At 40.1% G+C, this 111,086-nt stretch overlaps 7 protein-coding genes across 19 annotated transcripts; 2 read left to right on the plus strand and 5 right to left on the minus strand.

Annotated features, from left to right (window-relative positions):
* Positions 1 to 3,799: 3,799 nt before the first annotated feature.
* Positions 3,800 to 11,772, minus strand: unc93b1 (unc-93 homolog B1, TLR signaling regulator). Of its 5 annotated transcripts, none has more exons than XM_027000479.2 (13): positions 11,595 to 11,772; positions 11,057 to 11,176; positions 10,664 to 10,805; positions 10,221 to 10,374; positions 9,582 to 9,743; positions 9,017 to 9,146; positions 8,716 to 8,809; positions 8,019 to 8,143; positions 7,614 to 7,796; positions 6,844 to 7,123; positions 6,474 to 6,592; positions 5,939 to 6,061; positions 3,800 to 5,631 (listed from the first exon to the last, which is right to left on the minus strand). In XM_027000479.2, the coding sequence occupies exons 2-13, from the start codon at positions 11,174 to 11,176 to the stop codon at positions 5,398 to 5,400; spliced, it is 1,866 nt and encodes a 621-aa protein (XP_026856280.2). In that variant the 5' UTR covers positions 11,595 to 11,772; the 3' UTR covers positions 3,800 to 5,397. The 5 variants fall into 5 exon arrangements, with proteins under 5 accessions (XP_026856280.2, XP_026856278.2, XP_026856281.2 ...); XM_027000477.2 differs by having other exon boundaries at positions 11,057 to 11,199; XM_027000480.2 differs by having other exon boundaries at positions 11,591 to 11,772.
* Positions 11,773 to 12,511: 739 nt separating this feature from the next.
* timm10 (translocase of inner mitochondrial membrane 10 homolog (yeast)) lies at positions 12,512 to 14,641 on the minus strand. Its single transcript, XM_027000508.2, has 2 exons — positions 14,437 to 14,641; positions 12,512 to 13,237 (listed from the first exon to the last, which is right to left on the minus strand). Exons 1-2 carry the CDS (start codon positions 14,505 to 14,507, stop codon positions 13,042 to 13,044), a joined length of 267 nt encoding a protein of 88 aa, XP_026856309.1. The 5' UTR covers positions 14,508 to 14,641; the 3' UTR covers positions 12,512 to 13,041.
* Positions 14,642 to 23,535: 8,894 nt separating this feature from the next.
* ctnnd1 (catenin (cadherin-associated protein), delta 1) lies at positions 23,536 to 45,729 on the minus strand. 8 transcript variants are annotated; one of them, XM_035531549.1, is made up of 21 exons: positions 45,469 to 45,729; positions 38,048 to 38,199; positions 34,179 to 34,250; positions 33,906 to 34,034; positions 33,402 to 33,685; positions 32,800 to 33,075; positions 32,377 to 32,632; positions 32,066 to 32,288; positions 31,779 to 31,971; positions 30,810 to 30,927; positions 30,510 to 30,666; positions 30,055 to 30,072; positions 29,504 to 29,569; positions 29,083 to 29,210; positions 28,734 to 28,884; positions 28,046 to 28,241; positions 27,606 to 27,802; positions 27,433 to 27,486; positions 27,218 to 27,300; positions 26,624 to 26,678; positions 23,536 to 25,930 (listed from the first exon to the last, which is right to left on the minus strand). In XM_035531549.1, exons 2-21 carry the CDS (start codon positions 38,192 to 38,194, stop codon positions 25,869 to 25,871), a joined length of 2,865 nt encoding a protein of 954 aa, XP_035387442.1. In that variant the 5' UTR covers positions 38,195 to 38,199; positions 45,469 to 45,729; the 3' UTR covers positions 23,536 to 25,868. The 8 variants fall into 8 exon arrangements, with proteins under 8 accessions (XP_035387442.1, XP_035387441.1, XP_035387445.1 ...); XM_035531548.1 differs by having other exon boundaries at positions 45,193 to 45,729; XM_035531552.1 differs by having other exon boundaries at positions 26,577 to 26,678; positions 45,193 to 45,729.
* A 1,526-nt stretch (positions 45,730 to 47,255) lies between these two features.
* On the plus strand, positions 47,256 to 51,854 carry slc43a3a (solute carrier family 43 member 3a). 2 transcript variants are annotated; one of them, XM_035531562.1, is made up of 12 exons: positions 47,256 to 47,765; positions 47,908 to 48,037; positions 48,588 to 48,634; positions 48,721 to 48,797; positions 48,950 to 49,042; positions 49,257 to 49,396; positions 49,481 to 49,632; positions 49,870 to 50,013; positions 50,233 to 50,340; positions 50,429 to 50,615; positions 50,708 to 50,828; positions 51,508 to 51,854. In XM_035531562.1, the coding sequence occupies exons 1-12, from the start codon at positions 47,582 to 47,584 to the stop codon at positions 51,550 to 51,552; spliced, it is 1,428 nt and encodes a 475-aa protein (XP_035387455.1). In that variant the 5' UTR covers positions 47,256 to 47,581; the 3' UTR covers positions 51,553 to 51,854. The 2 variants fall into 2 exon arrangements, with proteins under 2 accessions (XP_035387455.1, XP_026856312.2); XM_027000511.2 differs by having other exon boundaries at positions 47,259 to 47,765; positions 51,437 to 51,854.
* A 5,011-nt stretch (positions 51,855 to 56,865) lies between these two features.
* On the minus strand, positions 56,866 to 67,540 carry cabp2a (calcium binding protein 2a). The gene is made up of 6 exons (XM_035531589.1): positions 67,232 to 67,540; positions 64,776 to 64,806; positions 64,247 to 64,381; positions 63,835 to 63,944; positions 62,498 to 62,645; positions 56,866 to 56,891 (listed from the first exon to the last, which is right to left on the minus strand). The coding sequence occupies exons 1-6, from the start codon at positions 67,538 to 67,540 to the stop codon at positions 56,866 to 56,868; spliced, it is 759 nt and encodes a 252-aa protein (XP_035387482.1).
* Positions 67,541 to 82,538: 14,998 nt separating this feature from the next.
* Positions 82,539 to 83,844, minus strand: LOC113571476 (prostaglandin D2 receptor 2). Its single transcript, XM_035531590.1, is given in 1 exon segment — positions 82,539 to 83,844. A coding segment is annotated over 1 exon segment (1,278 nt). The 5' UTR covers positions 83,817 to 83,844.
* Positions 83,845 to 94,144: 10,300 nt separating this feature from the next.
* On the plus strand, positions 94,145 to 108,916 carry vwa11 (von Willebrand factor A domain containing 11). The gene is made up of 16 exons (XM_027000440.2): positions 94,145 to 94,327; positions 94,455 to 94,733; positions 95,416 to 95,509; positions 95,786 to 95,914; positions 96,011 to 96,197; positions 96,343 to 96,512; positions 97,186 to 97,298; positions 97,453 to 97,569; positions 98,629 to 98,808; positions 98,996 to 99,128; positions 99,764 to 99,916; positions 100,162 to 100,254; positions 102,735 to 103,003; positions 103,163 to 103,296; positions 104,593 to 104,752; positions 108,524 to 108,916. The coding sequence occupies exons 1-16, from the start codon at positions 94,145 to 94,147 to the stop codon at positions 108,914 to 108,916; spliced, it is 2,787 nt and encodes a 928-aa protein (XP_026856241.2).
* The last annotated feature ends 2,170 nt before the right edge of the window (positions 108,917 to 111,086 follow it).

Raw genomic sequence — 111,086 nt, forward strand, 5'->3', positions numbered from 1 at the left:
TTGTATTATTATTTAAAGATTTCATTGTTAGGGCAGTATTGTGCTTTTTTCCCCTCTAGGTCCTTACCTGTACGTATGTGAGTAGGAACTATCTCTCTCACTCAGGAAGTCAGAGGGTGTGTGTGTGTGTGTGTGTGTGTGAGATGAAACCCAGTGCACTCATTTATGGGCTGGCAACCAACATGGGGGTGATTAGACCTAGAGAAACACATCTGCTGAGCTCTTCTCCACACACGCAGAATAGAAATCACTCCATCATTTTTTTTACACTTTTTTTTTACAGTGGTAGGCATACATATGTTTGTGAATAACATGGAAGATTAGGATGCCCACACTATTGAAAAATTACAGTCATAGGGGTCATTGTTATGTTTATATTACACAGGCAAAGTCATACCATGTACAAAATTATTTTAAAAAACATAGCACTTGGCAATGTCAAATCCTTTCAGATTTTTTTTTCAGTTGATAGTGATTGTTGTCATGTATAACCTGCAACGATAGCCTACTATAGCAACCCAATCAGAGGAAGTGTTACAGTGATAGCCCAGATTTAAACTAATAGAATTAAAGTATTTTTAAGCAATAAAACTACTTTAAAGGCACACATATACATGAAAACTATTCAATCTTCAGTGCATTTGGCAATAATGTAGGCAATACATAGGAAGAATTGCTGTTCTAGGCTGCATTATAACTGCATGATCTCAGACATATGTGATGTGAGTGGGTCGTGGTTTATAGGTCAACTAAGGTGAATACAATTAGTGACAGCCATGACAGAAATATTATTGCTATAGCAACCTTTAATGTGCTGGTTCAAGAAGCACTTATAATATTAACTCAATAAATAAAACAGACTGCATGAAAACGGATATAAGGACTCATGACTTAAGTTTCTAGATGCAGAATTTAGGAGATTAGGCAAGTTTGTCATGAAAGTTGACTTTAGCTTTACATAAGTGCCCAGTTCTAACAAGGATGTTGTCTGTATGCCTTACAGAGATTACAGTCAACTTCACCCAGTAGTTTAAATGTTTGCACATCAGTTTGATCACTGGACATAGAATAAAACAAATCCCTGTATTCGTCATGCCAGGCCAGCCTTTGTGTGCTATATGGTGGACAGCGCTGACCTGCACAAATGCACCCATCCTTCCCCTATTGTGTCCTACGTATTCTATCTTTCTCTCGCTCCCTCTCCCCTACACACACACACACACACACACACACACACACACACACACACACACACACACACACACATTCAAATACTTTAAGATATAAGATAAAATGTTCATAGCATGACCCAAATACTTGGTCAGAGTCATTATGCAATTCAGAACCTCAGGCCACAATACATTATACCTTAAAGATACAAATAACAGCATCTTCTTCAAATATACAAGCTTCCTATAATAGCTGATACTAAGCAGTACTTTACTAGTTGTTTCTCAAGTCAGTCTGTAAACCCCTTACACATATTCTGTGAACATGCCTGAGACTACCAAAAAAAAAGGAATTACTCTTCACCTACAACATACAAGCAAAACTGTGGCTAGTGGTTGATCCTTATTTTAAGACATTCATTCAGAACAAGTGCTATTTATATAAAAGCAGGACATCCATTCAGAACATGTGCTACTGATATAAAAGCAGGACACCCATTGAGAACATGTGCTTCTGATCTAAAAGCAGGACACCCATTCAGAACATGTACTACTTATATAAAATCAGGACACCCATTCAGAACATGTGCTACTGATATAAAAGCAGAACATCCATTCAGAACATGTGCTACTGATTCAACTTCCTGATTAGTATGCAGTAAGCAATGTGGTTCATGTTGTGAAAGGTACCAAAGATAAAACTGGCTTTAATCATGAATCAGATCATTTGTTTATCAATTACTACAGTTTCTAAGACAATGAGCAACTGTCAGTAAGGTTGAGATACAATTATATTCAATTATAATATTATATTCCATTATATTATTCCATTTTGATGACTGAAGTCTCATGGTTTAAACATAGGGATTAACCAGTTCCACATGGTTCTATATACTGATGAAGAGAAATTCAAATAACTGTGACATTTATATATGTATAAAAAGTCTTATTGCAACAGAAAGTAGACAAGTTCTCCATGCACAGCAACATACATCCATTTTTGTTTGTTTGTTTTCTTGTTAGCAGTCCAAGAATCAATGCCTTACCAGTCAGGTCTGTTCTTTCTTAGTAACTTATATCAAAGTCAAATATTATTTGAGAGTATATTTGCCCTATATTTCCCCCTATATTCACCCTTTCCTCTATATTCTCTTTCTCAGAGTGAATAGGAGGTTTATAAAGGTGAGAATGAAGCAATCAATGCTTCAATCAGGAACGGGCACGGCACCGTGCTTCAAGGTGAAACCATTCAGCTAAACAAATCCAGCCAGATTTGTGCAATCCCCCCCCACCGCCCCAGGTGTAAAGGGCAGAGAGATGAAGGTCAGTGTGACTTTGTAACGATGCTGATACCATCACAGACAGTGAATACCACTGTTTGGCCTCACTACTGCTGAAGATGAAAAGCAGGAGCATGCAGAATATAACAAAACATGGGACCACAGAAAGGGACCTCAATAGAAAGACAAGTAACCCTGCTTGTAGCTCGGGGCCAGAGGAAGGTATTTTCTGCTTCGGGTGTGTGTCTGTTCATGCATCACCTCCACCTTGACTGCACTTTCAGTATAATTAGGCTGGCCATACATGGTGCGTTTCCTGTTGTATTTTGTGTGCCTTACCTTTGCCTTACAGGAAGTCATAACACACAAAATGAACACAGTGTGCTCAAACACTCAGATAACACTTTCATATAACAACATAAAAAAGCAGTCACTGTATCCGAGAATCCTCCAGTGTTTTTCTGCCATCTTTCAATAGCCAGCTGGGACACAAGGACCGTGACTTCCAGGGCCGGAATTAAACGCTGGAGGACAGAGAGGAACCCCGACAGAGGCAGACTGGGTTACTGTGTGGAAAGGATGAGGGATTCACACTCCATTCACTGCGCCATGAGCGCATTTGTGCTTGAACAAGAACTGTTCCTCAACTCCTGTCCTTGGGGGAGGTGAAGCTGTAGGTGTATAATTTACATAAGTGATAGCTTACAAAGCTTAACATAAATAAGATGTGACATATAGTCTCGCACACTTATTTTTTTTTAAAGAAGAAAGTGCTTTAAATGTATCAATGGACTGAGGAGTTTTTAAAGCTTCACATGACCTTTATAATGGAACTGAGTGATGGCGTGACACTGGTTTCTGTTAAGTGTTAACAGTAACTGTTAAGTGTTGCATTTAAAAGACTCAAGCCCTCACTGTAATTCTATTAAGACAGACAAGCTTATCTTTCTGTCTTTGTTACTGTCTCTTTTTTTCTCAGGCCCATGAGACCAGTCGTCTGAAGATGTTTAAGAAGCAGAAGTTGTTATTTGTCTGTATTGTGGAGGTGTGTGATGACTACTCTTCTCCGCAGGCCATGGGTTGGTGTAACACACAAGTGGGTTCCATGCACGTGCAGAGTGGTGCGTAAGTCTCACTCACACACGTGTACCACGTGTACATACATATACACACACACACACACACACACACACACACACACACACACACACACACACACACACACACACACAATTATGTCACCCTAAATTTTGTGACATAGATAGCTCCATACACTCATGTACTGAACATAAATCATTATGTAAATTTCATGCCTCCTTCCAAGACTTGCAGAAATTACAGTTAAATATAGCATGTTAATCATAATTTATGATCACACACTACACTTGAGCAGGCATACAGAACATGAGAGTGTTTGTGAAATTCACAGATGACACCTTAGAGACTTAACACAGTTTTGGTAAATAAGGCCCTGTATAGCAGATGAAAGCAGCAGCACACCATAAACTGTCAATATGGAAAGCCAAACAGTGGCAAGTACATATGCACTCATTTCTTCAAAAAAAGAAAATTTAAAAAAAATGCAGTTAATCAAACATCCGATTATACAAACATACAAACATCCTATTATACAAACATCTGATTATCCGATTATACAAACATCCTATTATAGCTATTCATTACTGGGAAAACGCCACACCACTCATTTTTGTTCACATACTCTTTCGACGTTTCCATAATCCTGCTTGATCCATCTCTTTCCTGTCTCAGGGTCCAGCTAAAATGCCAGTTTTGTGTGCTGAGAGTTCCCTGGCTACCATGGGCACCAGTGCATCACAGAGGGAGGCATGTGGAAGAGTATGCAGGCACTGGACAGACTGGGGCTCCAAACCAGTCCATCAGCAGGGGGCGGCACTGAGGCTGCGTGCAGGTAGGCAGAGGTGAGTGGGGGACATCAGGCCTAATGAGAGGGAGCATAAGCACTCACAGCTCCAACTGTCGCTCTACCAGTGCTGGGAGTGGCCGAGCTGCGGCCTGGGCAGTGATGTGTATGCGCTACGGAAAATGTGGACCAGTTGGACGGTCCACCCCAAGTACGCTGTACTGGCGTTTTGTGATGTGTAACTGCTATATGGGACAGATGAGTGTGTGCAACAGAAGATAGTTGGTGACTAAGAAACGCATATTTACCTCAAATTTGCTTTCGTGGTTATATTGAGTGCGTATCTCTGAGTATGAAAAGTGTGAGTGAGTGTGTAGTTGTAAATGTGTGTATTTAAAAAAAGTCTGAACACCATGTGTTTTAAAACATGGAAGTTATAAAAGGAAAAAAAAATCACCACTCTGAACTGAAATAACCATATAACTATTGACTTCAAAATCAACCTGTATGAAAGCAAAAGACATACAGTGTAAAAGTGGAACCAAGTGAAAAGCAGATGAAAACCTGCAGAATCACCTTGACCAACAGTTCAGTGTGGTCTGTTTCTATAGCAACAGACCACCTGGCCTTTTAAGGTAGTAGCTGCTTCCTCTTTTCACTTCTCATTTTACTTAAACACTTGCAGACCTTCCTTTTTCTGTCATGGTAGTTTTTCTCTCTTCTAGATTATGAAAAACAAACAAACAAACAAAAAAAAAAAAACGTACACACCTTTTTCCTCCCAAAAATATTCTCTCAAAACAATTACTTTAAATCCTTTACTTATTCATTCACTTTTAATTCATTCATTAATTCACTCTCATTCATTTATTCACCCATTCATTTACCTACTCATGTGTTCATTTATTCACTCATTCAATCCTTTTTATTCATTCGTTCACTCATTTATTCCTTCTCTCTCACTTACTTACACACACATATATTCACTGGGAACCCGTTCTCTATTTTGGATCCAAGGGCAGCCCATCCTCCTGTCCAATCAGCAGAGAGTGTTCAGTCACATGGCCTAGTCATATACCTCTCGGTCTCCTGCCTGTTCGTAGGCGGTATCATCCTGCCTCCGCCGCCGCCCTCTTGCCCTGCCTCTCTCAGGTCCTAGCGAATCAGAATCCTGGGAGCTGGCATCCTCCACCCTCTCTTCCTCAGCCTGCCTGCCCTCTTCATCCTCATCCTCCACATCGCTCTTGTCTGACTCGCATTCGTCAGAGTTTTCCTCCTCCAAGTACCGGTAACCTTTGACCTACGTGGAAGGAGATGATATTGACACAGGCAGATGATTATGTCAGTGAAAGGTGAAGCTCTGCTATAGTAGTAGTCTGAAGAACAAGAATTGAAAAACATGACTAAAACTGTCATGCAACAATTAAAATTCAGTTTGCTATGATAACGTGTTCATGCTAGTACACTGAAGGTGAAGCAGTAAAGTTTGGCCTGCTGTTCTGATGGTTCTAACACTCTGCATTTGCCTAACATTAGTAGTTTCTTGAATGTTCATTAAAGAAACCTCCACAGCTTTGTGTTAAGAAACAGGTGGACAGCTAACTCACTTTGTGTCGTGGACGGGGAATCCGTGGCAATCTGAAAGGGATTTTCTTGACTAGACGATGTTCCATCTGCCAATAACAGAAGCCTGCAACCAGCAGGGTAACCATTAAGATAGCAAGCTTGGCCTGAAGTGGAAGAAAAAGTTGGGAGAAAGAGGGAGTGAGAGAATAAAACAAAACAAAAAAGATCATAGTCTCCGATGTATTGTCTTTTCAATATTTTCATTATTTTTGAATAGTAAAAGTTTATTGATAGAAAAAAAACAATGACATGGTTTTTCATCTAAATCTAAAGAGCATGCTATCAATCAACATAGGCCCTTGTCTGGACAAATGACGTTCCAAACACACTGCTCATTATCCACTCCCCGAACAACAATCCCTGCGGAAGGCCCACAATGGACGCTAATTCGTGCAAAACCTGTCACGGCTTGCTCCAAACTGCCAACATTCCAGTTTAACAACACATGAAACTAGATATAGTCTGCCACCCCTCAAGCTTAAAAACCTACGCACGCACACAAACAAAATGCTTTACCCTCATAGGCAGGCTAGACCAGAGGTAGACGATAAAAATAGCGATAGCCTGCCACCAGTGGTAGACGGTGTAGACAAAGTCCAAGCGTTCTTTGTCCTCATAGAGCATGCCGAGCAGAGCTGCACAGAGGGATACAAGAGTTGTGGACATTTACACTCCATCGCTCAGGAAGCAGAGCACACGTACTGAATATGTTCCTCACAGAAATAAAGCAATAACGGTTATGACGCTAACATTTACATTTTTGCTTTTTTATTTCATTTTTGCTTTATTTTATTTATATTTTTTTTACACCTGTAGATGATGGCAACAGTACATTGCTTTTAGCTCTGAACTATTTGGCATGTGTGTGTATGGGGGTCGCACTCACTGCTCAGGCTGGTCTTGTTCAGAGCAGTGCCAAGACCCCAGAGAGCCACCAGAATCAACAGCTGAGGCAGCTGATCAAGCTTCTTGGGGGTAGAAGACCAGCACATGAGAACCATGAGCAGCACCAGGTGGACCACTGCCCCACCGAGGAGCAAGGTTTGTCGGGGCAAGCGCTGCAGCAGGAGGGCCAGTGAGAGTGCCGAACACGCCGAGGATGCCAAGCCATAGACCATCACCAGCAACCACAGATGCTCCATTCCTAGCGCACACACGCCGTAGGACTGAAGAGAGGGAGGACAACAGGAGGACAGAGAGGCAGTTCAGGAATTAGGACATGAGAGTTTTCAGCTCTCATTGTAAAGTTACTCTCAATGACTCTGGTTTGTTACTTTTGATTCCATAGACAGAGTGAACCAGTAACTACCCTGGAGATGTAACTGCCAAGATTTGCTATTCGTATCATGAGGTGTTAACATTTTTAAAAATATTTTTTTAATTATATATAAACACATATAGAAACACACAGGTCATATAAACAAAATCACTATAAACATAAAAATGTGGCTTTATGTGCTGTAAAAAGGCTACAATTCATTTAGCCTACAAGCCTGACCTCACACTTGTTATTTATTTATTTACTCGCGGCACAGGCTATTATAGAATCTGACTTCTCACACTCTTGTGATTAAAGTCCACTGCCGCCGTCGGCTCAGGCACCCACGAGGCAGTGGTGATGAAAAGCGGCCGTTCTCTGCTCCACTCGTTTCTCACCAGTATGAGACCCTTGACGGCGAACAGCACTTCAAAGCCGGAGTAGATGAAGAAAGGGCAGAGCAGACGCAGGCGGTAGTCACGCAGGTGCTTGAAGGGCAGCTGGAAGATGTTGCCCCAGCCGATGCTACGCAGGTCGATCTCCTCCGTGGGCCGGTACGCAGCACCACACATGGCCAGGAACTATGCGAGAGGCCCTTAGTTACTAACACAACCCGCTCTGCCACACACTGCTCAGGTGAGGACACGCCTGGCTGCTTCACAGCTTCGGCCTCGTGAATACAAACAGTGCAATGTGTTTGGAGTCGACACCAGAGCTTTGTGAGAAAAGGGACTCAGAAAACAGAATGTGAGGCATTCTTGTGTTAGCTGAGATGATCAGAGATGAATAGAGGCTCATCTTACTATGATCATGGCGATGAAGGCAGCTCCCATTAAAACACTCTCTACCTCAATGAGGAGCATAGAGCGAGGCAACTGATGCAGCACGGTCTTATTGAAACCCTCTATCACTCCCTTCCCATCTGCTCCTAAGGAGAGAGAGAGAGAGAGAGAGAGAGAGAGAGAGAGAGAGGGAGGGAGGGAGGGAGGGAGGGAGAGAGAGAGAGAGAGAGAGAGAGAGAGAGAGAGAGAGAGAGAGAGAGAGAGGGAGGGAGGGAGGGAGGGAGAGAGAGAGAGAGAGAGAGAGAGAGAGGGAGGGAGAGAGAGAGAGAGGGAGGGAGGGAGAGAGAGAGAGGGAGGGAGGGAGGGGGTGAGGGAGGGAGTGGGTGAGAGAGAGGGAGGGAGAGAGGGAGAGAGAGAGAGTGAGAGAGAGAGAGAGAGAGGGAGGGAGGGAGAGAGAGAGAGAGAGAGAGAGAGGGAGATAAACAGAGAGGGAGGGTGAGAGAGAGAGAGAGAGAGAGAGAGGGAGAGGGAGAGAGAGAGAGAGAGGTAGAGAGAGAGAGAGAGAGAGAGAGAGAGAGAGAGAGAGAGAGAAGAGAGAGAGAAAGGGAGGGAGGAGAGAGTGGGGTGAATCTTCGTGACTGAACAATGACCACCAGGTGTAGGCTGGAGGGTACAGCAATAGAGAGCTGGAAAGAGGAAGCAGAATAGCTGAGCTTACCACATTGCTTGACATTGTACAGAGTGTGATTGTAGTCACTCAAATAGTTATTGAGGAAGAGGACCATGGGGAACTCTGCAAACACGAAACTCAGCTAAAAAGACAGAAACACACAGAGAGAAACACTGGCATAAACAGCAGAGTAATGGAACAACAGGGCTGCACCTGTATGTGTGTGCACCATACACAAACCCCAACACAATCCAAGCACAAAACCATTCTCAACATCTATGAATATGAACAAATTCTGTTGTGTCTCCCCCCAGGATACACTGAGCAGGTACTGGCCAAGCTTTCTCACATGGAAGCAGATGTAGAAAACCGACTGGAAGATGATGACATAATGATGGCATGCACCCTTTGGCACCTTCTTCTGCTCCTGCACATGCTCTTCCTTATAGTTTACATACTCGTAATACTGCTGGGCCATCCTGCAGTGTTCGACATCATAGCACGCACGCACACACACACACACACACACACACACACACACACACACACACACACACACACACACTCAGTGACCACCATGTAGTCCACATCTTTGCCATGTGATTCAGCTATAAAAGCTGTAAGAAATGATCTTAGGTGAGACAGGTGTCCTGGAGGTGTGTCTGAGGACAGGATTGAACACCACTGGTAGTTTCACATTACTGTAGGGCTCTGTTAAGAGGAGAGAAACACCTAACACAGCATGGTGTGTCCGGTGAAGGGTGGAACTAAACTCTGTGGGTGGATGTTTCTCTGGGAGCATTGCTGGGTGTACACACCCACAAGAGGAACTACCCTTTGGAAGCATATGGAAGTAAATTATTTATTGAACCATGAAAGCAATTTCCCCACTAATAAAAAAACAGTTTCTCCACCTGGTAATGTAGTTCCCAAGAGAGGCCCATAGAGGGACTATGGCAACCCCTATGGCAACAGCTGATGGCACCAGCGTATAATACCGCTCCCAGTAATTGGTGGAGACAAAGAGAGCATAAATTCCAGAGGCGAGGAACATCATCCATTTGGTGCCCAGGAACCTGGGAGAGTCACACAGGTACACACGTGTGGGAGTGCGCGCACACACACACACACACACACACACACAGACCAGTGAGTATTCAATAGTGACAGCATGGCTTTTAGGGTCAGGAGGAAAGAAAACAGAGAAATGCAGTAGATTCAATGTGTGATGAAACAAGAAGGGAGACAGACATAAACAAAATATAACTGTAATCAATAACGGCATTTCTAATCCACCTGTTTTTAACTGAGTAAAAAAATTACATTTTATTATTTGATGAAAAGTATGTAAGAAAGATCAAAAAATAAAATAATATAATGAATATTAAACAGGTGACAAATGCTAATCAGATTAAAGCGGCATACATTTATCACATTTTCAACTGTACAAGGTAGGTGACAAAAGTAGAGGGAGGGGAACAGATGCAAACTGACTGAAGAGAGAGGCAGAATCATTTCAGAGCGAGAGAAAGAAGTGGAACGGCTTCGCTTACCGGATGAGCACAGGTGTGTAGAGCAAGCCCACGACAGGAGTGACATTAATGCCCATCAGCATCTTGTTGTCAATGTCCTCCAGGCCCAGACTGCCATATTTCACCTCTCTGTACGTCTCGTCGTAGTGCAGAATTAACTGCATCTGCAGCAGGCCTGCAAAACACAGCACGTCAATGCCACAAATGCTACTGCACAGTGTACGGTACCAGGCATGTGGCATGCTCCTAATCTTGCTGCACGTGTAAAGTGTTGGTCTGTTGTTTTTGTTATTTCTGTTATTTTTGTTATTTTGAACAAATGTACTTGCATATTTAATAACCTTTTTTTTTCCTCATTGAGACACACACACACAAAAAAAACGATACAGACATTTAGGAATTTTCGATGTGCTTATTAGCTAAAGTGGTTCATGGTCATCTGCAGCAGTAAAGAGGAAACATACCCATGTAAACACTGTAGAGGATCATGCCCCCACAGCTGGCCCCCACCACGTTCTTAACCACACCCAGCCTTTTCCGCCTGTAATACTTCCTCTCCTCCTCTTCCTCATCATAGTCTGGGTGTGGCCCCAGAAACTCATCTTCCTGACAGAAAAAGAAGAATTAATTGACTGATGAAAGGTTCCGTGGTTGAATTTCATGGGTGGGTTAAAGGAAACTGGCACTATACTGTTATCTTGCACAACCAAGAAAACTGAAAACAGGCACAGCATTAATTCCCACAAACGCAAGTGGCTCACCATACCTTCTGGTGCTTATGCGCAATCTAAAATTACATTATAGACTATCCGTTTTAAGACTATTCGTAAAAAACGCTCTCTTCTCTTCACTTCTACCTGTCCCTGTATGTTGCCTTCCTGACATCGTGGCTGCAGATCATCATCGTCGTCAGCAGGGGGCACACCATGCAATACAGCCTCGCAGTACACGTTGTCTTCTGTATTAACTGCTGCCATCTGGTGGTCACACGGTAGAACGTCTAACCAAACCATAGAAATGGAAATCCATTCAAAAGTGGGAAGTAACAGCGAAGCAGATCATAGATGTACATTAACCTAAATACGACCGCAGATTAACTAAGCGGGTAATAGGCTTATAATAACACATATGACACTTTAGGATTCCTTCAAAAATCCTAAGAACTTCAGAGTAACATGCAAAAGAAGCCACTAATAAACTGAGTAAAAGCATTATTCGGATATTTCAGAAATATGATACGAGTAACATCAGGCAACGCATGTCAATTCGGATGTCTTTTTAGGTTTATTTTCTAATGACTAATTTAGCCTTATTCACACCATGTCTCAATAATTTCTAATGTCGAAGTACCTGCACTTTGCAAACAGACTGATGACATATTGCAAACATACCTACCTAAACTCGGGTCCCGTAAGGTTGTAATCAACACTAAAGGTTAACGGACATACAACGGAATAGCTCCTGCATCAAATTTCTCTCTTCAGAGTTGAAACGATCCTGCTCTTAACAGGCTTACATTCCTTTTCGTCTATATTGGAGAACGACAGACCAAGCTAAAACGGACAAGAGGAAATGAAAGTTGCCCCTTTCACTTCCCAGTTCTTGCGATATCTTAAAGATACAGTACCGTTTCCGATGGTCGGATTGCACCTGCATTCAAACTTGTATAAAATTAATTTTAGGTGGCGCGTTGAGCAGATACACCACCAGGGGTTTCCTAATGGAAAAAACCTTGCTATTACCCTGAATTATGAAACCCAGAAGAGGATAATTTACATTTATAATTTATCTGATGCTTTCATCCAAAACGATTTGCAATTATGTCTGAATACAACTTTAGCAATTGAAGGTTAAAGGCCTTGCTCAGGTGCCCCAACAGTGGCAACCTGCTGGTGGTAGGACTTGAACTTGCAACCTTGCAATTACAAGTTGAATACCTTAAGCACTGAGCATTTAGGCCCACAAACTAAGCCCTCACCAGCCTTTAGGGCATTTATGCCAAAATAAACAAGCGCATGACTGAAAGGTACTTCAAACTAAGTTGTGCTGCAATGTGTTGCAATCACTGAAGATACAATTTCAAAAGCATAAGAGCTGGTACAAAATCCTGAAGTAATTTTTAAACGAGACAGTTTCCAAAAAGACCTGTTAGGATATGCTATACAATTGTTTTACAAGTTAAGACAAATGAGTAGTGTTTTACCAGATTTATTAAATGTAATACTAATTCTAAATAGAGATACTACTATTAATTGTTGTCCTGAATATGGTCTTTTTGGTAATAAATAATAAAAGGTGGACATAAAAAAGCATAAGTTCTAGCAGATTTAATTAAGCTGTGCAACAAATTTTTTCCCCCCAAAATAGCATGAATACAATAAAACGTTTTACAGTGTCAGTAGTCACATTGAATTAACAAATATACACACACACGCATACATATGAATATATATATATATATATATAAAAAAAGGGGTGGACTGTTCAGTTGACAACATGCAGGAAAAAAAAAACATTTAGCATCCATACAGAACTTGGTCTGCCCTCACATACACTCATGCTCACATTCGCTCAGGCTTCAAGGCAAAAAAAACCCCCTAAAACTAAATAGGTCAGTCAATCATGTAGTCTCAACTGCTCCTGCCAATTACAACAGACTAGATTCCAGTAAGAAATTACTGGGCCACCAATAACTCAAATATATCAAGTTCTACCATTGCTGCAAATCTCAGAGAGATTCAACAGATGAAGGCTGAGGTCAAGTGTGTAATGTCTTCTCATAATTCTCAGTACAGCTGGCCTGGCCAGCCCATAAGCTGCTGTCTGGATATCCGGATGGGCTTTAACCAGTCCCTGCAGCAGCCTTCCTCATCATCTCCTCATCCTGTACAGAGAGTTCAGTAAGCTTGCGCCCCAGTCTCTCATGCAGGTCGAGGTACTTGGCAACACAGCGGTCCAGACACACTGCCTCGCCTTTTGAAAGTTCGGCTTCCTTGTAGTGAGGGGGCACGCATTTCCTGTGACATGCGCTGGTCATGCTGCAGGAGAAAGGAAGAAGGGGATAAATAAACATTTTATACATACACTATTAATCTCACGTTTCTTGGGTTTAAGCTACTTGACGTACTAGATGAAATGAATATCATACCAGACAGACCCCAGTCCTGTCACAGACACTAGTAAAGACCACTCCATTACTAACATCCACTGAGAGATTCAATCAAAAGGCACCGCATCCAAGCATATTACGTATCCGAGTTGTGAAGTTAGCCATTTTTTTGTGCACATACTCTACACAAGGGAACCTGAGAAACTTCTGTGACTCATGATTGTGTCAGACAGCTTATAAAATACAGAGAAATGAAAACTACAGCTGACTTTAAAAATTTGAAAATGTGCACCCGTCTCTCAAGCACATTTCTATATAGAAATATATATATATATATATATATATATATAAAATTTTAATGATTAATGAAAATGATCACTCAAGGACAACCAGTAACTTCTCATGTTCCATATTTTTGGTTTCTACCACTCCATATAATGAACCATAGCACCATGTTTAATAAGCTCTTGGTTGCATGCAAGGGCAATACCCTGGACTGCAGAAGTAGGTATTTTGCCGTATTTTAGACTACTACGATTATTGATGGAAGAGTTAGTTAGAAAGACTAGAAGCTACCTTGATTGCCACTTTGTTGTATTACTGGGAATGTGGTTTTGGTGAAGGTGGAAGCTGACTGACCTTTCTGTCATGCCTGACCTTCAAGATAACTAAAACATACACAAATCTTTTAACAGGTTTGTGTTTGATTGCCTTAAGCGTCTTACCAGGTTAACATCTCGTTAGTTACTAGCCATGACATCTACGTGGCATTTCCTAGGAAATACAAACAAAATAGCTATCGTTTAACCTTACCTGAACCAAAGTCCACCAACCGATCTAGTTACGTGTCATATGACGACATTCCAACTAATTAAACCAAAACTTAAAAATATTGCCCAAACCGTGTCCGATATCTTACGTTAGCTAGCCAGCCTACCTAGCTAGCATGATCACTTGCAGAAGATGGCAAACAGTGCATTTATCTTCCAAATACAAACCCCCCGAGCAGAAAATACTGCCATGTTAATGAAAGCTATTGTACCTAAACGCTGAATCTAGCTAGCTACCTAACCTTTGAGGTAACCTGCCGTTAACAAGTTAGTAACGCTGGCTGGCTGATAACCTTACCGGTTATACATGTCTGCCATCATCTCCACTTCGAGTTCCGCCGCCAGCTGCTGTGCTTTCATCGGATCCATCCTGACGACTTAACGTTTTCAACTAGCCCGTAGAAACCTCACAACGAAGAGTTTAAACAGAAGGGTTCCGTTTAACAACGAACCCTGGCAGCAACGATTAACCTTCAGTGAACAGAACACACGTGGTAGCCCCCGCTTCCAAATATTACTTCCGGGGTCAACATAGCTTCTCCTTTTATGGTTGCTGTCGGTAGCTAGATACTGAAAATCAAGCACTGGACTATTCATATTGTATATTTTGTAAAATATGCATTCATTCCCTATTATGTCAGTACTATTTTAACAGCAAAGTTTGGCTTTTCTTAATGGCAAAGAGAAAAGAAAAATAACAGTACTTCCTGATTCCGGAATACAAAACCCAACACCCGAACTAAGGTTTTCCAACATCTAAAAAAAGTCCTCAAATATGCATAATCAAAAGGACAATGAAATATTCATAATTTAACACAAGTGCTTTTTGTGTGTATAACAGACAGTAACAACTCAGGAAACCTTAAAAGAAAAAAAGAAAAAAACAAACAAAAAAAACCCCCACCCTGGTTCTGATTGTGTTAGTACAAAGGGGAAAAGACTCAGATACCCCAGCCTTGCAAAAGCAAACAAGGTTCAATTTGTCTCATCTCCAGTCACATCAACCTCTTCCTCCTCTCCCAAGTCATCCTCTGTGTCCTCATCCAGAATGGTGGTGAAGGGTTGGCTAATCGATGAATGAGGCAGAACACTGGGAAAGCCCCATACGTCATCCACAACTACCTCTTCATCTTCATCACAGTCCCAGTTCTCTGTTGACTCAAACTTCACTCTAGCTGCAGACACTGATGAAGGATCCATTGTATTCACTGGGGGGTTGCTTGGAGCAGCCTGCTCAGGCTCCTCTACAAGCTGGACGGAAAGATCTTCTACGCTTGTGCTTGTTGGTGTCTGTGTTAAAGCTTTAAAAGACAAACCAGAAAATCTTTCATGGCTATTTACTATACAAGGACAAGGTTGGTGTTTCTAATAGGTGTTTTTAGGCTGGCTTTAGACAGTGAACATTCATGAAAGTAAATTTAACAAGTTGCATAATGAAAAAGGATCCTGCAACTCAAACTCATCCACAGCATCCATCTCAATATCTTGGAACATGAAAAACACCTTGACTTTGTGAAAGGTAGTAGTTTCTCATTTTGCAAGTTATCATGACAACACAAATGTATTTCCCAAAGCTAATGCTTCTATAATCAGTTGTAAAGTTAAATGTTAGTAGCTGTTTAAGCAGATGCTTGTGTCAGAACTTACTCTGAGCCTGATGCAGCTGGGAGCTACATTATTCAATATTATCTTTGTTGACACGCCCTCATTTTACACAAAGCAAAAGCTCCTTTGAGATCTAAAGGATAGAAATTATTACAGAAAGGGAAGTGTGCTCCTCAATGAAGTATGTTTAAAAATGAACATTTTTTTTTACTAAAGGTGTAAGAAAAACAGCAATGAAGGCTGGAAAATTGCATACAAATGCAGCAAATATAAATGTCAGATTAGTTTATGTGGGGAGAACAACGATGCATAAAAATAAATGTTAATTTGGCTAAATAGTGAAATATTTGGCCAGAAACTGTTTTTGAACTGTTTAACTGTCAAGTTGAACCGAATTGTTGCATACAGTTCTCAATATGCAACTATATGCATAAAAAGTTTCACTGTAACACCAGCCTTAGTTTAAAAACATTAAAGCATAGTCCTGATCAAATTAAAAAATATCCTCTTCCTGCAAATTGTACATTTACTTTATCTTGGTCATAAGACTACATGTTGTACACAGCTGTGCTTTGCAGTGCTGCCATTCACTAAGTAGCGCATCTTCAACGGGACAGGTGTATTATTTATTTAAAGTTATGTATTATGTTATTAAATTATATATTTAAGTGTAATTATTTTTCACACACACACCCCAATGGAGAGAAATTAGAATTTAACATGTGGCAAAATGTAATTCTGAGTAAAACTGTGGTCCCAAATTCTCAACTTGTCAAGTCCATTAGGCACACCAAAAAAAGCAGGCATTCCTAATGTCATGTGCATCATGTGGGCTGCCATAATCATTTCATATCAATGTCTAAACCTGTATTTCTGGTTAGGCAAACCTAATTTGAACATTTTACTTAGCCTTTAAAGTGTAAAATATACTCAGTTACCTTCATCTGATGAAATGACTTCAGCATGCGTCTTTAGAAACCGTGGGCCGCTTAATTCCCTCTCCTCAGCACGAGCCTGTCCATCAGTTATCTTTGAACTAGAATGGTTTCCCTCCATGCCCGTCTCATCATTGCTCCATTCAGTATGAGCTACCCCATGTCCATGACCTGTAGTAACCTGGGCAGTCTCGTCCACCACTTCCAGATCACCACCACTTATTGCAGCACCGTGTTCGTTGTTTTTAGTTATTTCCTTGTCATAAACTGCTTCCTTTTCTGTATGCTCTCCCACTTTCTCATTCCAACTATCTGGCTTAACAATTTGAATGCTCTCACTATCTTTATTATAAAAATCTCCAGTCTTGTCTGATGCCACCTCTACTGTTTCACTACATTCTGAAGTCAGTATTTCACAAAAGCTTTCTGAAATTTGCTCACCTTTCAAATCTTTTTCAGCAGCTAACACTTTTGAGTTCTCAACTGATGTTACAGTATTTGTTATATCTTCAGATCTTAAAGGATATTCAGTGATTTGACTGGATTCACTCCGAGACCCATTTTTCACTTCGAACGTGTTTATAAAAGGAACAGAATACAGCTCTGAACCAAGATCAGTGTTCAGATTAATGCTGTGACTGGATAAATGAATGGAATTAAAGTTAACATTCATTGTTTTATCTGCTTGGATTTTACCAGTGTTTGTCTCACAGTTTCCACCAATTAAACATCCATTTTGGCTTTTGAATGAAATGTTCAGCTCCTCACTGTTGACGGTGCTGCTTTCTGAATCTGCCTTTTTGTTTTTACTTCTGTCTACAACCTGCTCTGCTTTACCATCTACTGCTACCGTTCTATCAGCTGTACTCTCTCCAGTGGCATCTTTCTCTTCCTGTCCACTGATGCTGGTCAACTTTCTCCTCTGCACCGGGCCTTGTTCTATGAACTCCCTGAATTTCTTTACAGTGAGTGGTGGTGGTGGCTCGGCGCAGTTTTTCCTCTCAGTTGTCTCAAAATTGCCTGCATTCTGAAAACTTGGCCTTGCATGCTGGTCCATTGCCAGAAAAAGTGTATTGTCTTTTCCTTTACTATAAATGGTATGGTGGAAAATACAATCAACAATGCTTGGCCGTTGAGCTTGACTAGCATGCTTAATGGGTTGTTTGGTTGTCTCAGTGTTCACATCAGTGCTCAATTCCTCAACAGAGTATGAGGAAGTATTCATCTCTGGTTCTTGTGCTGTACTGTCTTCACACCCATTGTTCACCTTACCTTTTGCAAAACCTTTAGACAACCCATTTACATCCTGTATTTTTGTTACAGATTGTGGAATGGCCAAAGCATGTTTCCCTTTCTTATGGGGTCTTCCATGTTTTAGTACAACTTGTCCTTCATTCTGTACAGATTCAGCGGTTTTGACCCTCTGTGTGAACTGCAAATTATAATCATCAGCAGAGCTGAAATAATCAAAACCTGCATACAAATCATTCAATTTCCTTACTTTGCTCAATTTTTGCACAAAGCCTGCAGCACAATTGGCTTTTTTAGGGGGCCTCCCACACCCACATTTTGCTACAAGAGTAGGTTCTTTTTCATCCATCTCTTCTTTAGATTCACTCTGTTTTCCACACTTAAAAGGTTGGGTTGTCTTGCAATGTGCTTGGTTTTCCAAGGATCTTCCTTCAGTTGATACTCTTTTGAGTGACTTGCCAGACCTCAGCCAATCCATTTTCTTGGGGCAAGTGTTATGAGTCTGTTGTGTGGCATCAATGCTTGCAACAGCTCCTTTGTTCACGCTCCAAGGTTTCATTATCTTGACCATTTGTACTACATTTGAGTTATAAGCAGTCTTCTTGGTTCTTTTCCTATCTTGCTCATTAGCCATTGCCTCAACACTGCACCTTTTTGTAGATATTCTCTGGCCCAATACTTTATCTGTTGGTCTGTCTGTCTCCCTGTCCTCTGAGCTTGCTGATGTCGGCTTCTCATGGCTCCAGCTTTGCGTAGTTATCTGCCCTAATCTGCTCTTAGTAGCCCCTTCAAGGTAACCCTTATTTGGTCTGAAATTGCATGAGCTGTTACTTAGCACAGTGTCATGACTTGACAAGGAAGCATAACCACTTTGCTTTACATATAGAGGAGTACACGATGGATTCACTTGGTCAGTTTTACCAGAAAATGCCTGTGGCTGGGGTGAAGAAATCTTCAATGATGGCTGTGGGTTAATAGATGATACAGACAGCCATGAAGACATTTCCAATGGTCTTAGAGTGCTAGACTCTTCCTTTTCTGATGCAAGGGGTGAAAGACATCTTGGGAGCCTCATCTCATTGAACTCGGCCTCATCAGAATTTGGGGCTTCAACAATGGCTTGTGCTTGCTTAAATGATACTTGATGCATTATGTAAGGAGGATTTTTCACTGGTGTTGAATTGGCCAAGTCTCTGTTGGTTTCTGTGACTATGTTTACTCTGTCTAACGAATTGTGCGCTGCTCTGCTTGTGGTCACTTTTGAAGTGTGTACATTCCCATGAAGACCTTCACTGGTATTACTCAGACCTTCTTTCATCAATTGAACATGGTTATCTGCAGTCCAAAAAAAGTTATCCAACACCTCACCTACATTTTGGTGTGGCAGCTGGAGACCTGCAGTACAAGCAGGAAGGGTGGACGCTGGGACTTTTTCTGATACAGTGCATAGAAATGTAGAGGATGAATGAGTGTCTTTTTGCGGTGTAATACACGGAGACGTAACAAATGATCCCGGATAACTTGCCACTGATGCCATATTCTTGAGTTCAACTGTCCTGCATCCGGACTGGCTCTCTAAGACGGTGCACTCTGAACCTGCACAAGAGAAAGCATAAGCACAGCTGAGCTATGAAAAAACGATTCAAGTTCTGTTGGGTCCAACAGAGCGGACACAGAGCAGCGGTACTTATCAATAGCCATACAGTCACACTGAGGAATGTATACCGAACACATGCCATATTTTGAGCCCAGGAAAAAGCAAAAGGTGCATTGATTCAACTCAAAGAGGAGCTGGAGAAAGAAATGTACACACTGAGGGGAAAAAAAAGAGATACTTGGGAGAGAATGCAACTACTCAAAGAATGCATTCTTAAAGCCTGGTGTTGACGGATCATATTTAGTACCTACTTTACCATTCACTGCATTACCGTTGTTTCATGTCACAAAATAAAGTTAGCAAATGTTTGATCTTAAAACTCTCACTGAAAGAATAAGAAATTAGCAATTATATATTTTTTTCATTTAATCTTTAATGCACTCCATTTTGTAATTTAGGAGGAATGCTCCAGCTGAAACCAGTGTAACTGCGGTCCAGAATTTGGTGCCTTTACAACTGGAAAGTTTTCTGTAAAGTAACACAAACATTCTCTTTTACCTGCTGCTTGTTGTCCAGAGGAACCTGAGATTATCTTGCCAGAGTCACGTCCCCTAGCCGCTATATTATCCCCACACACACAAAGACAGTTATATGGAGCAGCTTCACACAGCCCAATTTGTGGATCCAGGTTTGAACATAGCTGGTTTAAATGATGCATGCTGTTTCCATCCGTTGACTCTGAGGGCAAGATGTTTATACCCATCATAACCATATCCTCCAGTAGCATTGCAAAATTCTCATCAGACTCTTCGGCCTGTGGCAGACCTTGTGATGCTGATTGCATTTGTAAAGGGGAGGAAAGAAGCCCGGGATCATGGGTAGGGAGATGAGACTTTTCTGAAGGGGGCCTGGCAGGGGTGGCAGGAGATGAGGTATTCAGGTCTGAAGGGGGTGTGAGTGTTACAGTCCCAAGTAGTGCTGGAGAGGGGCCCCCCTGAACTCCAGGGCAGGTCCGCTGGTTCTGTACAAGCTTACCAAGACAAGAAAAAAAGCACGTCATGAATCAGCAGCAGGTGCAATATAGGAACATTTAGAGGCAATGCAAATTAGCTACCAACATGTATAAATCATTTACTGAATCCAACTGACCCTGTGAAAAGCAGGTACCTCACAGTCACTGTGCATCATTCCTGGGCCAGTATGACACCGCTCTGAAGCAGCAGATCCACACATGCTTGATTCATCTGCTCTGCTCTCCTCATGGATGCTAACAATCTCCCACAATGCCCCACTGGTTCTCCTCTTCAGTTTAATCTTCAGTGAAATCTGAGTGTCTTCTGACTGTTCAAAAGCAGTGCTATTTTGGAAACCAAGCTTCTTAATCAACTTGCGGAAATCTTTACCCCCAATTCCTTTTGTTCCTTCCAAGACCCCAGAATTCAGAAGTTTCGACTCAGTCTTAATATTTAATAACTTGATTTGTTTGCATTTCAGACTCTCTTTGCTCAACTGGTCTAGCATCTTAGGATTTTTGCCTTTTTTCTTTTCCATTTCTTGGCAGCATTTGGAGTGAGCACCAGCCGGTGTTTCACTAAGGCTGGAGAGGGAGGCGGCAGCAGTGTCATTTAACAAGTCAGCATTACCAAGTGGAGAAATGGTGCTGTACTCACTAGACATGGAAGCCAACACAGGAGGCTGGGCTAGAGACAGTACAGGCTCTGAGACACAGCAAGCATCTGTCAGATTACCTTTAGGACTATCAGTCTGAGACCCTGCATGTATAAACCTTTGCCCTTCTGTCAAGACCAGTGGACTTGGAGCTTGCTTTTCCATTTCTGTCTGCAGACCAATCTCCCTCCATCTCACAGCTTTGTCCTGATGCCCAGTCATATGTCTTTTCTTGCCATCTATCAGATTACTGAAGCCAAGCCTGTGGGCAACATCAATCACCTCCTCCTGTTCACCAAAACCCTCTCCTGCCATTTCCCCAGAGTAGATGAACCCAACTAACTTCAGAAGGGCATTAGCCCCTACTGCATGAAGTTTGACTAGTCTGCTCTGCCCTGCTGGAAGCAAAGGAGAGTTGGCTAGGGCTCTAGAAAAAACTGGGCTCAGGGCAGACAACACACAGCCATGTGCAGGAACAGACACACCTAGGAGAGTAAGAGTATAATAATTTTGCAATATACCATTAAGCAACCCCTTTAAAGCACACAGAAACAGACTAAAGTACACAGGAAACACTAAAACGCACCTTAGATTTACATGTAATTCACAAATCAAGGTAAAATTCATTATCTACAGCCTCATTAAAGACATATTTCCCCCCCCCCCCCCCCAAATATATCATCTAAAAAGTTAGATTACAAACAAAAGCAGACTGATGCTGGCTTCTATAACTGTTCCTACTTTTCCACATGAATGGCATGCTTTAAAAAAAAAAAAGTTTAAAATGTAATTTAATCCACTTGGTTCAGTGAAAAGTATATAGGCAGTTTAACGGTAACCACAGAACAGGCCTGGCAGGACTACATCGCTGCCTTCTCCCTCACCCTCTGTCTGCAGCAGTATGTCACAGTGGAGGCTGCCATGCTGCTGTTTCTGTAGTTCACGAAGGAGGAGCAAGGCAAAGCCAGGCTGCCTGTATCGCCACATCTTGAGAACTTCACATAAAACAATTAGTTAGATGTGGAAACGTAAACAGAAAAAAGGTTACTGTAATGATAAAGTCAGAGATGCCATATTTACCGAACTATTAACGCAATAGGTCTACACAATTCTTTACCTGTCAGACAAAAACACAGTTAAATTATAATTAAAGATTTACCAAACTCAGCCATCGGAGTAGTTTATAGACTTAAACGGAAACTATTATTAGAAACACCCACTTGCGAACATTACCAGCTAACGCCAACTAAACTAGCTAGTTCGTTATGCATTTATAGACATGGAGGCCGAATTATCCTACACTGACAGGCAATCTAGTCCTGTAATCATGAATTTCACCATTTACCTACACACGAAACCGTACAATACATGCGAGCTCAGCAACAAGGAATGGTATTTGCGTTCCCGTTGTTAAAATTAATAAACCACTAGGCAAACTTTCCAACACAACAGAAAACGAACCATGTCACTAAGCAGGTAAGTAGCAAGCCATGTTGCGTTTAAATAACATATTCCCAACAATTGGAAAATCACGTATACTTTCCACAAAGCTTGACTTTAATGAAGTTTAATCTGAATAAGTATTAGTGACATAGCGTTAGCTAGCCAGCTAAACTAGACAAGCCAAGCAATCAATCAACAAACAGGTGGCGCCTGCGCTCATTTGATAGCTCAATCAGTTGCTAGCTAACGTGAGATCATCAAATTGTCTACTAACAGCCCACCTATTAACTTTTACTCCGTAGCCAAGTCCTTCTTCGCCAAATGAAAAAGACATTAAATAATGTCTTGTCTTGTTTGCAACTAACTAGCTAGGTTTTTAGCTAGCCAATTTTGTAACGGTCAGAGGGTCGCCGGTCGACGCTTAAATGGGCGGGGCATCAAACGGCGTTGATACCTGCGCGTGAAGTCCAGCGGTACCGCTTTGGTAATTGACGTTTGTGAGAAATCGCCCTTTCATATAAAAAATGTCGTTTTATATAGAAATTGTCGTTAGGATATAGTTTACATAATTACGGCCAATTTGAACGGTTTTTGAAAAACAGCGTTTTTAGAAGGCCGTTATGGACAGTGAACTAAATGCGCCACTATTTATTGTGGGCGTCTTGGGTCACAAATTAATCATGTAGAATATTAAAATTGTAGTTCACGTTTAACCATTTAATACATCATTACGAGAAGTGTGGCCCTACCTAAAATATGAAAACTACTTTAAACCATTTCATGGTTCACCAAAAGTGGCTGTTTCGATCAGAACCATAAGCAAGATGCGTGAGGAATTTCAGCTGGAAAACGATATGCACGTTAACGTTAATAACACACAAAAGTCAAAGCTTTGGAAAAAAAAAAAAAATCACTCTTTTATTAAAAATGGTATTGCTAAGTTACATGTTCATTTCAAAAAAGAAAAAGGTGCAACGTTTAGGAGCCAAATGTAAAGAGATGAAATATTTATCACCAGAACGATGCGATTTTTAGTCTTGCGTATAAACTGTATGACAACGGACAATACATAATACATGACACATGAACGATTTTTCCTTGTTTTGTCTTTAATTAAAAGATATAAACTGTAAATGGATTTAATTAAAAATAAAACTGATTGCATATGCATTCACCCACAACAGCCCAAGAAAAACAATTATCCCAATCATAAAATATATAAAAAAAAAAGGGAACAGACATAAAACCAAGAGGGAAAATAAAATTAACAAATATTCTCTGGTATATATAGTTAAATGTGCTTTTATTTTTTATTTTTTTTATCTAAATATCAAGCTAGAATCAAAATCCAAGCTCAGCCTCAATTTTTCCGGTATCAGATTTTGTCATTTTAAGAGATTCGTTAAGAAGTCTTTTGCATCCCTCAAAAAAGTCCACAGGTTCATGAAACATATGGACAGCTGAATGGACAGTGGAATGTCCCTTCCTTTTGATACCGTCTTAAAAATCCACTGTTTAACTGGTCAGATAACCGTAGTGTCACAGGAAAATCCCTGGGAGAAAGATAAAACTCCCAGAGAAAATCATTGGCCGTGTGTGTGTGTGTGTGTGTGTGTGTGTGTGTGTGTGTGTGTTGGAGAGGGGTACAACATACAATCAAAAACAGCCTTAACTCCTAGTGCTAGAGTATCCATTCAGCAAATATCTACATCTGACGCACTGTGCATTTCAAAATCTGCAGTCTTTAGGAAAGAGCGCCTTGCTCATCACATGAAAACCAAAAGCATCTTCCGTCATTCACTCCCAACACAGACAGGCACTGAAGGGGAGAGACTGAACAGAGGCCAAACTGAATCCTAAACCTAGCATTTCCTCACACATTCTTCAAAAACCCATGCTCAGACTCACACATGCACGCTCTCACACATAGGAGCCCAGTAGATTGATCAGCGAGGCACTCGAGTAAGCAGGGGGAATTTGTTAGACACCGTCATATTTACACACCCATCTATATTCAGACAACAGGAAACAAAGGATACAACTGGTCCACAGGGTTTAGCTCAGAGTGCCAGCGCTGATCTGGATCGCATGTTCTACTGTTTATTTTCATCCTAATCAACTGATCCAGAAATTGTGCTCACACTCTGAGGTGCTTTATTAATATGGCACCCTGTCTAATGAGGAATCTGAGAACTGGGAACCAAATGACAATGTCCCAAATAACCCACTGTTTTCTAAACCACTACAGAAAGGGACATTTATTTGCAGTTACCTTAAAGGGTACTCAATGCAAGCAAACAAATTGGAACAGGTTTCTTTCACCATAGTTGAACATTACGCTTTAACCGCATCTCCATCAATAACCAAACAATTGGCATCACCATTCTCCCTTTAGAGTCAACAAATTATCACAACAACAAGAAGCAAGCTGCGAAAACTGACCAAGAGCAAGTGGTGTCTGTTTAAGTGGTAAGTTAGTAATGAGGCAATGGTTAAATTACAAAATGGCCCCCATTCCTTTCCAAAAACATCAATGACATTTTGGGATACTGTATATACATAGTTTCCCCACCTTAATTGTCACTTACAAGATAGTGGTGTGTTTTGGCATAAATGTTCATCACTGTCTACTGCAAAGCAAACAAATATGGAAAAATATATATCCAATGCAAGTACAGACCATTCTTACAGCTACATAAATTCCTAAGAAAAAAAGGAAGTGGAAGGGTTTGAAAAGCATCAGTATGAAGTAAGTCATTAGTGTCTAAAGATACTGAGAAGGGCAACACAGTGATGTAAAAATGTAGTGGTGGGAAGAATAAATAGTCATAATTCTAACTTGGTGTCATTAGTAAACGAGGTCACAAATGTCGATGTAGTGGGAGGACTCGGGTCATAATGTAGAAGTAACCCAATTGACAATCTCTATTTTTTACAGACCACCATCACATATGATGTTTCAGAAGAATTATATATATTTAAAAAAAAAAAAAAAAAAAAAAAAAGTTTCAGTGAAACTATTCTTTCCCAGGAAGGGCAAAGATGAGTGGTATGAGTCAAACAGTACCACACAAAAAATGTCAATGTAGCGTTTGCCTCCTCAAATAGTGGCCGTCAGTCATTTGGATATGAGACAGAGAGAGAAAGAGAGAGAGAGAGAGAGAGAGAGAGAGACTCTTTTTCCATCAATGATTAGTGTGTCTGTGGTCCCTTTACGGTGAGATCAGAGGCTCAGCAGGGACAGTAGGCAGGATGGAGACGCTCGCCACGAGTAATACACACTATCAGTTTTTCTGTGAAGAGAGGCAAGAGAGATATAGGTAGACAAATTTCATTCTTTTAATTCAAAGGGATAGACAACTCAAATGTCTAAATTTTTAAAAAATAACAGCCTTGTTTCTACAACTGCTTGTGGCAAGTGCAAGGCTTGTTGACATCTAGTCTTACACATTCTACAAAATGCAGGTTTGCCAGTCATCAAAAATTACTCCTCAAATAAAGGTCTGGCACCTCCTAATAGTAATCAATTAGTGTTAGTACTGCTAAAAAGCTCATTATTTTTAATTTGAAATAAGCAATATATTGAATAGTGATATAAAAAGAACAAAAAAAAAGGATATGTAGAACAACCACCCCCCCTTAATGATATTTTGTCACAAAACTTATGAAGGGCATTTTGTGCATGTGCCATCATATGCAAAACCCACCAAGAGCTTACAGGTTGGGGAAGGTTATACAACTACACAAGCCTGTGGGACCAAAGTGGACAACTGAACAGCACAGATATATAAAAACTACACTAAAAGGAGCAACCAAACTATACTGCAAGTACAGCAAAATCATATAAACACCAAGTAAGCAGAAACAGCAGCAATTAGGAGCACAAACATACACCGAGAGAGCCCATGCAGTGAAGGAAGGAGGCAGTGACACACATACCATGCTGGCTCATGCACTGAATGTGGGGGGGTGAGGAGGGGCCTAACCGTCGTAAGAGTCCAACAAGGGCATGGAGCCCCGCCTCTCCCCATACATCCCTCCCTGAGTGAGTGCGAGAGAGAGAGAGAGAGAGAGAGAGAGAGAGAGAGAGAGAGAGAGAGAGAGAGAGAGAGAGAGAGAGAGAGAGAGAGAGAGAGAGAGAGAGAGAGAGGAGAGAGGAGAGAGGAGAGAGAGAGAGAGAGAGAGAGAGAGAGAGAGAGAGAGAGAGAGAGAGAGAAAGTCATCGAAGACCAAAAGAAAATTTGAGAAAGTGAAAGGAAATGAAGAAAGGATCAAGACTGTTAGTTGAAATTCTGTTTTTTTAATTAATTTTTATTATATATATATATATATATATATATATATATATATATATATGTATATGTGTGTGTGTGTGTGTGTGTGTGTGTGTGTGTGTGTGTTCTTGCCATTAGTGACAGTGAAGAATTAGAGGCATGTAATAAAGCATATTAGAGAGACATGCTTTAGGAGTCTTCTCTTGTGCATCTCTGCTTTTTTATAGAAGGGTGTCAGGAGTTGTGCTCTTGTGCATAAGCGAGAGTAGATGTAAGCACGCAAATCTGTCCTTTAAATGTTTTTACCGGAGCTGTGTCACTGTCTGCAGGCTCTAGAGTGTCATCTAAAGTGTTCCTTCTTCCTCTCTGGTCCAGTGTTGTGTAAGCATCTGGCACACAAAGCAAAGCCAGAAAAAAAAAAAAAAATCAATTTCAGCCAAAATATTTTAAATCTTGTGCATTTTTCAGCTCTTTTGTATCAAGAAGGACAAGAGTGCCTCCATAACAGTCATATGAGTCACCTGATCCCATGTCATTCAGTGGAATCATGTTTCTGTCTCGGTCCTGCTTCCCACCTGGGGGGGGGGGGGGGGGGGCAAACACACCGTCAAAGAAGATACTACATACAGAAAGGCTAATGCTGGGAACTGAAATGAGAGTGAAGGAATGGATGGGCTGGGGAGCAGTGACTTACCTCTGTCGATGAGGGGGAGGGTGCTGCTATCCTCGTAGCCCCCATTGCTGCGGCTGCTGCTGTTGGGATGGTTGACGTTCACCACAAAGTCAGATTTCTTCCAGCCGTCCTTCTCCAGTGTGCGTCGCAGCTCTTTAAATCCCCACACGATCTGCAGCACCAGGCCAGCCCCGCGCACCTCCCGATCTGAACGGTTACTGCAGGACACGCACATGGGAGAGTCTCACAGACAAGAAGCTGGATGTATAGATCTCTCACTATTACTCACATATAAAGGAAGGTAAATACTTCTGAAATATTTTCCTCATACCAGATGCAGCTACAGCAAAACTGGTTAGGGTCAACATCTCAAAACAAAGAGAACTCAGACAGACAGAGATCCATGTAAAAGACGATCAAAAGCCAACGCAGGACTGAAGACAAATCATGTGCCTACTGACCCATCCTTGTTGATGAGCACCAGCCTCTCAATGCCCTGTGAGCTGCGCAGGGTCTTGGCAGCATCCACACTGGAGCCCACCACCTCAGCTAGTGTGCTGAGCACCGACACCACAGTCTCTTCAGAGAGGGCACGCACAGGCTGGCTCTGCCCACCACCTGGCAGGTTAGCCACCAGGTTAGGCACGGCATGTTTACCTGAGAGAGAGAGTGCACGCGAGAGAGATATTCAGGAATTCGAACATGAACCATTCCAACATTCTACTACTTTAGGCTTAATAATAATAAACATTTCAGTGCATGATGCAAGGATCTAAAATTGCAGACAGATGTGTTATTTTTACTGTGGTGTTGCTTTTTAAGAGCTCCAACTTATAAACTTCGTAAAAATTTGCAAAAGCCAGCTCATGCTTGATAGGCAATCACACTGCCACAACACTATTTTTTCTAAATTGATTTGATAGTGTGAAAAGAAGCTACCAAGAATAGCCTACTTTGTGAGATGAACTGTGAAGACTACCATTCAGCAGTGAAGGCAACAAGACTGTGATGTGATTAATCTTCACAAGACTTGCTAACTTGCTACTGTGACTTTCAAATTTCCAACTTTATCTACTTGCGTTTTTTGCATTTTGACAGAAATACACCCCACCCCTCCAAAAGAAAAAAAATCTGCATGGAAATACTAACCAAGCAGCTCACGGTTTCGAGCATCAATTGCCAGATTTCTCAGGGCACCAGACATGGCTCTGACCACACGGTCATTCCCATGAGCCAGCAACTCGGTCATCATGGGCAACCCTTTCTCCTGTCTCATGACTGCCCTTATGTAGCACCCATACTGAGAGAGAGAGAGGTCATCCAAGACCAAGACAAATTTGAGAAAGGGAAAGGAAACAAAAACGATCAAGACGGTTAGATGAAATTGAGAGAGATTGAAAAGACTTGTGTGTAAATGACAAAGCAAAAATGTCAATGACCATGGCAAATCATTAAAGTGTACCGTAATAGTCATGTGACTGTCAGGAGACATACTTACCGTCCAGCGACCTGCACACAGGTTCTGTATGGCTCCCGCAGAAGCTTCTAAAACAGACGGGTTCTTACTTTCCCTCAGCAGTGAAGTGTACACACGCACCACCTCTGGCTGGAACAGCAGCTCATAACCTTGGGGAGGAGGGTGATCGGCAAAACATGTATTTTACTATAACATGTTCGGCTCTTTATCATCAGATGTGCTAGTCAGAAAAGAATACTTAATACAAACAACTGAAGTACTATGAAGATGTTATAAAAGCAAATTTGATGTCTAGTTCCTTGTATTAGAGGCTTGAGTGGTAGTTTTCAGTTTACCCACACATGTAAAAAAGAAAAAAAAAATAATTTTTTTTTTAAAACCAATAATATGAGGCAAATCTGTCAGCATGGTTTCCTTAATGCAATGATGTAGTCCTCTGTACCTTTGGCTGGTGTGGTCCTCTTTGGAATGTCAATTGTGTCTGCAGTTCCATCATCGTCTTTCCGCCCTGAAATTGTCAGATCCAACAAAACAACAAAAAGCCATGAAAAAACACACGAGGCCAAACACTTGATGCATGCAAGATGTACAAAACAGGTTTTACAAGACCAAGTGATCCACTTAACGAGGCCACATCTGCCTTTACAAATTTGATAGAGTATGCCAAGTCCAAAAGGTGACATTGTTCCAACATCAAATGGAAGTCAGTGTTTTAGCTGCGCAAACTATAAACGGAGTTCAGCTGAAAGGTGCAGTTAAGGTGTTACACTGTGGCGCCCTCTAGAGAGAACATTACAGGAAAATATTTGAATTACAAGAGACTGAGCATTCATGATTATTTTCACCTTTTTTAACTTTATAAAAAAGTTAGAAGTGCCTGAAATGACCATTAGCCATGCACGAAGTAATACAAGGAGTGATTGTGAGATGAAGACTTACTGTATAATAGTGATCTCTGAGAAGCAAGCAAAGCTCACAAAAGGAGAGGCTTACCTTTGGAAAACCATTCATCTGTTACAGGACCGAAAGAAGAAAAGAACAGCAGAGAGGAGGGGAATAGGCCAGGAGAGGACCGAAAGGGAGAGAAGGTTTCAGTAAGAGAAACAGAGCCACAGCACCCCAGCCACCAAAAGCAAAGGGCTTGCTTTCATAAACCTATAAGAACATACATTCACAAAAGCACATGCAAGAAAGCTAAGATCTGAATCACAAGCAGTCTTTTTAAAAAGGTGGTGATATTTAGCAGGTTTTCACTAAATATGACTTTTTTCATGCTAAAATATAATTTACTGTCAGTTAATGACAATTACTCTGAGTTTCATTTTTGCTACAGCAAACATGACTACTCTTGCTAACACACACACACACACACACACACACACACACACACACACACACACACACACACACACACACACACACACACACACACACACACACACACACACCTTTGCCCTTGCGGGAACTGAAGCAGCCAGTCTTTTGGTTGGCAGGGGCAGGGCCCTGGTTGACAGGCACAGTCTCCTGGTAGCGCTCACAACCTGGCACCTCCCGATGCACCTGATAGGACAGATTCCTCAACAGGCAGACGCTGTTCTCCACCAACTAGAGAGAGAAATCTTAGATGAATAAGGAAATAAAGGTTTCCAAAAACTGGCCTACCTGACAGATTCCTACTACAAATAAAGCAAAGCATTCTATTGTTTCTTTATAAGGGCAAGGAAAGTTGTTGTTTTAAGCAATAGTACCTTGTTGTCCACATCTTTACAGTTAATCTGGGATTGGACAATGTACATGAGTGAATCAACCAACCCAGAGCATTCTCTGAGCTTTCTCCTGGCTTCACTCCGCTCTGAGCTCACATTCCTGCAGAGAGTAAGAGACATCTGCATTGAAGGTCAATGGGAGGAAACATACTCATTCGCAATCTGGCTGATCTCTTCATGTCATATTTTGGTGACAAGACCAGGAAAGGAGCAAGAGCAGTATGCATCAATTTTTAAATATGAATGTAAATTTTAGTTAGCAGGTTTCATGCGATTATTCCAAATTTGACCTTTGTTTTTCCCCATATGCAAATACTGCCGACAGCACAAACATGATTGGTCCTTAGGACAAAACAGGAAATAGCAGCACACCAAACACTGATGAACATTTTAACTCCAGTTCCTAGAAGTTAGTTAAGTTGACCATTAACGGGTTTGTAATAATAATCTGTTAAAGGACATGACACCCTTGCGAAAAAGTGGGAAAAAAGGCAAGACAGCAGCAAAAAGGAGACCAAGAGGTTTAGCTCAGTGTAAATGTAATCGGTGGAAGGCAAAAGTGAACAGAGGGATTTTTAAAAGGGAAATTGGGGGGGCACTCAAGAAAAAAATAAGTGGATTTAGAGATCACGTTTCTCTTTTGTCCCAACACTGCTTCACAGTGCATTGACACACACACACACACCCCCACCCCTTCAACTGTCTCAATACAGAAAGCATTTCCCTTTCAACTTCCCCTCTTTCTTGTTTAAAACGAAGCAGCTTCCTGATACAAGAGACACACACACACACACACACACCCCTCTACTCTCAGTCCCTTACAGAAAATAATAATAATGATAAACCCTTTTCTACTTTATTTGTCTTCTCAAATGTCACTGCTGACCCGTGCACTAACCGACTCTGCACCTCTCCACCTCTGCTGGCTCACGCCCTCTCCTCAGACAGTACCTCAGGCAGCCGGCTGTGTTGGTGAGGGCCGTCTCCCACTCCAAGTGCCGCGGCTTGCAGGTCTCCTCTCCGCCGTCGCTACCCCTCTCCCAACCCGAGTGTGGCACCATCACCTCATCAGACAGCGCATGCAGCGCGTGGTCCACAATCTCCATTTTCACAGAGTCATGAGACGAGAGGTTCCACAGCGTGCCTGAGGATCGCGAGGGGGACCCATCACCACCATGATCAGTTACTGTACGTAGGGTATGGGTGTGTGGGGGGCAGGGGTGACCATGGGTGTGTACCTGTGATGGTATCAGTTAGATCCTGATCTCTGGTCTTCCTCAATAACCGCACCAATGCGGGGATTCCATCACAGTTCTTGATGGCGATCTTGTTGTCGGGGTCTCGTCCATACGAGATGTTCTTCAGAGCTCCACATGCTGCGTGATGAACCTCCTTCTTTGGATTGTCCAACATGGACACCAGTGCGGGAATGCCCTTCAGACGCCTCACTTCTGACTTCAACTGGATACATGGGGGAGGGATGGGAGATTTTTTTTTTGTCTCATCTAGTGTATGTCCGTGTATGTGTCCTGAGAGTGCACACATGTACCTTATCATTTTTAAAGGTGAGATGTTGAAGGTAAGCAGCAGCATTGCTCTTAACCGGGTCTAGACGGTAATTAAGCATGGCGATAACCTCGGGGAGTTCTGGCTGTCTCCATGACGTTGGGGGGGGACCTTTGCGCAGTGTGCTGTCCAGAGATGCCATGCTGCCCCTCTCTCCCTGAGCCAGAGGAGCACCTGCCCCCCAATAAAACATATCCCCTGCTCCACTCATATCCCCATCCAGAGTTCCCTCATAGGACCTACACACACACAAATAAGTCACAAAGAGTAATCACTTTCTGGCACAGACCAAACACAAACGGTCAGCTTTATTCCCTAAAAAGTTCTTTTGTAATCTAACAGTGGTAAGGGACAATATTGCCCCACAACAGGGACCCCCACCAACATGCAACCCCCATGCACTTACCCTGCCCTACGCGGGGGTGGCGCATGGTGTGCGTGCGCTAGCCGAGGCATGGTGCTGTAGTGAATAGGAGGTCCCATGCCGTAATCGGGCTCATCATATCCCAGGCTTCTCTGGTCATCCTCTAGGCCATAAGGCTCTGGGACAAAGCGTTGCATGCCAGAGATCTCAAGACCACTGCCCATACGTCCCACCTGTGGCTGGGCTGCATATGGGTCCAGCTGGGGCCTGCTGTGTGCACGGTAACCGGAGTCCAGCGTTCGATAGCCATCCACAGGTCTGGAGATACAGACACATGCTCACCAAGAACACCACAAACATGGATATAGGATCGGTAATGCCCTCGCTTCAGACTATTACCATCACACCTAAAATATTGGGTTTGTATTGCTTACAAAGCCACATTGCAATTTCAAACAACAAACAGGAACAATCTTTATCTAAAATTGGCAACCTCACAAAATTTACAAAAATAAATAAACCACAATGGTGCATTCTAAAATTGCACTCTTGCTTCAGAAGTACTGAATTTTACATGATAAACAAGTGATTAATATTCTTTAAATGAGGTTCTATTTTAACTCATGACCAACACACTGACATACCTGTAGCGATCTTCCATGCGGGCTCCTCTAGTGAGGCTTGCATAGGTCTCAGAGGGTGGGGCACTGCGGTAGTCATCGTACCCCCCTGGTGGTCCATAGTGGTAATTACGAGGGACTGTAGCAGTTGGGTAATCCATGTGTACACCTGGCGGCCTATACAGGCGGTCTACTGGGGCATTATAACCACCCATACCAGTGACCGATCCAGTGCCATCCAGTGACAGTGTGTCAGAGACTGAAGGGATAATTGTTCGAGTTGTGGTAGTCTTGGTAACCTTCTTGACCTGATAAGAAAATGTAAAAGTTTATATTTTCCTCCCTTGTCAGAATTACAGTGGTAATGAACTACAACACACAGGGAGAGAAGCGCAAAAGATAGCAACCTCTAGATTTCTCACTTATTCCTTGGCTCTTGCTGAATTAGTGAGCTGTAAACTTGTGTAAACCACAAAGGTGTCGGGACAGGGTACTGATGTGGAAATGGAGGCGTGTGAAAGTACTTACTGTGGTTTCAGTGCGGCGTGTAGTGCCATCCTCGCTGGTTTCAACAGATATGACCGGCGACGTGTCCCGAGGGTCTTCCTCTACTGTGACAGTCTCCTCAACAACATGACCTGGATCCAACATTCTGTACTGTAAAGGACACATGCATAAAATGCATATGTGCATGCATGCTGACACTCAATATTGTTTATACACTGTATGGATGTTTCCTGTCTTACAAAACTCCATCTGGCCACAAAACAAGGGCAAGACACACCACATTCCTAGTCCTACCTGTGTCCCGTTGATGTATCCTTCGTTTAGTTTGAGTCTCTCTAACTCCGCATCACCAGGAATGCGCCCGTTCTGAGGTGAGGGGGTGGGGGATTGGGGGAAAGAGAGAGAGATTTAACAAAATCTACACAGGCACACATTTGCAGGATTATGGCAGAGGTGTCATAGTTGCCAGTGAGCAGGCTGCTTAGCTATTCCAAACATTCAGAGCTGCAGCAAGTTTCTGGGAGACCCAAGAATTGGCATTATATATCAGTTTACTACACACCACCACAGACAGACTTTCCTTAACAAAACAGCTGTATGAAGGAAGTTTGTAAATAAGGAGGATGGTGCACAATCTTGAAACTATGAGATAGCAGGCTGCCTCACACACACAGTTCCATGAGGAATTCAAAAAAGGGATGAGCACAGTACTCATTCCATTCCTCAGAGGGAGCCTCTGAGCTGGGTAAAAGGGTCTAGGCGAGGCGCAGGCTTGTGAGAACCTGTTAGGCCCAGAGCCTACCCGGCATCTTCATTTCTGCCACAAATATGTCAACACAGGAGAGATGCAGCTGATGCCGGGATTTCAAAACCATTGTCTTGTGTACCCGTTTTATCGTCATAATCGAAGTCAAGGCAACAGAGGTGCACAACAATGCATATGGCTCACAGAAAGGTATGTGCATGAGTGTAAAAAGGAGTGAAATCCATACTACATAGAAATTATCTCACTTACAGGAGGCTATGAAGCAGTATGACTACCATAAAAGGGAGCGGCATGTGTCATTGACAGGCGACAGAAGACTGTAATAGTTAAACGCCTGCTAAATATTGAGCAACTTCCGGTTCAGGTCAAGGCTTTCTCTGTAGTCTCCTTCAACAAGTCACTGACAGAACCAGTTTCTTCTCTCTTATCGGTCCTTTATCACACAACCATCAGGGCTTTCAGGGGGATTCTGGGCATACAAGCCCCAATTAATCATGGGAGATTTGCCCGTGCTTGCTGCAACTAACATGACAAACTTTGAACTAGATTCAGTGGTTGGGTTTTATTTATTTATTTTTTTAAATACACACACCAAAAAAAAAAAAAAAAAAACCCAACCCCACCCCACCCATTCACAGAAATTGCCTACAAACACCCAACCACCCCCCCCCCCCCATTCTCAAGTACATGTCTAGCATTCAAGCAGACAGTTATTTCACATGTGCAAGATGGCGAAGCAGCCCAAATCATCATTTGGTTGCCTATCAACTTCAGCAAGAGAGCTCAAGGCATGCTTTCAGACACTCATGTCTTTGCAGGACTGTCTGACCTGAGTTTTTGAAGTACACAACCTTAAATCTAAAGTATGAGTACATTTTTCCATGAAAGGAACAAACGCATAAAATGCACCACAAAAGACCTTCATATGCACATATTTACAGTGTATTCAGAAGATATTCACTTCCTAAATTTTTTCTAGCTTCAAGCAAAAATGAATTCAGTTCCATTTTCCTCATCACTCTGCAAAAAATATAGAAACAAAAAATGTGTTTTTACAAAGATTCACATATTTAGTTAAACAATAATCAAAACCTGAAATGTTACATTTATACAAGCAGAGACACCTTTCCTGTGACATTTCCTAGGAAACTGAGCTCACAATAGCCCCAATTCCACCAGTGACCTTAAAGGGTAAATTCAGTCGACTGGACATAATTCAGAAAGGCTTTGTCTTTATAAAAGCCCCACAGCAGAATGACAGGAAAAACAAGCAAAGAAGTTTGGGATTGTGAGTAATTATTAATGGACATCCAACATGATTCCATTGAAACACAGATGTAAAGAAGAGCATCAAAAAACTAAATATAAATAACAAAAATCAGCAGCTTTGAAACCGCCAAAGAACGCAGCATTTTCATATCACTGAGCGACTGCCCATCCACACTGAGCAAATCGTCAGAAAGGGTTTAATTAGGGAGATTACCAAGAAACTGAAGGTCACTAAAACACACTACACTCCCTGTGTGAGGATGGGAGAACATGCCAGGACAAGACAAAAGCTACTCTTCAATAAAAAGGTACATATTGGCTTGCTTATAATTTGAAAAAAGGCACCTAATGGGCTGTCAGGCCATGAGAAACAACATTCTGTGGTCTTATCAAACCAAAACCAAACCCCTTGGCTTAAAGTACATCTGGAGTAAACCAGACACTGCTCATGACCTGGTCAATGCCTTCCCCACGTTGAAGTATGACAGTGGCAGCACCATTCAGCAGGAATGTTTCTCAACCATAGGGACTTGAAGGCTTGTCAGGATTGGAAGGAAAGATGATTACATGGGATGAAAATACAGATATCCTTGAAGAAAACCTGCTCAAGAGCCCACTGGACCTCACACTGGGGTAAAGTTTCTCTTTCCAACATGGCAAAGACTCAAAACCCACAGCCAAGACAAGGTAGGTAGCATTGGGACAAGCCTGCGAGTGTCCTTTAGTGCCTAGTAAACTTTCTAAATACCTCTGTAAATGTGACTTCATTTTTGAATATTTTAAATTTACAAAACGTTGTGCTTGTTCAATACATTTTTGCAGAGCAATGAAGAAAAATGTATTTTAGCGTAATGTAACAGAAGGGGTCTGAATACTTTCAGAAAACATTTCCAATGGTTTATGTATAGAGAAGTATTTGAATTAGTTCGTAGAATTTTATTTTATTTTATTTTTTTAAATCACCAATTGAAAAAAGACAAAATATGTCTCTGTGCCTGACATCCCCCCCATGAAAGCCTTAAAATAAATCCTAGTTTGTAGCATTACTATTGTTGTGACAGGAAATGGCAAAAGGTGTTCAGGTCAGATGTGGCTGAGGAACGTGTGAACACAACAACTGCATGCCATATGGGGAAATGCCATTTTGAAATGAAATCAGCTGCAAAGCAGCACATAGCTGCAGTTCTTGAAGCATGCCCCCCCCCCCCATCATTACAGAACTAGTAGCTTTCTTTCTGAAAACCTGCATATTCATGCTTGCTTCTACATGGAACCATATTCAACACCCTTTGTCAACACATTTGTACAACTGATAAAGCCACATTCCATCTAATCAGCCACAGTGTTCGCTTGTGGAAACTGAACAGGATCATACCTTGCAAGGTATTGCCTCAGCAGGATTGCAAAATCCTAAAAGCTTCTTCCTAAAATGACTTTCATACAGAGATGCAGCAGAGTACCAAAATCATGTCCCAAATTTATTGGAATCAGATGCCCTCTAGTCAAGTTCATCAGTGTTGGTCCAAGGAAGAGTCTTCTCAGGTGAGCCACTAGCAACCATCTCACAAGTTCAGTTAAACAAATATAAAAGGTTTCACCCATGTAATACAAGCATGCTTCTGTGAATACTGAAGAAAAACATGGAGAAAACACCTAAATATAACAACGATGAGTGAAGCACATGATCGTTTAGTGGAGATGGAGCAGCAGCAGCATGCACAATGGCTGCAAGAAAGCTGATCCTAGGTGATGTGATCCGGTGCTCCTCCAGTGATGCAATGATGCACATGCTGTACTACACAGTGATTTGGAAGATGTAAGGCAAGATGAACGGTGTGATAAAGGCAACCAGGAAGAGGATGCAACTAATGCAAATGAAGGGACGGAGGGGGGAGAGGTGATGTTAATACAAATGAGGGGAAATGACATATGTGGTGAGTCATCATGCACTATAAGGGAAATGATGCAATGGACATGATGTAGGATAATGGTCACCATGGATGTCAACACGAACAGATTCACAGGTGCGGGTGGCGTAGGACAGCACAGGCTTACAAAAAGATTCAGAATGGGAGGTGGGACGGCACAATGCCGAATGACCCCTGCGGTCACATGATTAGTTGGTTACCTGCAGGGTGGGGAGGGGGCGGGGCAGTGTGCCGGAGGGCCCCACACTCCTCCTCTCTTCCTCGAGAGCTCGAGTCAGACGCTCGAACTGCATCTCCTGTTCACGCACAGACGCCAGGAGAGATGCGGCATTCTCACACTGCTCCATACACACTGAGAGAGAAAAGAAAGTGTTACACACACACACACACACACACACACACACACACACACACCCCACTGCATACACACCTTCATTCACATTTATTCTCAATGGTCCAGGATGCCATCACCCTCTCTGACACACAACCACCAAAGGAAAAAAAGGTACTTGTACTTTGGAAAAGGAGGAAATATTCCCAGAGGGAACTACAGAGGCAGTATGACTAACAAGCACACAGTTACCCTGACAGCTACAACAGAGGAGCCTAGTTTCCCAGCATAGCAGTGAAAAGATAGCAGCTTCTACCGTGTTATCTAGTAAGCAGCGTAACGTCATGTTAAGTTTTTTTTTTTTCCTTCTGAGTTCAAGAACGGTTTTGGAATATTTCGTCCTAAAAAAGACGGCTATAAATCTGCACACATGCCTAAAATATTGGACTTGAAGTTAAACAAATCAGAAGGCTAGTGAAAGGTTATGCTTTTGAAAAGTCAGGTTGAGAACAGTTAGAAAGATAAAACTGGATTCCCAATATCTGAAGAAAGTGAAAGGCACCAACACAAACATTTCTATAACGAGTGTCCCAACATCGGCAGTGAGCGCACACAGCGCCATCGACAGGAAACCAAACTGGTTTTTTTAGAAAGATGATTAACGTGTGTGTGTGTGAGAAAGAGGGAGATCTATCATGTTCAGGCAGGCATAATGACCTCAGACACAACATAGAAGAAGCCAAGGTCTTCTCATATCACACCAGACTACAACTACAACACAGCTCACTATTAGACAGAGTCCATTTACACTACCACCATACCACACAGAGCCTGTGAATATGAAGTTCATTCAGAGCTGGTATGTTACTAGGAGGAAGCAAAAGTATTTCAGAAGTCTCTCAACCTCTTACCATTACTCACAGTCAGAGAGGTCAAATGAACAAACAGCACTGATACGGTTGCAGTGCTCTTTGGCTGCCTTAATTTAGTCACACACACTTTCACCGAAGAGAATAGCTTATCCTCATCTCCTCTTTGCTTCTACTTAAAAACAAACAACAACAAAAAAAAATCCACAAGCCCTCAGTGGTTCCATTGTTAAAGTAGGCCACTTACTCCCTCCACTAAAAAGGGGGATAGCTCACTTGTCGCTGGAATCCAGGAGCAGATAAGTCCCGTTCAAGGCCAACATCTTCAACCCCAAAGCACACAGACAGAACCAGCCCATGCAGATATGACAAACCAGTTATTTTTATTGAGAAAAACTGAGATGCTACAAAGCATCTTTGCCTACTCTACATGAACCTGTTCTCTTCTTATAAGTATTCAGCCTTTAAATTTAATCAAGGAAAGATTTGGTATGATTCAGAACTTGAGCATATTAAAAGTGACAGCCAGCATATTAAAAATGTACAATATAAAAGACTATTGGATTTATTACATGAAATCACCTGCCCCAGTCTGTGTTGAATATTAGTGTCCTAAAGCAAATGGAAAGGTCATTTTAACAATAACTGTCATTTCCATCTAATGAATTATTTATTCACCTTCAGTACAGCTGATATGGATATGAGTTTCCTTATTCATAATTTTAGATTTTGATTTTTTTATTATTGTGTCTAGAAATGTCAAGTTTAGCTTGTAAATGGTTATGTAATTTTAACTATTGTGCTCCATACTGTTCATAAAAGCGCCATCGTGTACAATAAGGTATACAGGGGTAATTATTTGAAGACAATTTTAAAGCTTTTGAACCAGCCATAAAACATTTTCAGAACAGCTAAAAAAAAAACTATTGCTGGTAACATGGGAGTGCCCAGGCTGATACTGAGTAGCAAAAGCACCCTCTTCAGACCTGGGTGCTAAAGTGGCAGGTGCACTTTCAAACTCTGCAGCACAAGCGGTTATTCAGTGACATTTGGAGGTTTCGCTTACTGGATACCATCTTAACATAAGAGCGGTGTATAAATAAATGGCTGTGCTGATCTGCACTTGCTCATTAGCACCAGTTAGCTGAGATGAGGAGGGAGCCACACGGTGTGAATGGCAGGTGAGAAGCTGCTGCTATCCTGCAGTGCTCTATTTCTGGGTGCAGAGCTCGACACGGCAAATGTCTTCACAAGAAGAGAAAGGTAGAACTCCATGGCTTCACAAGCTTTTGAAAACCAGTATAAAGGCTCCAAAACACAATCACACTGGGTATTGTAGACTATGAAATTTGTTGTCGCTTGAAAAATTAGAAATACATGTGCTTGTGTACTCAAGTACTCGACTGCAACTTTATTGAACGCTTCACCTTCATTACAGTCACACTTCAGGTCACAGCAGGGAAGGATGGGAACCTGGCCTACCATAGCCATACCCTTAGAGAATACTTAAGGCCGAGGAACAACTGCACTGAAAGACGACGCTTGAGCCTGAAAACACTACATGCCACTACAGGACAATCAACCTAAGTTACTGGCAAAAGATGAAGGGCAGGTTTTCAGCTTAAGACATTCATAACAGAGTCAGAGACATACCCCTGCTAACAATCTTGTGTAGTCCAACTACTCTACACAAGTCAAACCAAAATCCAAGATCACAAATCTGGAGTCCCTCAAACAATCAACAAACAGCCAGAAAGAATCTTTCAAAACCAACCCCCCCCCAAAAAAAAAACCCCAGTAGCTTCCAAAATGAGAGCAAGCGCGAAAGGGAAGCTCGCTCCAGCCAAGGTCAAAACTATGCTAAAACAGCACAGCAGCCATGTACCCTCCTCAGACATGTGTAAGCAGTGTACTCTAATAGATCTTAGCCCCACTGCAGCAACTACAAAATCAGAGAGAGAGAGAGAGAGAGAGAGAAAATATTTGCAGCTGTCCATCTGGTGGTTAGGGGAACAATAGTAAATGTGTGTCCAAGAGTGTATGGGGGGTGGGGAGGGGGATGTCCTTGAAAACACAGACACAGCAGTGAGCTTCATCGACTACTGAAACTGTTTTCCAACACTCTTCCACAACATCCCTTCAACAGAACAAACACAAATCATAAAACTACGCATGCGTAGACACATTCCAGCTGGTGTTGTGGCATGTCAAAGCCTGTCTCTGCCTCTCCAGCAGCCTTAAAATACCTAAAAGGTCCTCTTCCTTCTCCACACACACACCTCTTCTATTCCCCACCTCCTTTCCTATCTATTCCCATGTCTGTGCTCAGTCTAAATGTTGGATTCAGTGTAAAAGCAGTGACTCAGAATGGTCCAGTCTGAGGGGGACAAGTTTCTGTGATGCACACCTTTTCCTGCAACACTCTCACTTGCACTTGTGAACTCTCAAGTTACCAATGAACACACATGCAATCTAAACTGTCTGTGAAGAAAAATGAACAGTTCCATGCAAGAACTTTAACATCAATAAGAATTTCAACAGTAAGCAGTTTCTGATAAATTAACTTTTAAAAATACAGGAATATACACAATTATGCATGACTGATTTCCAACAAGGTGAAAATTCATACTGATTTCTCTCACTAAGGCGTAGTGCTCAAACATACCCTCTCATACATACACTGCCTAACAGCATAGTCTTACCTTCAAAGCACGCTTCTGAATATTTAGGCTAATAGTTATAAGAATAAAGAGCCCTCTGAGTAAAACTGAGCTGTTGTATTTTTGGAAACTGTACTAAGGATTCCAAAAGTCTGTTGCAGAGGAGGAAAAAAAAGCCATCCCTCTAAAATAGGCCTGACCCAGAACACAGTGAAACTTGAATGTAGGCTTTGTTGGGCAAACAACCAAGGAAATCAACTACAAAGTGTCAAAGAAAACCTGATCACTGAAATTAGGTCAAAGAGGTAAGATACATTTATTGGGTCTTACCCACTACAGATGAGCCCAGCCAGACTGCATTCCTGGCATAGTGTTTTCAGTTTTGACATCAGAGTTACAAAAACAAGATTTCTGACAAAAACCCATCTGTACTTTCAGATCAGCAACTAAATGGCAAGGGCCCACTGATACTGCCTTGAGCACTGAGGGAAACCAGACAGATACGGTCATGTTGATGTCATCTACATAGTAAATCTCAGTTATGATTGGCAGATACAGGAAAGGCAACATCAGCCACCAGTTATATTAAGACAAAGTAATTCAATTTAGCTCCGTCCTTGTGTGTGTGCTAAAGAGAGAGCAAAGGTATTAGACTATTTAATCACTTATGCAAATTTTAGAACTGCAAACACAGGCGATCAGACCATAGCATAATGACTGACTCATGCAGCTTGAACCTACAACCACGAGAAAGATCTTAAGTCATGAAATACATGCAAGTGGAGTTCAGTGTGAATACATCACTGAAGTGGCAAGTGAACAGGGTTTTGTTTTTTTTTTTGGGGGGGGGGGGGTAGTAGTGATTGCAAATTAGTGTCTTTACACACCGTCTGAATTGAGTTTACCCTGACAGACCAAATAACTACAAGAGACAAAACAGACAAGTAAAGGCACAAAGAAAAACGAAGCTAAATTAAGTGAGACATTCAGCAAAAGAGGACAAGTCAGCAGCAATTTGTGGTGAAGGTCTAAAACCAATAGACTATTTACCAAAGAAAAAGTAAGAAATGAAAACAAGAAACTCAGGTTTATTTAGTATGACCACCTACCACCATGGGTGAGAAGAGCAAGAACTACCTGCATTTGCCAGGTGTTTACTTCTGTGCCTGTCATAATGGAACATTAATGATGCATCTTATGGTTTATTGTAAAAATCTCATCAAATCTTGCGAACAGAGGGAAAGACTTTCCAACATTTTACAGACACCCTCTACATTTGTCCATTATAGTATTTTAGCTAGTCAATCCATGAGAGACAGTGTTAATGCTGACTAAGGTTTACATTTGAATGTGAAAAGCCAATCCTTTTGGTTTGGCCCGATTCCAAGTAATACCTCGAACTTTGGAGCACATACTCAACACTCCCTGTACTGACCAACAATAACTTACGTACGTACATTAAAAGTTCGGTACTTTTAACACGTAAAGAACTTGGGGTACACATAATTTAAGAAGTTACAAACTCTATAGCGTTTAAGTCCACCATTACTTCAGGCGTGTGGTCAGCACAGTCCGGAAACCGGAGAGCCGATGACACAGCCTTTTAAAGCATGCATTCCTACTGGGGAGGGGGGGGGGGGTTGTTCCTTCGGGAAAAATGTGTAAATAAAGCAGTGGACGTCTTCCTTTAAAGCTTATGTTTTACCCCGTTACATTTCCGCTCAAAATTCTACACTTTCGAACACAGACAGAGTGAGGTGACCGCAGGCGGAGGAACTAACTGTACGTGTTTTTAAAAGTGCTCAAACCCTTCCGTGTTTGACGGACACACCCGTGTAACAGTAAACCCAGTCATTACAGCGTTTCAAAAATGATACGTCTCAAAAGCGCACTCAAACTGGTTTAAAACCACATCAGCCACCAAGGCCATTCTTCACAAACCCAGTCTGGTACTTGGAGATACGCTGTGCATTCTCCCGAGAAAACCTGCGAGTATTAACATGTCCCGTCCCCTTCTGGACTCCACAGGTCAAGGTAGACACACCCGCAGGGAAATCGGGAAAAAATCCCAAGCATGTCTACCTTTAAGTAGAGAGCTCGCCCTCGGACACTTACACCACCATCGCAAATGACTCACGCCAAAGTCGGACGAACCGGGAAATTAGTAAGCGATCAGTCGGTAGTCCCGTAATGCGCTGACCTCATGTTTTACACCGGGGGGTTACATTGTGTGCAAATGCAAAAAGGGAGTTACAAAGAAAACAGCCGACCACGCCTGTCCCTTCCCCTCCCCCACACACACACACGCCCATGCATCGAAGAGCTACTCAACAGGTTCCTACCTACAAACTTGGATGCTGGCGACAACTTTCCGTTTAAGTTAAAATAACGAAGCACCGTGTTTCGCCTTTTAGTTGCACAATTCAGTCTAGTTACGGATGCAAATCTGCCGAATGATGACTGCATGTCAGGTTAAATCGCATGTAACAAAAGATATTTAAAAAAAAATACTCGGACAGAAGAGTAAAAAGTAGCTACCTAGCTGACGTTATGATTAAATTTTAATTAATGTCCAACCAATACTTCGAAACTGGTGCCCAGTCAGATTTCGATAGAGCACTTCCGCAAGTGCAGGTGTTGACTCGGGCCTTGTCCACCTTGATAAAACAATCCGAGCTCGCGTTTACCTTTAACCGTTTCGTTTGCGATACACGCATATCTGCAGATTTATTAAAAACACAGTGAACAATATAAAATCCCACTTAATGCCTAGAATAAATATACAATCAACATGTCAGCCAAATTACAAAAAAAAGTGTGCAACGAAAAAGAAATCAATATGTCTTGGACCCGGACCAAGCATGAAGTGGTTTTGGTAGGAAAAGTACCTCACTGTTAGCTGGCTGGCTAGCTAAATTGGCACCGAAATACCAAGTGCCTTTTGAAACTGTGTCAACGAAACAAATTTGTTTTGGTTAGCTAGTTACAAAAAGAACTACCAAGAATATAAGCAACTAAACGAAAGTCAAGAACTTCAATTCAAGTTATCCCGAAAATATGACAGACCACCGACTCGGCTGCATGCTTCACCGCTGGGATTGCTCCTTATGCGACACACAAATACGCAAACAGGTTGTGGGTTATAAACCTATGAACGGTCCAGATTAAACCTAACATTACCACGTTTCTTTAAAATGGTATTTTTTACAGTAGTTGAATCAAACGCGAATCGTAGTTGTTCAGTCGTTAGCTAGCAAACTAGGTAGAGTTACTAGCTAGCTAACTTTACTAGCATGCTAACTTGCTAAAATATTTAGCTAGCGTTAGGTTTTGAACGAGACAGCTAACGTTGTCCAGGTAACTTAAGTTTCCGACCCAACAAATCAAGGAGCGCATTAGCGAAAACCCAAACCTTTTTAGGACGACAGAAATTTTCACTCACATGCGCTTAAAAAAATTAAAAATAAAGAGTTCAGAAATTCTACCTTTGTTTTGCGCACGTCCGATGTGTGGTTGTGGTCTTGGCCTATAGAAACAGGCTCCAGATAGCCTAGCTACCGATTTTCCAAGCACTTAGGAAGTAATTGTAATTCCAGCGGCTGTAAATGTGGGCGTCCTGGCCCGCTGCGCCACACAAAGTGTCTGGCCTACTACGCTCGACGTTTCCTTACTTAAGTTAGCTGCACCGTTCCCATTCAAACGCATGTGGACAAACGTAGGCCAAAATGGACAGAAACGTTGCTGTGCTTTCGAAAACCTACCTAGCTATCTCGCTCGCCTCGTTCGCTCCTCTTTTCCTCGTTCCCAGTTTCGCTCCTGACCCCTCCCTCCCCTGCGCAGTCCGGGATAGGGCGGGGATGGGAATTCTTCAGTGGATGTCAGACTCAAACGATATTTTGCCTATTGCAACCCACAAACAAACAAAAAAGATCATAACACGCGTTCAAAACTATAACTGTTAACACACACAATTTAATTGTCATTTATTCTGATATGTCCGGAATAATGTGTTCGCGGACTGGAACTGTTATCACACCTCCCGTTTAGTTAATCACATGGCCAATCATTTTAAATCAATCGGGTCTCCCGTTTACAACCTAATTACAGACGAAGCACTTGTGCCGAGAGCGCCATCTCGTGGTTAAGAACATGCAGGTCGAGTGATCCAAACCACCTTTATGCAAGACGAATGAAAAAAAGAAAAACAGATTAGATGTGAACCATACAGTTCAATGAAACGATAATATATCTGTTGTATAAGTGCAAGCTTACTATTTTAGAGAATACATAATAAAATATAGGTAGTGATCTTAATTTTTAATTGCTATTTATTTGGCTTTCTTCTTTATTACAGTTTAATCCGTTTATTATTACAGTATTACAGTTTATTATTATGATTAAATATATATCTATATATGGTTTTTTGGTTCAGTCCACAAAGTTGGGATTTATATGGGATATGGGATACAGGTCAGGACTTTGTCAGGGCTACTCTTTCTGTTTGTTGGGTTTAAGACAGTTTGTCACATCCTTTGAATGTAGAAGAGTTGTGAACGCGCCTGCGTTCCGTTATTTCAAAATCCCGCGCAATTGCACTTTCATTTTCCTTGCCATTGAATAATGCTATTGGAGAAAACACTGGCCTCTCAAGTAGATGCGTTTGTAAATGTTTCAATTACAATTAAAGTACGGTTCAAACGCTTTAAAAGCAGCAAAAGGCGATTGTGTTGTTAGGAGATTTTAGCTATCAACTTGTTATAGCCTAGAAAACTGCATGAAACAGTGTAAAATGTCATTTTAAACTGAGGGGATTTTCTAATTACTGTAGTCGGAAGGTTGTTAGACGTGTTATCTCAGTCGTATATAAATTGGTGAATTGATATATTATTTGGTATGTACATTTTTTTTGGCGTAATAAGATGTTAGCTTTAACGCTGTGCATAGGTTTTAACGTTTCAAAAGGAAACCTGTTGGCCTGGGAGATTAGAAAACAGGCCCTAAAATCTGGATAAGGCTCACTCGAGAGAATTTGCTGGCGTGTAGAGCTTCTGTTCACTGCCGTGTGTAAACTCATAAATTGCATTTGACGTAGTGTCTTAGAAATTGCCAATTTTTTTTTTTATTGATAGCATTAAAAAACAAAACAAAACAATTATATTGTTATAATTATACATATATACATATATATATATATATATATATATATATATATATATATATATATATATATATATGTGTGTGTGTGTGTGTGTGTGTGTGTGTGTGTGTGTGTGTATATATATAATATATATATATAATATATATATATAATATATATATAATATTTATCTTATTTAGAGTCTTAGCCTAACAGAAGTCTAAAAGAAACCCCATGACCTTGAGTATTATAAGGAAATGATAAACACAAAGAGGAACATAATTCTTGCGCAGTATAAATTACCAAATTAACTGCACAATAAACCGTTGAAAGCATAATTAAAATAGGGACACATTGATTATTGACCATTATTTCACTTTTAAATCAACACTTTCCCTCCTAAATGCACCTCATATGACTTTCAAGACATCTTTTATGCAGCCATGGAGAGTGCAACCATAGGTCACTGAAATGTTGGTTTTATCTCAATCATCCATACAGCTAGACTGCTTGATCTGTATGCTCTCTGTACTATCACAGTAGTGCATGCAGTAGAATGCCAGCAATGAAGCATGTGGGGGATAGTAGCTGTTTAGAGCAAAGCCAAAACCACATTTGCAGCAATAACTTACAGAATAAGTAGGAGAGAGTGCCTACTACTGTGCGCACAGACTTCTGCTTTGGCTGGACAGACAATAACATACTTTCTTAGACACTTGGTGTGGAAGCAGAGAAAGATGCTGGGATCTGACAGGGAATCTGGGACAAAAGTTCGATACAGACTGACTTTGGTTACAGGACTACTGGAGTGCCTATTTTTTGCTGGAGTTGTGTTTGGGTGGGCTTCACTTGTATTTGTCCTGAAGACAGATGGATACTTCAGTGATCACTGTGTCAATGAGACTAAAGCCAATGACACAGGTAAGGACACATTTAAATAGTGTATTAAATTTGTTAAGAAACAGTTGTTTGGTTTTCAGTTATTTCAGATTACATGAGGTAACACCTCCCCCAGCCACATACACTTGCATACACGTGTTCATTTTGATTCTCTTTCTCCCAGGCTGCAGTGCTCAAGATAAGCAGTTCTCACTTGTCTTCACAGTTGCTTCTTTTATGAACAACTTTCTCACTTTACCCAATGGCTTCGTCTTTGACCACCTTGGAACAATGGCCACCAGATTTCTGGCAATGTGAGTTCCTTGAAATAGACCGACAGCAGTGGATGATATAATCTTGGTAAACTGCACAGTAACATCCATCAGTGCCAGGGAGTTTTCTGATGAAGTCATAAAAATGTTCATCAAAAATATTGGGTGTTGGTTTATAGACTGTAGAAGTCATTGACAGCAGTATAATCCTTAATGCAGATTACTACTTTAAAGTTTTTAAAATAAAATAATGTTTATTGCATTATTATTGGGATGTAGTATGTGACATTGTGGACACACTGATGCAGAGATTAATGGAATGCTGGCTGGGTGCTAACCAGGGTGTGCCATAGGATTTGCTCATGTTTTTCCGCTTTTATGATGATATTGGCTCAAACACCTGAAGTCTTTATTATTTGCCTACTATGCAGTTAACATTTGTCTGAGGTGCACTACTTGTATTGTATTTAAAGTTTCTAAGTCAATGGGCCTCATAGATAAATGAGATTGATAAATAGGATGCAAAATACTGTAAAGTCACAATTAAGGGAAAAAAAAGAAAATGAAAATAATCTTTATTTTGTTTTCATAGAGTACTGTATACTACAGGAACGTTGCTTGTGGCATTGTGTAGTAAAGGTAATAAATAGAACTCACACACTAAAATAATGTTTACTAAGGTACTCTGGTGGGCTGAATAAATGACTCATTTTACTCTTTTCCAGCTCTGGCATTCCTGTTTTTCCCAGCTCTTTCATTTATCGCTGTGGGGGGTATTTTGTTTCTTCTCACAAACATACAGGTATTAACTAGCATACATACTGTTTAAGTACATTTTTCTTTAAATATAACTATAATGCCTAGATACCCACTGACTAAGCTGCTTGTATCTCATGTTATTTGCAGTCTATCATTAAAATAAATAAAAATGAATGTTTTCTTCCACACCACTAGGTTGGGAACCTTTTTGGTACTCATCGTTCCACCATCATTACTCTTTACAATGGTGCCTTTGACTCTTCATCTGCAATTTTCCTGATCATCAAGGTAAGGAATAGGCCTAATTACAAAACATCCAAACTGCAAAACATAAGGGAACATTTTTACATTGACAGCACTTTACATTTATATTAAAAGAAACTTAATGTACAGAGTTACCAAACATAATTATTTACTTTTGCCTATTGAATCTGTTTATTTAATTTGCAATTAAATATAAATTACAGGCTTGAATAATCAGACCCAATATCTTTTCATGAAGGTGTTGTATGAGAAAGGGATCTCTCTTCGCACATCTTTCCTCTTCCTCTGTGCCTGTAATGTCATTCATCTTCTGCGGACGCTTTTCCTCATGCCCAAATCACATGTCCCCTATCCGGTCCCAAAGAACTACAAATATGGGTGAAAACATTATGACTTACAGTCGTTCAATTACTTATACTGCCTGAACATAAACCCTGACTTTCAGTTCCTCTCATGGTACAGGATCAGTTGTGGTAAATCAGCCAGCTACAACATGGAAGAGTGTGAGACACAACAAGAGCTGAACTATTTCTCAGACAGCAATAGGAAAGACAGAGACAGTGAGCCATTTGAGACCAATGACTCATCTCAAATGGAAAACCTTACAAAGAAAGGTACTGCTTGGCCACTACCTGAGGGAAAAATGCAGTGATTAAAATGTTTTTTGTTTTTATTAAACTATACATCATACTACATGAGTTTGAAATGGGAGGCCATTAAGACTTTAAGGCCATTAAGGCCAAGACTTTAATCTTTAACCAAAGTGATTGAGACACCCAGTTATGCCCCTGTTCTTATTCTGTTTCCTATAATCTCTCTCTCTCTTTCTCTCCCTCTCTCGCCCTCTCCAGGCAGCAGCTTTAAGAGCTGTGTTCTATCCTGGTTCTTTCTCTGGCATCTGACATGGCTTTCAGTCATGCAGCTGCGTCACTACCTCTTCATTGGAACACTGAACCCCATGCTTCATCAATTGGCAAAAAATGACGCAACTCTTGGTAAATAAAAGAAAACCTGTCAGTTTACTAAGTAAGATGTTCTCTTACTACGATGGTCTCAAAAAAGTTCCCATTTGCTATGTGACTGAATGATGCATTTGATAGTAAACTTTTCATCCTGGTCTATTCAGGGTGTAATTATACTAAATCTTTACTGATTAGTATTACAGTTTATTGTATAAAGTTAAGTGATCTTTCTTAAATCTCAATCTTTCTCAGTTAGCCAGTATACCAATGCATTTGCCTTCACTCAGCTAAGTGGGATTTTGTGTGCTCCCTGGAATGGGCTTCTAATGGACAGGCACAAGAGGAAAGCACTGAACCCAGGTCAGTGGATAGGCTATAACATGTAGACAAGATATTGTCCTATGATATATCTTGGAAAATATTAAACATCACTATCCCTTTTTCTCAGGAGAGACAGAAAAAGAAGCAGACCTGCGCTCCTCCGTTCTATCCCTCTTTCTCACCTCTCTTCAGTGCCTTCTGTTCTCCGTCTGTGCCTCTATTCCTCTCCTCCCTCTCCAGTATGCCACATTCATCCTACAAGTCCTAAATCGCTCTTTTCTCTATGGAGGGAATGCTGCTTTCATCAGCATTGCGTAAGTGAACAAATATAACAATGATAAATTGAGAACTTCTACAGGGCCATTTTGAATGGTGTGTACTCTGAATGGAATTTGAATCCTAATAGGTTTCCTGCACAACATTTTGGTAAGATGTATGGTCTGGTGATGTCGCTGTCAGCGGTGGTGTCATTGTTGCAGTACCCCTGTTTTGCTCTGGTAGAAGCTCTTGAAGGGAATCCCTTCTATGTAAGTCTAATTTTCACTCCTGTTTCTAAAACAGCCACAGAAATGTGATTCAAAAGCCATTTTGTTACACAGCGTATGTTGGTGCCCAGCACTATTGAACAAACACCATGTATCAAACAGGAGCAAATTTTATATCATATATGGAATTGTAGTCCTTGAACAGTAGAGGAAGGGTAAGACAACCATTCCATTTGGGAAAGGCTAAAGTGATATGATTGCTTAAAAACAGAAGGGTCAGAAGATTGAGATGGCACCAGGGCCTGCAGTCCTGTTGAACAAAGTCAGCAAATAATATTTTCTCCAGTTTACAAGGAGCCGTGTAATTTAAGTCTCAAAGTGCAAAGAAAGATATTTTATGGATAATAAATTATTTAAGTTAAGTAAATAAGTAGTGGATTTCTATGGCATTAACAGGAAAGAAATATATGTCTATAAAAAGGTATATTTACAGAATCATATGTGCTTCTCTCAAATTAGAAAAGTATAGCTTGTGAACGATTTGGAGAAGATATGAGTTAATGATTCTTTCCCTTTTATATTTTAGGAAAGGCTTGTATAATTGTTTTCCTAAATACCCATATACATGTTATACTTCATTGTTGTTTTAGGTGAACCTTAGTTTGACTATCCTGACTTTACTGACTTTCATCCATCCTCTGAATGTCTTCCTCCACTGCAGAAGACTGGCCAGTCAGAGAGGGAGCACACAGAGCATATGAAATGATGAATCTTTGAAAAAAGAGGCTTCACTATAGTGTCATTGTGCTACTATCATTATATAAATACAGTATACTTGTGGGCAGGTTGATGTTTATATAAAATTATTTTAAACAATTTTTGAATTCAAAAGCTGTTTTAAAGGTTTTAACTGTTTATAAACTGCTGAAATATGACATTTAAAGTAGGCTGAACTGTGGGAGCGAGTTTTTTTTTAATTATATGATGTAATTTAATTCATATGATTTGTGACTTGTTGAAATGTGTGAGGAATAGTGATTGTATTAAAATGCCTCTGCTGTAGCAACAGAACTGTAACTTTTTGAATGAGTTTCAGTTGTTTGAAATACACCGATCAGCCACAACATTAATTCAAACACACCTGTCAAGGGATGGGATATGCTAAGCAGCAAGTGAACAGTTAGTCTGGAGGTTGATGTGCTAGAAGCAGCATCTTTGAAAAGGGCCAGGCGGCTAGATGACTGAGTCAAAGCAGCTCCAAAATGACAGGACATGTAGGGTGTCCAAAGAAGGATAACTGGTGAATGGGCAACAGGGCCATGGATGCCTAAAACTCATTGAAGCAGAAGGATTCAACCCATGTGATTCAATCTCACAGAAGAGCTAGTGCAGCACAGATTGCTGAAAATGTTAATGTTGTCTGTGATAGAGAAGTGTCAGAAGACAGTTCATCGCAGTGTGGGGCATATGGGGCTCCTTAGCCACAGTCAGGTCAGAGTGGCCATCACCCCAGTCCCTCTCCAAAGCACCAACAATAGTCACATGAGCATCAGAAGTGAGCAATGGAAGAAGGTGACCTGGTCTGCTGAATTTCCTTTACATCATGTGGACAGCAGGGTGCATGTGCATCACTTATCTGGGGAAGAGATGGCACATGAATGCATTGTGGGAAGAAGGCAAGCCAATAGACACAGTGTGATAACAATGTCCTGCTGGGTAATCTTGGAGCGTGACATTCATGTGGATGTCACTTTGACATGTACCACTTTGCTGCAGACCAAGTACACCCCTTCCTACAGTGCTCCCTAACGGCAGTGGCCTTTTTCAGCAGGATAGTACACCCTGCCATACTGCAAAAATTGTTCAAGAATTATTTGAGAAATAATCACATAGAGTTCAAGGTTTATACTTGGCCATCATATTCCTCAGATCTCAGTCTGAAGGAACATCTGCAGGGCTTAAAGGATCTCGCAGAGAGACTCAGCTTGAGGTCAGACAGTGAAGTGTTCATATACAGTCAAGGAGGTGATGCTCAAAAGGCAAAGAGTCTATCTCACAGATCAGGATTTACTTTAACAGAGATCAGCAGAGGACAGAGGACAAAGTCAATGTCAGAAAGCAGTTTTCACACATATGCCTTCCATTAACATGTCTAAAAAGGCCTGCTGGGTGAGGTCAGCTCCCCCACAAGTACCTATTGTGAGGAGTGAGTGGGCCTGAGCTGGCAAAATACAGGCACTAGGACCCAGTGGTACAATACATCAGATATGGCAAGTATTGAAAGAAAGAACATTCTCAATATATCAATTAGCAATTTACAACATTCAAGTTGATGAGAATATCTAGGGCAAATGTATAATTTAGAAATAGTTATCAACATAATTTCTGCTGATATTATATATAGTTATATATTATACATAGAAAGTTAATTTAGCTAGATTTTTGACTGAGCTGGATTTGATGTAATTAGGTTTAATGGAATTGGATTTCATGGAATTAGGCTCATAATTTTCAAGCATAAATCAAATGGATATTTTACTATCAATTTTATGCCTCAAAAAATCCCCCCCTCCCATCAAAATCTTCTCTTGGTCCCAATCATGTTTGGAGTGTGAGCCTTCCCTCTGCCCCTGTCTCACTGCCCCAAGAGGAGTGACAAATCACCAAGTAGGGACCTTTGTGTAAAAGGGTCCCAGGCCTTCTCTTTGTATGCCAGCTTGTGGCTTGTTGGTTGTCTGGGTTACAGAGGTAGGGTTGGACAGTAGGAGTGCAGCTCCTAGATGTCAGCACCAAACTATGGTAGAAAATAAATTGGTTTGGGTGAGGTGATTCTGAAGCAGGTAATGCTTGTTTTCAAGAATGCAGGGGAGCTCCTCTTGCAGATTGACTCATCTTGAGGTTACAGAGTGAGTTTCTATACAGTTAGAGGCTAAGGATACTTCATCAGTAGTTGACTGAACAATAGTCTCCACTTATTGTCCCCTCCTTGTCTCAGAGACAGGTGGGGGAAGGTAAGCTTTGGCACCTTTTGATCTTATTTGATGATTCAAAGGACGCTGAAACCTAGGACTGTCCCCTTCCTGGCTCCACTGAAATAACTGCAACAGAGAGACGAAACCTGAATGTTTATCAGGTTTCCACACTAGGAAACAAAGAGACAAAAAGACACAGGTACAGTAAAACTAGTCATTAGGCAACTGTAGAAGTCAAGTGCACGTGATGTGAATAAAATACCAGAAAGTTATGTTAGGTTTTCTTTGCTGTACTGGTCATATTGTTAATAAATTCTATATACAAGAAGTGCATGAAGAAATGGACAACTGAACAACTGCTATTCCAAAGCACTTCTGTATTCTTACATAGCACATCTGTTTCAGCACTTCCTGTGACAGAAACAAGAGAAAAAAAAGAGGGAAAAAAGGAAGGCTTTATTAACACTGCAAAAACAATGGCAAAAAGGTGTCAAAAAATGAGGTAAAGACTTGTAAAGATGAGCCAGGCTGCAGCAGCAGCTATAAGGGCTTAGCTTTAGTTCACACAAAGTTTGGCATCTGTGTGGTTTAAATGTGAAGAGAGATCATTGGAAACAGGTTAACGTGATCATCAATAAGCGGGTGATTGGGAACAGCGGGGTAGTTAGGTTAGGTGATCGGTGTGATGCGTGTGTGTGCGTGATGCGTGCGCGTGCGCGCGCGCGTGTGTGTGTGTGTTCCTGGCTGGGTAAGACACTTCTAATGTGTGAATCGGGCTGTGTGTGAGCGACAGTGCACAAAACAAATGAACAAACTGCTGACCAGTGTGACTTTTTTTTTGGTATGGCTTATGAATTCTAATATACATTGAACATACCCGTGACAGCCTGGCAAATGAACACAAAAGAAAATATGAAGTTTCAAGTGAAAGGCTTATTCAACAGGAGTACATAGTAAGTATTTGAGCTATTACATGTTCTGTGTAAATTACTGCAAATCTTTAAAATGCTGCTCTATTTCCAGCCAGTAGAACATTCTATAATAAGGTTTAAATATCACAAGATAAGGAAGATGAGCCAATGAGTAAGTTGATCCACCACCTTTATCTGGTCAACCATACATAATTTGTCATATGGCCCTAAATTTAGTTTGCATTCTTCATTTCCATCTCTTTGTGAAAGGAAGCTCCATGTGGATGAAGTGGTAGGCATATTTTTTATTCCCAAAGTGCTTTGCCTGTCAAACATTTTTTGTTTGTTTGTTTTTTTGGCATACCAGGTATAATCACATCTCATATCAAAAGTACTTTCTTTTGTTAAAGTTATATCAGATTTGTTGATGAACTACCATTATGTAAAAACATAAGTGTAGCTTCTGGGATGCTAGACTAAATACTTTTCCCAAAATGTTGGCTGTGGGGTAAACTGAGCCAGAGCCTTGGGGGTAAGTTGAACCGGTACTCCATCTGACCCCTCAAGCTTTCATGAAGTTAAATCAGATATTTAGTGTTTAAATTGGTAAGGCATCCCATCAATGAATAAGTGACATTATATTTCAGATTTTAGGTGTTGCATCTTAACAGCTGACATGCCACATAGCTAATTATAGAAGAAAGACAGATTGGGGCTCCACATCCAATGCTTAATTTTTCCCTGCAGCCTACATGCATGGAATGTTCAAAAATTTCTATAATTTTCTATGATTCATTGTTGTCATAACTTGGCCATTATCATCTTTCAGAACTGTAGACAAATTAGTAATTTATATTCATTTCAAGAACAACAATACTATCAGTATAACGGGGATTTAGCTATTAATAATAATATTTGGAATTATACTTTAAAATCTGGTTAATACAATAGTTAGTAAGTGTTTTCTCTAATGGCTCAACTTACCCTATCAGCTGGATCCACTTACCCCTACATTCGGGCAAATTGAGCCACAATATTACTTTTTGTGGACCCCATATTTTGTTATCCATTTGTGTTAAGTACACTGCTAAGGTTTCAATCAATTTAGCTTGAACAACAACCTTTCTGGATCTGTCTAAGGACATAGAACTCGGCTGTGGTACGCCAAGCTCTGTCACACTGAACTGGTAGTTGTAGCATGGTGTTCTGAACGGGGGGGGGAACAGAACAGGAATCAGCAATCTACAAAAAGCTTTCAAACATATTAAGCATTTTATTGAATACTGACACATGTAACATGAAAACAAAAACCAGACAAATTTTGTGATAGATATCACAATGAGAGAAGGGTAATTCTAATCCAGAATGACTATACACTTGCCCAAATAAAAGAAACGACATCATATTTCAATTTTTCCTACTTTCTAGAAAAAGCAACATCTATATACTAAATGTACTCTATCAATATTAATCAACTCTCAATATTATATGACCACTATGTAAGGTTTTGAGCCACTCCAATCAGCTAATTCTGCTTATACAGTAGATGCTTGATGTCCTGCTGAATAGTGCTACTTTAATAACAATAATAATAATAACAACAACAAGAACATCTACTGATGTTAACTTCATTTAAAAGTCCCTGTTGTCATTCAACAGGGACTTTTAAATGAAGTTACCATCAGTAGATGTTGTTGTTTTAATATATATATATATATATATATATATATATATATATATATATATATATATATATATATATACATATATATATATATATATACACACACACACACACACACACACACACACACACACACACACACACTGTATTACATGTAACAATTGCATACATGAAATTAAATGATAACTTATATTGACTCATAATGTACAGAAAAGTACAAAAAGTAAATCTCTACAACAATATTTACATATGTAACTGATATGATTTCATACAGAAAACATTTATAGACAATCATAAACATAATTGTGTAATGATTTATTAAATGTTTTTAGCATTAAATAAAAATATAGCAAACTAAAAAACCAGAACACCCTCCCCCACCACACACAAAAATAAAATAAAAAAATCTGGAAGTTTCTTCATAATTTCTCTGTACTGGGGAAGAATATGGTGATTTGCTCAGCAGTATTTCCTTCCTGGCCAGAGTTGGCAGATCTATTTACAGCTCTGGGTTAACGAGACACCATTCGCACAAACTCTGGAGGGAAAAGAAATTTTTTGGATGCAAGATACCATTCTCAGATGCTGTACACTTATCTGCTAACTACTTATGTCATAGTATGTTTTATTTTTGGGGGTTTTTTGCACATCCATTCACTTTACTTTGTTTACTGGATGGTGTTGCACTAGGTCTTATCGTAACTATTGGTGCTGTATTTTATATTTTGTATCAACACTTGTGCTTCTTTTGTGATACGTCATGGTCCTGGAGGAATGTTGCTTTGTTTCACTGTATGCTTGAATATAGCTGGAATAACAAGAGCTCCTTGACTCTTGACCTGAACCAAAGAAAAATTCTTGGTGCATTCTTGCTTTCTTTTATATCTCCATGTCTCACACACTCACACACTCACACACACAGAGAGAGAGAGAGAGAGAGAGAGAGAGAGAGAGAGAGAGAGAGAGAGAGAGAGAGAGAGACAGACGGACAGACAGACAGACAGACAGACAGACAGACCTACCTGCACGCACGCAAAATACAATTTTTTCTCCTGGCTAATTATTAATTACAAAGAAAACCCAGTTCTTCTTTTCCCCAATAGAGATAAACTACTGGTAAATGCATTGAATGCACCACCTTCTTTGGCAACAAAATTACTGCTATAACAGAACATATTGCCAGAAATCTCCCTTATGGGTTGACCACTCCATTATTGAGGAATGTAAAAAGCATTATTCCTTTCCTTTTCAGCTATCAATAAAAACACTTACTGAAGTCATATTACTCCAGACTTCAAGGCTTTCCTCTTGACCCCTTACATTTTTAAAGTGCATTTTAAGCTTATTATTGGCCAATGTCTTGAATATTTACAATCTGATCGTAATTCATCCTCATAGTCTAAAAACATCTTTAAGCCTCTATTGAACTAAACAAATTTTCACTCCTCAGTCCTAGATAAGCAAAGGTCAATCTGATTTCTTGGTAAAATTATTGAAAACATTTTCACAGTTTCCATTCAGCCAATTTGTTATTTCATCTTATCAATAATGTTAACGGAATTTTCCAGTCAGTTTGTTGGTCTTTAATACCACTACAACAGCACTTCTAAAAGGTGTAAATGATCTGAGAGTTAATAACATGTGGAGAATGTTTTGGTTCTTGGTACAATTGACACCTAGCTTTATCTGCCATTAGCATCAGATGTCTGCACTTTTGTAAGATCCTTGCTATAGTAATAAGCAGCATATATCACTTGTATAATATTGCCTTCATCCATGGCATTCTCTTCATTGCTTGCTTTTATATATATAAAAGAAAAAGAATAAAAATCGAATGCACGCCTTTGTTACATCTAGGCTAGATTCTTGCAACACTTATAACGAACTCCTGTCTGGCATACTCAAGAGCTCCATCAATAATCTGCAGTGAATTTATAATGCAGCAGTTGGAATCCTCACTTACATTTGAATAATAAATCGGATAACACTGACCTGTCCTGGATAAGGTGGTTGCTTTCAGCCTTTGTTACACATTGTGTCAGAGGTGAGATGGCAGTGAGACCATTGGGAGTGTGCTCCAGGTTGATGAACCCACACCTGCTGTGAGGGGATGATGAAGCCCAATATGAGGACCCCTGATGAGGAGCATGGGTGTGACCTTGATGGTAAGGGCAGTTACATGCGGAGGGATGCGTGGAATGTGCCATGCGCAGGGGTGCTCCTTAGAGGTAAAGGCCTTGTGATGGAGACTGTCACTCTTTGAAGGGGAGGATGATATTATGGTGACAATCACTTAGAAAGGTCAAATGGGTGCTCTGGCTGTTTGGTCCGGTGGGCACAGCTCATGTTTATCTCTTGTCAGACCTTGTTTTGAGTCCTGGGAGGAGTGGCTGCCTTTGTTACAGACTGTATCATATATTTATGAGAAAGATTATTATGACTTGGTATATTATTGTGAGAATCATTGTAAATATGCCCTTGTTTACTATAGCACAGCTTTCTTATGCTTCTTTTATTCATTTTGTTCTCCTATTCTTTTCTTTTTCTATATATTTTATCCTTTTATTATCAGAAAGCATATTGTAAAATTGCTTTAAAAAGATGCTCTACATATAAAATGCATTATTTTTAGAATTTATGTCTAAATCTTAATGGGATCTCTTTAAAGATCATGCACTGATGCTTTAAAATTTTTGTTAAGAAAATTAAAACCATGTTAAAACCATGAAAAGATTATTATGGGACCCAGTATCTCATAATAATGAGAATCAGATTGTATCTCATAATTATGGGAAACATTATTATTATATCATAACTATATAAAAATTGTGACTTAGTATCTCATAATTCAGAGATTTTTTTTTCCTCATTATTTATTCATTATGTACCAGAAACAGACAAATGTTTTGTATTCCTCCCTTGACTTTCTCTCTTTCATTGTGTGGGCATGAACCTCAACTGTGTTGAAACAGAGTTGCATCCCCGTAACTCTATCTTACATGTATAAGCATGAAGAGAAAACAGACTAGGAACCTGAGTATAGAAATCCTTAGGACTTTGTTGTAGCATATCATTGGTACTATTTTAGATCTGATTCTGCATCCATAATACTTCCATCACTGTTTTAGTCAGAAATACCAGTCGAAAGGAAATAAATTGGGTGTGCTTGGATGCAGCATCTTCTCTAGCTCTCAACAATGATGCTAGTCTTCAGACTTTAACTAGTGACATTGCTTCAAAAGTCAGCCGCAGAGGATCAACATCATGTTATTGCAGTACTGTACAGCAACGCTGAGCTCATACATTACAAGTGGAGATAATGCATACGTTTGGTGAACTGGGACATCCGTGAGAACAAAGACCACTGGCAGACAGCAGTGCTTAAGCCAGAGTTTAAGCTGGGATGGCGATAGGTGCAGATGTTGTGAAAGTGAAGCACAGCAAGAGGGTTGTGGTGTAAACAGGCTAAGAGCTAATCCACCAGACTGGCAGCCCCATTGCTGCTCCTTACCACTGTCTGCTCCCTGGGCATCTAGAAGGATCCTCCAGACTTGGGCTAAATTCAGTATGCATTATGTCATTCATAAAAATGTGTTTAAATAATAACATACCTAACTCAGAATTTTAACTTGACCATATGGATCTATATGACTGCCATTTGGAGAAATTTATAGGAGATGAATTCTGATTACATAAAGTGAATAATCACTGTTTTGTTGCAATCAAATATTTAGGAAGAAACTACAAGCCACTATCTAATCAGAGAGTTCACTGCAGTGTTCACTAATGCTGTTTATAAATATGTGAATGTGAAAAATACACTCAGGAAACTTTACAGGATGATCTACTTTGTGTTCTTTAACTGTGTTCTTTAGTTTTGCATTTTGCTTGTATGGGTAGCCACACCTGGTGGACTCCAAAATGATCACAAGACGTACTGGACACATGACAGTTGTCAGCACACACATGCATTACATTTCTGCCATATGGTGTGCATTATAGCCTACAGGTCATGAATAAGCAATATAAGGTAGGTTGTGAGTTGCGATATTCAGTTAACCTAGTTGTACATTTTAGGTAAGGCCTAGTAAGTGTGATTCCAAAAAGAAAAGGTGGTCATGGAGCAGTGTAAAGATAAAGTGGAAACTTCATTGGTCATTTTATGATTTCCTCATTACCTAACATATTAACACATCACGCTAATATAGACATATGCAGATTATCTATCGCAAGATTTTGAGTAAATAGTACAAACACTGAAGGATCTTTAATCTTCAGACTAACCCTAATCTTGATGCTGTAAGAAATTACAGTATAGACCCAGATTGTATCATGGGGACTTCACCAGCAACACGCAGTGGGTCCATGTTCCAGTCTTGGTAAACCTGACAGCATCGTCTCCAGATATAGATGAACAATGCCAAGGACTAAGAAATACCAGTGTTGTGGTAACCAGTTCCCTGCGGAGAAGATTCAGGCCACATTCTCACAGAGAACAACCTATTAGGTGGAAATTACTGGGGTCCATGGATAGTAATCAGGGAGCAATTGGAAGCTGTTTAGGCATATTTAACTGTATCAATGCTAAGGAGGTGAAAAAGAACTCAGACTTAGAGCTCCGGTAGGTGAGCACGTGTTATCAACAGATGCCTATTTACAAGAAAAACTAAAGCAGGAAGAGGAAACTATCATTATTAAAGTTATTCAGACTAATCGCTAGGAAACTATCCAAGATGCTCACACTATCGCTAGGAAACTATACAAAATGTTCACACCATTGCTTTAGCTTTATTTCTCATAACATTTCTTTATGAGAGCTTTCAGCCAAATGCCAAAGGAACTATTCTGTGCACAGGTCACCTCAATGAAGTATCAAGACATCTCCCACATTCTGCAGGATGTGTTGGCTGGAAAAGTTCCATAAACTCTCTTCACTAAAGAGTGGTTGTGAAATGGATTGGACTTAAAGAACTCCTTCGGCAATCTAAAAGCTTTTATGAACAAATTGGATAAACATGGATTGGATTGCCCATTTTGTATAGTTACATTTTCTGTGGTCTTTGTGTATGTTATTCTTATAAAGTGCCAATGGGTAATGCTCTGTTGTACATAGGCCGTATTGAAACACCACAACTTGCTCAAACACCTCATTTAGGCAGTCTTGTTGGATGTGATATTTCTTGAACGAGACTCTTAAAAATATTGATAACAGTTTTTTGGCTTATTTCTCTTCTTGAAGAACCATTATCATTGTTTTGCCAGTTGAGAGAGTGGGTACCACTGTGTTTTGAGGCACTTCTCCAATGACAGGTAAGACTTCAAGGCCAATGGGGCAACCTAAGGCAGAGGGGGTGTCAACCACTGGGTACCACTCAGGGCAGGTGTGTGGTAAGAAGTTTGATGTGATGCTTCAGGGCCAAAAGAATCAAAGTGGGTACTGTAAGAAATTACAGTATGGACCCAAAAGTGACTGGCTTATCTTAGTGCACTCAACAACATGACTATCATAATAAAAGGTCCAAATCAGAAACTGATTGACTTATTTAGCATACAAAAAGCAAAGCAAGAAGGGCTGCAATGGACTTGCTGTGGCACCAGAAGATATCATCAACGCACAGGAATTTTGATAGTGAGTGCTCAACAATCATCATAGACAAATAAACTGGCCTATGCATGAAGGTGACAGAACTCAATTTCCATTGATTCCATTGATTGAAACTGAGGTGGCAGTTTCATCCTAACTGCAGTAACATTGGTCATACACAGCTGAGATCATATCCTTCACAGGAAGATCTTAAGTGAGAGGTGGTATTTTCAAATATATATGGGGTGTTCTTCTATTACTGGGTGCTTGGCTCTGTTAAATCCACAGTACGTTATTGTACTTTGCTACTGCTTTTATAGGAATAAAGGTTTATCATTTTTCATCAAGCTCAGAGAGACATAATTCTTTCTTACAATGCCTAACCCTAATCCTCACAATAACCCTACATCCAACCAAATTAGTGACCATAAAACTAATCCAAATCCTCACTCCTACTTTAACCCAATTATTAAAAAAGATTTTTTATTAAAAAATAAATATATATTTTAAAAGTGTAGGCCCAGGAACATGTTCCCAATGATAGCATTGTGCTCTCTCACCCTCAAAGTCAACCAAGCCATCTCCATTCAGGTCCACATCCCTGATGATCTCATCAATCTCTCTGTGGTTGAGCTGCTCACCCATCAGCTTCTTCATGGCCTCTCTCAATTCAGGCAGACTGATTTGACCATCGCCATTAGAGTCAAACTAAGGGAGGGAAGGAGGAAGGGAGGGAGAGAGACAAATTTGGTAAAATAAAGTTGTTTTATCGAACTTTATCTTACTAGGTAGCACAGATAGTTAACACAGAAAGAAAATATATACATTCAAATTTACACTTTATATGCAAAATAAAGAATGAACTACTTGACAGAATATGGTAACAGAGATGAGATATTTATTATTATCATTATTGTTCATGTTGTTGGATTCAAAATGAAGTTGGTGTGCTTTGCACCTCATTCCACTTCTTTCTCCAATGATTCCCAAGATTTCTGACTTTCATAATTAAGCATGTAAAGATTCTTTCTTGTAATTTTAAATATATATATTTCAGTGTACTGAATTCCAAAACTTGCTAGATAAATTAACCTTTGAACTATGGTTTAAAACTAATAAAATAATTGTACACATGATACAATACGATAAAACGATATACAATATTCTTTACCAATCCATTAGAGCTTCACATAGGGTCCTGCCTACTTTCCACATTCCAGCAACCATAACACTGCGAACCCTTCTCAGGGAAGGCACTTTCCTTTGATGGTGTTTCACTAAATTAAACTCACAAAACCTCCAGAACACTTAACAGTTAGGTTGGACATCACAGCTTCAAACCCCTCTAAGATCACTTTTACACCAAGCCGCACCTTTTTAATTGTAAACCCAAATTGGCCTCTCTAGTGATTAAGGCCATACCGAGCTCCACTGACATTGCTCATGCATGCTCGGTGCCACCAGTTCCATATGGGCCTCACACACTATACCACTAGGACACAACCCGTAAAATCCATGATGGCCTTCTGAGCAACTAAGGCCATACCCAGAACCACTGGCACTGTTAATGCGTACTCAGTACCACCACTTTAACATGGATTTTACCCATTATATCAACCAAACATTCCCCAACCTTTCAGATCCATCCTGGCCTCCACGCTGACTAAAGCAATTGGCCCCATTAATACCTCGTCAGTGGCACAGGTTCCACCGGGATCTACCACCTTACACAATGACATGAAAATCTCAATTACCAACTAGTCTTTGAATGAACACTGGTTACTAAACATGCCTTGGTTGATGGACTACATTTGGGCTAAATGGAAAAAAGTGTCATTTTAATCTTTCGTTGAACTATTCCTTTCCAGTATACTGCAATATTCTTTATGATACCAACCTCTCGAAAGGCTTCTCTCAGTTCCTTTACTCCAATCATATCTGCTGTCTCAGCCAGCATTTTAGGCCCCATTAGCTCTACAAAGTCCTCAAAGTCCACTCGACCTCCACCTAGATAAGGACAGACATATTCCTAATGCGTACGGCGACAAACATGCAAAGCGTAGTAACCTATTGCCATGCCCATCACATGGTCATGCCTATGACTAAATTAAAACAGTGAACTCTGAATGCATAGTTAATAGTTAATAGCAGTTGCTTGATGTGTTTATTTTGGGGTGTATTATATAAAGGAAAGCTTGTGTCTGTACTGTAAGGATCAGGATTATCAGATATTCAGTGGACAGTAATAATATGATGTGTCTCTACAATACAGTAAAGAGCAGGATTTGCCAGAGCTCATTTTCACTCACAGATCTGCTGACTGAGCTCAATCAGTTCCATCTCTGTAGGCATGTAGCCCATAGTCCTCATACACTCGCCCAAGTCCTTGCAGGTGATGAAGCCATCCCTATCTTTATCAAACTCCCGGAAAGCATCATTCAGCTCTGTCAGAAAGAGAGGAGAGGGGGCGAAGTTGCTCTGGTTTATGAGTGTGATGACATGTAAAATGTTAGAGCACAGTGTATCGATAGGACACTGAAGGCTGAGGTTAATAGGAGACAGTATTAGCAGTCAGTGTCACAACTGAGGAAAAACCCATTTGGACTGAATGAGAGAGGGAATGGCAATGGGGAGAGGGAATGGCAATGGGGAGAGGGAATGGCAATGGGGAGAGGGAATGGCAATGGGGAGAGGGAAGGGATGAAAGCATAGGAAAACTAAGAGCCAGCGTAGCAGTTTGGGCAGGTTGAATACTGGTACTGATACTGATGTTGATTATTGGGTCTCACACTCCGTCTAGGCTACTTTACTATAATGGAATATACTATATTTCTGTACCTTCAATTTCCTCTGGCCGCAGATTTCTGTCCTGCAGTAATAACCATTTACAAGCATAATAGTAAGTTCACAAACAGACACAATAGTAAGTTCACAAATAGACACAAATACATACACAAGAGCTAAAGACACTAGTTAATACCCACTCTTTAGCTATATACAAACCTAAAGCAGAAATATTTGTGTTGTAGAACACGTTGAGCAATGGAGATTATTATTATTATTATTATTATTATTATTATTATTATTATTATTATTAACAACAACAACAACAATAATGTTGTTGTTACTACTACTACTACTACTACTACTACTACTAGTACTACTACTACACAGCAATGCTGAAACATCCTTGAGAGGTTCAAATTAAAGTGCTTTGCACCTCCTTCCACTCCTGTGATGTCCAAGATTTCCTGTTTTGAAGAAATGTTCAGTAATTGTTTACAGTTATGGTCAGGGTATTTTGCATTTGAGTCCTTGAATGAAAAACAGGAAATAATTGTTCCATTTCTTGGAAAGCATTAAAACATATAGTACTAAGATGATGTCAGGATGATCCCCTCATGCTCAGTAATTACTCTACAATAAATCATGTAAGAAATCTTAACTCATTAGAACCTCCAGGCATTATCAGTAAACAGTGATAATGGACCAAAACCTGGACCAGACGAGAGTCAGACATCTACAAAATAAATGAGTACCAGCTGACACAAACCCCGTATTTATGAACTCTTAGCAGCAGTGGTAGGGTGATGTACAGAGGTCACTGTACAGAGGTCACCAGGGTGGGCAGATTACCAGGGCCTGTGCTGCAAGGCAACAATGGAGCTCAAGAGAGTTCTTTTGTGGTTTTATAGGTTTATATAGTGTCACCAGCCCACACAGACACATCATGGAACTGTATTTTTAATTTAATTTAGCCCTGATAGACCATTATGACATCAAAGACCTTTGGTGCTGAGACAACTCAAGTCTGAGGGGTGGTGAGTAATGGATGGAGTGAAAGGAATATATAGAAAGAGATAAATTATGCAGTGGTTTACTTTTAATAGACTGTCAATTACAATGGATAAAATTAATTGGGGCACCACCTGATTAACAGGGAAAATGTATTCATTTTAATTACTTTATTAAGGATTCATAGTTCAGTCTCAACTTTTTAAAGTCATCAATTCGATACATCATTATTTCTCATCTACTAAACATTAGAATATCACCATTGACTCAATAAACAAGAGATGTTTTTCATACCTATGCTTATTCAATAAACATGTTCAACAATCATTGACTAGAATTCTATTGATTAAGTTCACTAAAAATAACCAACCTAACAGGCAACCAAGTGACATTTAATGGAAGTAAGTTGTGGTGGATGGGTAGGTAATCAGGATAATAAAAAACAAACAAACAAACAAACAAAAAGAGAGAAAGGAAACTGTTTTAACCAGCCTCTGGGAATAACCAACTGGGTAATCTACTTAATTACAAACTTCTAATTTTAATATACTCTCTAATAGGGTCATACAGGATTTCTAGTAAACACAACTAGGAGTGATTAACAATTAGTTTACAATAAGCATGAAGTAAGCAATATACAAATGAGGTGATCTGGGCGAATAATACAAATTAAAAAGGAACACGTAATGAGCAGATTAATACAACAACAGACACTTATAAAATAACAGGAGCAAACATCACAATTTGGAGATTATATTAAAATAGCCATAAATTACTAGTTGATCATCACCTGACATCATAGTAGATTAAATGGTAAGTGTAACGCCAGGAGTTATAGAAGGATGCGGGGACGAGTCGCGTTGAACATAAACACACATTTTATTGCACATATAACATACACGTCATAACACACAGACTAATGGGATTAAACACCGACAACACAAACACAAACGACAGACTTTTATATATGATAACGACACAATGAAGAGCAGGTATGAGACACAGGGAGGGTGTGGCCACATTGACACACACACCCACACACACACACACACACACACATACACACACACGAGGTGACGTTCGGGGGGAGGGGCCATACCATGACAGAGCCTCTCCCCAACGGCACAACAGCTTATCAGGCTGCGGGCCCAAGACCAACGCCAAATGGTGAGGCCAGGGGACCAAGCGACCTGACGCAGGCCAGCGTGAGCAGGACAGAGGGGGGCAAGACAGAGATCATGATGACAGACACAGGGACGGACACACTGACAGGCACAGGCACAGATACAAAGTGAGACGAAGCAACTGGGACAGACAATGTGATAGAGACGGATACAGTGACAGGGACAGGTACAAAATTACACAAAGGACCGGTGAACAGTCTGGAAAGGCCAGCAGGAACCCCGGCCTTTGTTGTCGGCTGGGCTGTGGTCCCACCCGCCTTTGGGGTAATCGCCCTTTGCTGATTTGGGTGGTGGTGACTATCGCGAACCCATTACAGGAGGCGCACCAGTTGCTTTGCCTGTCTCTGGGGTGGGCACTGGTGTCGCCTCCCTCTTGCCTCTACGAGGCTTAGGTAACAGTGCATGAATTCTGGGGCTGCATGCCCTAGTGGAAGAAGTTTCCTCTTCAAACACGGTCGCCTCTCTTTGTGCCACACGGGATGGTTTCCTCGCTCCCGAGTGGCACCTCCTAGGCACAGCCTTGGGCAGTATCTTAAGTACCGGAGGCTCGTCGCTCTTGGAGTCTGCAGACTCTAAGTCACAGAAGTTGGGAGGATCCCCATAGAGGACCTCCTCCACCTCCATAGACTGGTCCTCCCCAAAGTCTATGGAGGACTAACGTTGCTGCACTCCCCAAGATATGTATACTGATATGAGATTATAAAGCTCAGAGCTAAGGGACTTCTAATATTTCCATTTGGAAATGTTACCCCACTAATACAGTTGTTGGAACTGAGCTCACTGTAAAAAACAAGACCTAAAACTGGCTGGGAGCCAAGATGAACAATTATATCGCCCCTATGAGCTTCTTTTTCAGTAACCAGAACCTCCATTTTATCTTTGTTTAATTATAGAACCTTCTGATAAATCTACTGCTTCATGTCATCTATGAAGTCCAGAAAGGTCTTGTAGGCATCAGGTGCTATGGACACATAGCTCAGTGTCACCTGCATACTGATCAAAGCAAATGTTGTATCTGTTGTTTACATCAACTAGGGGGATGTATATAGGAACGAAAAAAGGGCCCAGAGTCGACCTTTGCACAATGATGAAGGTTACTGTGTATTGATTAGATGTACAAGTTGCCTCCTGAGCTCTGTGCAGGAGTATTATCTCCACCCACTCTAGTGCTTTACCCTGGAGAAATGTTTTCATAAACAGTACTTTCACTAGCTCTGGGGGATTAGGGCCGGTCAGATTCCGAAGGCATTGCATAATGAATGTCCCAACCGAAGTCCTCCCTGTGATACTCACTAGGAGTTGCCATACATGAGGGAAGAACCAAAGGTTTCCCCATCCCTAAGAGCGGAAAGAAGAGCTTTTAGGTAATCCACGTCTCCTTCTGGGAGTAAACCATTGTGCGAAGGTGGCTGGGCTGACACAGACAGAACAAGTAGCGATTCAGTGAGGCCCTCCTGCTGCATTCTCGTAAGCGGTTGGTTATTCTGTAACGTATTTGCAGGGACAAGGCCAGAGGCAGAATGCAGATGCAGGAGGTTCTTTAATAAACGATGGAAACTAAATAAGGGAGGCAGATAAATCCGAGACGTGGGCGAAACACTAAAGCAAAGCAACACGCGAACTAAGCAGACAAATAAAACAAGGAATCCACACGTGACCAAAATAACCGACAACCTGGGAAACAAAACCCAGGGCTTAAATAACCAAGGCAATTAAGCACTAACCAGACACAGGTGAACATATGAACAGGGAAAACCAAAACAAGGACTGGAATTAAGGAAGAGACGAGGAGCGGAGAAAAAAACAAAACAAAACTTAGTTTACTGTTTTACTAAAAGCCAACAAGCCTCTTCCCAACACTGGTTTCAGCATATCAGCAACAAAGGTATCTTATAAAATGTAGGATAAAGAGCTTTACATTAAGCACTAATAAGACTAATAAGTTTGCCATGCTTGGTGTCTGTCATGAAGTAAAGGAACTTTAAGATTAAGATGAAACCAGGCGTGAATGAGGAACAATGCTCACTTTATGGCCCACAGTAATATGGGGCTGCATGTGCAATCATCAGCAGAATGCTACGCTGATATAGACCAGTGGATGTCTCAGTGCACTTCCACTGGTCTATAGAGCCATCAGTGTAATGCATTACAATGTAATGCTCATGTTCTGCATGGATGACAAATAAGAATTTGCAGTATAATTCACCATCTTGGCTAAAGGCCTTAACATTTCTCCTTTCTGCCAGTGACCACTCTGTTTGTATTTTAGATATAACCATACTAGAGGATTTTGACTATTGTAGCTGCAATTTCATAATAAACCACAAAAAACACATTTTTTTTTTACATTTTATGCAGACAGAAATATTATGCCAATATCTTTTCCATAATTCAAAGAATTAAAGGAAACCATATGTAACAAAGAGCGAAAGACACAAATAGACACTATACACGATAACAAGAAATCGGTCTAGTAATAATACAGTCAGAAGAGTGCTCTGCAAAATCTTGCAGAAAAGGAAAATTGCAGTAACAAACTCACATGTAAAGGAATTCATTATGGGACAATGGCACAGCATCCACCAATCTTAGGCCTCAGGAGGGAAGGGATGCGTGAAAGGGTGACTGGAGATGGACAAGGATAGAGTGAGGATATATGGCGCAAATATCTAAATATCCAAATAAAGAAATACAGCGTACAGTTCTGAAGTGTGCTGTGTGAATTCAACATGCCAGTCCAAGGTTTGAAAGCAATGGTTTCCAGTCCCCTTTGTGACCCACTACTCGCCACAATTTTATGCTTTTTTAGACACATGATCGACTATATGGACTTACTAAGCAGGTGAATGATGAAATGAGGAATTAGGAATGAGAAAGTGTGTATCTACTGGACGTATAGGGTTATACAAAAATTCTGTCTGAGTAAGGTGCCATTTGTAAGTTTATGTGCATGTCAGAATGTGCACCTCCTTAGCTGGGACTAAGCAAAGCCATGTCGCAGGAAGATGCAGGCTGGGCCCACGATGTTGTGCAGCACATTGCAGTTCTGGACGAGAGCATGCTCAACAAAGTCCTGCTCACTGTCCTACTGTTCACCCTCATCATCCTCATCCCCTGTGGCCCGCGTGGCCCGCGTGGCCCCAACCATTACCGCTGTCAGTGGAGTGGCAGGAGGCTCCGCAGGCATCCGTTTATGGAGGTGCCGTTTACACCAGCACTTACACAGGCAGCACTGAGCGAGGTGCTGTCCAGCCATTAATTAGTGTCTGCGTTCCAACACTGAGCTCAGAGTTTATCATCCTTCCAATTAAAATAATGAGAATAATAACACTAAACCAGTGGCCAGAGGAATGTGTAAATGGGAGGGGAGGGGTAAATTTGCAGCTCTATATTTTGTAGCCAAGCACATCTGCGGTGCGGTTAATGACCTACTGATTTTCCAGTGTAAAGAGGTGATTAATAAAAATGTGAAACTGCACACGATCTGTCAAAAGCCAACATTAATTTTCAAAATAGTTATCAAGCAAGGTCACTAGCTTTAAAATGGCATATGCAAGAAGTCTTTGAGCATGAAACTTACTTAAAACATACTTAAAGGCCCATTTTTTCAGCTATTTAAAAATTGCATGTCTTACCTTTTTTATGTGGCCTTTTTTGGATGGCTTGGCTCCCATTTCCAGTCTTTTCTCTACCTCCCTCTATTTTCACTCATTTTCACCCTCTTTTGGCCCCCTTCACACCCTTCTGCCTTTTTACTCAAATCACTCAAAATTTAGTCCTCCCACAGTGCATTTACTTACAGGTGCACTGCCTCAGATAGACTGCTTAAACAGAAACAGCTGAGTAATTATTTTAAAACTTAACAAATGATGGTAATGTGGTTGGTAAAACATTGATTATGGGAAATAATTTAACATCAAAAAACAAACAAACAAAAACACAAAATAGCAATACCTCCTCCTCTGGTCAGTGGTATGATGCATGCAGTGAAGCAAACATATTGGACAACTTTCACATTTGCTCAACCTGCTTCCTAATCTAAAAATTCTTGTCTTGCATTTGGTTATTTTCTTTCTCCATCCTTACTGCTATTGTTTCTCATACTTTTGATTACAGAATTTTCTGCTTTGGTTGTTCTAGTTGACTGCTAAACTCTCCCATCTCTCCTGCTACAGAAGTACAAATGACTGATTTCATACTGACAGGGAAGAGATGAAGGAAGAGCAAGAGAGCACAGCAGAGTGAGGGAGGGAGTGAGGAAAAGATGCCGGTAAAAACAGAGAGAGAGAGAGAGAGAGAGAGAGAGAGAGAGAGAGAGAGAGAGAAGGGATGAGGCCGAGGCAAAGGGAGAAAAAAGTGAAAGGAAGTTAGGAAGAGAAGAGAATAAGGAAGAAGATAAGAAAATTAGGCAGCTCAGGAAGTTAAATAGTTCACCTTTTCACATTTTACAGTAAGTGAAATTGGTACTGATGGCAGGAGAGCCAATGAGGTAAAAGAGTGAAAGAACTGCTGGGCTGGCACCACAAGCACAAAAGAGGAACAAGGAGCCAAGAGCACCACTGAACAACCCATACAGGGACACGCTACAGTGTCAGAAAGCAGAGGCAGTAGGCATACAGGAAAAGAGGCCAGAAAAAAGAAAGGCAAACAAGACGATTTCTCAACAAAGCTGGGTCTGTGACTGAACGAAAGAGAGAGAGAGAGAGAGAGCGCACTGTGGGTAGCTATGGAAGTAAAAAGCAGATGATTTTCACATGAACAATGCGTGTTAGGAAAGGGAGAGGAATTTGTGGTTAAACGGAAAAAAATAAACCCGACCTCTTGACATGATGATGGCAAATGATGACTAATAAGACAACTGCAGGGATGGGAGGAGTCTCCGCACTCTGCTTAGTGCAGATTGCATGTTTCAGCACGACCATGGGCTGCACTTCCACGGCCACTGGTGTTTATGCACACTCAGTGGCTGCACACTCAGTGGCTACACACACCACAAGCAACTCCAGCACTTGTCAGAAGGATTAGGCCAAGCAGTGCTTAAAAAGGGGTACAAAATGACATTTCAGCAATCTGATTTGTATCCCTTCTTTTCTCTTGTAAGGCAGAAAAGTGAGTTTTGTGGTACAGATAAAAGTATTAGCGTTTTATTAACTCACAAGCCTGCAATACCATTTAATCTTTTCTGATTCTGTAATAGCATCAGAATCCGATGAAGAGCATTTGTTCTGTATACTTTTAGCCTTATGAAACTCCATAGAAGGATTACTTGCTAGAATTGGATTTCGCAACTGAAGTAAACTTCATTTCAGCAGCACCAAAGAACTGGAACTAAAGAAACTACTAAAAATTGAATGTTTTTAACAGTTTTTTATGAGGATTGTCACCCTTAGTTTAAAACTTATGCAAGAACTGGCTAAGCCATACAAAGAAGTAGTTGGGAAGATTTCAGAAACAACAGCTCTTAATTTAATTACAGTGTGGATATAAAATAAACTGGTTATCACAAATGCATCCGAGTGTCATCTAAAATCGCAATTTTAACACTTTTCATAACTATGCCTATCAAATGATTAAAGGGTTACTCAGCATGAAGTACATATTATTAGTGATAGTAACCTGCAATGCAATTTAAATTCCATGGGAAACCTTGGAACATACACTGTTCCTGTACAAAACTCATTTGCATTTACACTTCTCTAAGCAAGTCCTGCCACCACTTATTTCTGGTAGTGGTTGTCATGGCAACAGTCACTCAAAATGGTAAACGTGTGTACTGACTGCTATGCCAGGAAGCTGGTTCTCTGGTCTGGTGGCTGAAGCATGCCATTGCCAGCTAGTAGAGAGCTGGGTTTGAGACTGGTTGTGCTCACTGCCCTCTGCATTTGTTACAATGGAGTCTGAAGGTATTGTGAGGCCATCAGGAGCATACCCATGGGCAGAGGATCCTCCCCTGCTGTGAAGGGATGGTGCAAATCCCAGTGTTCTGAGTGCACTGATAAGGTGCACATGTTAAGCACCTGGAAGACCCAGGTGTCAGCACCTGGAAGACCCAGGTGCCAGGTATGGTCACTGCCCTCTGGCCTTCACTACTGTAACAAATAGCAAGGTGAGGCAGAATGCATGTGTGGGCAATATTTAATCAGGGCAAATCCATAATATTGTATAATGTTGCATGACAAGCAAAACATATATAGTGTGTAAGGTGTTCAATTAACCACCAGGTGGCAAACTAAGCCCATACAAGCAAAAGCTCAACTATTCCTAATATCTGGTGGCTCTGTATGTAACTGTGGTAAAAGCTATGGTAAATGTATATTGTAAATGTTTTTGTTTTTGACAAAATTATGTCACAAAATCATCTGTTATCCGTCCTGTACAAAACAGGCATGGGTTGGTCTGTGGGGTCTGGTGAGGAACCAGAATTGTAGGGCTCAACAGATACACGTGGAGTATAGTTAGTGAAGGAAGAAAAAGCCCAAGGAAACTCAAAAGAGTGTGCAACCCTTTATATAGATGAGAACACAGATACATACACACACATATCATTATCCTTTAAGTATGTAAATTAACATGCACACACATTTTTAGGGATCAGTCAGGTGCCATTGAAGATTCATAAGACTATGTTTTGTGTGAATCTGATTAGGGTAATTACTAAAACTGTGTGGAGAAAACTTGACAATTCTGCTGTACATTCTTCAAATTCAGAACATCTGATTTTGTAAATAAAGCCTCATGTACATGCATTCGTTTGTGTGTGTGAGATATTATCTGGGATTTGGGTTGTTCTCCATGCATGGGTGGTCCGTCAGTGGATTAGGGTCAAATCCCAATCGGATGATGGGAGACAATGAGAGGAAAAGAGAGGCAGAACCAGAAAGGTGGCGAGTTAAGAACAGAGACCAGAAAGGTGGTAAATTATGCTGGATGGAGATTGACTTTCTTCCCCTTGGTCATAGCAATCAGTAACAAGACAGCTTGTAGCTTGTGACTTTAGTGCTAAAATAGGGGGAACAGATTCTCTTATTCCCTTTTTTTTTTAGGCAAAAAAACATTGGTATACCCAATCAAAAGCTTCTGATATTGTCTGCGATTTTATCTTGTTTTATGTTTTCAAACAAACAGAAAATCTGTGCATTTCTGTTTGCTCCATACATTACTGGTAGATGTTTTGAACGTGTACACAGCTTCAGTCAGCACTGTGAATACTGTGTAGAGAAAGAATTTGTTTTAAAAAAGGTGGTGAGAAGAATAAAGGTTGCCTGGCAGTCTGACATCAGAAAGACATGAGGGACAGAGAGGTTTGATGATTGAACACCAAAGTAGACAGATAATCCCAAAAGATGCCTACAGAGAATTGTGTTGGGTTTAATATGTAGTTTTGTTTTGGGGTTTTTTGCCATTATAAAACTGCTAAAAAAGGTTCGTTAAACCTACAAAGTTCAATAGAAAACATTAAATCAGCATTGCATGGTATTGGAATGATTCATTAGTATTCCCATGTCCCGCATGTACAAAACCAACCAATTATTAGCACTTCTCTAAAATTACCCTGCTTAAAAACTGATGATTTCCAAGGTTGTAGATACTGTTAAGGTTTCTAAGAAGATCACCTCACCTCTTGACTTGTTAATTAATTTCTCTTCCCTTCACTCTGTTCATCTGCCCCTCTTTGTTTATCATTCCCCATTTCATCATTCAGTTACCTTGTGAAATCTTCTCTTTACTATTTTTTGCTGTTTCATCTGTCACATAGTGTAAGTGTCATGGGACGCTCCCCTCCATGAGTCACGTGCAGGGGTGGGTTCACTCACGCCTGTAGCCACACGTCCATGAAGGCACGCACCTGTATGGGTTAAGTGTTAGTGTGTGTCTGTCTGTTTAAACCCCATCAGTGCGTGCCTCACCGTGGGTCATCGTTTGTTTGTTAGCGTCTAGATGTAATATCAAGTAATCGTGTTTGTCTAGCCTGTGTTAAATGTTAAAGTCATTAGTGTTAAGTGTGTCTGTGTTCATCGTTAATGTTATTTGTGAGTGCCACTATCGTCTATATGTTTTTGTATGAAATGTTTCACTTCGTCGAGAAAGTCTGTGCATCCTGCCCCACGCCCTTTGGCACTCGTTACAGGAAGACGAAAGGGCTGTTTAAATACAGAAGCCTATGCATTTATGAAGCTCAAGTATGTTTTTTTAAGGCAGATATGCTGAACTGCTTTTAAACTGCAAATTATATGTAAGTAAATAGGAAGTGCTCATCTTAGACCTCCTGTTACACACCTTAATGAAAATAACATGTACTGTAACAGACAAGATGAGGTTTTGATTAGATGGCACACATGCAATTGAGCAATGACATATTTTTGGAGAGGCAGAGACGGGGACAAACACCACCACCAGCCTTCTAATCTCCTCAGTGTGAAAGAGTGAAAACACTGCCAGTCAGTTAACAGCATGATTAATGCTTTCTATAATCATGAATTCTCAGGAGAGGTTTCAGAGAATTTCCAGGGACTGGAGAATTTGTTATAAACCCTGACAAACATAAACTAACAAGAGCGTGCAAGCACAGACACAGACACACACACACACACACACACACACACACACACACAGACACACAGACACACAGACACACAGACACACCTGGACAAGACTGTTGTTGCTATGCAAGAACATAAGACTTGCCAGCATTAGGAGCCTTATTCACAGAGAAGCAGCTAAAGTGCCTCCAGGTTTATGACATCTTCATGAAGTCCATATTTGCGCCTGTGTGTGAGAGTATGTCAGTAGTCACAAAGAAAAATCAGTACATGATCCTTATTAGCCATTCACCATGAGCACATGCTTTCCAGCCAATAATAGAACTTGGATCCACTATACCTCTGAGCTGGAAATGGAGGGCAAGGACAGATAACATACTGGAAAGGATTATTTGGTCTGCAGAAACCATGTGACAAAGTCCTGCTGGTTAAATGGGGATACCTAAGGAGTGAATGTGCAGAAATAATAAACAACAGGTAGGATTTTTCTGCAAGCATCAAGGCATTTTTGAGTATTGGTGCAAAATCATGCATTTAAAACCAAATAGGCTCCAATTCACTCAGTTCCACAAAAAAGCTATAATAAATGCAGGTGTCACACAACAGCTGAAATTGATCATCAAATGAATGATGATAGAATTGTTGCAAATACAATACAGCAAAAGTGAGAGACACAGCCAAAGATATTTATGATCAGATTGGGTAAAAATGAGCAATGCATTGATAATTATAGTTAATCAGGGCACAACCTAAAAGCAAGTTCATAGACACTATTCATAGACAATGCCATGTCAATAATGCCAGGGAAAACTACAATCCAAAGGTTTTAGGAAAAAAAAAATTCATGTTAGTAAATGAAGAAAAACATCTTATCTTGAATTACGTTGCTCAACATCTGAGATACACACTTCATGAATCTGCTGCATTACTCCTACCTGACCAAACACAGAGGCCACCATGGTCTGGAGTTTCCTCTTGCCCTTCCAGGGGTCTTCTTCAGGCCTACTGGGCAAGCTCAGGGTCTTTGTCTTAGTGTGGCAACTGAAGCTCCCGCCTGCGGAGGAGCTCCATCTCTTCAGCTTCTCAATCTTTTTTTTAATTGATCCCTGGATATAGGTAAACAGAGCCAATAAAACCATCTGGAGGTAATGGTCTGAGGATGATGTTCATATAAACCCAAAGGCTTTTCAATCTAGTCCCTAGGGAGCCGCAATCAGTGCACATTTTTTCTGTGTTCCATTTCCTAACTCAACTGCACCTGATAATCAGCATTCTTTAGCACTAGATTTCCTGGTTAAGGTGTGTTTGTAGCTGGACCTGAATATAAAAGTGGATTGTCTCAAAGCACTGGTTTGAAAACCCCCATTACAGAACTCCATAAATTGCTTATAATGCCCAGATAAAACAACAATTTATCAGATGTAGTAGTATACAATAAATGTGGAAAATATTGCAATTTGTCACGCTCAGTCCCTCCCAGATTCCGTGTTCCGTGTTTTCCCTGTCGTTTGTGTTTTTAGTACCGTTGGTTAGTTTCGTTTTCTCCACCCCTCGTTTGATTGCTTGCACCTGCCCCTCGTTTCTACCTCGGGTTCTTGTATTTAAACCCTGTCTTTGAGGCCTGTGGTTTTGCTGTTCATTTGAGTGCATGTTTCTCCTAATGGTTATGGTTTGTTTGGCCTTTGTTTTATCCTGGCCTCCGTCTTTCCTAGTCTGTTTAACCTGTGTGCTTCCGTGCGTTTAGTTACTCGAGTATCCTAGCCCTTGTCTCGCTTATCACGTATCCCCCTACTCTCCGTGTCGGCTCTTCGACCCTGGACTGCCTTAACGACTCTGACTCTGGATTTGCTCCATATTAAATCTCGCTCTTCTCCGCACATGCGTCGTCCTCCTTACCGCTCAACGTTACAGCAATATAAGTTTGGGTTATTTACGCTGTAGCATCTCTGGAAAAAGGCCTGTGTATAAAAGTAATGGCTATAAATAAATTTTTTTTTATTTATTTATTTTTTTTTTTAAAGAAAGCTCTTAGTTACAGTGAGATGAGACCATTTCGAATCTCTGTGTATTGAAATTGGACAGTGTAACTCATGACATCAACTTGACATCAGCTAGACAAAAATGTACATTTTTTTTTCTGAAAAAGTTTTTTTTTTTTTCCTCTGTCAGTATTTATTTTTCACAATTATATATGGTACAATCTAATTTTATAAACAATTTTAGATTTCATGTTCAATTTGATAAATAATTAACCAACAAAAATGGACATCATATACACATGTACAACTATTTATAATCACAAAAAGCAACCACCTGTAACATGCCAGTGACACTACTGTGCTAAGATAGATCTACAGTCTAATGTTGTGCTGTAGGGAAAAACTGTGCCAGACCATAGACACTCATTTTTCCATTATATTATAAGACACATATATATATATATATATATATATATATATATATATAGTTATAAATAAATAAAATATTTTCAGTTGTTCATAAAGAATGGTAGTAAGCTTAATACATGCCTTCAGTTTATTGACTACTAGTTCTTTTGGATCTGTCTGAGAATGTGTGGGCAGCAACACACCTTAAGCCTTTCCTTTAGGCCCACAGAAAATCAACAACTGAGTAGAATAAAACAAAGTTACAGGTAGAAATATCAAGCATGCTGTATGCCATTACTTAAACAAATATATTCAAAGACTGATATTTAAGCAGGGAAAAGATGCTAACCTTTTTCAAAATCTTGTTTTGTGGGACCACAGTTGAATCCATGCTGCCTGCTTCCAAGATTCCTCCTTATGTGGAGAAATAAAGTCCCTCTGTTTGCCTCTGTTTCCATTTCTCTCTTTTATATTCTGCCTGGATGAGCATTTCTGGAAAGCCACACCATCATGGATCACTTGCCCCTCCTCCTTCCCCCGTTTCATCTCTCGGTTGCTTTATTTCACTCACTGGGTGAATCTCTATCCTTCCTCGCCTCCCTCATTTAATGCCCTGTACAGGTTCAGAATCAGCTTTAGTGATGATGTGCATCACAACTACATTTTTATGTAAACGTCATTGAGTAAACTCCAATAGATGTAAAATAATTTCCTAAAAAGCACTAACATTGTTTTCCTTTGTCCAAACATTTTATCATAGATTAATAGTTTAAAATTAATTCTAATTATTTTTAATACTCCTTTGCATTAGATTATTGGGTACATCCATAACAGACAAAACCTTGTCTCAATTTAACAAGCAAGTGAGCAAACAAACTGTCAGACAAACGTGTCTAAATATTCCCCACCATTTCTTTTTCTGTATGCCCTGTTTACATACAAATTTAATCCACCCATCCTTCCTCCTCCTCTCTCTCATTAAATCCTCTTATGCTTTCATATTCCTGCTATTGTTTTTTTTACTTGATCAGTCCCCACGCACCCCCACCTTTTCCAGGCCCATATAGGACACAGAAAGCTAACCTAGTGTGTACTACTGTGGAAGATATGCTAGTATGCTAGTGTATATGTACATCAGGTTGAACTACTATAATGCACTTCCCTCTGGCCTGCCTTAAAATCCTGTATTTCAGTAACCGTTTATTTATTCAAGTTTCAACTTGTTACCCAAGCCTTGGAGGAGGCTGTATCTTCACTGAAGTCACCTATTTGTTAAAAGATACTTTGAAAGAGCAGTTCATCCAACATTGGTAACATTGCCTCACTGAGGTAAATCAAAAGTTATTTGGAACCAGAGCTCTTTTGCATATTGCATGCTGTATTTTCTAAACAGGAAATACAATACACATTTTTAAAATGGTTGACACAAATGACAAACATTTATCATTAAACCAGTATCATTTTTCACCAGACCAGTATTTGGTAGTATTTGGTAACCACCTTTTGCTGCAATGTATATGTTGTTCAACCTGTTTTGCACACTGGAGTGATTTTTGTTCATTATTCCTGACAGATTTGTTCTAGTTATTCAGATTGATTGACAATGCTTGTTGGCCACAATTTTCAAATAATGCCAGATATTCTCAATGGTACCAAGTTCTCGGGTTTGACTTGGCTATTGGAGATCATTCAACTGTTGTTGTTCAACCACTCCTGTGTGCTTGAGATCATTGTTCTGCAGCAAGAGGAAGTTTGAGTTTTTTTCCTAGTTCTTTCGTAGTTCTTAGTTTTTTTTAGTTTCCTTACAGAGTTTTCCTGTTGCATCCATCAATTCTAACAAGATGCCAAGTCCCCACTGAGGAAAGGCAAAGCATCCCCACAACATGATGACACCACATACATATTTCTCTATAAGAGTTGTTTCTTGAGGAATGGGCAGTGTTAGATTTGCTCCATACATAGTGGTTTTTAATAGTGGCTAAAGAAACTCCAAGATTGTCTCATCTGACCACAAAACATTTTCCCATGTTTTAGCTAGGTCTCTCTTATGCAATCTGGCAAACTCCAGATTTCCCTTCACTAATAGCTTCTTTCTAGCCACCCTCCCATAAAACTGAGTTGTATGCTGAGATCTTGATTGATTGTTGCACTTTCACCCCAGAGAACTCAGTAGCTCTTTCAAAGTTGCTGGCCTCCCTGTGGCTTTCCTCATGAGTCCCCCATTCTTGTTCTGATTCCGAGTTTTGAGGGGTGGCCTTGTCTACGAAGTGTCTGGGTGGTATGATGCAGCGTCAATTTCCTCACAACTGATTGCATAGTGTTTACTGAGCTACATAAAAATGTGTTTATTTTGTAGCCTTTTCTTGTTTTGTGCATATCTATAGTTATGTTCAGAATGTCAGCATAAATCCGATTATTGGCATATTTAGATTATATTCAGATTGATTTTTAATAGTCTGTACAGAAAAAAAACCAAACAAACAAACCCCAAAACACATTTAATCTAATTTTGGATCCAAAAATAGATCCAAATGACATTTGGAAGTGGTTTGAAATCAGATTTTTACAGATGCCTAAACTGATACCAGAGAGCGCCAAGATTGATGCCAGAGAATTTGTAAATGCCAAGTTTGTCTAGTGCAACATATGAATTCTGCACCACGACCTAACAGATCCTTTGTTTCTTTGGAATTGTTATTACAGCAACCCATGCAGATAGGTTGGTGATGTCTGGAACACAAATCCAATCTGATCTCTTGCAAGTAACAGTGCAGACAATCATCTCAACAGATTTGAGAAACAAATCTGATCTGCATGCAGTCTGAACATAGTCTAAAACCTTAGCTCTAATTTCTTTATAATGCTCTTCAGTCTTTATTTTCACAGCTTTTCTTCTCATGTACAGTCTGTCTGACCAATGGTACTTGATCTAAGGGGGTCTTTTATTCAGAAATGGTGAACATTTTTAATGATTCACAAGTAGAGCTCAACTTTGTCATTAGAACAATATCTTTAATCAGTCTAAACTTGGAGTTTCCACAGCACTGGGGCTGAATGAATACTTATGCACACCTTTTCTCAGGTAATAATTTTTGTCACAATATTTTCTTTCATAAAACCAATCTCACTTTAATTAATTTTGAGTCACAAAATCTCATATGGAATCCAGACAAATGACCTAAGCAGGTTGAATATTTTTGCAAGGCACTGCATTAGGCTTGTTCCAACTGCCTTGACACATGGCCACTGCAGTGTGCTCTGTTATAGTATGTCTTTTATAGTGTCCTTTTGGAATATGCCCTGTTGGGGTGTACCATTGAGTGTAATGTAAAATATCCGGTATTCCAACAGTCCAATTACTTTGTCTTTATTCTCAGTGTGTTTTCACAAAGCATCCATGGACATGACTGCAGATCTAGAATCTATAGGACCATGATCAGTTTAAGAAGGAATGAACGTTGATCTATATCAGAGTTTACACTCATGGCTGATTTGTGAGTACCAGTCACGACTTGGTCATTTTTCTTTTTCTCTCCACACAGTGCTAAACAAGTGAAACTTCATAATCAGATACTGATGTCGCATTTTTGCAAGGAATTTATTATTTCAATTTGAATTTATTACTTCAGCTTCTTTTAACTGTTTGCATTTTTAGGCAAATGCATTAAAAGTGTCTTTTTGTTTGCCATTGCAGTGTGAGAGAAAAAGAGAGAGTATGTGTTTGTTTCAAAGCCAGACTGCATAGGGCTGCTTGTCTTTAAGATGCAAACACTTAGCTTATTTTTGCAAGAATCAAATCAAAGATTCAGCCGTGGTGGGGCACAATAATTTTTTAATGCAAATTTTTAAAAATTATAAAAACAAAATTGTATGTCAGTAGAAGTAATATCAATTAAAATAAAGTTAACCTTTTAAACTAGTTTTTGTTCATTACATGTTCAATTTATTGCTACTTAGTTTTCCATTTTTAACATTTAATTAATATACCTTTTCATCTTTTCGCCTAACCCATATATTGATAGTAGTCACAGAGTTGACGGTTTATTAGATATACACTTCCACCTTCCCTTAAAATGTATTTTCATCGTATAGCCATGTCATTTGACTGAAGCATATCTCATCAATATTTCAGAAGGCACAACTCAAATGGGCAGCTATAGCGGAGCATTATGTCAGGTGCTGATGTCCTTTCCGTTTGGGACAACATTGCTGCACAGCAGAACAAGCACCCGCTTGAACCAGGTGAGTTCATGCAGTTCTGGGCCAAAGGAGGAACAACATGCTAACAGATAGGTGTACCTATGTATATGCATAAAAAAAATGTAGTAGGATCCTCTATAGATCCATTTGAAAATTATACGTTTTACCCCACATACAAAAACTGCAAATATTGTAACTTTATTTTACTCAAAACTGAAAACAGCAGAAATGTAAGTTGTAATAAGTTGTAGGCACTCCTAATAAATACAGTATAAGAGAGAGAAAGTACTGACTTATGACTCATTCAGTCGGAAATGACCTCCAGGGTGCCTCTTAGTTTGACGTTTTGATGGCAGACCAAGATGAGCTCCGTTTTCAAAGACCACTGCATGCATCATATTTTCTACATTTATTAAACCTGTTCTACCAAAGTAAGTTCTAAATTGTACTGGCCATGGACTGGAGTGTTTTGGATAGTGGAATCCTTCCTGTGTGTCACATCACAGTTTGTCCTGACTCTTCTCTTAAAGCTGAGAGGCTGAGAGATGCCTGGGAGACATGGTGGATGTGGAGCAGGGTGGGGTTATTGAGGGAGTTGAGAGACATGGGAGTCATTGAGGAGCTGGAGACCTTTCTCCTTCTTCCAGGGGCCAGGTATAGGGGTCCTGTTTCTTCCACCAACCCTTCGAAGAGTACCCCAAGACTCTGCCGAACACGTGTGCAGAAGTTTGGGCAGCTGAAGGTGTAGATGATGGGGTTTAGCAGAGAGTTCAGAAAAGCAAACACTGTTGATATAGGCAACCCTACCTCTACTAATTCTGTTTTTTCAGGCATATACTGAGCCACCACCTCGACCAGGCAGAAGATGTGATATGGTGCCCAACACAGAGTGAAGGCTGCGATTACAGAGGAAACCATTTTGGTGAAGCCACGTGACAGCCTTGTTGTACTGCATTCAGTTGACGAGAGAGCAGGTGAAAGGCTATGATGCTTCGTAGACATGCCCAGTGTTCTACTAGCCCTTAGAGTGATCATCCTGCTCTCGCTCCTCTTCCTTCGAGCATGGAGTTGCTGGCCAAAGTGGCCGTAGCTCACAGCAACGATGAGCAGTGGTAGCACAAAGGCTAGCACCACCTTCGACACAGCTGTTGCCGCTTGCCTCACTTTGCAGTCCGTCTCCAGCGTAATTGGCGAGGAATACAGAGCAAAGTTGTGGTAGCAAAGATTGCGTTCGTCTCTTTTAGGTATTACAGAACAGAACAGGAAATAGGGAATTGTGTTAACTGCAGACCACAGCCAGCCCACAGCACAGATCTTCCATGCAGCTGCCACCGTGCGCCGGCTCTGGCTCCAGACTGGTTTGGCAACCAACAAACACCGGTCCAGTGATATGGCAGCCAGTAGGAAGGAGGAAACAAACATGTTAAGGAAAAAGATGGAAGCCTCAACAGAGCAGAACACTGATCCTAGTTTCCAGTCGTGTCCCATCAGCACGTAGTGTGTGAAAAGTGGCAGCGTCAGTGTGGCTAGGAAGTCAGACAGTGCCAGGTTTATCACCCACACTGCAGCCACGGTTTTCTGGCGCAGGCGGAATCAAAGCACCCACAGAACCAGAAAGTTCTCCAGGATGCCCAGGACAGACACCACCCCTAACAAGCTCACCACCGCATAGTTGACACGTTTGTCATGATTGGAAGAGTGGTTAAGCATTTGCTGCAGGAGAGAACAGCGGAGCTCGGAAAGGGAAGAATTTGGAATGATTGAGACTTGCATAGCTATGGAAGGAAAGAAAACGAGAGAGACAGACATGACTAAATATTAAAATTCTTCACTTGATTATAATACAGGATTTTAAAGGTTCAAGGGACATGACTTGGATGATTTGATAAACAAGAAATAAGGGCCACATGATTATGACTAATAATCGGGAATCAAAATGGTCAGACAAGGGACAGTATTAAACTGATTTACCATGAAGGTCTAAAGTGAAGCAAGCATACACTTCCTTACATTTACAGTGAGATTAATCAGGAGTGTTACTCTGTGTTAAATGCTACTGGAAATTTAGAGCCTTGGTTTTGTCTGGTCTAACCTCACCTTGAAAATTACGTGCTTATATCAATGTTTTCATCAAAAACATTATCTGTGCTTTGCTGAGGTATTGCATTTACCAAGAATATGTTTTAAGACAGCATGTACAGATGCTTACAAGTACCAGTGGTTTGCATCACTGATTCACATCTTATAGTCTGTCTGGGGAAAGTGTGTGTGTGTGTGTGTGTGTGTGTGTGTGTGTGTGTGAGTGAGAGTGAGAGAGAACTGGATCCACAAACAATCCGTGGAGAACATCTTATCTTCCATATTTACATACTTCCTGGACATACAGAGGTTCACTAATACATTGGTATGCTACATGTTTGGTGTGTATGTGTAATTGCATGTTGCAGCACATGTGTATTTTTACTTCATTAGTTAATTTTATTACAAGCTGTCTATCTAAGACTACCTCTGTGGCATGACAACTCATTATCTTCCCATTAAATAATTTCATTCATTCAATAAAAGTATTACATGATGCACACTTTATGTAAATGTGTGTAGTCTTTTTAGAGTAGCAAGTGGGCATTAGTGCTTGCCTCAACTGGCCTCCATCCCATCAGGTGTTGGTACGCATGGATGAGTGTGCGGGTGTGGGAGTGGGTGGAGACGTGTGCATAGAGTAGAGAGGGGCAATTGCACAAAGACCAATCTCTCTGAGATTCAGTAACAGAGTGAGGAAACAATAGCAGTAAGTTTTCTATCATATGCTATACTTATCCAGAACTGCAGTACACCGAAGATAGTATAGAACAATAAAAGCAGAAATTACCCAGAGTACTGCATGATCTTCACTGAAACCTCTAAACATTCAGTTTGCTCCTGAGAAACTATTTTTATTTTGATCAGTTTTGTGATTAGATGGTCCTTAACTTTGTTGAAGACATGTTGTCTGCAGAAAAAAAAACCCAACAACCTGTTTTTACAATCATTTCATGAATGCTTCTTTTTAATGATGGTTAGAAAAACCAGCAAAAATGTTAAGTAGGTAAATTTACATATCTGGCTCATGACACTTTTTTGAACGGTCCTTTATCATTTTTTTATATACATGACCCGATGAAGGCACCATTACTGGTTATTACTGAGTAAAAGTGCTTCAAGCATCATTGCGGGAGTGCGCAGTGATATCTACTGATTTGTGGTATATGCCTGAACAACTCACTTTTTGAAGAAAAAAAAAATTAAACACTTAATAGGCAGAAATGGCTCTTTGTACATTATCTATGTCTGGATCATTTGAACATGGTTTTCATGTCACTTCATTGATTCTGTTAAGATTACATTAGCATCATCAAAATCCACACTTACACAAACAGTGAAAAACTACTTACTTTTTCTGAAGTATGTTAGATTGGTTCTCTGGCCTTGAAATGTCTCCTTCTTTCACTAAGACAGCACCATCGTTTCTGGGTCTTGTATGTTACCTTGTGTTCTTTTCCTTAAAGGGGAGGTGCATGAGAGGATTGTGTCAGAGCAAGGTGTGTGTAAGGGTATTTAAATATGCATCAAAAGCATGTTAGTAAATCCATCCCACTGTCCTCCAGCTTGCATCTTGGTGTAAGGACAAGTTTATTTGAATATGTTATGTCAAACCTTTCTAGAAATGATAGCAGAAATGATGTAGGTTTTCAAACATCTGATTCATAAGTCTGTGATTTGATATTAAAATGAGTAGAAATTACATGGAAACAAGCATTCATATAATGTGTAATACATTAACATAGATTCTGTGGTACCTCCAGATCCAGGCAAATAACCAAGCAGTAGCAAACCAACCAGACGTCGTGACTGTGGACAAGATGCAGAAAATAGCTTTGGTAATAGATGTGGTGGTCCCAAGTGATGGAAACATCCAAAGAAAGGAATATGAGAAGTTGGCAAAATCCCAGGGACTGAAAAAAATAAATAAACAAGAGAGCATGTGGAAGGTTAACAGTGGGAGGAGTGGCTCCAACAAGGAATGACAAAATGAATCTCATTCCAAGAGTGCAGTCCTTGGAACAGCAAAATTACTGAAGGAACCCTCAAACTTGTAGGCCTCTGGTAGAAGACCCTAGTGTGAGGAAAAAAGAAAATACTTTAATCAAATCATCTCGGAATTATATGGGTTTAACCACTAATAGCAGGGGAATTTTCAAAAAAAAAAAAAAAAGGAAAACTGATCATTTTGGAAGTTCGCTCACTTAAAAGTTAAAACAGTACTAATAACAGGCCTTAACTGTGCCTACACACAATATAGAAAAGAAAGAAGAAAATAGTAACATTAAAAAAATAAATGCATATATTATTGCTGTCAAATTCCTGTCAAAACATGCAAACAAACATTTACTGTTTCCATGTTAATCAACTATCTATAGTACTACTTCACTTTTTATACCTGTCTGGTATAACTTACTCTGTAACAGGGGCAGTCATATGATATGAACAGCATCACAGGATCATAAAACAGTTGGATTATCATCTGGTTGGTTAAGGTAGGCTCTGAGTTCACTTACTTTTGTCTTAGATTCTGTGAAATTCAAGGCTTGTTGTCTAAACCTCACCCTGACTCTCTATCCTCTCTCTCTCTCTTTGGATACAGTTATAAATACTTTCATTTCTACACTCTCATCAATGAATCTTCTGTGCCCTCTTTCCTCTAGACCTGCCAAGTCCTCCCCCACCTGCCCCCTGGCTAACAAACACTTCACTGCCACAGGAGAGAACTAAGGACTGCCGAGAGGCAGTGGAGGAAATCTCACATAGATTCAGACCTTAGCTCATACAAGTCTCTCCTTTCCAAGTTCTCACTGGAAGTAACAGCTGCAAAATCATCCTACTACAGAGAGAAATTCGAATCATCATCATCATCATCATTATCATCATCATCTTCTACACCTGCACTATAAAGAGCATCCTCACGGGGAACATCACAGTCTGGTTTGGGAACAGCACCAAGCAGGACAGACAAGCACTCCAAAGGGTGGTGCGTTCAGCAGAGCGCATCACTCATACGGAACTTCCTGACCTGCAGAGCATCTATTACAAGCGGTGCCAGACCAAGGCCAGGAGGATTGTGAAGGACCCCACCCATCCCAACAATAGGCTCTTCTCTCTGTTGAGGCCAGGGAAGCACTTTCACTCTCTGATGACCAAGACAGAGAGACTGAAGAGGAGCTTCTTCCCACAGGCCATTCAGGCCCTGAATCAGGGAAACTGAAACTGTGGGGACCACCACCATCATGTAATTTTAAATATTCAGTTGTAAGATGGAACTGTACATTGTGTACATACATTTATACATATCCATATATACATTGTGTATATAAACATATTATACATACATTGTTAATATATTTTGTGTGTGTATATATATATATATATATATTTTATTTTTATATATTTTTTTCCCTATACACCCCTGTTTTTTTCTCCTCAGTTTGGACAGAGCACTCTCAAACCATTTCACTGCGACTTATACTGTGTATGACTATGTATGTGACAAATAAACCAAACTTGAAACTTGAAACTTGATCTGATCCATGCAAGCTCTTCACCATTTTCTTCTCTCCTTAATCCTCCCCCTCATCTTACTGCGGAGGATTTTATAACCTTCTTTGAGGAGAAGGTTGCAGCAATCTGCCAGTCCTTTTCCACTGTTCCCACCCCTCCAATCAACGTGCATTCCCCAACATACAACTCTCTGACTTCTTTTTCTCCTCTCTCCTCAGATGAAATTCTTCAACTCCTGACCTCCAGCAATCCGACTACATGTCCGCTGGATCCAATTCCTTCTGCTCTGTTCCAGACAATCGCAAGAAATCTGCTTCCTTTCATCTGTCATCATCATCATCAACTCCTTATCTTCTGGATACGTGCCTACTGCATTGAAAATCGCCAGGGTGGTACCAATCCTCAAGAAGGCCACACTTGACAGCTCCAACATTACCAACTACAGACTGGTATCACTGGTATCACTCTCCTTCCTCTCAAAAGCCCTTGAATGAGCAGTTTATAATCAATTGTCTCTATTTCTCACCCAGAACCAGCTGCATGATCCCAATCAGTCCGGCTACAAACCGGCACATTCTACAGAAACGGCCCTCATAGTGGTGACTGAGAAACTTCATGCCGCTAAAGCTGCCAAAAAGTAATCCGTTTTTTGATTCTTCTAGACCTTTCAACAGCCTTTGAACCACAACATTCTCCTCTCTGTTCTTTCCAGGCTTAGTGTGACTGGCTCTGCTTGGAAATGGTTTCAGTCCACTGGTGTTCCACAAGGCTCAGTATTGGGCCCCCTTCTCTTCTCTTTGTATACTCGTTCTCTTGGTGATGTAATATCTTCTCATGGTTTCTCCTATCACTGCTATGCCAATGACACTCAATTATTTCTCTCTTTTCCACCCTCTGACACGCAGGTCTCCAGACGTATCTCGGCATGCTTGAGTGACATTGCATCATGGATGACAGCCCACCACTTGAAGCTCAACCCCAGTAAAACTGAGTTTCTGTTCATCCCAGGTACTCCCAACCCTTACCATGACCAGACTATTTCCTTTTGAGAACTCCCTGGTATCCCCATCCAAAGCTGTCCATAGCCTGGGCATAGCTTTGGCCAACCAGTTGTCGTTTTCAACTCGTGTTACAAATCTAACCCGGTCTTGCAGATTCCTCCTTTGTAACATATGAAGGGTTTGACCCTTTCACAGGAAGCTACCCAGGTGCTTGTGCAGCCTCTTGTGATCTCAAAGCTAGACTACTGCAACTCGCTACTTGCTGGTCTTCCTCCAAGAGCCATCAAATCTCTACAACTTGTCCAGAATGCAGTAGCATGACTGGTCTTCAATCTTCCGAAGTTCACACGTTACTCCGCTGCTGCGCTCCTTTCATTGGCTCCCTGTAGCTGCACGCATCAGATTTAAAACCTTGATGCTTGCCTACAAAGCCAAAAATGGACCAGCCCCTTCATACATGAGGTCAATGGTCAAAGCCCAATCCGTACCTACTTTGAACCTCAAGTACGGCTCGGCTTGAAATACCTTGCTTCAGGACTCATGGACGACAAGCATCGAGACCATTTTCTGTCCTGACTCCAAGATAGTGGAATGAACTCCCACTTGCTGTCTGGAAAGCAGAGTCCATTGCAGTCTTCAAACGCAGACTGAAGACCCATCTATTTGCAGAATATTTAAAGGACAACTGACACTGCTCCCATAATGACTGATTAAATTAATACCTGTTGAAGAGTATTGTTTGTTGTTTAACAAATTCTAGCACTTATCATTGTTTAAGATAGACCTTATGTATTTTGCCCTTCTAGGTATCAGCATTCATCCCTGTATTCTACAGTATTCTAGTTCATTGGTATGTTTAATTCTAACCTACTCTACTTGGATATATTCTATGAGTAAATGACAAAGCACTTTTGTAAGTCGCTCTGGATAAGAGCATCTGCTAAATGCCGTAAATGTAAATAACACAGTAGTTATGGAGCTTTTGAAAGGAAATGTGTAAAAGCTAACTAAATAAAATAAAGCCCATTAGATCCTTTCTCCTCTTTGATCAATCATGTTTACTTACTTGGTAAATGTGAGCTTGCTGAATATATGCCAAGACTTCCATTTCTCAATCCTATTGCTGTCATGCACACTAGGGTCTTGACAATCCATATGCAGTTCTAACGGAAACAATTCACACAGTGGTAAACAATCCAAAGGGCAAATCAGAAAATGGGGCGTACAGAGCAAAAGTCCAAAAAGCAGAAAGTCAAAAATATTCAGTGAAATATACCAGAGGAAATAAAAAAATGGAAAACACGAGAGGAAAAAATAAGTGTCAAAACACAGTAATTACAAGCATAAGAACAATGCTTAGAAATGTTCAACTCATACACTGGCAGGACTTCACAAAAGAAATGTGGAGAAACAAATGCTTAAATGCAAATGAGGTTTAAGAAACTAAAAAGATACAGGTGTCGACACCAGGTCCTTCCTCTTGGATGATGTGCCAGGTGAGTAAGATGGTTGCCATGGAAATCAGCAATCCAAGAGAATAAGGATGGACAAAGATGTGCAGGGCCGGAACTCAGGAGTGTTCCACTGAGCCGTACCCCTTCTACTGAAGCTGCTCGCCCCAACACAGAGGATCTAGCAAGGACCTGACAGTAGAAGCGCTGCCTTCGACGTTGAGTGGGGGAGGTGGCTGAGTCCAATACCGACTTCTGAGGAGAGGGTGACAGGTTTTAGTAAAGACACATAAAAGGAAATTAAAATTTAGTAAGAACGAAGCAATTCAACATAACAGGGTTGACTCGTCTCAAGATTTTGAACACGACTATACTCTGAGGCCTTTTTGTTAGGAAGGTAGAGAAACAAACCTGATCAGGCTGGCTGTGAGCGTGAGGTCTTGAGCGATGGGGTGGCCCTTAATGATTGATGTGAAGGTAATGGTGAAGCCTAGCAACAATTGAGGTTTTTTGCTAGTTTGTATTTGGGGCCACTCAGTTACTGCTTGTAACGTGGAATGTTTGCAAGATGGACGCATACGTTGAGAATACGTTTATTAAGGGAAAAACTATAATCATAGTTGTAGTCACAGTCCAGGATCAACTTACAAAACAAAACAAAAAAAGAAACTAAGGAATAGAACCACAGCAAGGAAGTAAAGAAAATGAAAGACATGAGAGAGGGATGCTAGGAGGTGCCAACCGTGACACTGCTTTAACCTTTCATGCATCCATCTCAACTTACAGTTATGATATAGCTTAAAGTCTTGACAGGTCTTCTGAAACTCAAATTCAAATGCGGAGAGGAGATAGATTTTTAGGGGCAAATCCAAAATCAGGGTCAGTAGAACAGTCCAGAGTTGAAACAGAGACAGGCAGATCCACAAGAGCTAACAGACATGATGAAAACTAAACAGGGTGAACAGCAAAACAGAGAACAAGGCATGCTACATGAAACAATAATGAGGCATCAAACAAACACGCTAGGCACAAAACAGAACAAGACTAGTCTCTAGACAGGGAAAACACAATGTTTAAATACACAGGCTAACAAGGACTTGCAAGGAAATAAAACAGGAACAGCTGAAAATAATGAAGGGCAGAGGACTAAACACGGTGAGGAATTAACAGAACAAAAACAGAAGAGCATTAAGTAAAACAAAACAAAGGACCACATGAGAGGTTTCTAGCAAGTAGAAAGTAACGGACTGTAACGGCCCGAGTGTCGCAGGACGCACAGACTCCCTCGACTTTGACACAACATTAATGGTGGACATTACTATACATTAACTGGCTCAAACAGCGTGAATGTCAACACAGGCTACACAAACAATGACCAACAACGATGTACACACTTGCAGGGGTTTATACACAAACGGACACGGAGCACTAAACCCCGAGCAAGTGTGCGCTATCACGAAGGGCGTGGTTACAAACGACGACACACTTGTGAATTCCCCTGCTCACGGCGGGCCGTACCACGTGACTTGAGGGGGCGGGGTGAGCGGAGCATTCCGTGACACGGATTGTTTTCTAAGAGGAGACTATGAACATGCTTAATGAGCTAGGTTTTGTTCCTGGAAAACTGAGTGTAAATTTACCAAACCGTAACCGCTGACTTGACATTCATACTGACCACTCATAGTGATAAAAGCTGAAAGCCTGAGCAGAAGGATATAGCGATACTACATGGATGAGACTACGGTAGTCAAAGCAAGATCAGAGGCACTAATTTTTCTTCTCTACAGGAGCTTAAATTGTATATAAGGATGAGGAAATTAACATGACATGACAAGTATAAACATTAATAGGAGGAAACACAGTACTTGGGAGACTATGGTGGAGGTATTGCTATGAGCCAGTGTGACATCTGTTCACAATAACTACAAATCAGGCGGTAAATGATACAGGCATGGTAGAGAGTTTTATTATAATGCATAAAGAATTTAAGCATCTTAAAACAATATGACTTCGAACTATGCTAAGTTGTTTGGAAATATAACTACTTGCATGTATGCTTGAAACTCAGCTATTGTCCAGTATTAGCAGCTCTGCACTGGATTAGCAGTATAACCTTGGTCCCAGTATACATGCAAAGGTTCGTGACATTATGGGGTGTGATATGCTTTTTGAAAAAAATCCATCTTTAGTCAGATGATCTTTGAATGGTATTTCCCCCATTAAAAGTCATAAATCAAAGTATTTTGCTTCAGAATGACATCTTACATATCACCTATAAGACTAAACGAGGTGAAATATAAGCACACAGTTAATGCCATGTGTTCATTCACATCTTGACAAAAAAAAAAAAGTTCAAAACGTTACTTTAACATTTAGGTATTTTATGGTATTGCCTGCTGTTAAAGTTAAGTCTGTTTAGATCAACGCACAATATAAGTTGAAATTTGACCCTCCCCGTGTTTCCTGTTAAGCACATTCACTCTGGTTGCTATGAAGACGTCATATACACATTTCTGGCCTGTGATTGGTGTATCTCTAAATGGTTACTCATTTTCTAGGTTTTATTACCATATAGAAAGAACAGCGTCCCACCCTTTTATACAACACCTACTTGTATATGTAGAAAGATCCATTAAAGTAGATTTTACCTCAAAAAGCCAGACATATCTGGGAGTAGCACAAAGAGGGGAATCTTAGAAGGTATGAAAAATACATGTTAGCAGTCAGTTTTGTACTATATGTATTGCAACACTTTAAAATTCTCTGTTCTTCATCTTAGTAAATTATTATGTATATAATTAATTATATCCAATTTCCAAATGTCATTAAAATTTATAGAGTATAGATTAACAAACTCTTTAGTTACTGGCAGAGACTACATAAAAATATTACAGCCTTCTACAAGGTTTTAAAGGTTTCAAGGTTTTATTAAACAAGACACAAATGATAAAACCAAAACAGCAAGAACATTTTAAGAATTTATTTTCTTAGATGAATGATGAACCATGAACCACTAACCATGACCCAAGTATGTTATCAGAAGTTGTTTTCTTAAATTCTAAATGCTTATAGTATTCTTTATATAGATTATGTCGTCTCAAAAGCAAGACTCATTTGGATTGTTTAATAGAGTCTTTAAAAGACATGTTATAAAATCTTGATAATGTAATATTTAGTTTAAAAGAAGGCCCAAAATTATCTGCTAATATAATATAATATAATATAATATAATATAATATAATATAATATAATATAAATATTAAATATTGTCAGTATATATTTGGCAAATATGTAATCTTATCAGCTCATATTTGGTAAATATGTAATTATATATTGTTATAGAATTTACAATCACATACACATATGCATAAGTAAAAGATGCATCAGAGACCATATAGAAAGCTATAAATTGATTGCACAAATAAATTATACATTTAACGTTAAGTATCCCCAGTTGACTTCTCAGTTTTCTTAAAATGATGAAATCTCACTTTCTAAGTTTAATATTAAAATCCAAATCATATACCAAAATTGGGTTATACTATGTATAGAAAAAAATGTCAATAGATATTTGGATTTGAATGCAAACAACTGAATTTGAATGTTTTAAATTTGTAGCACAGAGTGTAGAATTGAATTTTAAATGGATATTGAATTTTGTGGTTTGTAAGGAAATCTAAACCTTAAAGCTGAAACTCATGTTTGAGTTTATATGACTAAATGTTTGTCATCCAAAATGGTATAAAATCATATTCCAAAAGAATTAATCTCTTAATTCAATTATTTTTAGATTCAGTTTTTTTTTTGTTTTTTTAAAAAATCTGGGTAACACAGATTCCCCACCCCCATTTATGCCCCTTTAGTAGCTAGTTGTTTAAAATATTAGAAATGCTGAATCCATATTTAAAATAATAATTTGCATTCACACTAAATTAACATAATTTTAACACTGCACCTTTTTGCTAATATTAGAAACACTGTAAATTAAACTGAAGCTAAGCATTGCACGTTGGCGTGCTGGAATAAAAGAATGTGTTTTCCTCTCCCTCAGTTGGGCATGTTGTCATCACTGCACACTCTCGCTCTGGTGGTCCTGCTGCTGTCTGGGGTGCAGGCATTTGTGCCAGTAGGGGTTAGCAGCAACACACATGTGACCATCACTGGCAATGCTGTAATGAAAAAGATCTATGATGTGTGTGAGGCAGTGGCCGAATCAGAGGGTAGAGAGTTCAAGCCAACGGTGAGTGTGCCCTTCTGTGTGTGTGTGTGTGTGTGTCTGTTTCTTCACCCTTCACAATTTATGCTCATTTATTAAGCTGCGATTGGACAGGTCTGTCACTCTACCTCTCTTATCCTCTGTGTGGTAGGGTTCATCTGTAGAGGAGCTATTGCGCGAATGTTTAGGTACAGCCACTGGTGAAGTATCTGGAGCCAAGTTCCATGAAGCCCTGAATCAAATTTACATGCAGAATGGTCTAGTGGACCGTGACTTCATGACCAGCAGTCCACATCATTTCAGTGATGAGGCTTTCAATGAGGGACATGCTCTGATCAGCCAAGGTACTGCTGCCATCAAAGCCAATATCCGCAAAGACAGTTTGCAAGCTGCTCGAGAAACACTGGGCCGAGTCCTACACACTCTCCAGGTGAGATTATGGCCTTTAAACAAATAGTTTAAACAAAATTAAAGTTAAAAATTTGGCTTTGTCTAAATTAACTATTTAAATATGCAGTAAAATTAGAGTAAATATAAAAGTAAGCTTCTGCATAATTTTTGTAGTGTACTGTAGTACAGTATAGGTCTTTGCAGTTTCTGAAATTTTAGTTGAACTGTATTCCTTCTTAAGGTCTTGTTATTTACCCAAGGTAAACACTTTCTGCTGTTAAAGAGATAATATACTGTGTACTGTATTTTATAAATTATTTGTATACATCAGGTTTTATGCACCATAAACAGTGTTTTCTTCTATCTAAAACCTTACCAACCTTATTTATTGATAGCTCAAAAGCAAACAAACATGCGTTTATAAAAAGGTTATATGGATATGGATCCTGCACTGTTAACACAGAAACAGCGAATGCATCATTTAAACAAGAACTTGATGAAATAAGAACCTGATGTCATGTTAGTAATGAAAAATAGCCCTAAGCCTAACAAATAAGGAAAACAGAAAAAAAACTGTAAAATACATTAAATATCACAGTAATAACAGGAACATTTATCTCATCCCCATTATGAAATATAGTACTTTTACAGTAAACATTGTGAAATCATGCAGCTGACGTTTCAACATTCCCATGAACATCAGGATATGCATGTTCTTGCAGGATTTTTACAGCCATAGTAATTGGGTTGAGCTTGGTAACAAGAGGACATATGTCAACCTAATAAGACCAGACCTCACCATCCATAATATAGCAGGTAATGAAAGAATAAAGGTGAGGGGAGGGGAGAAAGAGAAAGAGAGAGAGAGAGAAACGCATCTCAGTGTAACTCTTGTATGTGTATAGGTATGAGTGTGGGTGTGAGAGAAAGAGTAATATATAGAAAAAAAATCTGTGTGGCAAAACATTTTAATTTATTACAGGTCTAAAGTCCTGTAATTTAGTGATTTAACAAATAATTTTTGTAACAAATACAAATACTTTTTGTATAAGCTCAAAAAGAAAATTTTGTGTGTGTGTGTGTTTTTGGAAGACGTGAACACTTCAACTTGCAGTGACTGTGCCACTGGTACTTGTTCAAATCCCTTGTTGCCATCCATTTTGAATGAGAAGAAACTCACGTCGGGATACATGGGCCTGGCTTCCTCTTACAAACCTAAAGGTGGAGCTAAGATGAACATATTCAAAAGAAGACATATATGAAGAAGTCCATGTAAAAGCCATGCTTTCAAACACCTCTTTGTATCTGTGACCTCAGGTAAATGTAGTCATGGTGGAGATGCCGACCTTAGTAGTACTCAGAATCCTCGGGGCGGCATCAGCAAAGATGAGCGTCATCCCCATAATGTGGACTTCCATAACACTGCAGTTTCCCTGGCAACAGAAGCCTCTCTCGAGCTGTTGGAGGATATACGTGGAGCATCTGGCAATAATGCCTACCTGCGGTAGGGAGCAAGATAGGGTACTCAAGGTTGTGTAGGATATGTGTGCATATAGGGTTTTTATACGTAACTTAATTTGCTCTCTCTCGCTTGTTCTCGCTCTCTCTCTCTCTCTCTCTCTCTCTCTCTCTCTCTCTCTCTCTCTCAGGCTAATGGGCATTGCTCGCTCTGCTGTTCTCTGCTTTGTGATTGACACAACAGGCAGTATGGCTGATGACATCACTGAAGCTAAGAGAGTTGCATACAACATCATCGACAGTAAGAAAGGGACTCAGGATGAACCTTCAGAATACATTTTGGTTCCATTCAACGATCCAAGTAAGAAAGCTCAGGCATGCTGTGGCATTTTGTAAAATTATTCATGGCCTAAATGAATGAGGCACACAACACATTCATCTAACCTCATCATTATGTTAGACAATGACCTTTATTCATCAAAGTTGCATAAAAACAGGTTGACTAGATTGGCAGCGCCTCTTTGATTGCCTGAGTTATGAAATGCTGAAAGTGCAAGAATTTTCTTAGAATTATGACAAGAATGAAGTTATTTTTGTTAGTGCTCCTGACACCACTGACATGAAATAACATACATGGTTATGCAAAAATATTTGCATCGTTTACTTTCAAATTTGGACAGGCAGATAAATGCAGTGGTAAGAGGTACTTTTTCCAGCTGCGAGTTATGTGCTGTCATATAAAGACATAGAGAAGGTGACTCAGGCTTTTATTTATCATTCATGCTTATCTTGTTGTAATTCACTTTACCTGGGAGTTTTTCAGTCATCCCTATGTTGCTTGCAGCTGCTTGCAGGATCATCCAAACACAATGAATGAAAAATTAAACTTTTGGTGAAACTTACATGTGCTTGTAGAGTTGCAACTTTGATTAACAAAGATTATGTGTTTATAACAAATGATCTAAATAATGTTAATACCGGTGGCAATCTGTTATAGTGCATGCATGGGTTTGTGTTTATGTGTGCTTCTGCAGAGTTTGGACCCCTTACAAAGACAACAGACCCTGATGTGATGAAGAGAGAAATCTCAAAGCTCACTGCCACTGGGGGTGGGGATGAACCAGAGATGTGTCTGTCAGGACTGCAGGTACTGAGGCAACTACTGAGAAATTCCTATAGAGGAAGCCACAACAAAACATTGTTTCTCACCCTGAGTAGATGTTGGCAGCTCTTAGCCACAATATGCAATTCACTGTGCATTTGTGCCTCTATCAGTGTCTCTGTGTCTCTCTTTCTATTAGCTGGCTCTGACAGGAGCTCCTGCCTCCTCTCACATCTACGTTTTTACTGACGCGCCAGCTAAAGACATGAACTTAGAAAAAACCATCATAGCCCTCATTCACAGCACCAAATCTACAGTAAGCACCTCAGTCTTGACATTCTACATCAATATTGGGCCACTTAAAGAATTAAAGGAAAAAATCTTGCCGGATTTGTTGATAGCTTAATTAAATGATCAAACAAAGAATTTTGGTTTTTTTAACCTTTGAAAATAGTTATTATATCTGTATAGTACAAAACAAAAAATAAACAGAGGCCCAAATTTAATAATATTAACTGGTCTTATAAAGATTAGGACTGTCTCACATTGTCAGAGTGTTCAAATACAGTTAATATAACCAAGTACTTATTTTCTATAATTGTGCATAATTGTTAGTAGCACTTGAGAACAGTTGGGGAAATTGTGGACTCAAAATTTCTTCCCAAGACCAGTTGACAATTCTAACCATTGGTAAGCGAAGGAAGGATGCAGATGCTTAGTTGGATTGAAATTTAATCATAAAAATATAAAATAAGAACAGAGAAAAAAAATGAACATTGGAAACATGACAACTAGAAATAAACAAAAGAAAACAAACCAAACTCAGTGAAACACAGAATGCATTAAGCACATATAACATGGAGAAAAAAAACAAAAATGTTCCATACAAACCACAACAAGAAGAGGCGTAAGAAACACCTGGGAACAGTAAAGGCAGGTAATCAGTTAACAAGAAACGAAGTTGGGGAACAAAACCAAAGCACACACAAAGACCATACGGTGGAGAGATGAAAACGGAGCACGATACTTTATGAACCATTGGGGAAACTGTGACAAGAATTTAAAATATCTGAACAAATATTAAAGTTCATTTAGTTTAAATTCATGTCTAGTTTTGAGACTAGACAATCTAGTGAGTCTAGTTTTTATAATGGCTTAGAGTTGTAGGCCATTGTAACCTGATCTCAAGTTCATGTTTGTGAATAGAGCACACATTTTTCTGGTCTGTGTATTGATTGGACATATAGTATCTTTCTCCAAATATGGTCCTGAACACAAAACTAAAAATTGTTTCTTTTCATCTTTTCTCACTTGACTCTCTCATCTTTGTTGTGTTTCGTGCTCCCCTCTGCTTGCCTGCTCCTTTCATTCTCAGGTATCCTTCTTCATAACATCAAAGACAACATCAGTAAGAACTGTAAGGATGGAGGGGCGCACAAAGTTCCAGCTATATTATGACTTTGCTTTAGCCTCTGGAGGTCAAGCTATAGAGGTCAGCAAGGCTAACCTGCCCAATGCTACTGACATCATCGTTGACTCCTCCACATCTGCTCTGGTAGGAAATCTTATGTGCATGACTCGGAAAGCATAAAAAATCCCCCACATGGTGCTGGGCATCTGCAAAGTGCTAATTGCAACGCTATTATGTCGGCAGAGGGGGACGCTCTTAAGACTAAAAAAAGTATTCTGAAAGAACTCTCTTTTGTCTGTCCATGATATGTAAAGCCATCTGTCATTTCCAGGTGACAATCCTACAACAAGCCAAGAACCCAGGTCGTGTGGAGAGTTTCCCCTTCCTGATAGATGCATCATTGTCCAATGTCACTGCCTACATCACTGGAAATAATCTCATATTCACTTTACATAGTCCATCAGGTGGGGTCCCCGCCATGTACACTGGAATCTCACTGCACAGGCTTTCCAAGTTGGAGTGATCTGAGTTTTACCTGAGAATGTCCTAGTGCAGTTTATTTACTGTGGGACCCTATCCAAGTCAATTAATATTCAAAATATTGCTGGACAGTGCGTTATCTAGGAAAATAATTGTATTTCACTGTATTTTAAACTGACAGTTTGTAATGAAGTGTAAATTGTGTAAATAAATTCTGACCATTTATATCTTATAGTATAGCATCCCAAGTGTTGTTCAGCAAATGTTATATCTGTTTAAGCAGAACCTATAATGGGAGACTTTTTTCAGCCCTCCTTTTTCAGTCAGCTACTAATTTGGATTAGTATTATCAATACTATATTTTAAAGAATCAAAAATGCTTGATCATCTCCAAAACGTATATTTTGGACAAATTAGTACATAAGTAGTTTCACAACAAAATAAAAGCATGAATAATGACCGAAAACATGACTGCTGTGTAAAAGATGAAAGGCATTTGGTTAGCAGATGCCTTTACTTTATTTATCTAATGAATGGGAGGGTGCTAGAAGCTTTTAGAAATATATTGAGATTTTTACAAAAAAATTGTGTCCTGACATTAACTGCTGTTGTTGTTTAGGTGTGACTCAGACTCACACTGTGGATAAGGGACCTCTGGCTTTGATTCAGACTGTGGGGAATCTACGACACATTCTCTTCAGCTCTCACATGGAGACTGGATTGTGGCACATCAGCATGGAGTCCACAGCGGCATACACCATCAAAGTTACTGGTGAGCTTGGTCTCACAGCTCCTACACACTTATAACATTAGGATACAACACACTAGTAGCAGTCAAAAGCTTATTAAATAGAATAAGCTTTATCTTTCCTTTACTAAAAGGGTATTTTGTAGTTTCATCATTAACATGGGCATAGACATTGAATATGTTGAAAAGGAAACTTGAGATGTAAAAAGGAGCAGCTTATAATGGTTATGTTGGCAATTGTGATAATGGCTTAAGTATGTGTTTTCCAGGTCAGAGTCCAGTTACGTTTATCTACAGTTTTGTGGAGGAATTCAAAGGTCCACACCCAGGATTTGCTACTATTGATGGTCGCCCACAGACAGGTTACAGAAGTTATAAGAATTACTATGTTTACATGTGTTAATAATTTCTAAAAAGACATATCACAATAATGCAAATACCTCTACTCTATATGGTGTACTGAGGTGGGTGAGTCTCACTGGTATCAAAAATAATACTCCAATTTATTTCATAGTCAGGGGCATTTTTTGACAAACTGCTTTTTCAAAAGGTATCCCTTGTGATTTATATCTGCTAGTGACTTCCTGTTTTTACACTACAGTCCAAGTGTGCACAGTATAGTTTTTGGTTTTTGGTGTTCTATGTTGTTTCAAACATTTTATTCTGTAATAGTCTTTTGGTGATTCTACTACACTCTAGAGTCATATATCAGTTAAACAACATTCTCCAGCCTAACTAACTTTATAGTGCAAGTTAATATTTGCTAACAAACAAACAAGCTTGTCTGTAGTATTCACAGTGCCTTTTGGTGACATTCTCTGCTGTTACAAAGCTAAATCAGGAGGTTTTCAATTAGACTGCTAGCTAGCCAGAATGCCCAATGAGATGGTAGTATCTGATTTTCAGATGACTCACATAGATATTGCTAAACAGTTTATGGAGTTTATAGCAGAGTTTATGGGGGGTTGGGGTGATTTGGCAGGGATGCCAATGACTCTATCTATATTAATTCTCAAATCAAATATACTGTTGATGACTGATTTGGTAGCAATTATATGTATATCTGTATGTCGTCTGTGCAACAGTGAAAATTAAGACCATGATAGCGAATGATATGTCTTAGGGGCAGTGCTATTCAAATCTGGACATTGAATCCAAATCCAGTCCTGGATTTTGTAATCCCTTGTAGTTAATTAAATCATTAAGGTACGTGGTTGGTCATTTTGTTGTCATACCTGACTCTGGTAAAGTGAAGGTGGAAAATCTATAAGACCTGGACCTTGAGAACTGTGATTTCAATACTTCTGTCCTAGGTGAAGCATGTATATTTTGAAATGGAGAAATCCAAGGTCAGATCCTTGAGGTATAGTGAATGATTGTTTCTTAATAGAAAAACTGTCTAAGATATTTGGTAAATCAGGAGAGTGCAGTTCTAGTGATGCCAGTGGCAGAGAGATGAGTGAGTAGGACATTGTGGCAAACAGTGTTAAATGCTGCATTAAGATTGAGGAGGGGAGATGTAATGATCCCAGAGTCTGTGGAGAGAAGGGAGTATTTGGGGGATGATTTAGACTTTGCTGATTCTCTATTATGCAGTGACCAGGGTAATTTAGTGGCAACTCTTGCATAATTATGACAAGAATTTGTTGTCACCACAAATATTTCCTGGCCCTGGTTTCCAGTACAAGATTTGTGGAAAAATAAACCATAATTAGTCTCAAGAGTGCTGAAAGGCCTGACACAATGTTAGTAACTGTTTGGCCCTACAGTGGAAAATGGATTAAAGTCTAATATGAATGTTGGAATGGCTCTACAATGCCAAGGGGGACCTGGGACATTGTCTTTGCCTGGGCACACACTGAGCAGGTCATTACATAATGCTGGATGTCTGTGTTGAGGGTTGGCCACATGGGACAGAAATTTTTCTTGTCTGTCATTCATTCAGGGGTCTGTAGCTGCCATATCCATGATTTTACTAACCTCTCTGTAGCAATGATTTCCAAGTAGGTGATTCCTGAATTTTAGATGGTTTTGCTGCTGGACCCTACCTGAACCCAAAGAATATCCATACTTGGCGTAAACCAATGGGGGGCAAGCATCACAGTTAATGAGCTTTTGCAGTACAAACAGTCAGCTGCTGGTGCTACAGACCATGGTGAAATGCTGATGTGACAAGTGCTTATTCATTTCAACCATCTGCTGCGGCCCATGTGAATTTCCTTGGTATGTTCAGTATAACTGTTGCTGCCCATAGCAACAGAGAAACATAACCACAAATGTTACTTAGAAACTTTCTGTTTAAAAAAGTGTTTGGGGGACTTGAGGAGTTTCAAATCCTTGGGCCCAACAGCGGGAACTGAGCTCCTTTCTCCAGTGTGGAAGCAGAAGATGCTCTTTGAGCAGTCAGCTCATGGATGAGGGTATCCATCTAAAAATGTTCTAGCTCTGTTGCTGTTCAGAGCTGCTGCTGTTGGATCTATTGTTGTTGTAGCACCAAGTTAACCTTTAAGCTGACAAGAAACCTGTGTTAATCAAAGGTTATGGAGCACTGTAGATGTGCTGTATAGAGCAGACCCCTAACATTTCCCACACACTCACCCCAGTACACTATTTAGCATATCACCAGATAACTTTGTGCTTCTCTTTGGCCCTTTTCCTTGTTTGGTCTTCCTCTTTTTTCCTATAGTTCAAACCGTAGTTATACATTTATGTAGCCTGTTTATAATTGTGATCAAAATTGTTTTGTGGCAAAACAATATGATTTTGAGAGTGCAAGATGGATCTTACCAAAATAAATGTGACCGCTATTCCTCTCCCTCTCTCCCCTCGCCTTTGCCCTCAGGCTTACCCACTAAGCTGTTGCTGACTGTAACAGGGCAGAAAGGTGTGGAAGCCCTAAAGATTCAAGAGGTTGCTCTAGTAGAGGTCTCTGGAGCTCGTGCATCGAATGGAACCATAGAGGAAGTGGGTGGTGGGGACTTCTTAGTTACTGTGAGTAATGTTCCAGAAAGGGAATTTGTAGTTATGGTGAAAGGAGAAGAAAAGACCACTGCAAGCCACTTCCAAAGGCAGAGCACCACACAGATGTCCCTGTCTACAGTCACTGTCAAGGTACATGCATTTTCCATGCATCCTGACTTATGGGATCATGGAACACATACTTTAAAAATAACTTATGCATAAGACCTTAGCATCTTGAATTCAGAAAATCTTTTAAAAAAATGTTTTTTGTTTTTTTTTCAAATTTCTCTAATTCTTTTTCCCCTGCAGGCTACAGTGAACAGCACCATGTTGCCTGGAAAAGAATTTAAACTAAAATTCACAATAACCACCAATGGAACAAGTGGCACATACAGTGTCATTGCCACGAATGACAGAAACATCCCTATGAGATTTGATTCAACGTAAATGAACATGACTTGTTTCCTCAATTGATCAAAAATTGGAGCATAGAGTATTTGTAGTACACTTTAACAAGGCTAGTGAAGTTTGTGTTAGTTTCAAGAATACTGTAGTCTACAGGTAAAAATGAACTGCTCTGAAATACTTCGATGTTTATTGGAAACCAAATACATATATTCCACTCAGACTGTATATACAATTGATAGTACGTCACCTTTGATTACCATTGAGAATTTTTAAAGCCACCAAGGTGGCTAGCATGGGAGCTGGCAATTTGGGTGCGGCTGCATAGTGGATGACAATTAGAGCCGTTAGACACTGTAGGCGGGACAGTATTGCACCCAAACTCTGGCTAAATTTGTTTAGTGCAACGTAACAACATAAAAGAAAGAATATGTTCTTATACATTAGATAGTTAAGCACCCATAATCAGTAAACATGTGCATTTCCATCAGGATTGTGAAATTAAAATTATTATCACAATATATTGGCAACTTCGCTAGCAAAATATCTTGACATTTAGTGTTAGCAAGCTAACACTAGCTAAATTACGTTACATAAAGCATCTTAACCATACCTTGCATATTTAGTGCTTCCAAGAGATATTTAATAAACGCCTATTATATGTGAAGTAATTACAAGATGCTGTCAGTCATGTTATTTAATGACACGATGAACAAAATCTGAATATTGCATCCCAAGTTCTAAACTACCTTAGCAAACTCAAAATGATATGACCCCCAAGATATTGCTTTACTTCAAAAATGTCAAATTGAACAGTCAACTTTACTAAAATAGTGAAGGGTAAAACAGTCAACTGAAACTTAATTGATATAGGTTAGCTGACTACGAGTCAGCTACCTGTACCTTCACGCTAGACCCGTCAGTATTACCCGTCAGTTACCTCGTCGCCACACTCCTTTAAAAATAATCAAATAACTTATAGAAAACAGATTAATCGTGAGATGTAAACGTATGGGGACCGTATAGAATCGACAAAACAATTCCCCCGACATTAGGAGATGTGTAATTTGAAATGAAAGTTTGTCGTTGGATGTCTCCACTTAGATGGGAATGGGCGAGTTGTACTGCAACCAGCCACTCGAAGGCATTAGACATAGTGGCTTCACTTTTCACCTGCTGTCGTCCAGTCCACTTGTATTTACAGTCTGATTCCACTTCACAGCTCTGCTCCACAAACATTACACTGCTCAAGTTCAAGCACCAATAGCATAATCTTAACACAAACAAGACTGGCGTCTGATCAGTATAATAGAACAAACTACTTTTGATCACAGGCTCAACCTGGTGAGTGGGGGCAGTGCTGAAGGTACAGTGATATTCAATCCACCAGCAAACATCCAATCAGGCACTGATGTTACTTTGACCATTGGAGTTGAAGGACCAGGACCTACCGATACCAACTTTGCTGTGGTTCCCCTATCAGTGCTCAACAAGGTAATTTATATTAAGAACAGTATGATTGCACTTGTTACCATAGTAACTGAGATGCTTGAGGGGCATGAAACAGTTCTGAGAAACCATAAATGGAAAAAAGGTAATATTTCTTGGGTTAACCCATAAGCTGTTACACATTGCAGTTTATCAGTTGCATTGCAGAATTTACATCCAAAACCCTTTCTTAGAAACTCTTGTGCAAGGAAGTGAATTAGGATAAATATTTGTATTACATCAGGATTTCTGGTAGGATCTTGTCATCTACTAATCATTACATTTACCTTAGTAGAGTCTATTGTACAGACTGCCTTACAGAAGTGTTTTTTTGCCAACAAATAATAAGTGTATGTAACAAGGCAGCTTCAGATATTTGAGCTGGATCTGTGTGCAGGGTTTCCTCACAACACAAAACCCAAATGCAGGATTAGAAGTTTGCTAAACCATAATCTAGTTATCAAAAAAACTATTCAAATTAAAGAAGCAGCAGCAGCACTAAAAACCACAGAGAGCAGTAACTGGCAACATTTGAGAGTATGTTTGCATAGGAGCCTCTTCTAAAGAGAAGCAAATAAGGTCAGATGAGATGCAGGTGCAAGTGATTAGGTGACAGTTCAGTACTCTTGGGTAGAAGATCAGATTGGCTATCCTGTTAAATTGTCCTGTGTGTGAGAGAGAATGTGAATGAATGAATGAATGAATGATTGTGTGCTCCTTCCAACACCTGATAATATTATTGTCAAGTTCAATTTTCACCATGCTTGCTGAGCACAGGATGAATGATAAACGTCTGTCCCCTCTGAGTTGTTGAAGTGTTTCCAGAATATCTTTGAGGTCTCCTGATAGTCACTGTACATGGCCTTTCTAAGTACCTTCCAGCCCTGGAGTTCCCCAAGACAGCCAGGTCTGAAAAGTCTGCTTTTTCTGCTTGACTGTGGTCCTCACCACTGGGTTTTTGGGTTGCTGTTATAATTGGCACTGACAAGCTTTTGGGCACAGCTATATGCAGCTGCTTCCACAATGGTGGTCTTGAACAGGGTCAATTCAGAGTCCATGTCAGCCACCTCTGACAGAATGTGAAAGAAAGTGGGAATTTAAATCATTCTGGTTGGAGTCTTCTGTCAGAATTTCCAGGTAGACTCATTACATATTTGGGTGTACCAAGTCTGTTAGCAGATTTTCCCTGCTCTCAATTTACCACTCAGCACCTCTCTTGACCTGAATGTGCAAAAAATATGGCCTCAAATCAGATGACAGAACCACAAAGTCAATCATTGACTTTCTACCCAAGGTTCTATCCCCCATCAAGGAGACTGATTGCAGAGGCCATACTGTGTGTAGAGGGGAGTCCAACTGTTAACCTCATGCACAGCTCCTTCTCCTGTTAGGGAGGTTATGTTTCATATATCAAGAGCCAGTTTCTGCCAAGGTCTGTAACACCAAGGGCTGCTCCACACTGGCCTTTGTCTAATGGGTATTGCACCACATCCTCAACCTTGGGAGTGGTGGGCCCACATGGTCCTCCCACATTGCCTTTTTTGACTGAGCCCAACTGAGTTACATGGGCTGTTTGGCCATCAGGCACTTGCTGACCAACACTACTCTCAGACCTGGTTCCATGGCTAGATCCTGGTAACCTCCTCTTAGGAACCCTGTCTCCTGTTCATCATGGGAAAACCTACCAGTAGACTGATGCTCCTGATGACCTAACCCTGGAGATAATTGGACCACCCAAGCCCTTCCACTGTGACAAAGTCCCAATCCAGGAAGGGGTATGACTTGGTAATGTGGTAGCTCAGTGGTTAAGGTAAATGATTGGTAATCATAAGGTTGCTTGGTTCAAGCTGCCAGTGTTGGGCCCCTGAGCAAGGCCCTTAAACCTCAATTGCTCAAGTTGTACTCAGTCATAAGTGTAAGTTGCTTTGGATAAAATTGTCAACTAAATGCTGTAATTAGCAGAGATGCAGTCTTGGTGTCAGAATTCATTTCATTTAAGACCAAGACTAAATGGCAGAGTTGGTCCAAACTGGTGTGATAAGTTAGAGTTTACGAAGCCAATAACCCCCTGAAGCTGCATGAGTATGGACATTACCAAATAATCACAGTGATCATAATTAGTGATGAAGGCAGTTTTTCCATTCATATCCTTCATGCAATCTCACACAAATATCTAGTTTGGTGAAAAATATCTAGTTTGATTGAAAATGTTTTATTCCAAAGTTCTGTTTTGTTGATGCTAATAACTTACTAATATTATCAAAAAATGTTTTGGAATATGTGGCAAAAACTTCACAAGTAGAAATTGCATTAAAAGCCTTAGCATGTACATTTTCTTTGTTAATTTTTAACCAAGCCTGTGCTTGTATGTCTGGTGAATGTCGAGTGCTGAGCCTGTATGGTATTGTACTCTATACTAAAACTAGAAAAACAGCAGTTATATACACAGTTGGGTATGCTATGGAGCAATGCTTAAATGGAACCTGTATGTGGTGGCAAGGTATTCAGTCACCACACATTTTATGTTTATTCAGTTTCCATGTCACAATGATAAAGTCCCATATGGTGTCAGAAGTGACAGTTTCTCCATCAAAATCATGTTTTGGTCAAGTAATTATCAAGGCTTATGGAGGTTTGAGACATGCTGTCATTGAAAATGAAGACCTGTTAAGTACCTAACTTTGCAACATGAACCTGTTTTGTCTTTATCACCATTCATTATTTCTGGAAACAATAGAGCTGCAGCTACAACAAATGCGCAACAGTCAGAATATTGATTGGTCAAATTAGCTTGTTAATTCATCACATTAACTTAGCTAACCAGCTGTCTATGTACATTTTCTAGTTAAATAGTTACATTGCTATCTTAGCTGGCTGGTTACTCATGTTTATTAATGTTATAGGAATTGCTTGTAGTCACTGAAGCTGTCCTCCTTTGGAGCAGGAACAACAATTGAGGTTTTGGAGCACACCACCAAATCACAAAAAAATGCAAATACTTGAGATGAAACCCCTCAGGCTTACCTGCTAAATTGTTTCTGTTGCTAATAATAACTGGGCAGAAGTGTGTAGTTAAATTCCCTTATGGCAACAATCTCTGCTGACTGTTTGTGTAGATCATAGTCATACTCAAGTCAAAATCCAACTTGTCCTGAATTTTTATACCAAGATGCATGTAATTACTTTCACTTTATACCAATATTATCCCATCACTATTGAGTGAGTATCCTTAGGCTCTTGTCTATAAAATCAATCACACCTATTTTTTTTTAATCTTAAGTGTCCATCATAACAGTAACATAACATCCACAATTTAGGTACACAGATTTCTAATAAATATATAATAAAAACATACAATCTGTTGCACAGTACAAAGACATAATAAGCACCATCCTATCCAATATATCCCTGAGATCTTAAGCCTCAATATTCAAATAAAATGAAATTCATTAAACCAGTTTAAATTTTAAATCACACAATTCAATGTTTCTCAACGTTACTATTCATTTGACACATCATTTTCATTGGTATGTTGTTTTACCTAATTCACCTGTTTGTATTTCCTTTTTCAACTCTGCTGTGGTGAGACGCAAGAGATATATATGAACCCATGACAACAGATCTCCTCAGAGTCATCTACAATGAGAAACAATATCACCTAAAATACGTTTGGGTGGTTCTGGATAAATTAACATCACCCTGTACTGTGTACAAAGGTGAGTAAATGCTAAATTGTAGTTTTTTTATGATTAATCTTGCTTCCTTTGTTAACAACAGGTGACTGACTTTACTCCTCCAAAGTGTGTGATTGTTGGTGTAAGTACTATTTGCCCAACTGACTGTACCGAGTCCAACTGGGACCTGTCTGTCAACATCACAGATGGCAATGGCTCAGGTATTCAAGAAATCTCAATCCAGAAAGGCAATGGAAACTTTTCCCAAGACGCTGTGGTAGATGGGGGTGTAATTGTGGTGATGGGTCTCTACAGTGCCTCCTGTTGCTCCCCAGATGTAACTGTGTCTGCTGTTGATAAAGAAGGAAATGTGGGTAAATGCATCTTCACTGTTGAAAAGAGTGGAGGTGCTAGGGTCAGTCTATCAGTACCACTAGGGGCCTGTCTGCTGGCTTTAGCCCTGAGTGTACTTTATGATATTTTCCCCCTTCTATAATAAAGTCCTGATGCAACATCTTATTGTGTTCTGATTGCTTATATCTTCTGACTTTCTTTGAAATATAATTTGAACCACAGGTAGCCAGACTGATGTTGAATAATTTGAGCAGTTCTACTAACTTTATCCTGATATAAAATTTCAATCTTTTTTTTTTTAATAACTCTCATTAAAAATGTACTGCATTTTCTAAAATCATGTTCAGGTTTAGTTTTCAAATTGTCTTGGAAGTGTGATTTTAAAGGCATTTTCTATTATTATAAATCTTTTTCATGACCCAGTAAGAATAATTTTACTATGCAATGACTTGTTTATTTTCAAGAATCCTTATTTACTAATGTGTTATGTATGTAGCAAGTATTCTGCAGTTTCCTACAGGATCGATAAATTCTTTCTTACCTTATGTGCAACCTTTTGGACAAAAAGCAAATATTAAACTTGATCAGTATGCTGATGTAAAAATACTGGACCATTGAGATCATTAAAAATGTAAAATGTCTCTTTTTCATTCACAATTTTCAGTTATGTTTGGAGTTATAGGTCTCAAATGGAATGAAATGTTTGTCCTTAGCTTTGAACTAATTGACCTATTTGTGACACTTGAGTATGGCCAGATTAAGCCTGCAGGCTAAATAGGCTGCAGCCTAGTGACTCAAGACTGAGGGGGGCCTCGCATCTATGGGTTTAAAAAAAAACAAAACAAGTTTGAATCATTATTTGGCATTTATGTTATCCATTTTCATGCAGTTGTGTGGGGAGTGCACTAAAATATCAAGATCATTTCCTATTAGCTTTGATCTTTCATTAGCATTTTATCAGATAAACAATGTATTAAATGATGGTGGCTCCTAGAAGAGAGGGGTCTAAAAACAAAAACTGCAGCAAGAGAAAGATGCTTGAGCTAATAATATATAAAACTCCTAAATTAACTAAGTATTCCAGAAGTGGTCAAGCTACTCTCTTTTGTAGCAATCATTTATTAAGATATAGTCCTGTTCAAACTGTGTGCCTTTTCTGTTTTATTTGTTAATTTGCTTTCCTGTTGTATGTTCACTATTTTGTGTCACAGTGTGCTGGCCACCCAGGGGGAGAGACATGCCCACTGACACTCAAACACATACACCTCACACCTGCCCTTCTCCCAATCACCTGATTACTGAACCCCTGCACCTGTGCCTCATTTATTTTCTTTCGTTCTTTCCCCTGTACAAGCCCACAGGTACCTACCTTCAGTGCTGTGTATTGCTTGCCTGTACTGCACTCCTGTGTATTGCACCAAGAGCCTTACTGCCAGCATTTTATTTGTTTTGAGGTTGCTCATCATTGTCTTGCATTGTTTATTTTCCAATTGAGAATGAAGAGCCTCTGCAACCACACTGTCTCGTTCTCTCACTGCCACCATCACATTCTTTAAGTATTACTACATACACCCAACCACACTTGTGTCTTGCTCTGTCACTGCCGCTGTCATGTTTTGTTGCTTAATTAATATTGGCCTATTCGTTATACTATTGTATTTTCATTGCAGATATAAAATCTTAATCTTATGGGAACCCCAAATATTTATAGCCTAGCTCCACAAAGAGCTTAATCCAGGCATGTACTTGGGTGCAAGTTTGTAAAGATGCAGACAAGTGCATGAATTATAATCTGTTATAAACATGAATTACTTTTATCCAAGTGAATCTATCAAAAAATATATGCCCTATAGAGAAAGGCCATAAGGTTTTACATTTACCTGACACTTTTTAGATAAAGCAACTTACAATTATGAGCACAACTTGAGTAATCAATGGTTAACAGCCTTGCTCAGGGGCCTAACAGTGGTAACTTGGCAGCAGTGGGGCTTGAACTAGTAACCTTCCAATTACAAGTCAAGTACCTTCATCACTGAGCTATAACTTCTAATATTTAACACAACAGTGGCCACTTTTTTCCATCCCACTGGAGTTAAGGTTTTCAGCAAGGCGGCTAGCCAGTTCTTTGAAACTACATGAAAAAATATATCTTCAAACATAACGTCATGTGTTGCAACATCTTTTCCTGCCAGATATCTTTATGTTGTCTTAAAGAAAATTCTCATATTATAATCACAAGCCATTAGGGTAGTACTGCATCCACTGTAAATTGCATTGCTCAATTCTGTGCATAATTACAGATTAATTGCAGA

Source organism: Electrophorus electricus, chromosome 11 (assembly GCF_013358815.1).
Source record: "Electrophorus electricus isolate fEleEle1 chromosome 11, fEleEle1.pri, whole genome shotgun sequence".
Taxonomy (NCBI): Eukaryota; Metazoa; Chordata; class Actinopteri; order Gymnotiformes; family Gymnotidae; genus Electrophorus; species Electrophorus electricus.

Coding starts and splice junctions, on each gene's coding strand:
- unc93b1 (XM_027000479.2), bottom strand. CDS start 11,176: ATGGCAGCAGTTAATACAGAAGACAACGTGTACTGCGAGGCTGTATTG. Junction 10,375..10,663: donor CCTCTACAGTGTTTACATGG/GTATGTTTCCTC, acceptor TGTGTTTTGCAG/GCCTGCTGCAGATGCAGTTA. Junction 7,797..8,018: donor CCTTCATCGCCATGATCATA/GTAAGATGAGCC, acceptor CCTCTCGCATAG/TTCCTGGCCATGTGTGGTGC.
- timm10 (XM_027000508.2), bottom strand. CDS start 14,507: ATGGATCCGATGAAAGCACAGCAGCTGGCGGCGGAACTCGAAGTGGAG. Junction 13,238..14,436: donor ATGGCAGACATGTATAACCG/GTAAGGTTATCA, acceptor TTTCTCCTGCAG/CATGACCAGCGCATGTCACA.
- ctnnd1 (XM_035531549.1), bottom strand. CDS start 38,194: ATGGAGCAGTGTGAGAATGCCGCATCTCTCCTGGCGTCTGTGCGTGAA. Junction 31,972..32,065: donor TCTAACTGATACCATCACAG/GTACACACCCAT, acceptor CGCGATCCTCAG/GCACGCTGTGGAACCTCTCG. Junction 27,301..27,432: donor ACTGAATGACATGGGATCAG/GTGACTCATATG, acceptor TTTGTGTGCCAG/ATGCTTACACAACACTGGAC.
- slc43a3a (XM_027000511.2), top strand. CDS start 47,582: ATGCTGGGATCTGACAGGGAATCTGGGACAAAAGTTCGATACAGACTG. Junction 48,038..48,587: donor GCCACCAGATTTCTGGCAAT/GTGAGTTCCTTG, acceptor TTGTTTTCATAG/AGTACTGTATACTACAGGAA. Junction 48,798..48,949: donor TTCTTCTCACAAACATACAG/GTATTAACTAGC, acceptor CCACACCACTAG/GTTGGGAACCTTTTTGGTAC.
- cabp2a (XM_035531589.1), bottom strand. CDS start 67,540: ATGGAGGTGGAGGAGGTCCTCTATGGGGATCCTCCCAACTTCTGTGAC. Junction 62,646..63,834: donor TGAGAGAAGCCTTTCGAGAG/GTTGGTATCATA, acceptor TCCCTCCCTTAG/TTTGACTCTAATGGCGATGG. Junction 56,892..62,497: donor TGGCTTGGTTGACTTTGAGG/GTGAGAGAGCAC, acceptor TTTTCCCTCCAG/AGTTTGTGCGAATGGTGTCT.
- vwa11 (XM_027000440.2), top strand. CDS start 94,145: ATGTTGTCATCACTGCACACTCTCGCTCTGGTGGTCCTGCTGCTGTCT. Junction 94,734..95,415: donor GAGTCCTACACACTCTCCAG/GTGAGATTATGG, acceptor ATGTTCTTGCAG/GATTTTTACAGCCATAGTAA. Junction 104,753..108,523: donor CCCTATCAGTGCTCAACAAG/GTAATTTATATT, acceptor TGTTAACAACAG/GTGACTGACTTTACTCCTCC.